Source organism: Falco rusticolus, chromosome 5 (genome assembly GCF_015220075.1).
Source record: "Falco rusticolus isolate bFalRus1 chromosome 5, bFalRus1.pri, whole genome shotgun sequence".
Taxonomy (NCBI): domain Eukaryota; kingdom Metazoa; phylum Chordata; class Aves; order Falconiformes; family Falconidae; genus Falco; species Falco rusticolus.
In genome coordinates this window covers 78,895,368-79,017,263 of record NC_051191.1, presented here as the reverse complement: position 1 = coordinate 79,017,263, position 121,896 = coordinate 78,895,368, and the positions used below count along the sequence as shown (strand labels likewise).

The 121,896-nt window shown below is 39.0% G+C and overlaps 2 long non-coding RNA genes across 2 annotated transcripts; both read right to left on the bottom strand.

Moving 5' to 3' along the window:
• Positions 1–2,805: 2,805 nt before the first annotated feature.
• LOC119149431 lies at positions 2,806–85,050 on the bottom strand. The gene is made up of 6 exons (XR_005104688.1): positions 84,925–85,050; positions 84,739–84,826; positions 64,330–64,512; positions 40,670–40,775; positions 25,924–26,035; positions 2,806–2,884 (listed from the first exon to the last, which is right to left on the bottom strand). It is a non-coding gene; the product is annotated as an uncharacterized LOC119149431 (long non-coding RNA).
• A 7,574-nt stretch (positions 85,051–92,624) lies between these two features.
• LOC119149235 lies at positions 92,625–109,973 on the bottom strand. Its single transcript, XR_005104622.1, has 3 exons — positions 109,614–109,973; positions 105,769–105,917; positions 92,625–94,008 (listed from the first exon to the last, which is right to left on the bottom strand). It is a non-coding gene; the product is annotated as an uncharacterized LOC119149235 (long non-coding RNA).
• Between the last annotated feature and the right edge of the window lie 11,923 nt (positions 109,974–121,896).

Genomic DNA, 121,896 nt, shown 5'->3' with positions numbered 1-121,896 from the left:
ACAAGTGCCCCCTCTAACGTGTCTGCACTGAGTTCAACTGTTTGCTGTGCAGGTTACTATTATACTGTAAGTATAGTAGAGAGATACTTAGATCAAGATCTGACTTCCCTTCCTAAATTTAGCAATGTTCTTTGACAGCAACAGGATACTTAACCAAACAATTCAGATCCTGGGTTTGAGAGACTATGTCAATACAGACATCTTAATGTATCTTCAAACTCCTAAAGGTGTCTTAAAATACACTGCATCTACCACAAAGGTCTCTAGCTTGCTTAAAATTTAACTAAAACTTTTGGACTTGGATGCATTCAGGTTAATGGACCCAACCTCAAACCAAATTCCTGGCATTCCACACCACCCTTGTAGCATCCCCTCAGAGGTAACACAGTGATTCTTGAACTTATTTTTCCAGAACAATTTCGAAGCACTTTAATTTGCTACTCATTAGGGTGAGACTAGCACAGGTAAAGACCTGAAATACCTGCAGAAGTTCTCTCTTCCATCCTGCAGCTGGGTCCAGCAGAAGCTGCAAATCAAAAGCCTTGCCAGCAAGAATTTCACACCAACCGATTCCACATTCTGCTGCCATTTTTTCTAAGAAATTGTTACATTTGGTAAGTTTGATTTGAAAGATCCATCAGGAAGACATATTAATAGTTTTCTGCAGGCATTAAGAGTAGAGGGAAAGCACATTATTAACACTAGAGTATCACTCTTAAGCTGGGCAGGAATCAGGCACAATAAAACATAACGTATGGGCAAGTACATATAGTCTTTAGTTATATATAATATTTATATATATATATATAGTCTTTAGTTATATATATATATATAGCCAAGACACAGCTATTATAGGGCTGCACTCTTGTAGACAAAACCCAAGACAGACATAAGAAGTTTATACTCTGATTTTTTCCTGTGGATATATCCACAGGAATGTCTTTGGTTGAGGATCACGTATTTTTTATATACATTTTCCATAAAAATCAACAGCCTTTCTCTAGCATTCAAGTCATTATCCGCACTCCCTACATTACCACATCAACATTTTATTTGAAGTATCAGTGATAGCATCCCATCAAAATTTAATAGCCACTTTCTATAATTGAAGCGTATTAACTCTTGGTTTCACCCATGGTAAGGTTTATCCTTCCTCTTTTAAAATTCTAATGATACTAAAAATAAAATACCTTTCTACAGCATGACTCAGAAATGCGTAATACTCCTTTCTTCAACTCATGGTAAAGGAAGCAGATACGAGCAAAGGCAGAAGAATTCTCTATTCCAGTCTACAGCTTTATACTAAATCTTGAGTGTCAAATGAACAGGGCTTTTAAGGAAAATGTCAACAACTGTAACAGTTACATAAGATACAGTTAGAAAAATATTTTGCAAGGAAAAAATGACAGTTTCTGTCATTTGAGAAGATGATTTATACTTCAGTTTTAGAATGCAAGCAGCCAAATGCAAGTGACCTGAGATTTATGAAAGGAAATCAAAGAGATTTCACAGCAAGATTACAAAAGGAAAATCATTAATGGTCCTATATCAGCAGTTCCTCTCTGCACTCCAGAGGCATCTGCATAGTCTTCCTCTCAACATGATGCAAAAAAAGAAAGAGAGGTCACAATAACAGATCTCCCTTTTGGCATTTTGTGCTAACTTGCTCGATTTACAAAGGCCATCTGGTGCTGTTTATGCTGGCCTTTTTGCATTGTGTCTCCTGTTGTTCTTCATGGATGAGCATGATTCGCAGTTCACATTAACTGTGTTTTAAGTTACTTTGCAAGAGTAACTTTATGCATAAAGAATGTGTAGCTGTTGATGTACACATTCCACACATGACAGAACACAGTGAAAAGGATACCAAACACAGGGATGTCCAAATAGGAAGAATGGCCGGTCAGGGGAGCTGGCTTTCATTGCTGGCTCTATTATGTACTTCCTGTATGACTTGAAATGATTATACGAGCCCTTTGGGGCTCAGTTTTATCACTTGTTAAATGGAGATCATAATGCCCTATCTCACAGTGATACTGTCAGCTTATTCATTAATGGGTTCAATTCAGTGCTGGGCAGATGGTCAATACAAATTTTATGCATCACTGAAGTAACATTTAACCTCAGAACCTAAGTGGCATATAGCCCTGTGCCAGTCTCTTAGCAGTCACTGTATAAATATTATAAATTGACATTGCTGAACGTATTTGAGAGACATGATTTGTTAGTAGTGCTGATTTCACATTCCTCAAATTAGAAATCTACAGGATGACAAATGTGTAAGAACATGTTCTTTAAACATAGTGCAGAACAGGTACTAGCACATCTCCTTGTAATGGTTATAAATGACAAAGAAAAGGGAAAATGGTACAACCCCTCCATTGAGCGTACAGTGATTTAAATGAATCCCTGAAATGATTATTTTTAAGTCTTAAGAATGACCATTCCTCTTAAGAATAACCTCCAGATAGTATCTGGAGGGATTTTGGTTTGGTGTGGGGAGAAGGGTTGTTTTTACTGGCCTCTGCAAAAAAACTAATTTGTCAATGTGACTGCCATTTACCTGTAGAAATACAGCTACAATTCAGCAGAGTAATGAGTTTAAAGATGTATCTTAAAGATATTTATAAAGAAATAAGTACTTACTTTGCTTACTCTGGCAATCAAACAAAAGAAAAAAGTCCTTTTCAAAACATCTTTTTCAAGGTTTCTCAGGACTATTTTTAAACTTCATTGCCAGAAGTAATCTACCACAAAGACCTAAGCAACAGCAAGAAATGTATCTCCAGTGTGATTGCTATGCATACCTTGTCATTTCTCCTCATAGATGACCAATCTTCACTTCTGTCATCTTCTAACTTGGTTCCCCAGTAAATCATTCTTTCTGTTTCAGAAAAGAAGAAAAAGGAAAAAAGAGTAAAATGTATGTTATCATTATGAGGGGAAAAAAAGTGACAGACACACAGACAATAAAGGTAGGCCTTCCAAAGTCTTTTCTGCAGGTGCGGAATGTGCTTCTGTAGAAGACCAGTGTCCCACTTCAAACTTACTTTGAAAGCCTTAATTCAGGGTAAGTGGGGCATGAATGGAACTTTTAGAGGGATGACTTTACCCTCAGGGAAGCACTATGACAAGGTTTCTGAGACTACTCAATTTAGCTGCCATAAACCTTGAACGCTTCAAGTAAAAAAGTCTCCTCTACTTCCACAACCAGGAAATTTTTAAGAAAAGTTACCAGATACAAGTATTTCAGCCTTTACTCCTGAATATCAATTTTGTTTTCAGTCCTTTAAAATTACTATAGCAATTGGTAGCAGAAAGTTTAACTGTGCTCAGACTAATCAATCAAGCATGGACATCAATACATCAAGTATACATTATTATTAAAATACAGCTTTCAGCAGTTTAGTCTCAGTAGCCAGTGATACTAACATGTTTTGATAATGCATTTGTGTCGGTAATACCTTTGCATATGCTTTGTAATCACAGTGAAATACAGAAACCACTGATTACATATAAAAATATATCCATTATGGTGAAATAACATTTTTTGTTTTCTTATATTGTGATAGTGATAGAACTATGGGGAACATGAAACAACACTCTAGATATATTATTCTGGGTCATCCCAAAGAAGTGATCCTATGACTGTTCTCTGCCTATTCATCAGACCACATGCTAAATCTATTCACTTCTTAACGTTTCTAGTTTTCTTCAGCTAATGCTGCTGCTGTTTTTTGAAGAGAGGTTACTCTTCTCCACAAGATCCTTAAAATTTGTATATAGGCAACAGCCCGTCAAATCTCCTTGAAATGTTGTCTTTCTCCAATGAAAGACGTCTCCCATTTTGGCATTTCTCCATCTGTGACCACCATAATAAGCAACTGCTTCAAGACTTTGAATACTTTCTCACAACCTCGCAGTAGAAAAATTATTGCCTTCATTAACAGAACAGGAAGATAAAGAGACAGAGAGAGGACACAGCTCACTTTAACTGTCTAAGTTAAGATGACAGAATTATATATAGTGTCAGCAGATACAGGGTCCTTCAGAGACAAACCTGTGGGACATATCTAACACAGGTACACTGAACCAACCCCTTAGGAGCCTCTCCCTTCTTCCCTCTGCATAGCAGCAGCTTAGGAATAACAATCACCTACACATGCACTTAAATTAACATCTACATGCAAGTGAATATTCTCTTCACTGCCAAGTCTAAGAGCAAAGTCTTGTAAAGATTTAAGCATCCTAAAGATGAGGTTTGGGTTACCCACTGTGAGAGTGAAATACAGTTAGGCACCAGAGTTCCCCACACAATCTACAAGAAGAGCAAGACTTCAGATTGGTATTCCCATGCTTGGATATCAGACAGGTCTTCATACCAATGCCTATTCACTACTCATTCCAATCTTCTCTTTCTGTGAAGATAGCAATCATGTTAATATTATGGTTTTATAAGCTTTGTTTTTTTCCTTCCCCTTTTTTGCTTTAGGAACCAAACTGTTTTTCTTTCCCCTCCCCGCCACGTGTTTCAGTATTGCTCTTTTACCCCACAGTATATCTTTATACTTTTCTATCATTTTTCCTTCAGCAAGATTTTTCTCTTATGTTCCTGTTTCCATAGTTCACCTAAGTACTATAATAGTCTGGCTTATTTTTCTCAAAGCCACCTTCTTAGCACTGCTTTATTTTGCTTTAGTGTCAGAGACCAGCTCCTCTTCTTCTGCTCCTTTAGTGACATAATACTTTGCTCTCTATTTAACTTGCTCTGAAATGTGCCAGTACATCTGTGTACCATTCTGAACAGCTGAAAGAATTTATTTTAAATTGTCACTCAGTTTATTAATAAAGAAGAAAAATGCGTGTGTATATTTTCCTTTAAAACAGAATATAGGTACTGTACAAAAATGTACGGGAAAATAATCTTTAGCCTCAGTCAGACATGGGGCCAATGGGAACCCACAGGCAGAAAAAAGTCCAGACACAAGATGGGATAGAAATGCTACAGATAAAGAAACTCTTCAGACTTGACCGCCTTAAAACTGTATAAAGAGTATGTGTTGATACAGTGCCATATTGAGATTTTATAGACATGGTTTTCAGACTATTCCATTATTACAGTAGGCTACAATCCTGCAGATGTTTAGACATTAAGAAATTTACTCAGTCATGTCAGTGTTTCATGACTGGGTCTTAAATTCCTTCTCCAGTGAGTTAATAAGAAAACCCTCACTCCTGGATTTATCACAGAAGAGCAGCAGTTGCCATATAGATTTGTGTTGAAACATGAGAATGTACAAGAAGAAACACCATATTAAACTTGTGTTTTCTGAAATGAACTATGCCTATGCTTCAAGGGCTTCAAGGACTTAAATATGGAATTCAAATTAAAGATGTGTTTAAGTGTTTAGCACCAAAAAAGGGTGCTAAAAGATAACCTCAAGGATTAATGGCTGACCGTGGACATCAATGTACCTGTTTTAGCTTAACCTGAATATGTATTTTTGAAGGCCAATGGGATAAGCTACTCTTTTACCATGGCAGGTTTTAATACAACAGGATTGTTATTTGAACTCTTGATTTTTAAATGTAATTCTTACACATAATGACAGTAGTGCAGTGCAAAATACCAAACATTGTATAACTGACACGTAATATCCACTAAAATGGAAACACCACAGTTCACTGCATAGCAATGCAAGTTGCTTACTTTATGGAAAGAAAGGACAAATTATTCTTCTAATTGATTAAAAAAACCCAAAACTTGACTGACTGGAACTCCATTATTGGGGTTTTTTTTGACCACTTGACAATATCATGCAAGTGTTCTGTTTTGAAGACTCACCACCAAGAGCAGTAGGTTTGAATCTACATTACCTCTTAGCTGACTTTCAGAAAGTGGAACTCCATTGCCCCACTTCTACATGAGTTACTTCCTCCATGCAGTGAAAGATTAGTGAGCTGTAATTTACAGTGGGCCTTAACTAGACTATTTTTCCAATTTTCACAATTTTTACAGGTTCTCTTCCCCTCCTCCTCCTCCCTGTACTGTTCAGACTGCTGACTAATCTTTCTTCAGGGTTTTAACATTTTTTTCCTCTGATATTCAAAGATCCCAGGTGTATGCCACCTGCTTCATGGGCTGAAAGTATTTGCTTTTATTAATTGGAAAATCTGAGATCTGAAACTAGCAGCCAAATTCCTACAAAGAATTAAAAGCACCTGCTCTGAGTGGATCTCTTTAGGGAAATGTTTCCTTTCAGAAACATACAATACTAACATAGCTCATAGAAATTAAATTTCAATAATCTAATATATCATACAAAACTTTCAGAGTCACTTCCTTGCTGACTGTCTTCCCACAGAAAGTCTTGCTCCAGCTAACTGCTATTAAGAATACTAAAAAAAATTCCTTAACTTGCCCAACTAATAACACTCATGTAGAAGAATCAAATGCTCATTTCTGTTTCACATGGACCAAAGCATTTGTTCACTGAAACATACTGTTAAAAAGCAACCTAACCACAACTGAAGTACAGGTCTATGCTGGCCATCACGGAGATATCACCTCTACCATCATGACCAGGCTAGAGTTATTCCTTTAAAATGGTTAATTAATACTTGCTATCTTGAAATAGGAATCCAATTTAATAAAAACTGGTTTGAATTCTAAATGGTCCTGGAACAATCCAGTGCCTCAGTGTTAGCTTGCTGGGCCTGATACTGCTTTTTACTTTATGGAACTTTATTGAACTTTCAAGAAAAGAAGTATCTCCTAAATAAATCTTGGAAAACTGTAACTCATTTCTGCTTAATCTCTTCCAAGATAATCTTGGTGGAAGTAAAAGAACATATGAGAAGCATAAAATAGCATTTGTGTTCAAATGCAGATACATGACTGACATTTCAGAGGTAAACCCTACTAAAACTCAATGGATAAGGCTTAAGTAGGAGCTCCATGAAGTGGCACCACTAATCCCATTTTAGGAAAGTGTTGCTTATGACTATTTTTTTAAATTATTTTGTATTTGCCAAAAGACATCCTAGGTGTGATAACCACAGCTATTTCCTATGCTCATAAGCTCCACAGCCTGACTGTGCAACTTCACTAAAACACTTCTATACAAAATGCAAATTTTTGTGACGTGATGCCACTTCAACCAACAACAGAAAATTGCTTCTCAGAGTCCTCAAAACACCTGCAAAGACTAAAAGAATGGGGTTTATGCTGAAGCAATATGGAAACAATCAAGGCAAATCAAAGCCATTATGTAAAGAAGCAGGTTACTAAAAATTATTAAGAGCAAGCTAGTTACTGATTGTATTTGAACAATCTTGTATTCACTGTCATTGCAGATGAATGCTCATACAATTAGCTCATTTGCAAACGGCTGGAATGTGTGGACTTAACCCCTGTCTTACCTGGTGTTTGACAAGATGCACTGTGCAGGCCTGTATGCTAAAATATGTTACTGTGAATCCAATCATACAAATTGCAGGGTTTAGCATAAGAATGCTCTGGCCTATGGCAACTATAGCCCAGGGTGATTTTCCACACAGTGTGACTAACATGAACACCCACAGCACTTCTGCCTATTTATTCCGTATATGTACCACTTGTACTTTTTTTCATAACTACAGTCTACTAATCACTGCTGGAAATAAGACAGTAGGTGGGACAGACCCCTGGCCTGGTCCAGAATGTTAATTCTATAAGTTCTTATGATTTTTAACTGAGGGGACTGTGTTTCTCAAGGTTTTGTTTCATACACGTGCATATTGATATTGCCACATACTTCTCAGGCTGTAATTCACAATCAGTAAATGCTGTGCCACAGTACGAGCAGGAAGAACATCACTGCAGATGGAGAAGTGCTGAAACTGAAGTATATCTAATTTTTAGTTCCCCAGCATTTCTCTGATTCACTGCAGCACATTTCACAGTAGAACTTCTGGCTACTGTTAGCCATCAATATCTAGTGCTTCATACTTTACTGACAATTCCCATGGAAAAAGCTTTGGAAACAAAAAAACCCCACAGACATTATCAACTGTGCATTGTGAAAACAATTACGAAAACTGTGAATGCAATAGCAGATGTGCCTCCTCACAGAAATTTCACTCCACTCATGATATAACAGGAGCCACACAACTACCAGAAGGTTGTGTCCCCTGGGACCGAACTGTGTGCAGCTAAGAGTGTGTTGCGGGCTTCTGGGTGAGAACCTCAGAACATCACCGCTTTACAGCATCTTTGGACCTGCCTGGGGGAACAATATACTTTCCTTGTGAGCTATGTGAAACAAACGTACTGCTATTTTAAGCAAAATATGGCAAGGACCTAGAAGAAGTACTGACACGGAGGATTCCCAATGAATTGGTCAGGCAAACCAAGGTAGGTAGCCTGAAAGTGCACTTTTGCTCCTGTGCTGAATCAGCAGTTGCACCTGATACTGCTTTTGATCCTTTTTATATCTTTAATGAACAAGATATGTAACTTTTGAGGTAAACCCATATTCTGGAATGTGCTGAACAAATATTTCACAAAAGGGGAAAAGTTTATCTTCAAGTAATTCTGCTGTCAAATGATTTATTAGAACTCAGAGCCAAAACAGGTAAAAGCCCTAAGGAAGTGCTGTATCTTTTGAATTATTCAATTCTAAGAGGACTTAAACTCTATATACAAACAGTAGAGCTGGTGTTTGGGAGGAAGGTGAGGAGCAGAGTTTTATAAAAAAGTATAAATGAAGATTTCCAGTCAAATAAAGATTTCCCATACATATGTCAATGCAGTTCTCTGCATCAATACCTGAAAAAGGAGCCAGCATTAAAGAAATGTATACTTAATGACTTTGCTAATGAGGTTACTTCTGTATCACAAAGTCTGGATTAGCCAGTGAATCTTACAAACTATCTAATTTGAAAAATAGCGTTTGGCAAAGTCCGCTGACATCTGCCACAACTTTATTTAGCCTTCTACATTCCCTGGAGGTACTGCATATGAGTTGTTCTGCAGTACCACACTATAGCAACTGCAGACAGAAGGGAATGTAGACAGACATGCAAAGTGTTTAAAATAGGAAACACAGGCTCTGTGCTGGGGGCTAGTATAACAGGTGTATATATATTGGGAGCTTATATTAATGAGGCTTCTGTTACACACGTACAAGGCTGCCGGTAGCCTTTTCAGAAGTAGATGGGTATTTTGGTTAAAGTCAGACAGAGTAACCTCGTAGTAACCTCTAGTCTGGCTCACAGCCACTAGAGAGGACTCTGAAGGACTGTCCCTTGGTGCTGCATTGATTAGATTTCTTCCCATAATACATCCAGTGTTTTTACTCAGTAAACTTTACTAACAATTGAATCAAGAATAAAGAGTGAGAAGGGAAATAAAAGCTGTTCTGCATGTGAAAATGGACCATAAAATTAACAAGGTTCTCAACATCAAGTAATTCTGTCTGCTCTATTGTGGCCAGAAGATCAGAGCCTGTAAAATACATAAGCAACCAAGGAGAAAAAAACAAACAAAAAAAATTTCCAGAATTTATATAACATCAAAGTCAAATATTTAAACACACAACACCTAAGAAATCTAAAAGCTTAACTTTCCCCACTAACATTTAAATATTTCCTTGCCTAGATATTGTACCTGCCTCATCTTTTGGATACTAGTTATGTTGGCAAACACACATTTTTCGCAATCTTTTACGATGCTGTGGAAATGTTAATATACAGGTTTCCTAATTTCCATGTCTTACTGTATCAAGAGTGCATAGAAAGCACATTTACAAAATCAAACAAAAAAGCCACACACTCTTAAATAAAATGCAGATGATAAACTGAGACATAACCAGTCTACAGTGGAGTAATTTTTCCTCTAAGAACATGAGCATCAATGTACTCTAATCTAGATCCTGTATAGTGAAAGTGCACTGTTGTCAGTTGGACTATATGGCTTTTCATATTTCAGTGAAGGCAGACTGAGCCTGTCCACTAAGAGACATTTTGAATGTATAATACTTTAATTACAACTGTAAACAAACTTTCACAGAAAATTTTCACGTGAATGAGAACTGAGAAATGCGAAGATTCACCACAAAAGTCTCTCAGACTTGCTGAATTCTTAATGACATTTAGGTCTTCAGTCTTTTGCAGCATGCTAATCTGCCTTATCCAAAGACAGCTGGTACTGTTGATACAAAAGGTTGGGCTGGTAGAAAATCAGGAATCTGCAGAGTTTGGTGATGGATTACCAATTGTTTGCTAGAATGATCCTTAGCTGCTAAAAAAAGAGGCCAAATCATAGTCATCGGAAAGACAACTGTATCACTGAACGTTCCAAATAAACAGCCCATTCATTTAAGAAAGGAACGCAACTTTCTATCAATAATGAATCATCTAAGCTCTAAATAACAATTATAAAACTCACCTACTTGGTAATTCATATAAGAAAAACTATGATCTTTCTAATATACACATAACCTATTATGAAGTGTTAAAGTAGAAAGGATGAATAAGGCTGTCATGACTTCAACTATCCACACTGCATGATAAATGATAAATTAAGTAAATTATTTTGCAGTATCTAGAATAAGATGGGAATATAATACATGGGATTTTTTTAATAAGGCATATGAGAATACACAAGTAATTAATTTGTATCTTCTCTAACAACACAAGTGCTCAGAATGGTCTGTTATCCAAAAATAATCAATATAGATAGGAAGACTAGATACCAGACTAGACCTTAAGTGTATCTACTCAAGCTACATGTTATCATACTGGGGCCTGATATAGTAGAAGCAAAAAAAGCTTCTTGCTACATGAAAACAGGTGTGTAATATCAAAGGGAAACAATGTTAATGACCTTTAAATACTGGCATTTGTTTGAAGTCTTCTCCCTGAGATCTTTTAAATGAATGACTTCAGTAAAGTAAGGTCAAGAAGCAATAATCAGACAAAAAATAGCCAAGTAAAAAGTCATCACCGCAAGAAGCCTAACACAGCTGATACTGAATGTTAGCAAGCCTTTTTGCTTCTAGAAACATGGCCACTGCAATTTTCACATTTTTGTGCAAAAACCTGATCTGATCATTTTTGACCCTTTGACACTAACTATGGGAGAGGAATGAAAGCTGGCCATTCACCTGGCACTAGCTTACATTCCCAGCCACTGCTGATCTGTGAAGTCCTTTTGAGTGTCCAAGCACTGTGCAAACTTACTTGCTTGCAAAAACTTGGGAGTCTACATTCAGAGGAGAAAGGTCTTATTTAAAAAAGAAAAGAATAGTTTTAAAATAAGCCTTAATATCTTCATGAAAGAAAATGAGATTTTTTTTATGGAGATGTGTTTTGGAGCTTAAACCAATTGTGTGGTAAATACATGATATATTTTGCACCACAAATATTCAAAGGCAACCTCAGTTTTTGAGTGTCATATCCTTCCTATAGCCAACATTTCCTTTTCAGAAAAGACTCAGGAATCAGACGCCTGATACACTCCACCATTATAGTCCGTCCTCTGGATTCAAACAAGCAACGCATGCAACTGTAGGGTGAATTCCAAAATATACACTATCAACATACCCTATGAAGAAGCCTATTAAGTCATTTACGCCATAGGCATTTAAGTATGATGAACTAAAAACATATGTACTTATAAATTTATCTGACGCATACATGTGCAAGAAGTAACAAAAGTATGAGTATCAACATCACTAAAAAGCAAGCTGCTTCTGCAAACCACAGAGAAAGGCCATTTCATACAGAAACAGACTGCAGAATTTTGCAGGGAATCTAGTTTTTTATCCTCTCTACTGCCCTAGCATTTAGGGAAACTCTAGGCCAGGGGTCCTCATACTACAGCCCGCAGGCTGGATACGAGCCCCCAGGGTCCTCAGTCCAGCCCCCGGTATTTACAGAACCCACCCCCACCCCCCACCCCCCGCCGGGGGTTGGGGGGGAAACCCAGCAGCCGCAGATGACTGCCTGCCACTTCATCCGCGCGCCGGCCCCCTGGTTAAAAAGTTTGAGGACCCCTGGGCTAGGCCTTACCCCATCTTTGAGCAGAACAGTCAACAGCCCTTTTTACAGTTACTGGAAAGTTGAAGACCTCAGCTGAGGGATCCCAGAAGAGAGCTTTTAATCTATTCAGTTGTAGGATGCATTATCAATACGTGTGCTCTGCTGGTGGAGTACTTCATGTCTGCTATTTTAGAACAGGAGTATTTTGGCCAGCATTGTCCTGTAAAGTTCATTATATGCTCCCATGTGCTCTGAGGATAAAAGAAAGGACAGTGCAAGTCCCACTTTCAATTTGTCAGCTCTGAATACAGTTTGTGACATTACACTAATAGGACAGAGGCAGATTACAGAAGGTAGGTGCAGGTAACTCACCACCAAGCACTTTCACTACCACACAGGGAAGTCTTCCTTTCCTCTTGGAGCATCTGTCTACAAGCCACAATCTTGTGGCTCACACACAGTAATCCCATGTACAAGAGTTCAAGTAAAAATAGATGGCAATAAAGTTCTGCCAAAAGAGGTGTCTGCTCTGGATCGTTCCACCAGCAAATGGTGTTTCCAAAAACTATGTGTGGAACACTGTGTGGCTGCTTTCCAGATGTCAGCAATGCAGACACATCTCAAGGAAGCAGCGGAACATGCTTGCTGCCTATTAAAATGAAACATGTAATGGGAAGGGACCTAGCGGACCAGTCAAACACAAAACATAAGCCCTTGTTATTGCTACTTTAAAAAAAAATCTTTGAGGTATTGCCTAAGGTACGGCTTATCAAAGCAGTAAACGTTTTAAAGAAATCTTGGGATATGTTTGTATTCTGCTTGCTGAGGCAGCTGTCCCTAGGAAGGATGTATTTCTAGGTAAAAATCACAAAAATATGCTATTACAGTTATGAATGCATAAGGCTAGGAAGTACTATCATCAGCTGCTTGGTAGTTCCAAGGTGGTTATTTTGAATTAATGGAAAAACAATTATTAATCCCCCAAGAAACCTAGATTTCAGACACTGAGTAAAAACTGCTCTTCTATAAGAGGAAAGCAAACCTTATTAACTCCTAGTTACACCTTTAGAGAATTGACTGGAAATCTCAATGTCTTATCTCGTAACCTACGATCTGAGTCCAGATCACCTGTGCCTTTGTCTCCAGTTTCACCTCAGCTAAGCTTCCTTTGCGTTCAAGTATCTTTTGCTACTTAAGTACCTATTTGTGGAGACTACTGTTCAACTGAAATTGCAAATCTCTTTCAGAACTTCCACCTTTATTTACTGATGGGCCAACAAGAATGTGTGAAATTAATTCATAATTCACATGAGATGACTTTGGACATTTTTAGTCTAATGTAATGGTCCTGCCAGTTTGACAACTGAAACATCACTCTTTCTTGCTGATTCTTTAATAAAAGCAAAGTCTTTGATCAATACTGGTTGAGGGTCAGTCTCAGAAAATGAGTGACTCAAGAAAAAGCTTACTCATGAGTAAATCCATGTGGAAGTGAAAATACAGGTAATATACTTATAGAGGTATGCTTTCACTGCAGTTGGTTATTCACTGGGATATGATGCTGATACTTTTATATTCACACTGTGTGACAAACCCTCCCAGTTAATATACTGTTAACATGACTTAGTCACATAGTTGTCATTTTTATCACTAAAAACAGTGATAGGTATATTTGCAGCACATTGGATGAACTTCAAAGTAATTTATAAGCACTAATAAGGAAGCATTAACACTTATTTTCGTAGGTGAAGAACACACGTACAAGACACTTATGTGCTTTTGTATGAATCACTGAGGCACAGGCAGAAACTGAACTCGAATTACCTACAACCTCTATTACTCCTATATGAACAACTACCTGAAAGAGCATGGTGGATGTAGGAAGCTGTCCTGAGAAGAACACAGAAAGAAGCAATTTTCAGTGTAATCCTCTTAAAAGAAAGTCTAGCATCTGTATACAATTCCCACCTCAAAAGCCAAACCCAAACCCCAACAAAACCCAAGAACAAAAAAGCACACGCTGTATTTCTAGTGAGAACTGTAGGCAGGTGGGGTAATTTCTCTGTCCCTCCTTGCTCAGTCCATGACAGCAATCCCTACCTGTCAATCAGTCTTGTTTGGAGGATTTACTCCCTGTTACGCGATTCCCCATTTTTCTTGCAGCTTTGAGATTTTACTGTACGTGTATGGGTGAGAAAGAAAGGAAGAATGACTCTACAGAAGGAGTTTCAGATGCTTTATTTTTACTGCCATACACACCGTTTTCTGAGGTGTTTGGCACTAAGGGTGCAATGTATTAAAATGATTGATTGATTGCATTTTAAAAATAGAAATACTGTTCTGATACTGGGATTAACTATTATCATTAAGATATGGCAGAATTTTAAACAGCTTTGAAGCTGTACCCTACTGTGAATGTAAAGCGCCCTTCCCCATCCCCCCCTTGCCCACAATACACACACACAACAGTTTTTCGTACAGGAACCAAGTAAATGCCACTAACTTCACTCCTCACACAGTAAGTACTCTATCCATAGGACTACAGTAACAACTCCATTGTGTCCTTTTAATTCCCGTCGTGCATTTTCAGTTTGCTTTCAGCAAACTTGTAGCCTCCCCCTCTTTTTTTTCTGAACAACATAATGTGCTGCTCTATGGGAGAAGCTTAATCACTGCTAGTTTGAAGGTTCTTCTTTTTAAATATCCTATATATTCTAGATCAAATCTTGGTTTATCAAAGGGGCTGCAAAATAATATTCGGAATAACTGGTGTAATTTGGTGGCCCAGTACAGTATAAGCAGGTTCTGATTCAGAGCTGGGTGAGTGACTGCAGCTACAGGGAGACCCTGCCAGCAGCACGTTCGTGCCAATAGAAAAGAACAGTTGATGGCATCTACCCAAGGTCAGCTCCTCAAATTCGGGAGCTGGTTTTCTTCCAGACACTGTAAAGTCGCTTGTTTAAATGCAGCCAGTCGGCAACAATTAAGCGTCTAAATAAAACATGCAGATTTTGTACTCCTTTTGAAATCTCCTCCATGCCACGCTGTTTATTTTCTATTTCTCACAGTCTTCATTATCCAACAATCAGGCTACAAAATGGCGGTCAGAGCGAGGCAGACATTTTGTAACTGTCTCATTAAAAGCCTAACAGAACAATGAAAATGCACTGAATGAAAAGAAGCAATCTGAGGAGCCAAAAGGAGCATGTAGCACTACGACGACCAAGCTTTTAAGCAAACGCTTTATCTTATTTTGTAGCAAAGTTAAAACAAAGCCGCACTGAGAAGCAACCTGACAGTATTTTAACCTTGTGCAGGCAAAATACAGTCTAGGGCAGCCCTTTTCAAAGACTTTCACTTCAGCAAGTACAGCTCGTCACCTATCTGAGCAAAGAGTCTTCTGTGCCCCTGTCTACTGTGTGCCATATGGACTCAAGACCACCCATTGACAGTGACTCAGTCACTATAATCTTAACCACATTCTTCCCTTGAAAGTCCAGACACTAATGTTTTCTATTACAGCTCCAGGAACTTTACAGTCTTCAGCACAGCTTTTAAAGCACTTGCAAGAAAATCACCAGACGAACATTTAAAGAATGGAGCCTACATCCATCTCTGCAGATAACTTTTCATTCAAATTTAACTCTCTAATGTGTAATAAGCTAGGGACAGCAAAAGCAGAACAAAGTAATACCATAGCTGATAAAAGCAAAAAGCCCCAAGAATGAATAAGCATGTTCCTTTTTTTCTAATTGTGTGCCCACCCAGGCTGCTCGTAGAAGTATTAGCAACTGACATATCCTAAGAAGCAAATATGCAAATCTTTAGGAAAAACTGCAAAACACATGCAGGTCATTAAAGATTTAGATACCTGCCAAATTTCAGGTTTTGGAGATTCAGACATTTTTATACTGTTCCCTGAGGAAACAACAACAACAAAACAAACAACAAAAACCCCACAAAAAAACCCCAAAACCAAAACAAAACCTACAATTACTTTTACACAAAAACCCTATGGTTTTGTCACACTCCTATAAATAAGAAATGGCTGAACAGATTTTGCTTACATTTTTAAATGATACTAAATGAGCAAAGCAGACAGGCTAATGTTATATTTTAAAAGAGAGGGATATAGGTTTGAAAAAAACCACCCTGTAATTTTATAATGAAAAAAGTAATCATTGTTGATTTTAACCCAGCTATCATTTTGAGGGACTTGCAATACAGAACTTAAACCAACAAAACAGGTAAGGAATATTACATAGGCATGCTGAAAACACAGGTATTTTACAACTGCACTGACATTAGAAGAGACTAAAGCAATGCATCTCTCTTCCCTCTTTTCTTAGGAAGGCTTGCACTCTGTGATGCTGCTACTTGATATTCAATGAACCATGTCATGAAAAAGGCAACTCAATGGGAAGAAATAGCTGGCCCCCAACAGCCAAAGTCAGGTAACTCTTCCCAGAGTACAGGTGGTACAGTGAACCAGCTACACGCAAAAACAGCTTGCAGAAGCTTATTTTGAAACTTTTGTCTCTTGGTAGTAAATGGAAGAAAGCTGGCGTGCGTGACTGCCTTGAAAGAAAACTACTTGGAGGCCCCAAAGAGAGCAGGGTAAAATGTTCTCAGAAAAGGGAAGAATTTACCCTGCTGTTTATATACAACTGACACATTTGCCAGTAACACTGTATCTCTCTGTGATTTTACATGTGAGAAATGTCTAAGCTACACACTGACCCTTCCCTTACAAGCCCCTAAGAGAGACTGCAAGCAAAAGAAAGGTGGTTTGTTTGGGCCACCTAGACCTGTAGTATATATAAAAGGACAGGAGGAGAATTATTACCACAGCTTGTACCCTCAGCAGAGACAGAGCTGCCCGGGGCAGGCACATGTGCAATGCTGTTAACATATGGTGGAGGTTCGAATCCAGACTGTACTACAGCAAGCCCTGAAAGAGCCACGTCTGAAGAGTCCAGCTGCTAACCAACTCCCTCCAGCACTCACATGAAGGCTGTCTCCTACAATACAATATAGCCTTGTGTTTTATGGGAGATGTTATTTCTCCGAGACACATTTTGCAGCGTCCCGTATCTTTGCGGTGGGGCTAGCAATCTGCCACACTGCTGTGACAACAGGTGGGGCAGCTCTTTCAAAACTTGAACAAACCTGCCAAAATCCAGATGACTGCCAAGCTTACTACACAGATGCTATGTTCAAAGGTTACAACACATCTCTAAAGCCACTGATTTAAAAGCATCGTTCATTACAGTTGCCCTTTGCTTTTGTTACAAACCCCCCAAATCATGGAAAGAATTCTGACTTTTGTTAGAAACATGAAGAGAGGCCAAAGTTGATGAAGAGGTTCCCTAAGGGTTGTGATCCTTGAGTTAAGCTAACTCCAATCTGAGCTGGGAGAAAAAAGCTCTGAGCTGACACAGGGTTTCACACTGAAAGTGTGGAAAACTGGTGGTTTGACAAGATTTCCTTGCAAAGCCAGGTGAAGTTCGGTGGTTTCTGTGATATTTCACAAAGAGTCACTGGGTGTCTTTGAACTTCAAACTTACAGCAGAATCCAGCAGCTGCAAACTTAAACATAGCAAAACAAAGATTAAGAAAAAAATGTCTGTGTGAGCTCCTGGGAGGAATATACTGAGTTTCACCTGATGACATTTGAAAAAGCAAAAGTCTACACACTCTGTTAACTTCAATTTCAATAAAAACACCACGGAGGTACAGTAGAGGCACAGTTGCATTACACTTTTGACTTACCTAAGTGAGGTACTGCTGGGTGGACTGCAGATTCCCTCTTAACCTGGCTGCCCACTGCTGTTCTTACAACTACTCACACTGATTTCTACCAGTTACATGGTGCCATCCCCACAGGCTGCATCACAGCCCCTTTTCTAAAATCACCAAAGATACCAAGGCTTACTTTCAATGATCAGGAGGGAATGAAAGAGAAGTTGGTTCTAGCCCTTAATTTGGAGAACTGGAATTAAGAAGACCAAACAACCACATGGGTTTAAGGTTTGAAGCAGTATTTTTCTTCAAATAGCACTTTTCATGTCATCTCCTCTGCAACTGCAAGCTTTAAAGGCTGATGAAACAAATGGCTTGGATTCAATTCCTTGAGGGGTATTATATTAGTTCACAACAGTGTGAATCCCTGTGCTATTTGGTGTCTGTTAGCTAGCTGATGCAGAATATTTTAAGCATCCTCAGTCTTCTGGTCACAATAAAGAGCAGCTTGTAAGCAAGAGAGGGAAACCAATGTGGAATAATACCATTTGCATGGGCAGCAGTGGTCTACAGGCATATAACTGATCAGCTTTGGTTTGCTGTATGTTAGAATAGGAATAATTGTATCATGTAGGGAATACATAGTATTTTATATATTGGAAGGGCTTTTCTTAATAGCACTGAAAACAGAATCTAGCAGCGCATACAGTTGTAATGGAAAAAGTAAAAATTAATGCAGGCATGCAGGTAACAAAAGAAGAGTAAAGGACTGCAAGCAGAAAAAAGAGAAAGATAAAATAGGAAAGGAAAAGCAAGATGATGACAGACAAGAGTAATGATTAAAAAACAACTGACAAAAATTTAGTTTAGAAATCATACTGGAAATCAGGTAACAGATAAAAAGACTAAGCATGTTAATTATGGCACATTTCTTTGATGTGCTTTTTTCTTAAGTGAAGTAAACTTTCTGAGCAGTAAAAAATATTACTGTTGTTTAATTTTGATTCTAATGTTAAATCACTAGAGAAAGAGGAAAAAAATCTTAAATTTTGCAAGCACAGTTTTGTTCTTTGTGGTTCCATGTCTTTGGTGAGCTATTCCTTAACCACTTGTAAATGCTGGAAATTACATATGCTGATCCTAGAATAATAACCCGTGCCCTCCCCAAGTCTCCTTTAACACAGGAAATTATCCTTTAACACAGTAAAGCTGTAAGAAAATTAACCATTTGTATTAAATGGTTAATCAGATCACCTCAGGGTCACTGCAGCATTCTCCCTAATGTTGTAGTTTCAGTCTATCTGGGTGAAGTATTGGAAAAGAAAAGCAGGAAAATATTTTGCAGAGAATCACAAAGTATCACATCTGGCTTTTTATCGTATAGTTCTGTGTCTGTTTTTACAAACCTATTTCCTAATGGAGGAGTGAATAGTTACACAGACAAGAGAGCGTCAAATTGATACAGCTGTGAGCATGCAAGTGCTGTGGTTTTGGATTGTGAACCTCAATAATACTTAAGTTGTAAAAATCATCTGGAATAAAATGAGCTAGAGCAACAACAAACCCCAGAGTGCTTTCTTGTTAGGTTAAAAAGTACTGGATTTACCATTATGACCTAATGTATCTCTTTATATACATTCCGCTTCTCTTCATCATTTATGTAAGACCAGTTGCCGTGACAACTAAAAGAATTGTTTTAATAAAGCAATGTCCCCCTATATTTTAAGTACCGCAGGTTCCTGAGACAAAGAAATCCACCCCACAACTCCAAAGACACAAATCAATACAACACAAAAAGAAGCCAACGAAAGGAAAGGAGAACCCTGCACACAGAATGAATTTTGCATGGAAGCGGTATTTCTGGTCCACAACTCCAAGTACACGTTTACTGCTTATTATAAGCTTTATTACTGATACCTCCTACATCTGTTACTTCCACCTGTGTCCCCACGGCAAACTGATCAAAACCTCTGCCTCTTAATTGGATTCCAGTAAAGTAAGCATAACACAACGAACAATGCAAGTATTGCAAGGATACAGTCTTAAATGCTAAGAGCGCTGTACCTACTGAGACCAAGGCATCAGTTAAAATCTGATGTGAGGTAGTGATGAAAGGCTGACGAATTGCCAAGGGAGAGCAGATCCTGTACATCCAAGCAAACAATCTTCAAACAAGACTACACAGATGGCTCAAAGGAGGTATGTCTTTGCAGGATCAGGTCCTTGTAGCGTAAGTAGCAATCCTAAGGTTTACTCTTAATTACAGAGATATGGAAGTGTATTGGTCAGTACAAATAAGCGGGGCCTGGTGGGAAATGCTGGGAAGAAGAATGTGAACATCTTGGTTCACTGGAGTGAAATGCTAGCTCTAGCTCTCTAAATTCCCCCTGCATGTTGGCATTCTTCAGATAGGCACTTCTGTGTGCTTTGTGCTGGCTTGGATTGATTTCTACCTATTCCACAAAGTTATCCAGACCACTAACAGTTAACAGAAAATGTACAAAAGAGAACAATCACACATTGTCAAGGGAGATGAAATTAAATATCCCAACAGACATTCCTGTTCATATGACATTCTGGCCAACAGGCTTCCTCAGATACTACAGTGATAACAATAAAATTAGTCTCATTATTAATGCTAATTCAGTGGGAATTTAATGGAATAAATAGTTCAAATTAGCAATTTCTTTTAGGAATTCTGGGCTGGCAACAGTAGCATCTGTCTCTCTGTAAAAGCAACAACAGACAGCTTAAACTTTAGGTTTGACACCTCTGCAACATTAAGCATTACATTACTAACCCAGACCTAGGTAATCACTCTCCTGCCAACCTTAATGAGTTTTCAGCCAGCTAAGTGAGCTTCAAACTAATGAGCACAGGTAGTATTAGCAGCATCATGGTGTTCGCAAGGGACTGGTATATCTGCCTTAGAAGCTTATCTCTTGTACTGACACATCCAGACAGTGCCTGGGACCCAGACTAGCCAGCCAGAAGCTGGTTTGGGTACATTCTGCTAAAATGCGGTTCTGGCAAGGGCTTCAACCTAGTTCTTACTTGTGTGACAGTGAATACACTGAAAAACAGCGCTTGGACTACCAGGATGATTTGATTAGTGGCACAGCATGACTGGATTTGCAGCTGATGCACTGTGTTAACTCAAGTTTGAAGTCTCTTGCCACTTCTCTATTGCATTACCAATTTAAACATCAGTAGCACTTGTTCTTCAAAACAGGCTCCCGAAGGATCAGCTGACTCAAGTGAAAAGCACCACTCCACAAAACTAGAGGATTTTGTGAGTGAATGAAGTTAACGTCCCAGTAACACTTGAATTGGGTCTGTAGTTAACACACTCAGAGTTATATACAGCTTTTATGCTCTTCCCCCCACCCACCCCCCCAAATTACTTATTTACTGAAATACTTTTAGAACTGTGTAGTTAATGCCATGTTTCTGATTTTACACAGGAGGCTCCTTTTTAAAGGTATTTTGAAGAATAAATACTTCACGAACTATTCCATGTAAATTTTTTACTTTTAAAAGCTTCCATCTACCACATTACATATTTCTGGGTGGGAATCACAGATTATCTAGTTTAGAATTGTTGTTTACATGAGTTTTACATTCAAAGTTTCCATCTTCTATTTTTTCGCAACTGTGAGAGAGTTAATCTCACATCTTAATGGTAGTTTGCCCTTAATAAGAAAGCATTAAAGCAAGCCAACAATAATAAGCTAAATGAAGGCCATTCTTTTGCCTTTTGTCAATATTTTCATAGTGACAAACAGATCAAACACAGATATTTTTAAGGCTTTTATTTTTTCCCTCTTTTTAAATCATAAACCCTTTGGTATATTTAATTTCAAAATGAGTTCCCTGTGGATTAGGCTAACACGACCAATTAATGAAACCTTCCCAAATTCTGCTGCATCTTAGGTGGAAAAGTACACAGAATGTTCTTCTGCTGTCTCTCCCTGCTCATTTTCTAGCTGTTCCTCTTTCTCCTACACCTAAACGCCAAACCATCCATGTTAATCAAAAAAGTTTCATAGCCCTATTCCGAGACTTCAAAACACTAACACATTTTTCTAAATGAATGAAGGATTTTAGACTATATTCAGAGGAAAATACTCAAGTACCCAAATATTTGCTACACCACACAGATATAGTTGGCATATTCATGTGGGAAGTCCCCCCTGCAACATGAACTCAGCCCTTGAAAAGCAGAGGGAATACCTGCATTTTGTGACAGTCTGTGCAGGTACTACTTGGTGTCTGGTTGTAGAAGAAGGGTTTAAAATTTTTGAAGACTCAATGGACTGTTATTCTCAAATCTGTACCAGTTTTACAACTTCCTAAGCAAGGTCACAAGACACTTCTGCCTGTTGAGAAGTTTTTGTAGGACCTAACTAACTTTTGCGTACAAGGGCATTGGCCAGACTCTGAAAATACTCCTCCTTCTGCAATATTTGCTTGTCAGAGGGGATTTAATTTGCAGACTTGAATGTCCTTTCTCCTGTCCTTCGGTCCCTATGGTTATATATGACCAAGGTCTCCTCAATGAAATGTAAGTACAGCTGTGAACAACTGCTTTAACATATGGACACAAGCCTTCCATTAATGTAGTAAGTTGGGGCTTGGTTCCCCACCCCCATTAAATCTGTTTGATGGTTCCTTTTCCTGGAAAAACTTTCATACAAACTGCAGACTCTGGTCCACCTGCAGATGGACATGAAAGCAGCAGTGGCAGTCACGGCAATGAGACAGCCTATGGATGGGGACATACCATGGCTTCAATGCAGAGGGGAGGTCCAGGCTGGACCGCCCTCCTCCTTCACGCAGCTGAATCAGAGAACAGAGCCTTAATACTAGAAGCAAAAGTGAGAGAAAAAGCTTTCTCTTCCATAAATCACTAACTCTTCCAGCTGGCCACAGGCAGCTGTCATGTCTACCAGCACAAAAAGAGCCCATCAGGAAAATGCCATGAAAACAGCCTGGGATCACCATTTCCTTAGGTGTTCAGTGCCCTGCCTGGCCCTTGTCCACAGTGAAAGTGTCCCCTCTAAAAATTTTGCAAGACTGTAAAAGCATTGACAAATTACTTACAAATGGCATCCTAAGTTTTAACAAATTTCCTTTGAGAAAGAGGCAGGCATGCAGCGTGAACACAAAATAATGAATGCTAACTCTCAGAGAAACAAAAGTCCCAGTTGCAGCTCCAAAAGATTATGAATTTCAGCTTTAGCACGGACGCAGTTTGGGTTACTGACCATGTATTTGAAACAACTGAAATGTTGGTTTTTTCTGTGTTTATTTTGCAGCTGGCTATTTTTAAGGTCACAGTCCCTGCTAAGGGAGGAAACCATGTCTCTAGGGTATTGGGAGTTAAACAGAGGAAAGAAAAAGGCACAGAGAAAGTAGCAGCCTTACAGAGAGAACTCAAATGTTTTGTTTCCTTCCTTGTTCAGTCTGTAGTCAAAAAAGAACTTTACAGTAAACATTAGCTCTTTTTTTTTAAAAAAAGCAACAAATATAATTCTGAATTTCACAGGAATTCTTTTTTAACTTTTTCCCTCCTGGAATCCCTTCTGATAAACCGCAATACAAAAGGACCTTACCACTTGTCAATCAGCTTTTACAGCTTGAGAGGTTAGGCTTACCACCCTCCTGTCTGCAGTGACTTATGGCACCTACATCAAACCAAGTATTTTGTGCAGGCAGCGTTCTGACTTGGAGATATGAATAAGGAGGTGCGGGGAAGGCAGCAAATGTTTCGAGAGGCTCGGAAAAGCAATCAGGACAGGAATCAGCTACTGCAGAGGGCACACACCGTGCTGAGGCCACGGACTTCTGTGCCAGGAACCAGAGGAAAGTAGCACTGAAGGAATCGTGTGGGAAAGGACAGAAGGAAGTGAGCAGAGAGGCTGCGAAGGCAGCCAAGGCAATTCCACCACAGGGAAGTGCAGAACCTACTGCTATCAGCCAGCAGTCTGCTCTGTCCCTTCTTGAGGAGGTCACACAAGATGTCACCACAGCAAAGCTATACTCTGTGTCTGACAAAATTAATTCACTCTGGAGTCTTAGGTGTAACATAATGCAAAGAAGGATCCAAGTCAGCAGCTATACAAAAAGAGGCTTCTTTCATAACTTAATTGCTCATTTGCAAAATACCAATGTTATTTATTTAAGCAACTATGACCTTTTTTGATGCACTGCTAATGTAAATGCCTATGTGGGTGTCAGAAGAACATCATGATAATAAAATACTAATAACTTAGATCAGGAGCTGCCCAATTTACTTTGCTGGGATAGCATTCCTATAGAAATAGAGCTGTACTGTACCTCACTGAGGCAGGGGTTACAGCTGTTTCCAATTCTGTCCCAGGCTCTGCATTTGCAGAAGAGAAATGCATTTGGATGCATTTTTCACATATCTTTTTCTCATGTACGTACCATAAGAAATACATCAAGATTTCTGGAATCCCTCCTTCAGCTAGCCTCTGCTCTTCTTGTCATATCCCAGATTATAGTAGATGTCAGGTATGTTCCTCCAACTCTACTGCCAAGAAGCATTATTTTTAGGTGCAGAAGATGCCTTCCATGGCTTTAATTAAACAGATAAAGCATGTACAGGCAGGGAACAGCATATGCGCACCAGCCCAGAGGACACGTAATGTCAACTAGAACTGGTTAGGGAACAGTGTGATTAGAACATCAAGAAGGCTAGGAAGTGAAGGAAGACACTCCCATGCCTTAAGAGTGGTACAACACTAGGCATCATCTGTTCCTTTACTTGCAAAGATGTCAGCAATAAGATAAAATTATTAAGGGAAAGTCTCTAGCCTCTACATATTACTTAGGCCCAACTGGGATAACGAACACCAAGGAAGTGCAGTAGTTACTGAAACAGCTGATTATAAGAAACTCTGGGGAAAAAAGGCAGGGGATGGGGGCAAGCAGATAAGAGAGTTCTAAAGAGTGGAAAAATAAGGAAGCATTTATCCAAATTATTCTATTCTTTTGCCTCAAAAAGGGCACACTGTCTCAGGCCCAGGCATTACAGTAAGCAACTATCATTTTTTTCAGCTAGGATTCTCAAATTTGGGACATTAATAAAAATAGGACAGGAGCCCATGACAATACAAAATAATTTTCTCTTCAGAAATTTTCTTGTAGCTGTATATGCAATTTACCTTTAGGTGATACCAATGTGTTCATACACATCCTGACCTGAATACGGGTACATACCTGTACCCTACTTTGCAGTGACAGAAAAGAACTACACAGCTTTTTCTTTTAATCACCTGCATAGATATTCTATAATATACATTAATGTAGGTATGTGAAAATACAGACCAGAACTGACTGCTGCTGGTGTGAGGGGAAATTGTGACCTCTCAATCCCATTTAAACACATTAGAAGGCTTTAATAAAGTCAAGCAATATTGTTAGCTATATTAGCACGACTAAACAGTCCTTGAGGTATAAAAGAACTGTGCATGCTAGAATGAGTACCAGTAAATTGAAGAACTAATAGTATTATAGCCATATGGTTACCACATTAAAAACCTAGCTTTTAAGAGTTCAAGAGGGAGATTAAAAGCCTGCAAAGCATATTTAGATAGTGAATACACAAGAATTAGGTATGTGTTTCGGGACTTGTTTTATTTAAATTCTGCTGTAATCAATACACATTTTAGAAGGCAGTGATAAACTCCTCAAGCAGATTATGTTATTCCATGGAGTTTGAGTATGAGAATATTCCTTCTGACATGCTGAGGGAACGTAGCCTTACCAAGAAAGATGTTCTAACAGAAACATGTGAATAATTAACATTCTGAAAGAATGTGGAAGCTGCACAAATAGGAAGAGCACTGTGTTACACTTGACCAAAAACAGAACGCAATGCTGAGGGACTGCAAAGTTTTCCAGAAGTTTAGACTGTGGCAGGATGTTCTAACTAAGCATACTTTGCAGGAAGGTATTTGTTTTGATTTGCTAGCCTTCTGAAAGAATAAACATTTTTCAAAATTTGAACAGCCTACTGTGTTTTTAGCAATATTTCTTGAAAGCATACTTTTAACTACAAAGGAGCAGGAAAAAAATATGTTCAAGTGAAAGATCATCTTCTCAACTTCTTAATGCACATTAATGACTTACCAAAATACTTCTTTTTTGAGTCACACTACTTCTAAGTCTCCCTTCTTGCTCTGACATCATATCTGGAACAGACAACGGTAAGCAGACTCTGGTTTGCATGTTATCAGTGAACCTGAAATAAAGAAAATAATTTTTTTCAGAATTACTTTCGTTCTCCATGCCTCAAGGAATACAAGCACTGTCAGACTTGAGTACTGACATCTGAAAATCCCACTGAGCTGTCAAAGACAATATCCCCAACTCATCAGAAGCCAGTACCAAATGATTCCGCACAAGATGGATCTAAGTGAAGGCAATTTTAAAATGAGGTCTCATCTACAAAAGCTTCTTACCCCTAACACTTATCATTCAACTGATGTCCAAGAGTAAGTCTGAAGCTCACTTAATTTCTTGTTAGGTCTGTTTTCAGTGGCATGCTGTTGAAAATATGAGCATTGCTTAAACAAACTGGAAAATTTTCTGAGCCTCAGATTTTCACTGCAACCATTTCAAAAACTCTCCCTTATGAAAGAAGGCCACATTTGTATTTATGAACAGCATGGCTCATGCACTTGCATACTGACTGGAATACTTTAATAAAAGCTAAAAGCTTTAGTTTTTTGTAGCTAAATCTCATGAGCATGCAATGCAACAACCCAAAGTATCAATCTAATTAAGCTCCACAGCCTTGATTTTATGCATTAATAATCTGATCACTATTTTTATAAAAATCAATAAAGAGTCTATAGGAGTTGACAATGGAATACTGGATCTCCATCACTGCATGGCAACGCCTGACTGTATAAAAAGAATACAGTATTTTGATGATCTCTGCAACAGTTATGTAACTTATACCTTCTGGTTTTCATCACTAACTGTTTTCTCAGTTGCCATAAGATCCAGCAAAAGTATGTGAAGCAAAGAAATCCTGTTGCATTGAATGTGAGAAACTAACTGGTAGAAAAAAAACCTCCTACCATTTACACTGTGCTTTGTTACCCAGGAACAATCCCAAATTGCCCCTCAGGACTGTTCTGGTTGTACCAAAGCTATTCAGTGCATTTAACATTACCTCACCAAGCTGCAAAACCAATCATGGAGATAATAATGTCTGCTATGTTTGTAATTACTTCAAGCATCCTGGAACCAAAAGCAAAAATACATCATGTTCCTCTGTTAGAAACTTGTTGAGAAGGTAGTTTTAGCCTCAAGAAACTAGGATCCCTCTTGTTATGTAGGAGTCAGTACAATTATGGACTTTTCTGTCATCCTCAGGTCTGTAAACCTGCTAAGAAAAAAACATCCAGAAACCTTGCTTTAAGGAAGACCTGGTGCCAAAATTCTAACCATCTTCTGTACAGATTAAGTTACATTCAGGACACAATACCTTCCCTTTTCAGTGGCTGACTCTCACTTCAGAGTCATTATGCAGAAATGGTTTCCTCATTCTTCCTGTGTGAGAACTATGCAAAAATCTGCTGCTGACACAAGCAGCAGCATATTCAACAGTGAAAAAGCTGGTAAATGTCATTGGCAAAATATCTTTTCACCAAGAAGGAAAGTGCACCCATGATGGAATATGATTTGTGTTTTACTGCTTTTAAAATTTCACAACTTACTAATTCCAAGTAGTGATGTGCCTGCCATTTTGGTAAGGAAGTACCAGCTTTTTAACGTATCATCAGCCAGTGGTAGCTGCCGATTCTTTCACCTTTCCCAAGGTATAGCTCAATAAAAAGAAGTTTTGATAGGGTTTGCTATCTTGGAGAAAAACATTTAAATAAACTACAGCAACAAAATATAACTTCTTTCATATTTCTGCTTTCCTAAAGACATGAAGTAATATCAACAAAATACTCTGCCATAATCATTCACCAAAACACCACAAAAAAAAAAGTTCTGATACAGCTTAAAATGTATTAAAAGCATTCACCATTAGCCTGGTTGTGTCCTTCAAGTCAAAGGGAGCAAACTGGGAAGCTGAGTTCTAAGGCATAATTCATGATACCGTTTTCATTACGCACCTGCTGCTGCAGGTACTGAATAGGCACAACATTCGTTATTCCTCAAAGCGCTGCACTGAAAATGCACATATGCATTAAAGAATCAAACAAAGTTGTGTGTGTGCCTAACTAGGCTTGCCCTCATGCAGAGAGAGATTAGTATATTCCTCGCCTGGACTCTGACAGTTGCCTATAAACAGTTACAGTTCGGCTAGAAAGAGCAAAACTCTCTGTAGGGTGCTTTACTGTGATTTTATTTTTAAGGGAGGAGCAGTAATTTGTCTTGCTAATGACATTTTCCAGAAACTGCTTCAGATACATTCTTTCCCTCCCCAAAATTATTTTTATGATCATCAGTACCAATTAGGCTCCCAAGAACAGACTGTCTTCTTACACATACAATGTCAAAGTGATCAAAATCTAATCTATTTTCTTCATATTTTTTTTCTACAATGAGTATATACATATTTGTGTAAATCTGTGTTCCAAACATCATTATTTTAAATAATAAATACTATTTTTTAAAGATAATGTAGAATAAAGTAAAAACTTCTTCAATTATAAATAATAAATTAAAGAGAAAACCAATACTCAGCTTCCACCATCAAACCTATAACTTCAAACTGCTCTGCTTCTATAAGGAAATGAAAGTTTTATGCACTAGTATTGAGAATCCAATATGAGCCTGATCCTTTGCACATAAACCACCTTGCCTTTGGTTCAAACTCTCAAAGCCAGCTACGTTCTAGTTATCTCCTTCACATGACATATGTGTCCCACAGCACATTAAGTACCACAACTTCTTGCCTCCCTGAGAAAAGGCGGTGCCAGCCGTATTTTGCATGCCTACCCACAGCAAGTGCTAATTTCACAGATTAAACAAGGTTTTCTCTAACTGTAACCACAATCTATGTATTGCAATGCCACTAGAGATTTCTTTCTGCTTTACTCAGTCCAGAGCTTTACTATATTGCTATCCATTATAACTGTTGTACATTTAACTATGCACATATATATCCATAAAAAAGATCATATGTTCTACATTTTTATCCTCTGAAACATGAATTAAGGAACTGTCTTTGGTGACAGTCTGCTCTTTTTGTCTGTGCATTACCAGCAAAAAAACAACAGTGCTCAATGGATTTCAATCAAGAATTAACAAGAGCAATGAAAAATAGTTTATGCAGTTCCCTTTCTTCATATGCACAACTAAATCAGGCATGTCTTCTCAGTATTTGTGCAGATAGACACTGTTTTCATACAGTTATAAATATCACTGAGATTACAATCACAGAAAGAAGTTAGTGGGGAACAAACACATAAAAAGCTTTTCTGTTTTTGTTTATTTATACACTGTATTTCACAGCACTTTTTCCTATCGTAAGTCAACCAGTTAGATGTTGCTGTAAGAAACCCTGTCCTACAACAGCAGGAAAAGAATCGAAGCTTTGGAACTATTTCCTCAAAGAAACTAAAAGCAAACCAAAACAGAGCACAATATTCAAACGACATTATGTTAGAAACGATGTACCAGATTTTACCAGCTGGAGGAAAAATGGCAAGCTAAGCATATCCCTTCAGCTCTCCCATTTTGTTAATTCTTCACTAGTGCATGTGCCTACAAAAGACTTCAGCTGAATTCCAGTTTAATCTCTCCCTAGACTATCCTGGAGACATTCTATTTAAATATGTTCTCATTTTCTTCATGTCATGTTATGTGTTTCTTCCCTGGAAGTGCAGTGTGTTTTCCTGAGAGGGTAATACAGGTAACATTCAATATATAATTGTAAAAGAATAGTAGCATTTATCAACTCTGAATTCCACCGGCACTATTAATTCTCACAGAATATACCCACATAACTGAGACTACAAGCTCTGGGACTTCAAAATGCTGCAAACCATTTTTAGCTCCAGCAGCAGGGAAGGAGGAAAGTCAAGAGTCACAAAGACCAAGTCTCTGTCCTGGTTCTGACAGTTGCCCTTTAGAACTTTCTCTCATTCTCCCCAAAATAACAGTGTTTGTGTAATCACAAGGAAGCAAGAAAAAAGAACTCCATAAAACATACCTGAGTTTCCCTTTCAATAGCATCTAACTTTGCAGTTGCAGTTTTGCACCAAGCATTCATTAATTCAATAGCAAAACAGTGGATGAACCACAAAGTTTGAGGAAATCTTTAATTTCAATTTTTTCTAATTGCTGATAAAAACATCTTCAGAACAGACATTTACTTGACACTAACAGACCCATATCTCCAATGATGCAGATGAAATATGTGAACTAAATGATGCACTGACTAGCATGTACCACTAATGCAGGTATAACCTTCAAAAACAGAAATTCTATCTAAAACCCAGGAAAAGTCAGTTTACAAAAAGATCACCATCTCTGCTTTTTATAAGCTAGTGGTATACGCTACTTTCACCTGAAATATTGCTGTATTTTCCAGAATCCTGCATTGAATTAAGTGGCTGCTTTACCACATGCACTTGAACCAGTATCATTTTAGCAAGTGTCACTGCAGTAGCACAATGCAAATAAAACTTGTATTCTCATCTCTACTTCTAAATTGTACTCCTGCCCTGAAGAAGCATAATGTGTGTGACAAATGCAATGCACTTTGTATTTTCACCAGTAACACAATTTGGGAAAGACCTGAAAAGGTCTGGCATATGACTAAAATTATGCGTGTGAGCAGTTCTCCACATCTCGGAGAAGCCTATGCTGACCAGTTACCAAAAAAACACCAAAGCCTAGTTAAGCGAACAACAAATGTCCTTGCAATAACTGTATTTGTTGCCCAAATCCAGTTTCCACTTCTACCGCCAAGAAAAGCTAGCTGTGGTGGCCTACGTGCTGGTCTGTATGTATGAGCCTAGAAAACCACATTCCTCCTCGCCTCTGTTTCTCTCAAAGGCTGCAGATGCTCAGCACTCCACTTCAAAAGCTGGGTGGCTTGAGATCAGCAGCTCACAACCTGCGCTGGGTGGCCCAAGGAGGGCACAGAAATGAACTCTATGGCAGGGGGCTCAGAGAGCAAGTCCATACATGCTGGACAGAAGCCCAATCTTTCTAAAGCCCTAAGCAGATCTAAATATCCACTCTTCTTTTGGAATTTGTTTCGCAATCACAAACGTATAAAATCTGAAAACTGCTCCTTTACACAAAAGCCAACCCACTGGCAAGTGCGATAGGACACTCAGGATTGTTGACTTCATATTCCCAGGTTAAGCAACTTACTTCTGCCTTGATGCCCAACAAAAAGACTTAAGGAAGCCTTCCTACAGTTGGATGCATATTTTCTTCCAATATTAACATGTTACTCCAGAACAGTGCAACATGTATGAACATCTGAAAACGGTATGGCTATGTGAAAACAGTATGCCTGCATTTTGAACATTGATTTTTTTTTTCCCAAGGCAGAAAGAAGTTTAAGCAATGAAGGTACTAGAACTTGGAAGCTTGCTTATCTAACTAAAGAAAAATCAGCAAACTGAAAAATAACTGAAAAATATTTCCAGTAATCGAAATGAAGTAACTGACACTAAGTAGGGAAGGGAAATCTGTGTTTTGTTTTAATATGCAATTTTAATATAACACCTACTTAGGATATCATTTGAGATTTCACATAAATATTTTAACATTTTAAATTGCATCTTTACTGAACTGTACATAATCACATCTATTATTGTATTTTTCACTGAAACAGAAACCTATTAAACATACATTTAATTTCAGTACCTTAAAGCAGTAACAGAGCTGTCTGTACCTTTGCCTGTACTCTATGTCCATCTTCACTGTGCCCAGGACTATTTTCAACTGCAAATGATTCCTTAAGCTATAAACGCACAGTAAGATACATAACTGGCTGCGTGATTGAAAAGGCTTCCGGAAGGAGGATGCAAAATCTGAACTGTCACCTCCAACTTTGTTTCTCAGTGACACAGAGGCAGAGTTCCACAAATAGCTGGGAAGTTATATTAAGAGGTTGTGTGATGTCCTGCCAGGGTCTTTACTAGCCTTCTAGAGTACAAAGGTCATAAATTATGTATTTATAGAGAAGAAGGATACTGTACAAACCATATGAGGTTTTAGGAAGCTTGTACTTCCAACCTAAATGATCCTGTGATTCTGTGAAATAATGCGATGTACATCACATTTTGAGAAATGGCATTAAAGTACACCTATAATTGAAAGGTGTCCTCTTTAACTAATACATGGTCTTGATTCAAGAAGAAAATGAAGACGCATGCTTAAATCTTGCTCAGCTGAGACACAGCTTACCTTGTTTTACTGTTTAAAAGAAATGTTCAGGAGACTTCTGCCTCTTTTAGACAGACTGAGTAGCACCGAGATGAGGATTCCCCTTATTGTGTGCTTGTAGAGCATTTAGCACAGTTGTATCTTTTTTCTCTACACATAAAATGCCACTCTATTCTGCATTTGCGTAGCACACTGCATGAGATGTTGTTAGGTATAACCACTACGAGTCCATCCTCCCCAGCCACAACATACATCACTTTATCATAAAAGGGTTGGTTAAGACTTGATTCTCACCCCAGTTCTGCCATCTAGTAACTGCAACCGCTTGGCCAAAGTAAGCCTGCCTTGCCTCTGCTCTGCTGGGACCAGGTAGTAGAGCACTGTTTGCCAGACAGCTGTTCTGTGGCTTAATTATCTCCACAAAGGAAAACAGAATTACTGCAAATTGTTGTTCAAGGACTTGAAATGCATGCCATGTCTGTCAATAATATCAGCAAATCAATCAGTATTTTGAGTACATACAAACACATGCTGTTCTCTAAAAAAATAAAAGCCTTTTTCCACTTTTTAGTTAAAGAAGGAACCTAAAGTAGCCTTCAGTCTTGTAGCAAACACTGCCTTCCCTCCTACTCTTCACTTATTAACAGGCTGGAAAACCTAAGCATATTGTGCCTTTCTCTCTAGCCACTGTTTTTATTCTAACATTACTGATTTTCAAACTTGACAGACCCTTTAATAAGACATAATAGGGAAGCTGAGTGTTAGTCCCAAGAGTCAGAAAAACACTCCATTTTAACCTGTCTGAAATGCAGCAAACAGCTTCAAAAGAAAATGAACAGACAGAATTCTAAGTTAAGATACTTCTATTGTATCAGTACAAACCTTGAGTATACATGAGACATATTACCCCCTCTGGAAGGTGTATAAAGTCACTGATTGTAAAAGTTTACACTTGAGATTTTTTGCTTAGGCTGCATTTATTTTGATTATAAATAGTATTCTGCCAATTTGATTTAGAAATAAACTTATTTCCTACCTTACCTGAAAAATACAGCTATTAGCAGTCTTCCTAACATAACAAAGCCAGTCACTGCTGACCCACACCGATCCCATAATGGTGGGTTTCACAGTGTCCTTTTGTGATGTCTTGATGGGCAGTACCCATCAATATCCAACGCATTACATTTCTGATTGTACTGGGCCTCACAGTTTCTTCTGATTTCTGCTCAACTGGAACACACTGTGGGAAAAATAATTCCTGTTTTTTACCCCTTCTGGCATCTCAGATCTGACATTTCTTTTGAAGGGTTCCATCTTTCACTGCCAGCAATGTACTGTCCATGGCATTTTCTTACCTACACCTTCTCTCCTGTTGTCTTTATTCCTCTCCAGTGTAATGACGGCTTTTTATTCCTTCTGTTTTTTTCCCCTTTACTGTCTGTCTCTTAAAAAAACCTACCAAACCCCAGAAACTTGTTTTGTTTAAAACACTGGATTAAACATGAGCAGCCAGATTTATTTCCTGCACCAAAATGGATTTTCAAAACAGCTTCTCTATTTTCCAGCTCTAAAAGCCCACCACTGATGTCACATTCTCAAGTCAGTTCAGCATCAGCTAGTTCCTGCTTCAATTCTTACGATCAGATATTTGCAATAGCCCAGGGTCAATAGAGCTGAGACTTCTGTTTTGCTACCTAAACAGGACTTCACAATTTTTGACATTCTGGCTTTAATCTTTCAGTGTCCCAGGATGTCACATGAAAAGAAAGAAAGAAAGAAACAACAAAAAAAAAAAGGTACTTGTCTTCTCCCAAACTTTATCTTTGCATAAAAGGGATTTAGGATGTATATGATCAAATATTGTACTATACACAGCTTTTCTTTAGTTTTAACCTGGAACTCCACTGTAAGATTAATTTAAGAATACCACTGTTACATAATATAATGTCATATATTATATTTACCATAGTATTTTGCCAAAAAGATCTTACATTTAAGACAGCTCAGTTTCAGTGGATTAAAACGTGCAAAGTCTGTTTGCGTTAAGAAACCTTCTCAAAGTGGCATCTAGTAAGGAAAAACTCCCACAGGCAGCAAGATGGTACAGTGATTCAGTTAAAGTCATTCTCTCAATATCATGATTTTGTATGTTCGGCTGGTCATTTGCTTTTGCAGGGGTAACCTTAGCAGTCTGCAAAACTTGGTGAGTTAATAGTAATTTTAATATTTTGCTCTTTCTATTGCTTTCCATTTGAAGCTCTTAATGTGTTTTACAAAGACAGCAGAAGGCTCTTCTTTTTGTTTAACATAAGATGCTACAAAGGGGTGACCGTGTCTGAGGACAAAGAGCAGCTCAGGCAGTTGCAACTTGCTCATTTCTAACTCTGCACTACGCCCATCCTGAAGGATCAATAAATCTGCTCACTCTTTTCATTCCATAACCTGAGAGTTCGGTGATGGGCAGAGGCTACATGGGACCTGTAATACATCCTTTGTGTTCTATTGTTATGCCCAGAAAAGTTCAAGAATTCTAATCTTAAGCACACCTTGTGACTTCTGGCAAATGTCCTAACTCATCAACCACAGGTGTGTTTATAAAACACTGGTTCTACCACGAAAGAAAAGGTACCATCAAACTCTCCGAAGGCGGAAAGTTTGACAATTTAACTCTTAAAGTCTTTCTGATCTCCTTTGTCTATTTAAGTGGTGTTTAAGCATTTATTAGCCCATTCTAAGGAGATCTTGTGTCTCACCGTATAACTGATGAATTCTGTACTTCCTACATTCTTTAAACAGCAGGGCTCCTCGTGCACCTTTGCTCTCCCCTTCCCACTCCTCTCTACCATTCGCCTCAGTAAGATTCCAGTTAGGAGAAGTGCTCTACATAAAATGAAGGACATCCAACACGTCACATGATAGTGAAGTCAAAAGCATATGGTGTTTATCAAGCAATTATTTTTTTTTTAAATAAATATACATGTTCCAGCAGCATTAAATTTTGGAACTAGAGAGGTACCTCAAGAATAACACCCCAATTTGGTATCGCATATACTTAGTCTGAAGCACAGAAGTGGAGTTAAACATATGCTTAAATGCTTCCTTTAATTGGAGCCTATGATGAGGTTTTCTGCTGTTACCAAATACCACACGGCTGCGAAGACAGTATTTCTCCTGAAGCGCAGACCTTTTAGGTTAGTAGTTTTTTCATTTACAATGATACCCTGTCCTGGATTACCTGAGTGGGTTCTACTCACCACACTAACTTGTAAAAATGAATCATATTTCAAAAGTATAATCTCAATAATCCTTTACCAGCTTTGCTGTCAGATTCCATAAAGCATCCTTCCATCTCGAACTAGCAGGAGGCAGTTTCAAAACAAACAAAAAGGAAGTCACTCTTCATAACACGTGTGTTAAGCTATGGGACTCTGCTACTGAGTAACGCGGTTTGCAGGACTCGGAGGGAGATCACACAAGTATACAGAACAGAAATCTGCTCCAGTTACTAAACAGAAAGAAACTATGCCTGGCTGCATATATCTCTGGGATGGCCGAACACCAAGAGATTCCTTAGTTGGAATATGATATACAATTTCCTTGTTCTTACACACTTCCTTAGGCATTTGGTTTTGGCCAGTGCTGAGGACAGGTGACAGTCCGAGCGGCTGGACAATCCACCCGCTGCTGGACGAGTCCCGGCACTAAGCTCACGTGCTCATTCTTATGCTCATATGTTCCAGCCCTTCCTAAACAGAACTCCTTTTCCTTTTGCACACTGTTATTGAGTGAATGATCAGCAATACTTAAACAATATGTAAAATATTACAGACTGAGGCTTCACCAAATCCTGTTTCAGCCTACTGGCTCGAATTATGCAAAAATGTTTCAGTATTTTTTAATGTTCTTGTTTTAAGGAAAAAAACCTACCCATTTTTTTCAGTTCCCCCCAAAATTAATAGCTCCAGATACAGTTTTAGAATAATAGAACTTTCATGAATTTTTAATGTAGTTCACTTTCATAGTCAAAATTAAATTTCAAACAAAAAGTTAATGACACGCAACAAAATCAAACCTGCTTTACTGATTACCTCAAGTTCTACCCATCAGTTACCAAATTTAATGACTTAATTCAATCTCACCAGCAGCACAGATGTCCCCTACTATTCTTAGCTAAGACAAGGAGCAAAAATGATTTAATCTGTGAGAAACACTCTTTTGCCTCTTCCCAATTCATATCTATTCCTATCAGAATCAGATGTAAGAAGAAATTCCACCAGAAAAGTTTTTCTCATGAGACTGCCAACTGATTCTGCAGATTCAGCTAAATAACAGACTTCTGTGCACTTCTCTGAACAGATCCTCCTAATCACTCTTTACAGGATATGAAAACAAAATTAGAAAAGGGGCGGGGGGCACAACCAAAGTAACACAGAAACTTCACAGATCTCTATGTGCCACTTAATACTTTGTGAGCAGCCAAGTATTTATTTTAATCTTTTAGGTGGAAATTTTAAGATGCTGAATCTTGAAATGGATTATAATTGTGCCAACTGAAATTTCATTCAAACAGACTTGGCAATCAATTCCACCACTCTACAATCCATAAGAAATGCTTTGGCTGCAGTGTACCACAAAGGACATAGTTACTTGGAAACATGCTTTCAGTTTCAGGAATGAAAGGCAAATTTCAACATTTTAAGAAAACTACCGCATTGTTTAGATTGAAGGTGAGAATTTTGCCTCCAGTCTTTATTTTAAGCAATGCAACAGTTTCTTTACTGAAAATTGCCTTGCATTACCAAAATTGAAAGCATGTTTACGTGATTTTAGCTAGGTGTGATTACCATCGAGATACATGGTCTTCACATACAGCTGGAGGCTCAGGGTCATCCGAACTGTTGGTTCTTGTTTTTTGAAGTGTAGTGAGACAAAAGGTGCTCTGAGGTTTGGGATCTAACCCATCTTTGTATCATTTTGAATACTAATTTTCCTTTGGCTTAAATCAATCCTCCCACTATCTGCAAGAGGCTACTGGGATCTGTCCTGTGAACCCCCTCCTTTTCCCCTGGCATACTTCTTCATGATGATCTCATTCTCCACTTACATATCTTCACATTCCATCTGTAGGCCAATAACTCATAAATCTGCCCCTTCTTTCATGGCTTGTCTCATTTAATCTCATCCTGTCTCATGTCTCTTCTTGGGTGTTTTGTTGTCAGTTATGAGTCATTATAACTCAGGCTTAATTCACATCTGAAACCCTCTTCCCTCCCCACATTACTGTTCAATACATGCTACTTAGGTCCAATACATGCCCTGCCTCCAGAAAAAAAAAAGAAAGAAAAAAGTCAGTTCATGTTTTTGAACGTTATCAAGGGAACCAAACTTGCAGACCACAAGTTCAGGAACTTCCAACACACACAAAGGCTGCCAACTAAATAATCATTTTGTCTTAATTTTTAATTTTCTTCCTTCTCAAGTGTCTTCATTGCATTTAGATGTTACAGCTGACATTGAACTAACCACTGCTACCTAGCCTTCATTTTGCAGTAGGAGCTGTTCACGTCTTGGTTGCCCAATAGCTGCAAAGCTGTAATTTTGAAACAAAGGCATCCAAACATCACCATCGGCCTAACAGCACCCAGACATCACTGTTACCACTCAATGCAGAATCAATATTCAAAAAAAGTAACTGAAACTCCTGCACTTTCTAAAACCATTGCCTTGGTTACAAAATGCAGCAAACAGGAATAAAAGAAGTAGTTAACACCATTAATTGGAATAATCCTGTATCACATTCTCTATTAGTATCTTGATACTAATTCCTCCTGTACTCAATACAGAGTGTTTTGGAATGAGCAGAGTAGGATTTTGAAGAGTTTTGCAAAGCTTTCCAGTTAGGAAAAGTTCCTTTTAAAATGCCATCATCCTCTAGAAATACTGACTGTGATAATATACTGATCTCAAGTTTTTCAAGTCCTAAAATTATGCAAAATTTGTGGAATAGAAGTACTCCTGTGAAAACCAAAACAAATTAAAATCTGCATCTCTCGAATACAGCAACACTTGTAAGTAGCTTTGTTATACTGTAATTGTCATTTGTTTAGGAAAATAGTGTACTGGGGTTGTGGTATGAACATGAAAGTTTTGCAATGAGTATTAAGTGTAACCTTTTCCCCAAAGAAGGAATCTTCCTTTCTAAAGTAGCTTGTTACTCATAGTTATTCAAACCATAGTTTGAAATGTCTAAGAAGAAAATCTGACTTTCAGATTTTATTTATTTTGAAGTATTGGAACCATCACAACCTGAAATTCGAAGTTAAGCCTATTGTACCCATGAGTTTTTAGAACATTAAGCAAGGCCAGTAATTCACATCTAAACTACTGGATGTTTGATTTGACCATCACCTTTGGGTACAGAATTACTGCTTAATTTCAGGTTCTAGTATGTTCTCAGGCACCACTGTTCCTATTGTCAATAAAATTTCTGTAAGGCTCATTTCTCCTGTCTCAATAATGTTAACTCTTCTGAACAAACTGCATAACTATGTAGTTAAACACTTTTTAATCTCAAACGTACTTATTTTCAAAAGGTTTAATAGTAAAAATTATTTAGATAAAATTAATTTTCTTATAGGAAAATATCACTCTTCAAAGTTGAAGCGAAACTTTCCTAAACCTACGTTAGGGGATTCTGACAGCAGTTTCCTGTTCTTACAGAGAAAAATGTAGCTTCAAAGAGAGACTGAGGACGTTTCTGAAGGCCAATGACATGACTCAAGGTTCAAAAACACCTGGAAGAAAACCAAGAGTTTTCACCGCTGACTTTACATTTTGCGATGCTGCTGCTAGCAACTACATGCATTGGAGAACTGATGTTAAAAAAAAACAGCCAGTGAAGATGAAATACTGAAATTAAAAGTGCTAATAATGCTACAAGATCATCCACCAGTCCCATGTGTTATATCTGTATTATATGTAGTAAAACCTGGTGCTCTGGGATTTGATACCAATTTTGCAGATAAGTTATCTGAGGTTCACTTAGATCAAGCAAATTGCACTAAGTTAAAGAAGCAGTTTGGTAGCAAAATCCAAAAATAGTACATCAATACTGTCTAAGATCACACTGACAAAACCACAGGAATGCACACATAATGAAATATGAACTTGAAGAAATACCTGGAAGCTGATATACCATGTAGTTCATGAATTAAAATAATATTCAGAGTGACTTTGCTGTTTCCTTCTATTTGCTTTTCAGACAGTCACATGTGGTATAACACTTAACAAGAGTGATTTTTCACATATTAGTGACATAGCCATTAAATATATACTCTTAGGAGATACCTCTGATTTTTTGGTTTTGTTTAAAATACTTAATTATGAAGAAGAGTTTGCAATGTCAATTACAACAATTTAATCATTGTAAAAAGATAACATAAGATTGTAATGACTATGCAAGTCAGATGTTTTCTCTGAACCCACTTTGTATAGACGCATTCTGCAAACACAACTCTTACCTTTACACCTGTTAGCAATCCCAGTTGCTTCACTGAATTAATCATCTATAAAGGGACCTAGGTGTGTATAGTCAGTATCTCTACACTATTATCATAATACAAAAATGTATGCAATTACTTGTTGTTATCAAGTTATCAGCTTGCACATCTATACCATGCCTGTCATCACCTGCTCACATGGAGCTTTGAAAAGCAATCACACAATTGTCCTCCTTGCTTCAGAGACATATAACACAGACTAAACAGACCTGTACTACCTTTCCCTATTTATACTCTCAAAACAAAAATCTGTTTTCCTCTAATCTAGACATTTACAACCTTTCTCTAGACTGCCCTTGCTATCCAGCTAGAAAGTCCCATTTCTGCAGTGGGAAGAACTGCAAACACCTTATTTCCTTTCAACTGTATACAGAACATAACACTACTTAAATCTCAATAAAATCCTTGAGGCCTAGCAAGAGATACACAGCACCTTCTGTCACCTCTGCAAACCAAAATGAATTTCACCTTCACTGTAGGCCTACCTAACCCAGGGCTTACACAGTTCCCAGGATTTAATTCCTGAGGTGACTGGGAGTTTTATAATGCCGTACCCCATGTCCATTTTGCTCCAGAGAATGTCAGAAAAGAATCCACTTTCTCCACCGTTCTTCACATGGCCATCAGTGCTCTGAGTAGTAACAGGTGGTAAAATCTGACTTAGCTAAGGGATGTGACAGAACATCCAGAAGCATCAATGTGTGTTGAACATGAAGCTACAACTCTAACAGACCAAATTTTCAGCCCTAGCTTCACCTTTAAGTTGCATGATGGCATTCTGACTAAACAGCCTTAACCCTTCTTTTGACTTTTTCATTTGGTTTATGTAATTTTCTCACCACTTCATGTGAGTTAACAAGAACATTTTTCCTTAAAGGGCATGAACTGCAGAGTACTCCACGCCATGCACCAATTACTGATATATGTAACGGAAGCACAAATACCTGAACACCTTGCAGGTTAGTCTTGAACGTCTTCTCTTTGTGTGTTTTGAGTTCATTTTGCCACATTCCTGCTTCATCTTTTTAGGGGCAGCCTGAGACAGATATGCTGTAACAGCAGAAGAAAAAGCTATCTGAGTACGAATTTTGTCAGAAAATGCAGAATAAACACAGCAAAAGCCAAAACATCATAAAAGAAACATTTAAGTACTGTTACCCCCTACAGTCTGTTTTACTGATAAATGTGACATACCATGCAGAGCACATAAACAAGGAACAGTACAACAAACCATGTCATTTCATAGAAAAGGATGGAAAATATTTGCACTGCTCCTTTAAGCCATGGTTTTGAACTTTTTTGAACTGAGCCGCCCTCAAGACTATTGTCAGAGCTCAATGCTTTGCTGGATTTAGTGGCCGCTTAGCCAACCCCTCTCATTCTCCCCTTCTTCTGTTGAACCAGAAAAGTGTATTAGCTCAAGTACATCATTTCCATTATGACACACAGACACCTCACTGGCTTGGGACTACTCACCCAGAGTATACACATTATAGAAAAACTATGCTCAAAAGCTAATGAAAACTTTCCCTCTGTTGGTTACTCAGGAATTGTGAGAATGAGAAACAAACCATTTGTTGTACACTGGGGCCAAGTTATCTGCCACATAAACTGGCATAAGCTTGCACTGAGTAAAGCGATGCTGTGCCAGTTCATACAAGCAGAGAATTTGGTTGCTGCATGTGTAAACAACTCTGTGAAATACCTTTAAATTCATCAGAATAAACACCAGAGACCACTTTTCTCTCCAGACCAGTAAGAAAATGTTTGTTCTATTTTTGTGAAAGAGTCAGTTCACTGACATTAACATGAAGATAAATCAACATACACACACAAATATTACAACTTCACATAGAGCTGGATGAGAATGAAAATGTTATAGAATGTCCAGAGTATACCTCAGTTCTTCTTCTGTATTTAGCCTTTCTCTGGCTGAAGCAACTTAGATATGGCCTCCTCAAAACAGAATTCTGAACATCAAATAAAATGCGCTCTTCTTCTCACTGTTTCTTCCAAATCCCACTAGTCTGTGGTACGGAGCACATGGTAGACACACCTGGTGCAGGAATGGAAGACTCTAAGTCACTGGAGGTCATCTGGCTAGTCCAGTTATCACTTGTGTATCGTAACTACTTCTAGTCTGGTTGCATCAATTTACCTCCATCAGCAGTAAGTGCTGACATGCTGTCTCAATTTAAGGTTCGCGTTTATTTTAAAAAATAACGATCAGTGTGATCTAAGCTTTAACACTCCTTATCTTGTATCTACTGCAAGTGATTGCATAGTTAAAAAAATACATATTCTGAATTACAATTAGTAGTTGTGTACAATATGTAGTTTCTTCTACCTTCAGAAAAACATGTGAATGAAAGTTAGTGGTCATCGATGAAAAGCAGCCCTACCACCCAGACACCATCATGGGCTTGTAACAGGCCCAAGTCCAAGTCTTCACTTCCTCCTGCTTCTTCAGGTCTCTGCCTCTCCTTATCATTAGATACTGACTGCAGCACATGGTAGGCTGATGTGTTATGTGGTCAAAGGTCACCCAGCATCATACAGGTCCAATTCAAATCCAGTTCAGGTAGCAGAAGATTGACATGTTAGTTCCCAGTTTCAAATGTTTGCTAAGTTTTGCCTTTCTAGTAACATCAGAATCTACACATACATTTCAAATGGATTCTTAAATGCATCTACTGTGCATGTAAAGTACTTTCCATAAAGGTATTCTTTCATTAAGTGTCACTGAGCTTGGATCTCTCATGAATACTGATGCAAGCCTGAAATTTTCAAAACCTGGGGCAATGTGATTTTAGAAGACACAATTCTTCCCTAACAGCAATTACTGAAGATTTTGGGTCCCTTTGAAGATTCCTGAAGCTGACCACCCAAAACCACTAATTATTTTCCAATCTTAAGGCAAAGTATACTGTGAAAAGTGATGGAGCAGCCACTATTTGGATGAGATCAGGTGATGTACACATCAGTAACACCCCATGGAGTTCAAAACCATATCCCTTCCTGGTAGCCAAATTCTGCCATTAGCAGCAAGTACATAATCTCACTAAAGTAAACTGTAAGGCTAGAGTGGAAAAGGATAGATAAAGAAAACTCTGTGCACTGAGTAACTGCAGGGAGTCTAAAGCTGAAGATCTAATAATTAGTCTTATCTCTATCAAGGTGCAACAGAATAAGCTGAGGAGTGCAAGAATGCCTGACAAGGCCCTAGGGCTCTTCACAGCTGCAGAGAAGCCTCGTTGTTCTGGAGAATTTTAAGGATGATCTCATGTGGAGAGAACATGAGAAATTTATTTTTCCTGCCATGCTGCTCATGGGGGTATCTGGAAGGTACATTTATCTACACACTCTTCCCTTCATACAAGCCACTGCGATGCCGAAGGTTCACTGTTGGGTTGCCCTTTACAAGGCTGCTCAGGCACGGTGAGCTGGAGGTGCACAAAGAACAGCCTCTGGGGCAGCCAAACTTGTGCAGTCCTGTGGTGGGGAAGCCCCAGGGGAAACTCACTTTAAAGACAGAAATGTCTTCCTTGAAGTTCTTAAATTTTGATCTCTGCTTTGCAACAACACTTATTCGGGACACTTTAGTTCACTAATGCAAATATTTAGATGTAGAGATTTACTGGTGATTATTACACATTCAAAGAGTAGCTGACGCTTCACCTTCCAAATGGAAGGAAACACCCAGGAAAAGAAGGTGGTCCCTCCTTCCCTGTGCTCTAATACCAACTCAAACAAAATACTAGCAGGTAGGAATGCTGTCACACACTTCATGTCTTTCTCTGAATGATGTGCAGGTGCCTGAGTAACAGGTTTACTTCTCCAAAACCAGAGCAGTTTCTCTCTGAAATGTCCAAATGAAATGGCACCAAATCTACAGGGACCATATATCTCTATATGTAAAATTTAAGTTTTATTGTCCTTCTATTTTAAGACACAGTGGTAACTAGAATAGACATTATATGATTACTTCTTTCAAATGTTCACAGTTGCTCCCCTTTTCCATCAATGTTTTGCTGAACAAGCAGGGCAAATGATTTAACAGTGAGTCCCGACTGCAATGTCCTTTGCAGCCATTAGGCTAGTTTTCTACAGACAGCAAGTCCTTGTTTTACAGGCCATCCCTTTGACTGTCTGGAGGAATAGGGATGTTTCAGTAATCCTTGTTACAGCTATTTTCTGTGTCCAACCACTTCCATACTCTCTGAAGAAAATAATTAAAGAATTAGTTATACCAAAACGAGAAGGGAATGTATGAATTTTACATTTGCATGGTACTACGGACGCACAGCTTGCTTCTACTCTGACAGCAACTGCATCATGGGTCTTTTGCAAATTCCCATTGAAAGCAAATGGAATTTTGCCACTGGCTTGAAGGAGAGCTGGAACAGCTTTCATGTTATTTTAAAGTACAGGAAACAATATCCTTTTCCTTGGGCAGCATAAAATACTGCACTCGGGATATAAAAATTTGTTTGACTATGAAAAAGGACCCAAAGCTTCTATTTTTAATGCCCCAGCCCCTTCAGTGCCTACAGCCCTCCAGTCAGCTGCACTGCTTCAACAGAACAGTGGTGGAAGAGAAACTGGAAAAAACACTGTAGCCGAAATACAAGCAAATGCCCTAATCTACAACATGGATCTGAGCAAGCCTGATTCCACTTGCCAGTGAAGTCCAAGGCAAGTTTCATCTTCAAAGAAAGCAGCAGAAGATCTTTACTCAGTAGAATAAAGCATGAGCAGTTTGCAACTTCATATAGTTAAAACATGTTGACCACAGCTGGATCAAGTGAGTAGTTATGCCACATGATTCTTCTAAAGTTTCCTAATGCTCTCACAAGATCCAGAGCCCTTTTTTTGTGTTTTCTGAGACAAAAAAGAAACAGAGTCAGAGGGAAAGTAAACTGTGTGTTTGGGTTACCCTACAACTTTCTTTCTCAAGCAGATAAGAAATTTTATCATTCATACTTCATGATTAACTTTTATTACCTGGGATATTGTTGAGGCTTTCAAATCTAACTGAATTCACCCCAACATCAACTGACAAAGCAACATCAGAACTTTATTTACATAGCCTGCAAAAAAGTATTATTGGCAGGCTGAGGTACACAGATGAAAGCAAATACCTTTATTTGTTTCACGGTTTGTACAAACACACCCTTTGCAGCCTCTACGGCACACCTAGCAATTCTGAAAATCCACCAGCTGCACGGTACCACTGATACTTACACTGGACTGGGTGATGAAATCCACAAGGAATACCAACTTAAATAGAAATTCTGACCCATGAAGTGACTATCATACTCCACAGATCTATTCTTTGCCAAATGCAACTGGTCCAAGTCTGCCATCACATGTCCCATCTGCCTTTCCAGTGATCCTGTACCGGCAACCTCATGCAGATAAATCACCCAAGGAGCTTGTTCCAGGAAGGGCCTCTGACACTGCATGCTGAGAGGGCAGATGGGATTTGCAGCAAGCCACAGCTTGATCATCCTGAGAAAATGCCACTCCTTAGCCAGCCTCTTGCCTGTAATACAACACATATAAGGGACCTAACCACAGTCGCTTGTCTCCAGTCCATAAACAGAACAACAGTACTGCTCTACTCACAGGGTATTTTCAATGGTTGATATGTGTGAAGCTTTAAAGGCAGCGAAAAACTCAAATGCTACATGAATAATACCCAAGAGCCACAGGCACAGTCTTTATTAGTGCTGAATGTAATTACGATGATGAAAAAGCCGAACTTAACATTTAGAATCTGACTGAAGGGATTTGGACCTGACTGGAGAGTTTAAGTTAGATGATGTACCTTACAATAACCCAACGTAGTTCAATAAAACTGTCTATATCAAATCTGTATTGCTCTTTTTATTTCTGCAGTGGAACTGCACTACCAAAAACGTTGACTTGAGACAGCCACAATGAAAACATGCTAGTAAAAATTATTCAGAAACAATTTTAGCCACGTAAAATGCCTATGCTGCTCTGGTATGTTCCATTAAGAAATAGTTCACAAGATTCTGCCTTGAAGGTTACACTTATTACTCACATGTACAGAAAACAGGAGTCAGGACAAACTGTCTGTATTTTAAATACAGGGGACTGAGGCACGGAAGAAGAATAAAGTTCAACCTCTCCTATGAAATAGTGCAAAAGACTATACAAAGTAAATAAATAATTTGTGAACTATTATGCATAGGATTATATATTTTTTTCAGTTAAACATTTCTTTCCTAATCCTTTTAGGACTAAAATATCATTAGTCTAATTCAAGACTATGTGCCTTATTTCCTCCTTCCCCCTCAGAACAAGGCCATACCAACCAGTGTGTGTTAATCTTGCAAATCAGTTTCTCTGAACGGCTTGCTTTTCTCAGCAGCTGTTTGCTGGCTTCATCACGGAGCTGAAGTCGGCTGCTCTGGTACTTGCCACGAAAATGCAGAATGTCAATCATTTACACTACTCATGAGAATTAGCACAACACAAGTCTAATTAGAAACTAAACACTGTTATCTGCAACGATTTGGAGATGGTGTGAGTTGATGCATGTTTTAGGAACCCTTCTTGCTGCACAGTAGTTCATGATAACACCCACCTCACAGCTCATTAGCAAATCAAAATATTATACTGTATAAATACTACTTTGCTCTTTTACATTTTACAGAAGCCCTAGGTCTCAGAAGCCTCCATTACAGAGTATATGTGATTTAGTTATATTGGAACATTGTAGGAAATGGAAAGTAGCCCTGAGTGTCCAAAAACAGCAAAATGGAAGCCAATATACTGTATATTTTGGTCCTCTCTCTATAGAAATAGTCCCAACCAGCTTCAAGACATTTTAAACTGAAATATATATTGGCAGAACACAAAGAAACTATATACTGTATGACGCTGTACATGAATTCTCAGTACTTCTGCACTGGATTTATTTCTTTCTCTCGCTCTTTTCTGCAGAAAACAATGTAGCCCACTATAAATCTAGACGGCTTCAACCAGAAATCCAAATGCAAGGAGGGGGAAACCTGGCAAAGAACTAAAATCAAAGATGTAAATGTTTAACAGCAAAAGAAGGACATGAAAGGATATGCAGCTGTTTTGCTGCATGGTTTCTCAAAATGGGAATCAGAGAGCACAAATGTAGACCACGTTCTCACTTCTAGTTGAGATAAACATTTACAAGCTATTCATTTTAAACAGGAAGACATACCATTAGGACACGACCTTTAATTTCACTGAGTCTGTGAAGGCAATCCACCACAGCTCTACTGCAATGCAGTTAAACATCCAGGATGAGATGCATACTATTCCACTGCTTTGTTATTACAGGTGTACTTGATTTTAGATTCAATGAGGAAGGTGCAATTTTATGGGCGTGTGGAAAAAATCTTTAAAATGCTTGCGGGTGGATGTCTAATGATGCCAGACTGGTGTTGCAAAACAGAATATGAAGATAAAGCATTGAACAAATTGTCTATGTACCAATGAACGAGCATTTAGGTAAATAAAACATGCACAGATTTGGTGTCATTGTGTATCCTCCTTTTGTTCTTTTAAAAGGGTGCAATTCTGATGTGTTACCATTAGCTTTCTAGCTGGAAGCTGATAGAACTTGAAAGACACCAACAAAAGATAGGGGAAGATTAATTTACAGGGAAAATCTGCAGATTTTGAAAAGCCACAGTCTACTTGTAGCTTGAAAGACATTTCTTGTTTGTGTAATGTTCCCCATGTTTCCCATACAGAAACATGCACAACTTTTTACTGAAGGAAGCTATTAAATATATAAGACATCACTTTGTATTAACAGGCAAGTATATATTTATAGCAGGTCAAAGGCTGAAAGGGGACAAGTTTGGACTTTAATATCCCAACCTGCGACACTTTATAGGTGGATCTCCTGCGCAGAATTGAAACCTCTGGAAGGGGTATCAGCAAGGTCTTAAGTTTGGTTCTCCAGCACTGACATATCCGGAATTACTAGTAATTTTTAAACCTTGGCTCATAATCTAAAAAAAAAAAAAAAAAAAAAAATGTTTTGTAATATCTGTACAATCCACGATAGAACCTGGTAATGCTGTAGGGAAAAAAATATTGCACGCTTATATTAAGGGCAAAATTCTTCCCTATTATATAACTTGCTTTTTATCATTAAAGGCCTTAAATAGACCCTCTGCTTTAGCTTACTATTACTTTTCATTACATCTTCCAGAGAAGACTGAGAATCCCTTCAAGAGGTTTAATTCAGGCTTACAAAACAGTTAGTTCCAGGACAGGCTGCAACAGAGTACCAAAACTCTGGAACATGCAATTCCAAAAGCTGGAGAAATGTTTTTTGTAAAGAAGCACTAAACACAACCATGACTCCAAAATACAAATTAACTGTACAGACCTAGAAAAAGTCTTTTGCATTATTTAATAACCTGGAAAAATGCCAATGCTATGTTTTATTTTTAAAAATTATAAATACTCTTTATTGAAAGGCGAGTATACTATTTCCTATGAAACATACACAGTGCTTTGTGAGGTTTTATAATTTTCAGAGAGGTCACTTGCATAAGCATGACTTTTACTAGGAAGTTTTTTTCCATTTTAGAATACTTTTATCGCCATTTAGTTTTCCTCAATAATAACATATGCAAAACAAGCATTTCCTGTGACTTTAGAACTGTTTTGGACATTGAGACTGGGATTGCAATCCACATCCATAACACACTGGACCAAAATCTCAGATCCTAAAACATACATGAAAACTTGATGAAAATCAAAACTAGTGCTACTACCTCATGAGAGAAAATGCAAACAGTCTTCTTGCAGATGACTGCTCAATGCACTGCAGGCAGCAAAGAATATTTAGGAATGGTATTTTGTATTTCCATCACCTTCCACCTGAAACACCTGCATGCTCAACACACATTAACAAAGAGACCTTTCACGAGGTAGCAGAGTCTTATGTGATGGTGAAAGGAAGGTACAGGGAGGTAAGTGACCTAGCGAGGCCATGCAGGAAGGCTGCGGCACAGCTGAGAGCAGAGCCCGCACCGCCCCAGCCCCAGCCCTCTGCTTTAAGCACGAGGTCAGTTTCCCTGGATGGAGAAGCATGTAGGAGGTGTGACAGACAAGTCTTCTACTCCACCTTTTAGAAGGACAAGTGTTTGAAATCTTATGAAGAACACATTCAGCTGTTACCAGGTTTGGTTGCCAATCTAAAACTTGACAAGCCAGTTGAGAATTAAGAGCATGTTTTAGAGTACCAGGACAGCACCTCATTGAAACCTGGGGTACCGATTTCTGATTTGAAATAAAACTCCGTTTTACACAGTTCTAAGTAGGCACAGGAATTACCTGAAAGCTTCTGCTAATTTTCAATTGACTTCCAACTGAGAACATGCAATAATTGAAACTACCTAGCTTGCCATATCCTAACTAGGAACATTTGAAGAGAGTGTGTTTCTTTGACCCTGATCTACTAAGGGACAAAAATGAGGACAAGAATCCAAATTTAAAGCAACACTCAAGTGCTGCAAACCTGTCTGTAAGCATTATGACAGCAAATATATCAGCATTAATTTACGATCAAAAATTCTGGACAAAGTAAGGTGAAAAGAAGGAGAAAAAAGACTTTGCGAAACACATAAAAGTCACCAAGTTTGCCTTACTCTAATTAAAATGCGGGCCTGGCTGGCATTTCCAGGCTCTGTAATGGCACTGGCATGTCAGATCTTGCTGCAAAATTCTGATTATTTTTTTTGTTTCATGAAATTTACCATCCTTGGTTAAAAGTGGGTTTTTTTCATAAGAGATTCACCTATTTATATGCAGATGAAAACAATCTAACTTGAGGTGGATTAGTCTTATGAATAGGGCCCAGAAACATTTAAAAAAGGGGGGGAGTCCTGTTTTTTGCAGAGAAACTAATACAGTCCATTTGCAGTTTAACAAAACACTAGCCTCTTGTTGCAAGGTGTACAAACCTATACGTTCTTCCTTTAGTTCTATGACTGCTTTCAGGTTATAAATATTATGAGCTAGTTTTTTTCTGAAAAGTAATTGCTATAGAACCAGGCCAGCTGGTCAGCTGAAAAGCAGCACAGGGCAAGGCTGAATAATGAGAATTTCAGTTAAGCCTCGAAACACATTAATCAAGGCAACATTTAAAAACTATGTACATACATAATGTATGTATGTTTGAGATAGTTCTGTATTACTGGTAATAACTGTGGTTATTGCACAGAGAAAGGTAACTTGTCCAAACCAATCCATAAATAATTAAGGCCAGGATTTCAAAATCGGATCTGTGTGGGTGGATTTTTGCACCCCCGCGGATTCAATGGCAGGATCAAAGATAAGGAAAGCCAGAAATACACTCAGAATCTGAATATTGCTGAAGTACAGCACCTGGCATTTCCAGTGCGGGGAAGGGTCTGTTTTCACTGCCATCCTCCCACCCGAATGCCTGACGAACAAACACTTTCAAAGCAGCAAACAAATGTATTCTTGTTCCACCCTCCCCACAGTAACCAATTCCTACAGCATCCATTTCTTTGAGTTATGAGTTAGAGCTAAGGAAACAACAAGAGCTGGCATGTTGAGTTTTACTTTTCCTTACTATTCTAATTAAAATAAGTTTAGCCTAAACCTTTCTTCCCAAGCTACCAATCAGTATTTTTACTGGGGTTTTTTTTCAGATTTTCTAAAAAATACAGTGTTTATTTTTTGTTTCAGCTGTACTGAAAGTCATCAGAGAAAAACTACACCTATTACTAGCGGTGACAGCACAGACCAGAGGCAGATCTGCTGGCTCTTGCTGAGAAAGTTGTTGACAGCTGTCACTCAAGAAGTCATTTGATGCTGACAACTGGACAACTGCCCACAGACTGAACTTCTACTTCTGGACAAAATTACTCAGAATGCCAACAAGTTCAAGCATATGAACAGAGTAGCTCTATTTGCCCAAACTGATGAAAGGACAGACACGGAGAGGTCACAGTACTCTGTGGTACCCTCCCGAGAACTTGCAATGGTCATGTATTAAGTGATTGCAGCATATCTAATTGCTTTTAACACTGGTCCTCAGGAGACACTGCAGGCAGTGTCCTCTCCTCTAGAAATCTTAAAGAGTTGCCGACTTGCTTTTTCTTTTCTAGAAATCTGGCAAAAAAACCAAACTGCTATCCTCTGACAAGTTTGGGCCACATGTTGCTTTTCCTCTTGCTCAGCATGTCTGGAAGGTAACGAGGGAGGTTTATGTCCATCAGGCACTTATGTGGATGACACTCAGCCCCTTTCAACTCAAACATGTCTGTCAAATACCTCAGTAATAACTGGAAGAGAAACAGGCCATGAATGAAGGTTCTACAGCTGCAACTCAACATCACTAAAAATAAGGTAGATTAGCTGTAGAAACTTAAAAAGTAATCGTGACTATGACTGCAGCTGTCCCTGGGGGGTTTTTTGAGCATTGTATGTTGCCAGGATGTCAAGCACATGTGTACATGCCATACTGTTTTGGGGTTTTTTTATTATTTTTGGTAAATTTGTGTTTCTCTTGATACAAGAGAATTTGTAATAACGGTAATATTTGGGAATCTTGACTTAAATCATCACTGGAATACAGTTCCCATTTATATGGGATAAAAGGGAAAATACTATGGCCAACATTATGGACAAAATCAGCCTAGATGATGTCCCCCCAGTTGCCTTGATTTGTGGGAGAAATTCAAAGCTCATCAACAATTCAGCTGATTTCCATGGAAACACCATTTCAACTCGTGAATCAAAATCGCGTGAGGGCCAAAAATGCCAAACACAGATTATAAAAATATTTTTCCACATTGGGATTCTCAAAATAAAAGACAAGTAGTTAAGCAGAATAGGAATAATAAATTCACAAGGGACTTGTTTCCCATCATCGACACTATCTTTGTTTCATATAGTGCATCTACCTTGCATCTACACACTTACATTCTTTGAGTATTTCATCAAATGCCCTAAATATCAACACATTGTCATGGTTGTAATTAATAACTTAAATAATTAATAAAACATTAATAACTTAAAAGCAGAAAGTGCCTAAATGTGATGAAGATACATCAGCATTTAGTTTAGCGCCTCACCACAGGCCACCTCAAGATCTGGACTTAAACTTTGCTTCGATTTTGTTTAGCATACCAGCTAAATAAATTTTTACTGCATTTCCCAGTGGAAACATTATCAATAGTGTTCTCTGCTTCATAATTATCACTTCTCTTGAACACCCACAAAAAATATATCATCATTCCTCTGGAACACATTTAGAGTGTATGTAAACAGGGCTCACTGTTATACTTTTCTCTCAGTAGTAACTGAGGCTCTTGTAATAAATACTTGCAGTAACGCTTAACATTGGCAGTGACAAAGCTATGTAATTGTATTATTTTGTAATTTTCAGTATTTCACTGAAGGAGGTTTTATAGTCCTCTTTCAGTTTACATCGTTTCTCACAATCTACAGAATAAAACCAAATCTGGAAATATCCAGTTCAGCTCCAAGGATTCAGAACAGCATGTGGCATTCTGCATTATACCAAAACTGCTTAATTTGTTACCATCTTACTGTCTAGAAAGAACTTTTTCAGATCATGTAACTTAAGAGAAATTTTAAAACCTCTATAAAAATTGTGTAGTCTTACAGACATGACATTGCTCAGATTTTAAATATATGAAAATAAGATGAAAAGTTTATCAGCTTTGTTTTTCAGATCTTAAAATACTGAACAGATCCCCTTTCAAATTGAAAAGTAATAAAAAAAATAAAATTAATTCAATACTGGGAGTCCTTCCATTCTATTCAATGAAAATTTTGTCTGGCACATAGCTGGTGGTTTGTTCACTTGTTTTTTTCTTGCAAATATCTTTATTATTTGGTTAGATCTTTAAGATGGGTGAATATTTTTCCATTATTTTTTCAGGGGGTTGCCCAATTTTCTTTTTGAACAAACCACATGTACTGCAGATATATAAAAAAACCTAGCAGAAAAATTCATAACTGTATTTGTTCTCCTATGGTTCAGTTGTTCTTTCTACATATTCCTGGGTTTAAGAATCCTTCAAAGCAGTACCCAAAATAAAACAGCAATGTTACATACAACTTTTTAACTCAAGGAATCAGGGTTTCCTAAAGACAGTGTCTAATGAAAGTCGGGGGTTTGGTTTTTAACACCAACTTTACTGATGCAATTATATTTAATTACTGTTAACAGTCAAGATTTTTAGCTGCTAGATGAAGAATACTGTATTAGCTTAATAACCACATCTTTCTCAGACATTTTAAAACCTGTTTTTCTGTTCTATTGGAGCAGAAAGCTAAGGCATTGGAAACTACCAGGGATTCTTTTGTAGACAGAAGTAGTTTAACTATGTCTGCTCATATAAGACGACAACTCTAATTCTCACGAGTCAAGAAGGAGAACAAACAAAAACTACATTACCCTTCTACATTAGCCAGAAGCACATATTCTCAGAAATGAAACAGGACAGAAAACATTAGCTGCTGTACCAAAAATATACAGGCGTAAAATAAAATCATAGAATTGTAATTCAGGAAATTTGAGACCCTAATCTCTTCAAAGTTTTATGAGAAAGAAAGCCTGTGCATTTAGAGCTAAACTGGATGAATCCATCACTTCACTCAATACCCCAAAGAAACTGTAGCACACAGTATATTAAGTTAATAAAAAACAAACAAATGTACAGCTAATAAGTCTGAAAATTCAAACCTTAAGTTCCTCATTATAAAAGCCACAAGTGATTTTCTAAGCAGAACTAACCAAACCACTATGCTCTGTCCCTTGGGACAATCAGTTTTCCTTCTCATCTTCTTTGCTGCTTTTGTACCAATGTATAAAAGTTTAGTTGTCTGGGGCCCAACCATTTTCAGGCAGCTTTGAGCAGTCACCAGTCTAGTGATGAGATGATCATATGTGATGAAAGAATAAGGTTAACTCACAATTTCTGAGCTAGCATTAGTGTTTCATGTACCACATGATGAATAACAACATGAGAGGCCCCTATTCTTCTAAAATATAATTGGCTTTTCTTTACAGAACGGTGTACAGAAACAGAAAAAATGGGGGTAACATTCAGGTCATGCTCAGATAGATTAACTTCCTGGTGCCTCTTTCAAACATTATCTTCCTACTTCTCTCTCTGAACTGCAGACGGGTCACCACAACTTTTCTTTTGACAGCTGTTGTGCTTTTCATGCAAACATTTGGTGACTAACTAGCGGCTGCTAACTCAAAGACACCAAAAGGCTGGCCTTCTCCACCAGCCCACTTGGGCCAGCGTTGTTTCGTATTCCTTCATACATGCTGAGCTCCAGAACAGCCTCTTGTTTCCTGTTCTGCTGAAACAGAACTTGCTTTCGCCTTGCTGCAACACCATCATACTGCCTGTTGGTTTCCTTCTGCCTGCTTTTCTCTGGCGAAGGACAGGAGAGCCCACGAAGCATCAGCCAGACGCACAGTCCCACTGCTCACTGCAGAATTACACCCTTGTGATTCTGTTCCTACCAGCCTCTAATGTTACTTTGCTTTTGTGCATTGCTCACAGTCTTCATGTCACCAGCACTCCTAGCTGGCTGCCTCCACATACCTTGGTTGCACTTGTCCTGCCCTCTGCTTCCCAGCGGTGCCTTGCTGTCCCTTGCCACAGCCATGCTGCTGGCTGGCTCCATGTTCCCACTGCCAGCGGAGTGGCTGCTGGATCCATCAGTGTAGCACAAATACAGTTACTGCAATCACTAGCTGAAAACATAAGTAGCGACCACTTTCTGCAGTGGGCACGTGCTACAAGATGTTGAATTTGCTTTAAGTCTTGCTGCAAGTTTCCCCCCATACCTTGGAAATTTCTCCACAACTTTAAGCTTTTTCACAAAAGAGGCTGCATGCAGCACTGAGACCTCAGTAATGATGATTTCCACACCCCTTCCAGCATGTGTTCGGAAGAGCATACCAGCACACTGCCACAGCAGCGTCCTTCACGACCCTGTCTCTACCCCATTTCCTGAACTCACTTTAAGCATAGCCTGCATATTGCAAGAGCGGCCATCATTTTGCTCCTTTTCCCTGGACAGTTCAGCTGCTCTTGTTCTTTGATTCATTCCTTTAGGGTTAGATGTCTTTTTCTCCACAATTCCTCCTATAAACTGGAATCACATGTCCCACAAATGATCCTGTCTCTAATTAGGAGACCTTTTATGTTTCTAAAGTACATGTGCATGCCAGAATCCTCAGCAACACGATGCAAGCATCTATCCTCTTCTCTGCTTCTTGCTTTTGGGATTTAGAGAAAAGTACCCCTCTGCTACCTCGTGTATATTTTCCTCAAATGTTTTCCTCAGCTGTTCCAGGGTATTCATTTGTGTATTCATTCCTGGCAATTTTTTTTCACTCTTTCATTTTGTGCTGTGAAAATGCAAAAAAGCTGTACCTTCATTTTGTCATTTTTATTCCCTTTGTCAGTTCATGTACAGATACAATTCTTCCACATACACATGGAATCTTGTTGGCTCGGAAGTTCTGCATTCCTAGCGGTCTGATTCCTTGCAGGGGATTAATTTGCCCATTTCTAGGTGTTGTTAATCAGATTTTTTTCTCTCTGCAGGTCTCTCTCTGTCTGCCTGATGCTAACCATGCACAATATGCTAGGTAAATAACATGAGGGCTCCATATTTTTGCAGCTAACTTTAATACAGATATTCAGAGAGCTTTCCTACATATAATACTTGGATATTTCAGTCAGGTACAACAAGAACAAAATACCTAGTTTTTCAAACTGGCAAACTATGCTCCTCTTTCCAAGTTCCCGTTGGGTTGCCACAGCCATTGCAACAGGAGGTTGTTCTGATGAGCTTGGCAGACACCTCCAAATCTTCTGAAGTATTCTCCTTCACCTGCCTCCTGCCTAAGTATTAAATTTCTTCTCCTAGACTTCTCACAGTCATGTTTAAGAAAACTACAACCTTTTCTAGTGGGAGAGCTTCCTAAGAAGAAGTGATGGTGTCAGTCTCAAGTGCAGATAAAGACTCTTGCTCGAAAATTTCTGGAAGCATTGCTTGAACTTAACAAATCACCTAGTAGAATGACTTTTCTCTTCTGCAGCACAGCTCCTCCACTCTGTAGCAGACACAACCTGTCTCCCCATTAATTCATGCCTCTAAGAGCTTCTTGGCTCCAGAAGCTGAAGGGAAATCATGTTTTAATCAAGTACATAAGCTCTGAAAAACAGGCAGAGGCTCTGCTCTAGAAAGATGCTAAAATCTGTAGAAACAAAGCTCCCCTTCAGTCCCTCCTGCTGGGCTGAGTTGCTTTGCAGGGGCAGAGTGCCTTGTTGCCTCAGGTTGAGAAGCTCCACTGAGTCACCACCAAGGGTGCACCCACCTGAGGCACGGCATCAAAGTGTTCTCCGACCATGCACCCTCGATTTGTAGGTGGAGGTGGCCATGAACATTCACATGACAGCCAGCACTTCAAAATGGGTCACACACAACCGCCCCCAGAGGGGGTAAAACAGACACAGCATCCTCAGGTCAAGTACACGAGCCAAACAATGCTATGCTTCAAAGTGGTAAAAACACTGTTTAACGTACTTAGCAAGTGAAAATACTGAAAAGATGTGAAAATTGAAATAGCTTGTGAGGTTACTGTATGCTTAATTTGATTCAGTCATAGAGAAATATTGTCAAGCCACACCACCAAAGAGCACCTCACATCCAGCTGGTCTTCTCTCAGAACAAAGGTGCTGGAATTCCATCTTCTGGTGCCCCGCTTGGAAGCATAAGTGACAGCAAACTTTAAGGGCTAAGGTTTGGGCTTGGTGCAAACCTTTCTTTTCACAAATGTGAGTTGATTTTAAGGTTCAATGTAATTGTCACTAAAAATAAAGTTATAGAAGAGTTCCAATCTTGCACTATAATGAACTGCAGGGTCAATTGTTTGAAGAAGTAAAATTGCATTGATGAGGCCAGATCCAAAACAATAAATAAATAAATAAATAAATCAGGTATCTCCTCTTGAGGGTAAACATTTTAGGAGGGTCAAGCTTTTTCAAGCAGCCCTTACTGCAGTTTTAAGGCAGAGAGATCTCAGAGTCAGATTTAATCTTATTATCAAAACAACAACCAAAAAAAGAAGTGGGCACATGGAAACGCCATTGTCAGAAAACGGTCAAAGAAAACCAAATGTAGCAGTTGCTGTTACTAAGTGGAATATGCAACCAATCTTGCTTTGTTTTAGAAATCAGCTGCAACACAGACAACAGAACGGCATTAGTAACAGCTACAACTGTCTACCATCCCCAGGCAGTAAACGTCCTGGAAAACTACAGAGGGACCACCATTTTTAATTCCTTGCCAACATACACTTGTCGTGATTGTTGGGATGCCAACCATTTCATGACAGAATTCAAACGGCAGAATTTTTAATCCAGGGAATACTCAGAACAACTCATGTCAGTCCCGGCACCTCATTCCAGAGTCTGAGAATAATATATCACACAGCTGTTACAATTACATCTAATATACACTTAAATTCTTTCATGCTTATTAATTGTTTATTGCTGCCAGTTTACTAAACCTGAATTTTGTGGACGCACAATTTAATTGTCCAATAATACTCAAGAGAACTGAGATTAAAGAAAACATCAGAAAGGCCAGATAATTGCTTGAACCCAGGTTGTACAAAACCAGTTTTATAGATGTACCTTCTGATTACGCCAACCATCTTAGCAGCCCTAGACTTGCTTGTGATTTGTGGAGCTCTTCTACAGGGAGCTGAGTGGTCAAATGGCATTGATTAATTTCAGGTCTAGCTGCTAAACTGTATCTAAAAAATGAGAAAAGGGCAGACTACACTTTCTTTACAATATTATCCTATAATCAGTATTTGTAGTCAGAGCAGTAGTGCTGCATGAACCTATGAATTTAGACCAGTCTGTGCGCCCGTGACCAGCAGTTCCACATTTACATTAAAAATAACATGCCCTTAAATTTACTTTTCAACAACAGCATGCACACTGGAGTTTTCTTATAGCAGAAGCAGTTCTCTTCCTTAAAAGAAGAATTCATTTTTAAAAAGCCCAACAAAACAGAAGAATCATATCCTGAATATCACATGCTTAGATTTAATCAAATACCAGATATACCTGTGAAAGGGCTCCAGTATCTTCAACATACCACCACCTCTTATTCTGTTACCAATCTCAAGGATTGCTACAGTCCCCTGATAGGCACATAAGGCTGGAACTACCTAAAGTCTATAAACACATGAGACGAGAGATAATGACCTCAAAACTGGTAGGGTTCTGCTCAGCATCTAAACCTGGTTTCTTAAAAGCATACCCAAAATGTCCCTCCTCTCAGGCTACCTGAAGATCTTCTTCACTCAAGGTCCAATGTTAAAGGCAACATTAAAGACTGTCCTCTAAGCAGTTTTTACGAGTCAGATTGTCTGAAGCAAGTGTCACTTACTGACTGGTAAATCGGAGCAAAGGTAAAGTTCCTGATCAAATGTCTCCGTGGCTGTGTTACAGGCTGTCTGGATCCTACAGCCACACACTGACCAACCTGTGGGCTGCTCTGAGTGCTAAGGGACTCGGAGAGCACTACTTCAGAACTCCAGGAAGCAGCAAAATTCAATGAGGAGTTTTAAATCAGCTTTAATAGTTCAACTGATCTGTGCTCTGCAGCAGTAATGCCAACGCTGGGATCTGGTTTCATAACCGTCACTTGTTCACAGAAAAGAAAACTTGCCGTATCACCCAGCCATCTCACTGAGCATGCCTGTAAATTGCTGGAGCATGGGTAGAGAAAACATTGGGAGTCACAAGAATCATTAGACAAGGAGACTAAACCGTTAATGAAAGTTGTCCAGTCCATTCCACTGGACATACCTGAAGCCTGTTTAGCACTAATGCAGTACTATGTCTCAGGTACACCAAGGCAGAAGTCACTTGGAGATGCAAGACGGCACACCCCACAGCACGTCAAATACCTAACCGAGGAATTCTCTCCACAGAGCTAAGTCCAGAATGATGGTATTTAAAATTGTGGGTACTTCTTAGGGGAGAAGGCAGCAGGTACCTTTAAGATCCATTTATTGTGAGGTGCCTTTAATTTGCTTAAAAGAGGCATGCTTCTTAAATATATTTCCCTGAAAGTATCAAAACCACACAGAATATACAATAAAAAGACAGAATTGTATGAACAGATTCATCTGTCTCTGATGAACTGCGATGTCATACTAACATTTCAAATGAGAATACTGACACCTTTGTCACATCCCCTTTCTACCCTGATTTTGACCACTCTCTTTCAAAGAAATAAATACACAAACACATATACATGAAAAACGATGATGTTCAGAAATTACAGTACTTCCTAAAAAGAGACAATTTAAAGAAAAAAAAAATTGCAACAGCAGTCAATCTGCCATCCTGCTATTTCAAGACCTGCTCCAACAGGAATAAGCTGAAATACCAATGTGTCTAATTTAGAAATAACATACATGTCCATGGTGAAAGAGCTTTAGGTCCCAAAACACAAGAATGACTCTATGCTTTGGACTTACACAGCTCAGTCACTAGTTGGTTGAGGATGCTTTGCCATCAATTGCATACACAGGTACAAAACATTATTAGCAATCACCCAACTCATCTGATCTCCAGTGTGGCATCTGTCAGAAACAGCTACACATTGCTAATGCTCTTCTGAACTGTAGTGATTGGGCTGCTGGTGTAAATAAAAATACAAAGCTTCAACACCAACACTCTTCAAAATTCAGCACTAAATAATGTATCTGGAGTATGAGATAACTTTATTTTATTTCCTCCAATGTCAACATTTTTAGTAAAACCTCACTTGTAAGATTTAATTTTTGTTTTCTGCTTGCATATATTTAACAGTTTTAAATAACTAGGCCATTCTTATTTCTGACAGTGAAATGAAGAAACTTCTTTTTATTAGGAAGAATAATTCCTAATGCATTTTGAAAGCAAGAACACAGAAGACACTTATGCTTATGGAAGAGGTGTCCTGAGTTCTGCCGTTAAAAGCAGCAAACCTCTTCCCAGTCAATTTAACAGCCACTGGTTCCAGTCTCAAGTGCTATGGCTATGCAGGTCACATCCTGTGACTTCAACCTGCTAGACAGTGGGTGCCCAGAAGCAGGCACCCACCATATCTGATGGAGAGGACACAGGCACTTACAGAAACAACACTTTCATCCAGAACAGGTTTTTGAAGTAGGTGGGAAAAAATCACCCAATCTCATTTCATCACTTCCACAGAAATTACACTCCTAATGCTTTAAACATAGGAACTATCAACTCTTCTGATGACTACCTGTCTCAGATTTTGTTTAAGCTGGGTATGTAGCTTCCGACAATGAGAATTCATGTATGCTAATCACTGTTTGTTTAAAAATTCAGTTTCATTGATTACTAATATAAGCAAGTTATTGGAAGTACTCAAGTAATATTATGAGACTATGAAAATATTTGGTAACCTGTTTGGTAATTTGTAAAAATATAATATCTATGGAAAATAAAGAATATGACATATCAAAATAATAGAAAGATTAAGACTTACCCAAAATACTCTAAAAGTAACACAACTGCCTACCTTTCTCCTGGTTACCCAGGGAATTCAATTACCTTCTCATGCTATTCCTTGCAAGCTCCTTTTGTTCCTTAAATCTTCAAAATAAAATTTCTTTTTACAATGTTAGCTAGAGCTAAGCCACTCTTTCTTATAGGGCCTTTTGCACAGGTATTATGTACACAGAAAAAAGAGCTACACACTTAAGACCACCACCATATTTATTTAAGCCTGCAGACATTTTTTTAGAACCTACCAGAAAAATGTCTGAATTATAATGGACATATACTCATCTTGCAATCACTTTTCAGCTGGAGGTTCAATCAGCCAACTGAGTATATGAACAACGAATTGTATTTAGAGAACCGAATAGAAAAAGGTTTCAGTTAAACAAGCATAAAGTCCCCAAAATTTAGAAAATACCTAAGTGTTAAAGCTGCTCTTTTTGCAGAAAAAGCTGTTTTGACTGAAGTTGCCCTATCACAGTAAGTCTGAAAAAAATATGCTCAGCACTGGAAGTTCATCCCAAATATTTTTAAGTTTGGCGGTATTCTAAGGAACTGATAGCAATGCAAGTATGAGGCAAGCAGCCTCTCCTACAATTAACTTTCCCGGCTTTATTACTATCATCTTAGTTGGAAGAGAAAGTCAATACCTTTCCAATGAATTAACTAACTTGAGGATATGTTTTAATCTTTATGTTACCTACTGTATTTCTATTTCAGTACATTCCTTCTCTGGGGAATAAAAAAAAAGAAAAGGAAAAACAAAAAAAAAAAAGGATTATCAGTCATTTCCCGTGGACTGGGAAGAAATCTAGACTTGAAAGGTTTGCAAGAGCAATTTAATATTGGAGCAACTGTACTGTCCATTTTCTGTATTCATTTCTCACCAGTCAAGTTAAGATCTCTTGTGTACAAGACAATCTGCTTTTCACAGGTGGGTTTAAAGCTTTTGGTAGGAGAAGTCCAAATTACTCTGTTTCTTGTGGAATTACAAAGAAAACTGCAGCTGAGGAAAAAAAAAAAAAAACAACCACACAACCAAACCTCTTTTCTTCACCTGAATACACGTAAATTAACTTTCAAGAAATGTAACGAGCACTGGGTCAGCCTTTCCCCCCTGCTGGTCTGAGGATTTGAGAACACCACACTCCCTGGGCCAGAAACTGAGAAATTAGAAATAAGCAAACCAAATTTGAATCTGTTTGCATCTGTTTTCAGAATGCCTCATTTCTCACTTTGCAACAGGTAAGACAAGATCAGATTTACTGATTTATCTTTCTATTTGTACCTGGAACAATGCAGCATCAGCTGACAGGGTCAGCTACACATATCCAGGGCACGGGAAGCATGGGAGAACAGCTTCATCTCCCTCTGAGAGTACTCAAAACAAGCTTATTTGAAGGAAGGTTTATTGAGCATTTTAAGGCATGTTAAAAAAAACACCCTTCTATGAATACCTAAGTGAGAATCAACAGAATGAGAAAATGCTAAGAGTATTGAGTATTAGTTAGCACAAGACACGAAGGTTAGTTTTTTGCAAAATAAACTACATTATTTCTGTGAAAATTATGAAACAATGTAATAGTAAAAAGAGAGGCTAGTATTTATTGTATACATTGAAGACGTTCTAACTACAAATTTATTTTAATTATTTGTGACAATATCATTGGGAATTACCTGCTTTTATTGTTAGCTGGGTTTCTTACTCAATAAATGAACTTCAGTCTGCAGAGACTTTAACCTTAACAAGACTTCATACATTAAGAGTTCTTGCAATAGATCACTTCCTTAAAAATACATGAGGATCGAGTGTTAGAAGATTTTAATTTAGTCTCTGATCTCGCAATTTATTCTGAGGTCTAGTTCTAAAGAGACTTATGTATATCAGAGGCAGCAATAGTAACTCGCTGTTTTCTTAATAAGAACCACTAGCTTTTAACCAGACTGATATTTTTTTTTTCTCTTTCTCTCTCTCCATTTTTTACAAGAAGATTCTTATGGTTAGCTATTTATGTTTTAAATTACGTGTAAAATATATGGACATCCAAATCTCAGCTTTTTAACACCACTGGCACATAATTAAAGACATAAACCAAGACAAAAATCAGCAAATTGGTAACATTTCATCAGTGGAAGTCATTACTCTACATAATTATTTTAAGGCCTTGAAACTCACAACCCCCCAGAACCTTCCAGCAGGTATGCACAGCCCCAGACAAATGTCCCTAGTTGTTGCAGATACAAATGGGCTTCATAGCCAACAATACACACTAATTTGGACCAAGCTGAGAGAGGAATCAAATCATAGATTCAGAGGGCCCTTAAGAGAAACTGTGGTGCTGGCAACTCTCCTACATACCAGTGACCCTCCAGGACTGATACTTCAGCTGACCTCAACTGTCTCAGAACTGACACAGAAGATGCACAATCCCTTAAATTAAAAGGTCCATCACATACTGGGCTTTGTTCTCAGACACAGTAAATCCAAAACACTTTATATATTTATACACATGTATGCATGAATGCACATATATTCACCCACACACATCTCCTATGCAAAACAAAATACTATTATCCTATGCCAGGATTCCTGTTCAGCTTTATCATGTTCTTCATTTAATCCATAGTTGGACCACGCAGGCTACAGATTAGTGCAATGGATTCATCAGAAAAAGGGCAATTTACACTAGTCATTTCTAGAAATAGGATATTGATACAATGGTTATATAGTCTCTGTACATTTTCATTCATATCTCTGGTGGTCTGGGATGCACACAGAATGTGGTACCAGTGTATAGCTATCATTTTTATCTACGGCATTTGGAATAATAACAAAAAAAAAAGTATGCATGCTTTTCCTTTATTGCAGATACACAGATGATAGGAGGATAGGGGATAACCAGACTTTAAAAATAAAAAAAATTTAAAGATCTGCATCCTCTTGATTCTCCCACACTTATTACCGACTGCTATGTCTTCTACCACAAATATTCTCTTTGATGTTAACAAGAAAGATGAGCTGCAAAGCTGCAAGAATGTTTACGCCCGTTACTGTCTTAATTATAAACTTGTCTGATTATAAACAAATGAAAAATAAATTGTTTGTATGTCCTGGCCAAATTCCTAAGGCTAGAAAGTAAGCATTCCATTATTTCTCATAAGAAGCATTTTATATTGCCATGAATGTAAACACCTGCAATATTAAGAACTGTACCCAAAACACATTTAGACAACAAGGCCTTTAGCATGAATTTTAGTCACACATATGACCTGAAACAGAAGCAGGCGAAAAGATCCATTTATACAAGAAAGTACTGATATCCCTTGGAAAATGCTCTTTATGTGAAATACTATGACTACAGCTACAGAGAAGGTATACTGATGACACCACAACTACCCATACTAAATCGATATAGCAAAAAGGAAATAAAACTGGAAGACTTTAATTCACCAAATATAAGACAATAGATACCACTCCTGAACACGAAACAGAAACACTTCAGAACAAGGCAATGACATTAACTATACCCAGTGCAAATACTTCAGCTCTCAGGAGCTAAGCAAGCCAAAATATATTGTACTACTCAGCAATTCATAATTTCCATATTTAGACTGAAACTTATTTTTTGTAATTAAACATATCTGTACTTTGATATATATTACCAAAAGAATAAAGAAAACATAACATATGCTTTCATTTTTAAACAGTAGCCCATTTCTTCAAATATATATACATATAATCCTGGCTTATTTAAGCTTATTGTTGTTTCTTTTTCCATTATTTGAACAAATACTGCACTGAAATTTTCTTACATGGAATTGCTCCTATAGATGTTTCAGCGTAAAGGTCAATGCGCAAACAGTATCTTCTCAGCCCTAGAACTATACTTTCACACTTTGTATCAGCTTCTACTTTACAACTAAGTTGTCCTTTTTTTTAATCTTACCCCAGGTTTCCGAAGAATGTTCTGGGAATCCTCCAGACAATGTGATAGAAAACTTCTATTTGGCTACTTTCATCCTGCATTTTGAATGATGGTTCAGATGAGGAAGAGCTTTTTCAGTGCTAAACTGTACTTCTGCTGCAAATTTTACACTCCGTACCAGGAGACTACATCCAGGCTGATACACTGAAAAAAAAAGAAAAAAAAGAAAAAAAATCTTTCACCATGCAGAAACATGTTAAATATGTATCAACTGAAGGCAGTAAATGTCTGTTAGGGTGTTCTTCTTTCTGCTTTTGTAACTCTTGGGCAGGATCATCAATATTAGGTGTAAAAGAAAGGCTGCCTGAACATTTCATTTAGCACTCAAAACATACAAAGAAGTATGTACAGAAGTGAGTTTAAATCAATTTTACAGAAACATCCATTTTCAAAAATTGGGTCCTGTACCACAGTGTAGGCAGGGAAGAACAAGACATTTTTAGTGCATAAATTTTAACTTCGCAAAGGCGGCAATTCCCAAACAATTCCCCATACAACAATTTTATTCCTTTTGTGTCCTTTTTATCAACACGCTGCTAGATACTTCTCTATCTTAATCCATTAGCTTCGTGATCGCACTGCACAGAACGACAGTCTTTGTCAGGACTGCACTGTACCATGAAGAAAAAGCAACAGATCAAGCAGTGAGCACATGTACTTCCAACTGCTCTCTATACAGTGAGACAGACTGTAAAAGAAAAGAAGGTATCTGCATTGTAAAGCAGGACAGCAGTATTGTTTTGAACTGTACGCTGCATGCATTTCAGTGATGTGAAAAGGACAGACACCTGCTTTTTGACTTACAAGTCACGTAGTCTGTAAAATAACAGAGTAAACTTGATCTGATGAATTGTCCAGTATAGGAGTAACATTAACGGTTTCTCAAATGTCTTGCAGATTATTTATTACAAAGGTTTTCTAGTATGAAGAGTAACCATGTTACAAGACAGTGGCACTACCTCACAGCCTGCAGATTCACACTGGAGATTTCTCAAGGACACTGTGCAGCCTTCAGGAAAGCAGAGACGGAATAAACGTCGCAAGCTTAAATCTAAGATAAAACTAATTAATGGCTGAAGAATTATCACGCTTTTTAACTGGAGAAGGGCTTCCTCCACAAAGCTCGTCTCTCGGCAAAAATCCATTCTGCAGTTGGCAAGAGAGGGGCCAAGCCTGGTGTGCTGTGAGAGACTCATCCCCATCTGCAGTATGTATGTGGAAACTAGTCATCTTGGATGATTCAAATCTTGCAGAGACAGGAATTCCTGTTGCCCTGCTCACACAGATGCTTGTGGACAGCTCGAAGGCTCCTTGAGCGGTATTCTAGCATTCTGACAATTTAATTTTTAGTGGTTAATACAGTGCAGGAGTTACCTTTAAAAACACTTGTCCCAGACAGGTTAAATATGTAATTAGAACCCCATGTATATTTAATAAAATTAAATGTGTTGTTTATATTGAAACTATTTGTAATAAAATTAAATATGTGAAATACTACGTGTAACTGTACCCATGTAAAATACACAAACATACAACTTTCTATAGCAACATATATGTTGTTGTACTCAGCAAGCAATTTATATAGTCGCAGCGTGATTAATTTCAATCCATACTTTTAAATGCATGTCTTAAGAGCATTAGTGTATACTTTAATTACTGTGCCAAGCAGATGAGCACACAATAGCAGCTATCATTTCTGAACTTTACAGACATGGTTCACTATTTGAAAAAGCCCTTCTCAGAGGAACATTTGCTTTACAAAAGCAATAGACTCTTGATCTGATCAGTGTTGCTTAATTTTAAAATCAAATCACAAATTTCATGACATTTAGCATTGTTCTTCAAGCTTTGGCTCCTGCAGTTATGCAATTACAAAGCACTTATCAATCTTTAAGACTAAGTATATCTCTAACGCTCATGTTTTTTGCTTACAGCATGTATCCCAGCAGCTCAAAAACCACCCAGCTCAGTAAAACTCTACAGCATTCTAACATCTTACAGCATTTAAACTACGTCATATACTGAATCCAGGCTGATATTTTTCTGAATTAATACCTGAAATTAGTAATGCAACGCTACTAACCTGGAACCTGTTGTAAAGGCCAAGGCTAGGCCAGCCAACAGCATCAGCTCGGGGCAATGCCTCTAGCTGAGCGTCAGCAAGAACACCCGCATGCCTCAGGCGGCTTGGAGGGAGCAGCCACGAAGCCTGTCCTGGCTACCACCATCTCGTGGATCTGCGTGTGACCGCCCCAGCCAGCCAGGCCTTCTGTGTCACCCCTCAGCTGGCTGAGTGCCACCAAGGCAGGTGAAGGTGGAGGCCCTGCGGGGCAGCGCAGGGGCTGGGGCATGAGCCCTGTGAGAGGGGGCTGAGGGGACTGCGCCCACCCAGCCTGGAGAAGGGGAGGCTCTGGCCGACAGCCTTTTGTACCTCAGGGGAGGTTACTGAGAAGTCAGAGCCAGGTTGTTCACAGTGGGGTGTGGTGGGAGAACAAGACACAACAGACAGAAGTTGAAATATGAGAAGTTCAGTCTGGAAATAAGGAAAAATTTTCTGCCGTGAGGTCAGTCAAGCAGGCTGCACAGAGAGGCTGCACAGCCTCCATGGCGGGAGGCCACCATGACCCAGCTGGATGAAACTTTCATCAACCCGGCCTGATGTCACAGCTGACCCTGCCTGGAGCAGGAGGTTGGACTAGATGCCTCCTGAGGTCCTCTCCAACTGGAGATATGAGCCTATGATCATTCTGTGTTGTTGATGTGGCATGCTTTCTGGAGCTAGGCTTTTCTCACGAAGCTTGGTTTGCTCTGTTCACTCCTTGGAGCCCTCACCATGACACTCTTCAGACCTCACAAGGGTCTTATCTAACACTAGTGTAGTTTTTTTCTTGAAGAGCCATCAGTTTCAGGCACTGGAAAGCCGAAGTATATTAGCAGATACTCTGAAAGCCATGAGTTGATTTTGAACTGTAATTGTTACTATCTAATGAGTAACCCTCCTATGGTAACATCATGCAAAACAGAGAAGGAACAAAAAAATACCTTGTAAATTTTTTTCCTCATCATGAACAAAATTAAACTCAGGACATTTTCCCCTCACCTTTTCAAAAAATACAACTCCATATCTGACCTTGACATATCCTTTCTCATGGGGGCAAATCAGCTGCTAAAACTGCTGGTGTAAATGTATTTCCATTATTTTTCTCCTGCGTATCTTCTACATTTTGAGATCCGAAAGCACACCATGGGTATCAAGAACAGCCCTATACAGGCAGGCAGCTTCCACACCTAACACAAAATCAAAGCACATGCACAGCAAGACCCATGAAACTGATCTCCACACATGTACCTGTTTTTGTAACTACTATAACACAGAGCATAACAACATAGATTCAACAATATATGAAGGAACTGAGAAGTAAGTGTTGAGCTACCTAGAACTTCAACAATCTGACATTTTTTTCACATGTTCATCATCTGGCTGTTACATGAGGTCCTGGGTATATTTTGGTACACCGATTGTATTATTCAAGTCTGAAAACAGTGCAGAGTGAACTCACTGAAAAAAAATTTACTAGGAGTAGTAAGAAATACAGTTATAACAGGCCAGCCCAAAGCACTTCTAAAACACTGTTAGTACAACGCTGCTACACTTTTATTTGAAGACCACCTTCCTAAAGCAACTGATTTCCATCAGTTCTTGGAGTGCTTTTGCTCAATTTCTTTTCCTTGTCCAGCTGTGCCCTAACTTCACTTTACTAATGTATATAATTTTCTTCAAGAAAAAAATCAAGTCAGGTTCCTGCTTCTGGCACCAAGATATTACTGAGCTCCATGAGCTATTAAGGGGTTCCAAACTATGGCAAACAAGTCCCCCAAGGCTCACTTTGGAAAAAATATAAAAACACAGGTCTAAGCTTGCCAGAGCGTCTGCCTCTTACATTCATAGAAACTTGCTGCAGAAGGAAAAAAAAATATCTTTATTATGTATGAGGTACAGACCATCTGCGGTGGGCTCCAAGAGCCAACTTGGGGGGGGGGGGGGGGGGGGGGGGGGGGGAGGGGGGGGCACTGTTCCCAGCTGCACCACAGTCAGCAAAGAGCTTAAGACTTGGAGAAGCTGTTTGTATGTATGAAAGAGATGATGGATTAGGATGAAGAAGGATATACAAGACATGTCATTTAAAGGATGGAAAAAAACTTACTACGTACGTACTGTGTGTAGGGGTATACAGAGAAGAGCAACAAGAACAAAGAAAACCTGGTGAAGACAGAAAGATTGGCCCACACAAAAAAGTTTTCTAGGAGTGCTCTCTCCCTGTCACTGTAGTGGAAGGAAGAAGCATACAGAAGGTAAGAAGGGATGGTAACATTATTACTCTGGTTGTAATATGGACCACTGACTCCTCATGACATGGGAAATAAGAATGGCAACTGCAGTAAACTGGTAGCAAGGAAGAATTTGGGGAAGCTTTCTTTCTCACTCTTTTCTTTTAAAGAATTGAACACTTCTTTCAATATTAGTCTTATAAATTTTCTTAATTCTCGACACCTCTTTTCACTACTACCATTACACATATCCATATTAGTTATTTACTATTATGCATGCCATAAAGCTCAATAGTGTTTCATTTCTGAAAAAGCAAAAAACAACTTTGTTTTTTAACTTTAACCACTGAAACTTGAACTACATTTAACCTCCCACCAGAAAAAAAAAATCCCACGAGAACATTTTCTAACTTCTAGCAGCTCGCTATGCATTTATGTGTTTGCAGTTCAATAAACAGAAGAGAGTTACATTAGCTATAAATGAACTGTGACTAGGTAAATATGAGTAAACCTTTCGAAGTGACTGTCGCTGATTCCGTCAGGAAGCAAATCTACATCTCAAACCAAAATCATCAGAAGTCTTTGTCCTGTTCTGCTAAAATTTGCTGGCTTTTTAAACACTACAGTTAAACTCCTGATTTCATTGATACCCCTGGCTAAAACTCCGCTCACCTCTCCGGGGCCAGGATTTCACCTGGAATTTGAATCTATATATGGGTTGATCCTGTACGTACTTACCCATGATGGAAGGGACAGTGACATTTGAGCTCTGGTGAATGTTGCCCTCAGACACTGAAGTCACTTTTCTCAGTGGTCTGCTCCACCTAGCTGCTGGAGATTACGACTCTCCATGCTGAATCAGCAAATGTAGACCTAAGGTACGCTGCAGCAGCTTAGCAGAAACTGATGCATTTTGGAGGGTTTGAGCTGAACCTGTGGGTTTGCAATGAAGCAGCTAAAGTGTGGGTACACGTTCCCTTCCGCAGATTCTACTGAGGAATCGGTAATCCCCAGTGAAAGGGTGGAGCAGGGAGTTTGGGGCAGTAGCAACTCAAACCACTTCAAGGAGGTTTGCCAGAGCTTGTCTGTCAGCACTGGGGCTTCACTCCTGTAAAGCATCCTATCGACTTCAAAGGGACAGCATACACTGGTGCAATTAGTGACATCCTCGCTTGCAGAGGAGACTGAAGCCTCATTAAAATACGTATTTTTTAAATGTGCATGATGACATCACTTTCACTTTGCTAAAGTACTACAAATAGTAGGAGAAATAGTGCAAGATTATTGTGCTTAAATTTGCTTATTTCTTTAAAATAAGGTAAATTTTGCCTACATATGCCAATATCCATAGAAAACTTACTAACTGTATACCCCTGCAAATCTATGCTAATCTGTTTACACTAGCATAAATTAAGAAGAGCCCTAGCTATAAAAATGCCTTTTTATCCAAGTATCTAGGAATATGCTTATGCCTAAACAGGGAATTTTAAGTTGTTTCCCAGACTGTTCCTGTATCCAACTGCAACCTGTTTATTTTGACCTCAGTTCTTAGAAACTGTTGATGCCACGGTAGAAATATGCTGTGTGTTCCAACAGGCAACAAACAGTCCTAATGACAGAATACTCCATCTGTGCTGCCAGAGCATACAGCCTCAGTCTATAGCTCGTATATGCTCTAGCTGAGCACAAACCCTCACAACACGGAGACAGCAAGAATGTAACCTGCACTGCAGCTCACACTGCAAGGTACGTTCTGACATGACAAAACTACCCGAAACAGGCCTTCACAGAGAGTCTAAAGTCAGCCAGTTTACACCAGTACCATGCAAACACACCAGCAGCACTTTCATTCTACCCGCCCTGATCTGGTTTTATTCAGTACAGGCTTTCAGGTTTTTTTAAATGTTTCAAAACTACAAAGTAAAGAAAGCTGACTTAAAAACTGTCCAGTGCTATCAAAAGGTAAGAGTTAAAGTGTGCGGAACATATGGCACTATTTACAGCAGGCTAACACACTGAATTCAAGGGAATTTTCCATCAGCTTCATACTCTGGAAAAGGTATATTACAGAAAAATGCATGTGGGGATCCTTTAATTTTTCTTGCATCTTCTCTTCTTATATGATGCAGCTGTGGAGCAACACCCACTGGTATTGGTAGCATGAAACGGCGATCCTTTTCTTTTACCAAGGTCTGGTACCAATTATCATGGATTTAGAGGCACTATATAAAAGACAGTGCTGATTTGTTTCTAAATTTGTATCTTGATTAAACTGTCAGACTACAGCACAAAAGCAAAGCTCACCTGACTTTAAAATGTTACTACAATAAATTATCCAAGAAGTGCAGTACAATTTGAAAATGCTTATAAATGGATCAACACTACACTTTATGTTTAAATTTTAAATTTTGGTGATGCCAAATCAAATGGGAGTAGACGCAGCATTTTATATTCAAATTGTAAACTCAGTCTGTCCAAAATAAAAACTGTATGTGAGGAGAGACTGTGAAGAAGCAGGATTTTAAAAATCTACAAATTAGACAAGAAAATAACAACTGCATTATTATTTTCAAGATTATTTTAAACTGTATTGTGGTACACAGAAAAACAAACATGAAAGACCAAAACTCATTCTCAGGAACACAGATGTAAACCTCCATGGGTCAGAATAGCACTTTTCAGCATTTACCCCTGTAAACAGAGCAGAATTTGGTCTCGCTCCAATTAAAGCGAAGTCATTTCCCTCAGGATAGCTTCAATGACACTGAATATATTTTAACTATCTAGAATTTCAACATCTAGGATTAGTGCTGTAAACATACATCTCAACTGCACTCTTAAGGAAAGAAAGAGTCAACATAAACATGGTGAAGCAAAAGCAAGATCAGCCATGCAGAACTTCCAAAAAGTAGTTTAGGAATTAAACTACTGTTATTAAAGTTACTGTTATTAAACTAGGGTTATTAAAACTTTAACAATATACTGAACCATTTTGTATAATGCAAATATTATGAAAAAAAGATTAATTTTCAATCATGATTACAAGCCATCACTTTTCCTAAAGCCTCTGCTTTTTTTACCAGTGTTCTTGCATGTCCTAACACAATTTTTCTACTTTTACATGGTATCCATCTAAGAAAAAAACTATTCTAAATTAATTAATTAGCATGCACCCTTCCAGAGAGGGAATATATGATAAAATTATTACATAGTGAAGTTCAGGCATATTTTTATACCCTCAAAAGAGGGTAATTGATCCTCCCCTCTCCCCAGTTTCAAATGTGGAACTTGGCTGCTATGGCTTCTTTCCCACACAAATCAAGCCTTAGCTCTTTTGAATTGAAACAATATGGGATGATTATTGTGGGAAATTTTTTACTGTTACTGTAATTTAAAACTTTCTGTACCCAATTTTGCATTTTCTATAAATCAAAAACCCATTTCACTTAGGGCTACAATTAAACAGAGGAAATCAAAGACTAACTTCTAAGGAACTCTTGCTATTAATCATAGGATGAACTAGTAGTACAACTACTTTTACTGCAGTTTCTTTCTGCCTGAGAACTACATTTTAATCTAAAGCTTGAGCTCTTGAAGAGACTGTGTCACTGATGAGACAAATTAAATAAAGGTATACTAAATGGTATAGCATTTAAGATGGAAGAAAAAACCCAAAGCACACCGACTTCTGTAGTAACTCCAAAAAAATCACTAGCAACAATACAATCAATCATAGTTATTTATTTATAGCAGCTTCTCTCACCTTTTAAGACAACAGAAGCCTGCTAAAAACTACAGTGCTGGCAACATCTGCACCATCGCAATGCTGCTATAAAGACAACTACTCAGGGTCTGATGCTGCAATTACAGAAGCTATTGCACCTTTTCTTTCACCAGAAGCAGCCATGGAATCATGTCTTTTACTTTATGTAAAATGTAATGCACTGAAATACAGGTTTTTCTCCTTTTTAAAGAATAATTTACAAAAGCAATTGATTTCAACATCAAAATTTAAAATTTAAAATATGACATACAAAATTAATATAGTAGTGAAAAATGAAAGCTTGCAGAATATGCAAACTTAAGGCTTCTGCTTTTTCAAACCAGAAGTCAAAATGATGCATTTTTAGTTCCTAAAAAGAAAAATGCACCTTAATTACTAGAAAAAATAAAATATAAACTCTTAAAATCAAAAGAAAGACATGTTTCACCCAGCTGTCTTTATTTTTCCCCTCTGTCTCTGTTTCTCAAAAAAAATATTTTTTTTTATGTCATTACTGTTTTCCAGTGCCCAGATACTTTTAGGGAGAGGTTTAATGCCTCATGGCGTTACTCTTAGCAAAACTGTCACAGAGGTACAAGTGACCACATTATTTGCAGCAGAAGATCCACAGTAAGAAAAAGAATAAAATAAAATATATACTCAAAAATTGGCTTCCATTTAAAACAAGGTCTGTAACATGTATATTCCATACTAAAGATGAACCTTTTGCTGATTGCAAGGTAGCATTAAAATGTATCTTTTTAAAATTCCTCCCCCCTCCCCCCCCTTTTTTTTTTTAATCAGACACAAAGGAAAAAAAAGCTGTTTAGAGTTTTGTTACTGGAAGGGCTTCTTACAAAAATCTTTGCAACAATGACTTACTATTCAAATACTGTCTTTCAATAAAACCAACAGAAAAAAAGTTTTCAGGCTGGAGAAGAGTTAGATTTAAAGAAATGACTTACTGAGACTACAGACTGAAACATTGTTTTACTATTGATTTTATTGCTAACCAAGATTTCCAGCGGACTTGCAGATCTCATCATCTCTGACAAACTCCCAGGGCAATCAACACCCATTTTCAAAAAGCGCATTCAAAACATGTCAGTTTGTCTGTGACACAACGAGTTCCCAGGTCTTTGCTTCAGTTTGCTGTAACTTGCTCATCATTTTGAGCATACCATCTGCCGAGCTGAAGGAAAGGGGGACTTCTCATTTTGTCTTCTCTGATCTGAGCATCAGCCAAAACCAGGTACTGACTACAGAGGAGAGGCACAAGCCAAAACAATTCCTACTACCATAGCCTTGCCTACCAGTAATTTTGGAGACTGGATGGGCACTGACCTGAAGAATAAAGAAGGAGTGGTGAAAACCCAAAAATAAAACAGAAGTTTTGAAAACTTGTGCAAACTGCATGAAAAAACTGCAGCATATACTCCATTTAGGTAGTTACAAACCCTGCTCAACTTAACTGTCCAAACTAGAACCTTTGTCCCTTCTCTTTTAATCCTCAGGTTGATCACACTAGTTTCTCCCATTTAATCTCAAATGATACTGTAAACTGAAGAGGGAAACTGCCTACCCTGGCCAGCTTACACTCCTTGGTGCTCAGGATGCCTACATACAGCTTGGACTGGAAGTGTTCTCATACTGCGGGTAACTAGAATATAAGATGACTGGTTACCAGAAGCACTCACAAACCAGCTGGAGACACCTAAACACAAGCACTAGAACATACATGGAGCCCAGCAGCACTCACCCGAAGATTTTCAGCACCATTAATAACCAGGCTATAAAGCTCCTAAATTGGGCAGAGGATTACTAGGAAACATTTCAGAAATCTCTGGCTGTAGGACTCCTGTTATTTTCACTTCTGGTTCAAAGCACTGTTTTTCACACAGCCCTTACCAGCTGCAGGTAAGAGGAGAGGGGAAGCAGGAGGAGGGTGGAGAGGACATGGAAGCTACACAGTCTGGAACTACCAGTGGGTGGCTGCAAAAGTAAGCCCTATGCATAAGAATCTGCATGATTTGATTCTCACAGGTACGCTTATTAAAAATTTGGGAGGGGGGGACATGACACACCCACCCAAACAGTTTTTACAGTACCCATTAAAACACAGCCTTCTGCAGTAACTGAAGCAGTCAGTACAGCTTTTAGCTGGCTTGAAGCTGTCCACATGGTGGAACCAGTGTGGCTCTCTGCACTCGGTCAAATCCTCGTCTGCTTCCCAACTCTGTGCATCACGTGTGTGTCTGGGGCACTCTCCAGTGTAGCTGTGCCCTTGATGAGAACGAAAATTATAGACAGGGCGACGGAGAAAGCCTGCTCACTTGAGCTGACTGTAATTTGCTACACAATGCCAATGCTGCACGAGCCAGGCACACTTGCGTGTCTTGTAGAAACTAAACTCTTAATACAGAGGATCGGTTGCTGTAAAAAGAAATAAACTGCAAACTCACCTACATTCAGGCAATCAGGAGGATAAAAAGAATGGAATAATCAGACAAAAAAGAGTCAGCAAACAGAAGATCTAAAACATATCAGTGTCTTTATTTTAAAAAGTTCCCTCCCCGTTTTCTATCCTGCAAGGAGCACATAAAATTTTATGATCTGTAAGTTTTAGTTACCATGGTCATTGTTTAGTATTCTATAAAGGCTTGAGGGGTTCGGTTTTGGTGGGGTTTTTTTTGTTTTTTAGTCAATGATCTAATTAACTTCCCCACACAATCTTAAGATACTATCAACATACTGGATTTTAATTATTTGTACAGCAGAATCCTAAACTGGAAGGGCAACAGACCAGGCAATTTCACAGCATCTTTCTGTTGAGCTGTTCTGATCAGACTTAGACTTCGATTTGGGTTATATCCATGCAGGTGCTGTGTGTGGTGCAATCTCTGCTATTACTTATGAATGCATAAAACAGAGCGACTAATTTACAAGATGGTGGTGATGAAACATACCTCATGGCAGGTAAGCAAGAGAGCACATAACCTTCCACTTCGGTAAAGAATGCTACCGAATCTTGCAAGGCAGAGGAGTTGCCTCCTAAAGCTATGAGTGAAAGTCTCCATTCAAAGGAAGTCAAAGACTTGGAATAGCAGCTGCAACACAGATCCAGACTATGAGATGCGGTCTTGCACAAAGCAGTATTTAACCCCTCAAATTCTGTAGGCATTGCATTTCAAAACAGTCCACAACTTTTCCCTTCTCAGCTCAGTGTTCTCCACATGTATGTTATACGTGGTTTATTCAGACAATAACTGTTTCTCACAGAAGAAATCCCACGAGCAACGTCAGGGTTACCTCCAACTCACAAGGGGAGGTGCTGAGGCAGAGATGGAAGAGGAAACTGGAAGAGGCTCTTACTGTTACACCCAAGGCTGAGTGTAAAAGAATCTCCCAACTTCTTAACTCATTTTTCCAGACAAGAGCACCACCACTCCCACATATCAATACTTCATCAAGGTCTAATTTCTAGACAACAGCATGTCTAAGATGCATATTTTACGGATTAAAGGATATTATGTTAAAGGATAGAAAAGTGACTAGATAAAACTCTCAGGACTGCAGACTATTTTGATCAGAAAGAGTTAACCCCAGTGATTTCAATGGCACAATAAAAATTATTCTTTGTACCCAGTATTTCTCCCAGTGGCTTCTACAGTAGTAGTACCTCCTGGTACATAAAGGACAGAAAAAAGCTGTATCGTTTGAGTGGGACTTAAACTCTATGTAGGCCTTGAATTAGTCATCTGCAAAGAGATGAAATTCACTCTGTGAAGAATGGCTTTATTTTTTTAATTGCCATTAGAAGTAATGCCCACTAGACAGTAATGTGAAACATAGCTATTGATCACCTGGATAAACCTTTTCATTGGAAGTGTTTTTCAAAAATGCTCACACAGAGCTGTAACACAGTCTGAAAGTGCACTAGCAAAGTAATTTTTCAGCTTGATTTCTTGATGTTAAGTGAATTGCAAGACTTTTCTATTTGTTCTCCCACTATTTGCGACCTTAAAACTAATTTACACAGTTAAGACATAGGCCAGGTTTTTCACAGATTCATCTTCATGAAAGCTTGTTAGCTCTTCCTGCTGAACATTCAGTAAATCTGTATTTTAGGTTACATTGTAACTCAGGCGGAACATACTGATGACAAGGAAAGTTTCAAAATTCGGGGATTTGATACTGGCTCACTCACCCTCCTTTTCCACCTGAAGTTCAATCCACCACCAAGCAAGTGTATACTTTCATGTATTCAGCTCGGCAGGCATCAAAAGTTGAAAGGCTTGCCGCAATTATTTTAACAATAATGGAATTATAGTGCTTCTGCGTCCAACCCAGAACCTTATATGGGTGCAAAACAGCCATATCCAACTGACAGTGTAAAGAAATCTATTTTGGGAAGAGAATTACACTCATACTTTAAGTTCCTTCGAACTCACTAAAACTGATGGCAAGATGAGGACTGCAGTGTTACAGGCTGAAGAAATATTCACCAGCAAGTACATACAGATGTGTATATACAGTACCTTCCATAAGCGTGAAAGTATCCTCAGAAAGTTATAACCATATTGTTGTCACTTCTGACTGCCACACTGGCCTGCTCTTTACAACAGGTACAACCACCTTGCAGCTTGCTTCCCTCTCACTGATCAATCCCCTATTTCTAGAAAGTGTAGACCACCTTGTTCCCAGCTGGCTGTATCTGCCGCCAAGCACTTCCCTAGCTGTTTGCCTTAAGTTTAAGTTTTGACTCCTGAAAACATTTTGGAGCAAAAAATACAAGCGCCTGATGGTTACCCATTTTTATCCTGTTCACCACCACCACCCCCTGAGAGCATTTTGTGTTACAGAGAAGAAAGTAATTGCCACTCTAAACAAAGTACTAAATAGCATCTTAAATGTGTGCACGTGAATATTACATGTTTAACCTCATTTTTATTTACACCAAATAGGAATGCATCCATACAAAAAATACGCTTACCTCATATGTGAAACATACATATATGTATCTACTAGAGTGGGTTATACTTTAAATGAAATAATTTTATAGAGACATTCAGAAGGCACCAAGGAGACAGTAGAAATAATTGGTTTAGTATAATTTAAAATGTAAATGTCATGTAATATGTAATTTAAATGTAAATCTGCACCTTAAACCTTCAATCCATCAATGTAAATCTCCATTTAAGAAACAAAATTTCCATGTGATCATGTTAATTCCTCCTTCTATAATAATTATAGAATGAGAAATGTATAACCTTCAATTAAAACCTGGTAACTATCTTCATAACAGACTGAGTTGGAAAACTATTTTAAAAAAATGGTTACTAATAAAAATAGATTTTAAAATGTAAATGATTTATTCACGTAATAACTAAGCAACCAAAAAATCTCTATACTTCACACTGCACTAAAAACAAAACCAAACCCCATGATGAACCCCTGCAGCAAAATTTATACATGCATACCCTTTGGGCCTGTAACAGAGTTTCCATCCATTTTGGGATCAATTCCCTCCCACACACCCTGCAATTCATAAATGCATGCTGGAGTATGAAGAATACCAGTGCTGTGTCCCTTAAAACAAGAAAGTAAGACTGTCAACACTCCTTGGTTTAAAGTAGACAAAGTAAGGAGGTAAAAAGCTAACTTCGTAAGTCCATAAGGTCTGCTACACACAGAGTGCAGCGTTCTTTCAATACACTTTAAGAGTTCAGGCTTCCTATATAAGGTTTTTCATTTAGCGGTACTTTGGCTTGAGAGTATAATCCCAAACTCTCTGATACCTGTGGGAGACCTTCCACTGTCTCAGGACTGGATATACTATTTTGTTTCCTATAGACAAGTAAGACAATACATCTCATCTGCCAAAGGTAGCAAAAAATATAATGAGAACTCTCCTTTTAAAAAAAAGAATCTGCAACCAGAGAGAAAAATAAAAATAAAAAAAAAGAGAGAGAAAAAAGAATGATATATCAAAGACCAAAATCTTTTGAAAATAATACTTGCTGTATATACAAATGTAGAAGTAAATATACCACAGCTTTGTGTATGGGTAGCAAAACAAATAAAGTGATCAAAATCTCTTGAATGCAATCAAATAGCTTCCATACCCTTTTGCACAGCGAGTTCCAATAAAAAGGAAGACTAATTCTGAAAAGATCACCGATGCATTTAAAAGTCGATGTCAAAGCTTTCTGTTCACCAGCACAGTACTTCCTAAACTGAAACAAGTAACAACACTGTAAACATGTCTAACTTCTTCCTAGTTATCACATTTTGCAGATGAAAATGTAAATTAATTCTTCTACAGCTTTATCTTCTGGCCAGAACAAAGTCTTTTCTATCACCTGTCTACTGCAGTTCTGTAAGACCAGTTACTGTGAACAACGTATTAGAAAGAATAATATAACTTCTGTTGAAAAATCAGTATTAAGTGTATCACCTTTACAGAAACCCCAAACTGACCTCTCTCTCTGATGAATTAACTTCAGTGTGAAGTATCTTGGCCTACTATGGTTGTAAAACACAAAAACGCTATCACGTATTTAAGCTACTCAGTGCCACTGCCTGCCCCCTCTAGCATTAAAATAAATAGACTTGATGGTGCTGCTTCTTGTTTTCTAGCTCCTGAGATCAACTATTTCCAGTGTATTTTCTATTTTTGAAATTACCTAAAACAAGAAAAAAAAAAAAAAAAAACACCAGAGGACAATAAAGGAAACAAGACCACTTTCAAACAATGCTATTTTTTCTAATTTGGTATTCTAAAAATATTTGTGTCTGTAGTTATAAAACCACGTGTTCTCTTCCATTATTAAAACTGAAGCTGCCTTCGCCTTCTGGAAATGTCTGCTTTCATTGACAAAAGAATTTCAGGAGCTGAATGAATGCCACAGTAAACATATCTGTATTCAGGTATCTGAATACAAGGGCAATATGCTAAGTGTACCTTCAGATTTTAAGTGTTACAAAATATCAGTCAGCAATTCAAACACAATCCATCAAAGGCTACAGAAAATTACTACTTAATTAATATTTAATGAAGGTATATTGGTTTTTATAGTAATAAAATAATTTTTCCTCAGCTCTTCTTCCTTCCTCTTTGCAAAATTTTCATCCAAATAAGTTTACTTTTCTGTTTGTGTTTTAACAAGTTTAAAAAGAGCAAATCAGTTTGAAACTCCAGAGAGACTGGACAGGAGCTAAATGTTTTCTTTGGCAGATAACAGGATACAACAGTTGAGGTTAATTTAAACTTATGTGCGTAAAAATAAATAAGCAGTACACTGCCATCTTAAATCTATAGACTCTTTCCAAAAATACTGCCCTAATTTAAATAAAGAATGCATAAGGTAATGCACCAACTACATAGCAAATATGGAACCAGCGTTCACTCTTTATTTTAGTTCATAAAACTCTCATATGGAGCATCAGTGAGATGAAGCTCTTTGGAGGTGCCCCCCCCCCCTTTTTTTTTTAATAAAACATGACCAATGCTTAGACATGTCTTTCAAAGTACCATTCCTGGACAATTTTTATAAGAGTTTTGAAAAGTTTTGTGGAAGACCCTGAAAGCCACTATAACAGTCAGATCGTTATTGCAAATTATTATGTATATAGGCTTAATCCAAATCCCATTTGAAGTCGATGGAAAAACCCCCGTCGCCTTCAGAGGCCTTTGGATCAGATCCTTTGTTTCCAGAGGTACGGCATAGCAAATTTCAAATGTATGCAAGAAGGAAGAGCGTACAACTACTAAGCAAGTGGTAACACTAATCTTCTGTGAAAAAAAGACTGTTTTTACAAAGGGCAACTCAGAATGATGAGATCATACATTTGACGGTGTATTTTTTTTTTTTTTTTTGGAAAGACAGGCTGCAAAAGGCCTGATTCTGGGCACTTTATTCCTGCATATCCACTTACAAATCAAGGCATCTTGAACAGAATTATGTTCTATTCTGGAGACAGTAAGTCCATTTTTAATGAAATCCTACTAGTACTGGGGTCACTAGGACATTTGAAATATTCTATGTGAGCACAGAAATACCTGTGGACAAATTTCTGCATTGTTCCTAAGAAAATCACGAACAGGTTTGCTCATTAGTGAGAAGTTATAGGCCAGATTTATTAGTGATTCCACAAATGTACATACATACTACGTTACTGAATATCCGGGTAGAGGGGGATTGTTCCAAAGCCCATCAAACTCAACAGAATTCATCCTACTGTGGATCAGGCATGGAGTTAAATGCATAAACAAGTACAGATTGCACAGCGAGTACAGTTTACAGTAGTATAAACTTATGACTTGCAAAAGTGCCTGTGCACTTGAAAACATCTACCCCACCATTTTATATCTACTGGAATCACTCTGCTTATGAATGTCGATTGAGCTGGCTACAGATTTCAACTTTTTGTCTTCTGGCTGCAACTTTAAGTCTAGCTAGCTGCATGCACACTGAATAAATGAATGCCTATCTTTGTGAAAATCAAATGCATTGTACAAGCATGCATGCTGTATGAACACGTATGTAGCTACGAAGAAACATGTTCTACAGTATGTCTTATTTGAGAAACAAAGTCATGCAAACATATCTCTAAAATATTTTTTTTCCTTCTCAGACAGGCACAGGTGCCATAAATCAAAATTAAAACTGTATGGCAGTATTGCTTTGTTATATATATTAGACCTCCACGACACTTGCCATTGCGGGGGGAGGAGGAGGCAGGGCTGACTACCTGCACCTGTTTCAAGCTAAGAGCAACTGATACAGTTAGTAGGAAAAATGCCTAATTAGAATGTATTTCCATTTTCTTGAGGGAAGGTGTCACAATCACAAGCCTGCCCATGCCCTGAGCGCCCATGTGCACAGGAGACTTTGAACGCTGCTGTAGGAGGTACAAGGCCCTGCCGAGGTTTATCACACCACAGGAATACTGTGGCACATGGACGAGGGCCGATTACAGTGAAATCATTCTGCCTGCAAGGGAGCTGCTGAAACCCTGAGCGGCTGTGAATTACACCACAGACACCCCAAATTTTTATTCTTTTTTTTTCTTCCCTCAAAAGAAAACTGGATGACACAAGGCATTCCTTCCAGTCCTCCTTGTATTCATCCTTAGTGGATACAAAATGTTTATGAACACTTGGCACGTACTAGGAGAAGGCAGTGCTGTACCAATACAACCATACAAAATATAATCCAGCCTTACAGTCTTACGTTATCTTCTATATTCAACAAAGAGAGAACTCCGGACTGCACCCACATCGAAAACTCCTGCTTCATTCCCTTTCTCCTCTCCACCTCCTCCCTTTTCCCTCTTCTTTACCCACAATAAAATCTCCCTTAACCTGATCCAAATCCAGCAATGTTCATCCAGGCAAAATTCCAGTTAATTTAAAAAAGTTTAGCCTGAATAAGGACGTCGCACATCCCATTTACTATCCCTGAAAGTAACCATCACATCGTAACCCACCTATCCATGTAAAATGCTGCGCTCTACGCTCCCCTTGTTTCAGTGCAAGCTGCTCCCTGCCTTGCACGTAGCAGTGCTCTCTGATGAGCACTCTGTATTACTCACAGGCCTAGAACGTATGTACCTTTCCCTCACGTTCCCCACTTTCGCTGTGTTAGTACCATTCAGTAAAAGCCATATTTTTAGTCAAGATCGGTGGGAGTTTAAGAATAATAGACTGTTCATTTATCAGCAACACCTTAAATATCCTTTTGGAGGATAAAAATCCATTTGGAGGATGAGGGTGAGGGAGAAAGGCTGAGTTTGGAGCAAAACCAGTGCATCTTATGATTATTTTCACTGTGTTTCACTCGGTTATTATCTGAAAATATGCAAAACTTCATGCTAGCTAGCTATAAAAAAAATCTTTTAATTCAGCAAAGTATTGTCTATGCTTTTAATTTCTCATTCCATGCACCAAACATTTTGTATGAGAATCTTGGTAGACCGACACAAAATACTTTCAAAATGTAAATGCTGTAGCTCATGTGCATAATTCCTGAAGGCATTCATCTGAGGAGCTGAGTATTTCTATCAGCAGCTGTATTTCGAGTTACAGGCTAAAAAAAATTTTAAGTTTAAAACCTGACATTCACCAATCTAATGAACAGATTTTAATTCTCTTCAGTTAACGTACGCATGATCTTTATGCACTATGTTCACTTCAGCATGCTTATAGGAAATCCTCACTGTGAAATAAACCAGTAATAAGGCAATTCTGCTTCTTTTACTTTCACAGCAATCGTCTCTAGCAAGCCACTACAAAATAATGAACTAATACACCAGAAGCAATCTTATATTCCTTTAAGTGCTAGACCACCGCAACAAAACAACCCCAACAAGTATTGCAACCTAAGGAAAAAAAAAGAAAAAAAAAATCCTCAGATATACAGCGTCACTAGGAGCAACATCACCGAGTGCTCTGAAATTTCTCAGTGAAGACTGTTTAGCAGTTTGTGCTTTTATAACAACTACAAGTTAAACCCCCAACTAACATTTTACTTGCATTGTACTGTGCAGCTACTACAGGCCTCTAAAAAGTACTTCAAAGAAATTAATTTTAGCTATCACCAAGCCATACGTTCCTAAAATCCTTTCTTAATCTACACAGTTCAAGCTCAAAGTAAGCAGAGAATGTTACAGTGATCGGCCAATAAATACTGCTTTACTACTTAAAGTTATGAGTTGTGTTTCAGTTTATGTTGCCATAAAACAGTTCAAATGCAATGCCAATACAGAGATGGTTGTGATACAATGCTGTCAATGGCCTGCATTTAGAACTATTTTTGTACAAGGGACTAGGTATTTTCTAATTATTTTGAGGGGGGGGGGGGTGTGTAGAGAAAAAAGCCCCAAAGTTATTTAGATTTGTTATTTACTTTAATTCCTGGACATAAATTAAATTAAAGGGAAAAGATTAAAATATTCTACATAAACATTCCATTTTTTTCAGTGTCGAGGAAAGCATTTGTTCTACAAATATATATGAAAGAACTACTTTTCTCATAAAGTGTCTTTAAAATATATTTATTTCCAAATACTTTAATTTGCACATGCACTTGTATATATAGAGAATACAAAGTAAGTATTATAATAGGTCTGGCAATTTCATAGTAGTAATAAATCTTAAGTGTATAACCATCTGCCAAATTGTGCCTAACTCAGTGCATCTACATCCACATGCTACTTTGAACTATAAACGGCATTACTCTAACATTTAAGTATTATACTTAAAATAAATTCCTTCATTAACACCCAAAGAGCAAGAGAAAGAGAGTGGGAGTGTGCACGAGCATGTGCCCGTACGCGCACGTAAGATAAAGAAGAAAATACACTTATGGCACTTACGGACCTTTAAAGGCCATGAAAAATAGTATTTTAAAAATATAAGATAAAAATGGTAATTGTAAACTAATCCTGAACAATTCCAGGTATTCTAAAATTTAAAGACAAACCCTGAAAATATTTATGTCCAAATTCACATTGCTAAGACAATCAGGAAACGTAATTGTAATGAGATACAATTACTGAAGATCATCACACAGTTACCTTAAAAAATTCTAGTTGAGAAATGCAAACACGTACCCTCCTGTGTAACACACACAAATGGCATAAAACCCTACATACTTGTAGGCATCTGTGTTAGAACTGCTCTGCACAGGGATGTTTAATAATGTTTCAAATGTAATGAAATATTCAATAAATATAAAACTTGCACCACCCAACTTAGTTTCTTTTCTTGAGCTTCTTCCTATTTTTTTTTTTAACTGGAAGGGGGAATGCCATTCAAGAAAGAAGCTATATTGTAATCAATGAAGGCAAGACTGGCACAAGTCCTAGAACATTTGCATTCAGAAATAAAAGCTGTGATCGACCTTTGTCTGCTAAGAAAATGAAGCTTGCTGCTTTTAAACAGACTAGCAAAGGGAGGGGCAGACTTCATAGAGAGGGAGAAGAGAACCTAAAAACCAGCAACAATAGCAAATATTAGTATATCACATCCCTAATAGCTAGCAAGCAATCATCCTGAATGAGCCTAAACCTCGCCGGGCTGATAACTGGTACTACTGGTTAATAATAAATTAATAGGCAGACGCCAGCCAATTTGCCAATACCCACGTAGTTTCTGAAACTTAATTTTCCTACTTGGTAATTACTCGCCGCTCACGCCATCGTAGCGGTACACAAACGCGAAATGCTGGTGCACGTCAAGGGGGAGCGGGGAAGGCGGTGGGGGAGCAGCTTACCCTGCGCAGGGTGGGAAGCCAGCCTCGGGGAGCCGCCGATGTGGTGGTGCTGGTGGTGGTGGTGTTCACCTTGCAGCTCTGCAGTCTCCTGGAAAAGCAGGCAGAAGGCACTGAGCTAGCTCTGTGGCATTTCTCGCCCTTGCAAGTGCACGCAGGCCTGGGAGAGGAGGGGAAGGCGGTCCTTACCTAGCAACCGGCGCCGGCTCCTCCGCCGCCCGCTCCCCTGCCACAACTGCCCCCGGCTGCCAGCGCCCGGCAGCAACAATGGGCGGCTGCGAGGGGTGGCATGAAAGGGAGGGAAGGGAAGGGAAAAGCGAGAGGAGGGAGGGAGGGAAGGAGGGAGGGAAGGGGGGGGGGGGGGGGGAGAGACGGAGGGAGAGAGGAGAGGAGGGGAGGGGAAAAAGAGAAGCGTGTTAAGCTTGTCTGGTAGTTAACAAGTCTTGAATGAAGAATGTTAGCAAACAGACAAACAGCATGTCTGATGCATGCTAATAGTCCTGGCTTCACCATTGACACTATGAATAATTCAGTAGAAAGGAGGGAAAAAGCGGGGGGGGGGGGAGGCGGGGGGGGAGGAGGGGGGGGAGGCACCCTCCACCCTCCCTTCACGCTTTCAAACGTCTGCAGAGAAGACGAGAATAAAAAGTATGCCGCAACTTTCTGCTTTCCACCCATCGCTAAGAAAATACTCGGCAAAAAGGGCAGTTAGGCACCATCGCGTTCGCCAGTGCTGCCTCTCGGAGATGTTCGATTCCTATTTTTGTTGGCTATTAATTCCACCATCCCACCCACCCCCCCACACCCCCCCTTTACCGCCTATTTTACTTCTTTTGTCTAGGAGCTGGCACCTGTCCCAGAGACGGCATTTTACTGCACATCCCCTTTTCCCTCCTCAGCAGAGAAAAGCAGGGGGAGAGGTTTGCAAGGACGAAACAGCCTGTGCACCCCCTACCCCAATCTAGCCCCCTGCCCTCCCCACCCCACCCCCCAATATTTCCATTTCAGCCATGGTCAAATTACAGGGGGTTTGGAGGGATATCATCCGCCCTATTTCACATGGCGCAGATACCTAAAGCCCTTAAAAATACGTTTCTATTAAAGAGAAAGCCAGCAAGAGCGAGGAGCTTGCTCCATAAGCAGCACTGTGCACTGAGACTCGGGGGAGAGAAATGACAAATAAAAGCCTTCATTCTCACAGCATACAAACTAGCAAAGGCCGATTCATCGCTTAGTCAAGGAAATCTATTTCTTTAACGGAGGGGAAAAAAAAGCCAGGGAGGAAAAAGAAAAAAAAGGATCAGCGGAGGGGAAAACACTTGGAGCCTTAACCTCAACATTGCGATATACAGTACAGCCGAGCACAGCGCAGGAGAGACGGAAAACGAGCCCCGCTCTTAGACGGTGGAAGAGGAGGGTTAAATAAAGCAGAGGAAAAAAGAAGATCCTATTTGCAGCATTTTTAAAAGTTCTGCTCTGGCAAAGGCCGTCTGAAGGGGAGGCCCTTGCAGCAGGAATGCGAGCAGCAGCAGCCGCCTTTTTTTCCTGAGTCCAGCCTCCCCCTTGTGAGCGACTGGAGCAATCTGGCTAAGAGGAGGAGGAGGAGGAGGACGTGAGCTAGCGAAACGCAGAGGGCTAGAGCTGATGATGAAAGAGAGGCACGGCCCTGCGTGAGCAGGCTCGTTTCCACCGTACGCAGCGGCGCGGAGAGGCACGGCCCGCACCCGCACCGCGCCCGGCGCCCTGCCAGGCGGCGACACCCGCCCCGGGGCTGCGGGCGGCCCGGGGGTGGGGACGGGGCGGCCCTGCCGAGAGGGGACATGGGGAGAAAAAGAGCAGCGGGGAGGAAAGGCGCTGCGCTGGAATGCGAACGCACCCACGCTATGGCAATGTGCTGTGCAGTGCAGGGCGGCTGGTGAAGGCTTGGGGGGAGGGGGGGGTGGCGGGGGACACGACGACGTCCTACGGGAATATCTTCCGGGATTAAAAGGGAGAAGAGGGCTCCTCTTCGTATTTACACATAGCTAAGCGCCCCTCTGAAGCAAAGCAGTCCACAAGCACCACCAAACTGCAGCGCGCACACACACACACACACCCCCCAACCCCGCCGAGCTGAAAATGGGCATTTGAAAAAGTAAATACTGCATGCGACACGAAAACTTGGTGATTTTGTTTTCTCATGCCCTTACTTCTAAACCAGCTGCACAGCCAAGCTCAGGCTGCTTGGCCCTTATAACTATCTTGGCACCGAGTCAAAAGCTGATAAGCATTTGGGCGAGACAGCTCAACTGCTGTGCTGGAAGAAAAACAGCTGCCATGATTGCTGTTTGATTGAGAGCGCTTACACACACTCGCAAAAAAACATATCGGACTGCAAAGACGGGCCACAAATGCCTGAGGATGCAGCTTCAGAGGATCAACACACATTTCCTTTAAAAAAAAAAGAAGTTTCATATAGTTTCTCCTCCGTTCCCCCTCCCCTTTTTTTAAAGAAAACGTACTGCGTGGACTTGCTTTTCTTCTTCCCATCCCCCCTCCATAACCTCAAGCAAACTCAAGGAATTGTGCCAAAAGTCCCGTTGCTAGTTACCAAGTGCATTTTTTTAAACGTCCCTTTGATACTTCTTTCCCTCGTGCTTGCCATGGAATATGCAAGTCAGATAATCTTTCCATTACTTCTCAGAAGTAATTAAAAGAGAAAAAGAACTTCTAGCTCAACGTTCCTTCCTCTTTTTCTCTCTTAAGGGGCAAAAGGAGGGAGACGAGGGGGAGAAGGATGTTTTTTCTCTTTGCCGAGTCCAACATTTGGCTTTTTCCATTTGTGGCAGATCACTGTAACGCTATTGTAAAACAACTTCCTGCCCCTTTTGGCTCACGTTCCAGAAGCTGCTAGGCTAAGTTCATAGCACAAACTTTTTTCCCCCTTGCCGAAGAAGAGAGACAAAAAAAAAATTTCCTGCAAATCATTTTCCCCCTTTCCTGGCTAATCGACTCACAAGGTGAATTTATTGCAGCTCTTTAAGAATGTTACACAGGAGACGTCGGTATCCCAGCTGGATAATTCATAAGATGAAAAGGTGGGGTCATTATAAATATATGTCCGTCTGTGTCTCTGTGTGTGTGCATTTCAATTTTGTAATTTTGAATTCTAAGTCTTAATACCATCAGGTGGATAACGAGCTAAGCTGCTTCATCTGTCGTACTAATTTGTATATCTATCATAGCACAGATCATTGGCTTAGTGTATACAGCCTCCTACTTCCCAATTGCTTTTGTACTCTAAGGTGACTTGCATCTCTCTCGTCTTCCTCCCCTCCTCTAAATGCTCAGCCTAATGAAAATACCCACCGCAAGCTTCTGAACCCTCCCTGCTAGCAACGGGAGATGTTGCAGTCACTCTGCTATAAGCCAAAAGGAAAAAATAAGGCCTCCACAACTTGCTCTCTCACTATCTCTCTCTCCCTCTCCCTCTGTTTCTCTCATAGCAACAGCATTTCTTGGTACGCCTGCTTTGGCATACATCAGCATTTCTACCCGTCCAAGTGTCCTTTTGCGTCACATCTCGCCATTTCACTCAACCAATGAAATCTCCTTGTTGCAATAAAAATATATATACTTTTTCTGTTATTGGTATATTCAAAAAAAATTTTTATGTGCTTTCCTGACAAAAAATGTTGTGAAGTGTTTGATTTGCCCTACGGGGGGGGGGGGGGGGGGGGCGGGGGGGGGGGGGGGGGAGGAGGGAAGTAGACTGTACAGGATTCAACCTTGAAGAATCTTCTTTGTGGAAAATATGTTACCATAAGAAAAAAGGGATTACATGGTTACTTAAGGAAAGTCATAGTTGTCCCCCTCATTTAATATTTATTTTGCTTATGCTATCACTGCTTTCCTGACGTACTTTTTAAAACAACTAAGCAGTTTCAACTAATTGGAAAAGTCAACACCATGTGTTTCTAAGACTTTGTAAAATATTCTTTGGGAAGAAAGGTATTAATTGATCTTTTATTCCCCTAAATATTGATCATGAGATGACCGAAAAAAATGCAATGGGAAAAGAAAACTGGTAGATGTGTTTCTATCCCTTGCAACTCTCACATCCCATCCAAATACTGCTCTCCAACCTTCTGCTTAAAAATGCACTGTCCTGCAAAATGGAGCAGAGGTCTTTAGAGTAATAGATTTTTTTCCAAGATACATTTCCTTGTTACAGAAACTCACATTAGTTTAAGAACCGCAGTATTTAAATGATCAGCTGTGCTAATGGTAGTGACAAAGACTTAATACTATTTACAATATATTATAGCCTGCAATATGGCCATTCCAAGAGCTGTACGTACTCTGCCTAACTGGTATGACTGGCAAAAGCAAGCACTACCAAGAACAGTACTTATTATATTTGATGGAACATACTTTCTACCTGTACATCATCAAGTATGTGAAAACCCATCTCATTGTTTTCAGGCCTGACTTTGATCACATTTGCTCTGTTAAAATGCACAATATTAGCCAAGTCCAGAAAGTACAGAGTGGCACATGTGGGTTTCTCGGAACTGGCTGGCTGTGCCACATCTTGAACAACTACTGCAGTGGCATATTTAAGGAACCTCTGTTACACATTTTTATCCAGCCTCAAATCTCAAGAAAATGCTCAACCACTGGCATTCTGAGGAGAATAAACATTTCTTTTGTAAGCCAAATATATGTTTTACGGTTTACCCTTACCAACTTTTTTTTTTTTTTTTAGTGGTGTGAAACCACAGAATGTTTTTAATATTTATTTTTAGGGAATTACAGTAAAAGCATACCAGAGATTATCAGGACATACCCGACAAGATATTTAAACAGTAACTTTCCCACAAATTTTTATTTCGGTAAAATGACACATAGTAATTATGACCTCTTCTAATAACTTTGGTATCTGCTGCATACAGACCGTGCACACAGAGGATATGTATGCAATAATTCTGGGTGGTTAAAAAGTAAAAGTAAAAAAATATTTCTGTATAACAGACTTAGCAGCAACCCTAATGTCCAGCTAAAAGTCTTACGATTTTTGTTTTAAAATAAAGGCATGACATTCATTATAGTATTTATTTTAAACAGAACATGCACAGATGAGAATGTTAACCCTATGCAAAAAAAAGAAAACAAAGAAAAAAAGAGAGATTACATGCAATAGTGCATTCAACAACTTTTAGTGCCAATGTAATATAAAACATGGACCTGTTTTTTAGGAAACATGCTCAGGTATATAAATAATTTAGTTGCAAGTGTTTTACTTGCATTTAATCGGTTTTCTAAATGATTTTTCCGCTTTTTTCTCAGACACTATTTTTAGGTCCTTATTTATTTTTGTACTTTCTATATAAAAATACAGATCTCCTTGTTCTTTACTCTCCATACCTATCCCTTTCTTTCCCACTTTTGGTATAAAGGTGGAAACAGCTGAGTTTAATCTCTGCATTTGCCTGTCTCAGATAATTCTGATGCATTTGGAGGGTTAAAAGTGCATCACCTTTACGCAATTATGGCTTGGATTCATTCATTGAAAGTTATCCTTCTTCAAGGAGATATATAAATGCATTGTATCTGTCACCACAGTTGTAAAATAAGATTGAAACTAATCTACCTTTAGGTTACTGCAGTACTAAAAAATAAAGATTCAGAAAAGAGGAAAACAATTAGGTGAAGTTCAGCTTGTAAGCTCTGCTTAATAGAAAAGGAATTCCAAAAAGGAAAGTGGAAGAATTATTTTAAGATTCATCATGTCTGAAGTTCAAATTATGTAAATAGTCATAAGCCGTATTTTTACACTGCAGTTTATACTATTACAGAATTTTATAACCTCTCTCTTTGCCCTTATCACAAGTTTTGTCTATTAGAAGCTCATTATAGATACTCCAGCTATACACCAACTCCTTTGCCTATATTTCCACTCAGAGTGGTATCTCTTGTTCTTTCGTCTCCGCTTTCTGTGACACAGGCATTAACACTAAGGTCAGCTCTAAACCGATTGTGATTTTTTTTCCTTCTAAATAATATAGCTTATTTTCAATATGGGTTGGTTTCTAATCTAACAGCCTCTAGCAATATTTAGTAAGAAATGATCAGGTACATGATTTTTTTTTTTTTAATAAACCAATCAAACATACTTCTTTTTTAGGATTAAGCTATCCTGAAAAGTATAGATTCACATAGTATCATCAAATTAATTTCAGTACAGTTTATAAAAAACATCACCAAGAATAGCTTTACTTAACATTTAGAGAGCTTTTCTTTTTAAAGATGCTCTCCAGGGATTAAAAATAGTAATAATTTTAAAACATGTACATAAAAGCAAAGCAGTCTTGTCCATTGTTCCCTAAAGGGACCGAAGGTGCTCCATGGGATTACAGCTGGTGTACGCTTCCTAGAAAGGACAGTAATTACACATTGTACAGCTTACTTGGGAAAGTTCTGTTCTACTGTTGAATAACTTGCATTAATTCCAGTGGATCAGTGGCATATTAAATTATGGGGGAAAACATTTAAATACCAAATAAAGACAATTTTGAAGTGAGTCAAACTGTAAAGGCAAGCTGAACAAGGATAGATTTCCACAGTCTTCCCTTCAAAATGTAATGAAACATTCTGCAAAAGCACTTCCTTCAGTACTTTAAAAGTAATGTTTTATAGCAAACTTGGCATTAAACTGGTATCAACATAAATGAACCTCTGGCAGTAGGACAAAGGTTTTGTTTTTTAGTTATTTTTCTTTTTAAAGAAAAGAGGCATTAAAGGGTGCATCGCATTAACAGATTTATTTTTTTTAAGGGTACCGACACAATTTTGGTTACCTTGCAACTATTTTTCCCCCCTTTTTTATTGTACAGAGCCACATACTTGAAACTGATGGTATTCATAGTTTGCTTATACGCCATACTTACTGATGAAAATTTGTAGCAGCAGCAGCAGCAAATCAAAGCCCAAACCAAGACTTTTATTTACTGGCTTCTACTTATTTATCGCCAATATGCTGCAATGTTCCTGGAGGCTAACTAATACTTATATGCACAGGAGGTGCAAGCTGGGAGCTAAGCAATGGCATAGTCCCGTCTAGTTTTATGGCCGGGTCTGAAGCAAGCTCCTCAGCTGTAGAATACCACGGGTTTATTTTACTGAAAACGTAACTAAACTTTACAGTACAGCCCGTTTCCCCCGGCACTGCTAAGTCATGCCCTGGCCGACTGTAATGTATTCCTCACGCTGAGCGCAGACAATGCAGCTCCACACTCTGCATCACTGTCTCTTGCTCTTCCCTGCCAGCCCACGCCACGCCGCCACGCCGCCCCCCCACCCCGGCACAGGTGCCGCCGGCCCGGCCCCCCCCAGCTGCCGGTAAGCTGCGGCCCCCCGGCCCCCCCAGCCCCGGGGGGGGGAGGGGTGCACGGCCCCAGCGTCCCCCCCCCGCCCCGGCTGGGGGGGGCTGCACGGCCCCAGCGCCGCTGCGGAGCGGGCACGGGGGGCGCGGACCCTCCCCGGCGGCCCCGGCACCGCTGCCCAGGGGCGGGGGGCGGCACTGGCCGGGGAGAGGCTGCACTGCACGGGCAGCGTGCAAGCTGCACCAGCGAGGGGTTTGTTTTACCATCGATACCCCCGGACCTCCAGCAGGGACGGGCACTGCTGCTCTCCCGCTGCGGCTGCTCTGCCTAGCAGGGCTGCTCTCGGGCCAGCACCAGGAGCACAGTTAAAACTACCCAGTGGAGCTTACAACGCGGCCCCTCCAGTTATTTAAATGGACACGTCTGCTTAAAACTGGATGCCTCGCACAAATTGCTACTGGGGGGGGGGGTGGTGGAGGGGAAGGGAAATAAGTGAGATAATTGTAAAAAAAAAAAAAAAAAAGGTAAATAACACACTGTAAGAAAAGAAAATGTTAATTCTTAGAGAATGATAAACTGCAAAAAGTAAGCAAGCGTACACGATGCAACCTGTAATGAAAACTTTAAAAATTTCTTTAGCTCTAAAAGGGGATTCAAATACCTTTATATTGTAAATTATTTAAAGGCTTTTAAAGTAGTCAAGGGTTGTCCAGTGACTGAGTTCTCCGATATTAGGAGTATCTGTTTTTTAATTACAACAGGGTGCTACAGTCCTGCACCAAGTTAATTGTAAGGGGAACAAAAATTACATACAACAGAATTCCTTGGTGGTTTGACAAAAATGTTAGTAAAGATACAAAACTTGCAGAAATTGTAAGAAAATAAAAAGGGGTATCCATTATGGTAACATATGCATAACATAGTTGCAATTGTTTAGTACACAGAGAGACACTTAATCCAACATAGCTGTAGATACAGAATTCACTGGGACAGGATCTGTTTGTGAGCTGAGTATTAGTATCATACCTATTTTACACAGCCAACTTCAGTTTTATAGCTCAAGTTGATCTTTCTCTTTAGCCCATTAAAGGTAAAATATATGGTACATAAGGTGCATCTTAGCTTGAGCTATCTAGCTTGGCTATCTAAAATATCGCTGGAATCACACTGTAACAGCACTAGTCGATTTCAAACCCTCCTCCTGAAAAAAAAAAAATCCTCACATGGATGATATTGACGCATTATTCCCTCGACCTTATATTTTAGAACAACAATGAACCTACTGAAAGTATTCCTGTATTTATCTGGACAGATAATACAGGCTTCTACATTATTTGTATCAGTTGCAGGTGTAATTTATAGCTGAAAAAAACAGAACACCATCCTTAATTCAATACTTCATAGAATTTGTGTTCCATGAACTGTCTTCCTGGGAGTCATTTGAGCTTTTTCTTCCCTTAAAGTTGTCACACTTGCACTATTACATTTCTTACAGTTTGAAGGGATGCCTACATTTATATATTCAGCTTTAACGGTATTCTGCTGCTTTTCAGTTTTAGTAAACAAAATGGTCACACACACACAGATCATTCCGTATTTCCTTTGTCCAGAAAGATGTATTCCTACAGAGAGATATATTTAACCATTCCATGATCTATACACTTACATTTGACAAAAGTGACAGAGACAGAATACACAGAAAGGATGTTAGCAAATTAGAAGGGACAATGGCCCTGCTCCCAAACAGAGACTGTGACCAAGGCACAGCGTTAGGTAGCAGGCACCAGAAGTTCAAATTCGCTCCACTACCAGCAGCTGCAGTGGTGGACTGACGGCTCTGGGACTCCAGAGCAGATGCAGCAGCAGCAAGGCCTCAACTCAGAGCATCACGCTCTGAAAGGAACCATTTCTGTTCATATAGAAAGAAGAGACCTTTATGTTATATTACCTTTATATTACATGGCAAGTCAAATGTTTTTTAAAGACGGGGTGATTTTGGTGTGGCCTGCAAACCAGAAGTTTATTGCGAAAAGTCCTTTTTTTTAATTTCCAATTTTGCTTTTAAAAAGATGAATCAGCACCCATGCAGATTAAATGTATGCCATCATCTAATAAAGGTTATTTTAATGAAGTTTATTACAATCTGACAAAATCAATACACACACTCTTATAACGAAAACATTCAATGGAGTTTTTACTATGCTATTTACACTAATAAAGTACAATATGAATGCTAACACTGGCATCATAAAAAAAAAAAAAAAAAAAGCAGTGAGAAGGATTGTGAAAAGCTGCTTGCAGACTTATTCAGTGAACTATCTTTTCCAGTTGTTTAAAAACACTTCCTTTTCAGAATACTGACAATTCCCAGGGGACATCAGTGACTAATCCATGGAAATTTCAAGTTTCAAATTTAACTATTTTTTCCTAGGGCATAAATGTGTTTATTTTACTGGAGATTTTATATGGATGATAAAAGCATTGAAATGTTAAAAGGCCAACTCTTAAATTTACATTCCCAGAAAATGTTATCAACAGAATTGTAATGCAATGAATTTTTCTTTGTCCACCAAAAAATTTCAAGAAGGCTGCAGAGTTTTCTCTAGTGCAAACAAGTAACTTACTAAGAAAATTGTGCAGGGTAAATGAGACAGACTTTTTGCCTGCTGGAAACAGGACAGTGAGACTTGGTTGGAAATAGGGAACTCTCCCTGACTCAATTAGAAATACATCTGCTTTTCAAAAACTTTTGAAGCCAAATACCAAAAATCAAAGCTGTCATCTAAAGCCCTTCTGACACTTACGTGTAATAAAATCCAACATTTCCCCTTCCCCTAACAACCGTTTTAGCAAAATCACATACTTCATCTCTTCTGCCTGTGTGTGCTGTGTGCCCACACATGTATCTCTCGTGTATAGGTCTATCATAATGCACACAGTACATGTATGCATTTACAGTCTCATGTTACAACAGCACAGTATGTATGAATACTATTAGAATAAGATTATAAATTCATATTCAGTTTACATAATACTTACTGCTCAATAGAAATCACAGTATTTTACTAATGCAGCCTAAAGATTACTAACAAAAGGGTTACATTCGAATTATAACAGGAAAAATCATGTAACACATGGTTCAGGACTAATCTTTTTTCCTAGTTGTACAAATAAACACATTTAAAAAATGGTAACGTATCTAAAAAAAAAAAATAGTGGAAGAACTATACAAAAGAAGTTGATCATAACAGCACTACATCAGCAGTAATTTTATCCCTTCAACATTATCGTAACAACTCATCACTACATTCAGCGAACACATATAACTGACTGCTCTGTGGCTACCTAAATGTAAAACCTTGTTCCTGCACTAGGCCTGGAACAATTAGGGAGACTGACACAAAGATCAGGGATTTTGTCTAGTAAAGCATTGCACACACAGACCAAAATGTTGTTCCAGCAGTCTGCTGGCAGTGCTCTGAGCTTTCAGCACAGAGGGGAAAGTAAAATAGATCCTCTAAGATTTGTTGTGGGGCCTCGCAAAATACAATTTTGCTTTAATACTGTACTTACCCATTTGCTATATGAGCATGTGGGTATCCCATACATACAGGGGACGATTATTACAGGAATATCAGATTTGCTGTACTATTGTTCAGCTTTTACTGGCCAGCTAACAGCCAAAACCTTAATCAGTCTAAGAAATTTACTGGAAATCTATTGGAAAAGGCCATTTTGTGCTGGAACTACTATGTTGTTCCAGCTTTCATCTTTGCCTTTCCTTAGCAGAGAACACCATTTTGAGGCTGTCACACATTTTTCTTTCCAAAGTGGATAATGCCAGTGGAAAACAGAAGGGTGGTATCCTCTTACCACAAAATACAGCAATACAGCTTCACAAAAATAATTAAAAAAAAAATATTTTTACAGGTGCAACTGAAGTCTGTCCTGTGTTTTCTACCCACCCTAATATTAATTTCAAAATCACAAATATATAAATGTATGATATGAAGCTATCTGTATCCATTTAGCTTTTTGAAACTTTCATATCTTTTTTTAATGCAAATATTCAATGGAAATAGGCAGAAGAAGAGATTTCACCAGAAGACAAATCAGACAAATAAGCATTTCCTTCAAATGAATTTCGCTGCATTTCACTGGGCCTAAATACATATCTGGCAGTATGGTGTTTAGAAAAACATTTATCTTCAAAAAGTAAAGAATAGACTTAGTGATTTCCATAGTATATCTGAAGCCTGACCAAACCCATGTTCTACAAGACTATTTTAATTTTTTTTTTGTTTTTTCTCCTTAGATAAACTGATATAATGCAAATCATTGTCCAAAGGATCAAATAAATCAACCAGGTAATAGAGATAGCTTAATATTAAAACATACAGGTACACAGACAGGTGTACAACAGTTGCTTAACAGGGGAGGCTGTTAAATATAAATGGTTCCTTAGTTTTCACTGCAGAGGTCACATTTGGAAACTATTTTGATAAAGCAAATTTAGGAAAACAATGCGGACATTCATATTTCAAATGTCAGTAACATCTTTGTCTAGGAAATAAGAAAAGTCTTAACTACCATTAAACTTTACCAGGTACACTAGCTAGAGAAATCACTGCCAGAAAGAATAACGCAGAGGAATCAAGTTCACACAGTAAAATAGACTGTTCTCTGTCATCTATTAATCCAAACTTTGCCAGGGATAAAGCTCTTTTTTAAACAGTAAAACAAAACAAGAAAAAACCAAAAATCCTGAGAGGTCTGAGTCAGGAGCATTCAAAGTGAAAAATTTCCAAAAGGCTCCACAGAATATGAAGCTTTCAGAGGAGGCACTGCTACTACAACAACACTAGATTATCACATTGCACGCTGAAATATGAACACACACAGAAAAACTAGTTTTCCTTTCAAGCAGGCACTTACTATAGTTATTGTAAGGTTCCAATATCCTTTTGAGGAAAAAAAGATATTTTAAAATTTGAGTATTGACTGAATATTTTAACATATTTTTTTTTTATCCTAAGCAGCTATCCACATTTTAAGATTATCCTACAGCTCATTACCTCCAAATAAAGCACAACCGTATGAATGCTTTAAGGCAAAACCACCACCCCCAAAACACAACTGACATTGCCTTGACTCTTTCTTTAGTCTTTAAAATCCTCCAGATAAGACCAATTCTAGTACTCAGTAACACATGATGAAAAGTGACTTAGTATTTTCATTAGTAAACATATTACTTATAACTAAGTAACACAAGTAAGAAACATATGTATGCTAACCTGACAATATTATGTTTATTAGATAATAGGTATAGTAAATATACCTTTTCCCTTGGGCTTCTATTAAAATCTAAAGATAGTGGACTTTGGAAATTTCAAGTAACGAATACAGGACACAGAAAGGTTGGTTTCATTATTGCTGTAGTCAGCATCACTTGCTGCTAACGTACTAACTCTCTGCTGCTCGCGTTTGGCTCAGCTTTGAATTCAACTTTTCATTAAAAGGGCATGATATTTCAGTTGCTTGGCCACTTTTGTTTAAAGAACTTACTTTGCTGTATTACAGAATGCACTTTTAAATCTAAGAGTAGATTATTAGAACTGTTTGTTTAAATAGTACAACTTCAAGAAAAATAAGGGAAAGATAATATTTTACTGGAAATTACTGAAATGCAAAGAAAAAATAAATGAGGAAAGAGAAAGAGAGAAACAGAAAATTTTGCTGTCTTACACAAAAGACAGTATTCTATATCCGGTAAATCCAAATTACTGCAGATAATTTGAAAGAATTAAAAAAAGGCTTGAAGTTTGCAACAGTTAAAAAAAAAAAGTGTCATGCTCTCTTCTCCAGAGAAGAGTCTGGTATGGAAAGCAAATCTGTGTAGCGAATGCAGCAGCACTACCCCAGGCTCTCCGCCCAGCCCTGCCCTGTGCCTTGGAAAAGCCTGGGGAGAAGGATGCTCTGGGCAAGGCGAAGGCACTGGGGATCTCCTGGCCACGCACTCCTCCCAGCCCCTGGGCAGGATTGAGCCACCTCCAGCATGGTTAAGCCTCCTGCTCCACAAGTGTGGACTGTAAACGAGAGGCGCCCAGAACTGTACGGAAGACACAGACTGAGATGCATCTGTTGGATGGCTTACTGCTTATTACTGGAGCGGTCTAAAAGTAGTCAAGAGAAACACAACTGCAAACAGCACAGCAGCTAGCATTTAGCAGTAACTACAGGTGAACCTACCCTGTACTCCATTACACCAGTAGAGTCTTCCAGGGATTTACAGTGGTATAAAACGGGGCGGGGGGGGGAACACGACACTACCCAAACCAAACCAAATCAAACCCACCAAAACTAGTAAGCCCAGAAATACCCAAGTCTGAGAGCTAAAATTTAGTGTCATACATTTTTCTTGATCCTATTTATATCGACAGCCACAGAAGCCTTGAAGCTTACTATCATAGCATTATTTTTGTGCTGGTAACATTATAAGCTCCCCTCAATACACACACATCCCTTGTGCCCAGTCTTAACCCAGCTGTGTTTTACACACCTTTGTGGGGGCTTTTTTTTTTTTTTTTTTTTCTGATAAAGAATGTGGAAAAGCAGCATTTTGACTGAAGATATATGTTTATAGTTTGATTATTTTATGATCTATCATTGTATTTCACAGATTTTACTGTTAAGCAAAGAACAGCATATAGCTGAAAAATAATAAACATCTTTCAATGAAGGGTGATGGCTTTCTATACGCAAGTCTTCCAGATAATTTATCTCAGCTTCCATGTTTATCCATGTTCCCTGGTCACGGCAACTAAAAAAGAGACGCATCACATTCTGCCCCCAATCACTTTTGAAGCCAAAAAAAACCCCCAAAGCAGCATTTCTGCATAACATTAGTGATAAATATGAAGTACTACTTCACTTTGGCTTAGTACCCCATGCTCGGCTTCACAGGGCTCTGAGTGCGTGCATGCGTGTGTGTTTACATGGTACCACACAAAGAAAGTGTTATGAAAAAGGTGATGAATACAATCTGCTGGGACACAGCAGCACGTTTCCTTGCAGGCTGAAAAACAATGCTTATTTTGAGACCTCAGAGGCCCAAGCTTAATGGTGCAATTGCTATGTGGTTTCTCTCTTTTAAGAGAAAAATCCTCCAATTTTCACTGCTCTATGCTTCTTCATTTACAACAGTCCAGCGCAAGGCAGGGAAAACAAAGTTGAAAGGCTCAAAACCGAGAAACTGAACTACTGGCAGCACGGGGGAAGACCCAAGCAATATATTTAGTTCAATGAGGGATTAAGTGCCACAGTCATTGGTAATTAAAGAGCTAATACCTCCCCTTTGAAATAGTTTGACTTTTACTCTCACTGCAACTGCTGCGCACTCGGAGGTTGGGGTGAGGCAAACCTGATACTCTGCCATTCTCTGCCAGCACGTGCCTAAATTAGTTCTCCATTTTGTGGTGGCCCTCTGAGAGCAATTCCCATTGAGAAGTGAACAAAGGCCGCGACCCCAGGGTCAGAGTGTAATGCAGGAAGCATGACCTCCCCTTTGTTCAGAACAGCACTGTTTACTCTGCCTAAGTAAAGATCACCAATACATTAACTAAAGAGGATTAAAAAGGTCATATCCCTAGGGATGGAGCTCACGCAAGTGGCAACTCTCTTCAGTCACTAAATCATTTGACTTCCCCCCTACCCCCTGCTTCAAAACAGAGACACCTTAAGCTGCCAGGGCTCAATGGCACGTTATTTCCAGAGCAGAAGTCTGCACAAACTTCATGTGGTCTTCCTTCCAAAACCGGGTTAATTTCTGCACAGCTAGACAGCTGTTTCGAAGTTGTTTTTAAAGTTATCGAAAGACTTTAAGTGAAAACTATTACCTCAATACGTGTTGTTTTTATTTTATATCTCCTTTTGAAAAGCTCAGAGTTGATCTATTAAATTGTTAGGGTCTTCAAATGGTTATTAAAAATTGTAATCTTTTGTAGCTGTTATAAATGTGAATCTTAAAATATCCTGTAGTTTCTGGATAGGCATAAAAGTTACCTGTTGCTGTACATAACCACTAACTCCAGGATGGCTCACTTGCAAAGAAGAAACCAAAGAAAATAAAGCAAAAATATGCTGCCTATGAGAATTCACGCACGCTGATAGCTAGGCTTCATCGGGCTAAATAAGCACTTCTTTTGACTGCTAAGCTTTCTGTTATCAACTTCTTTATAGTATCTTGGAACATCATTATTAATATGACATATATTAACAGAAATCTCTCTTGAAATAGCTAAATTAATGCTGTACCGGTAACATACGGGAGGCAATGTGGCCAATTAGACAGCATGCTGAATTGTCTCCTTTCCATTCTCACCTCTAACCCACTGGCCTGCTGGATCACCCAACTTCTGCTTTGTGCCTTGGTTTCCTCATCTGTGGCAATATCGCTCACTGGGATGCAGATGTTACCATCAGTTACTCAGCCAGGATGGGAGAAAAAGCATGTGGAAGGGAGTGGTCTAGACAAAGATATTTTCCCTTCTCTACCCTCAGGCACAAGCACTTCTGATGAAGCTGAATGTTGCTAGAGGTTCCACAAGAAAATAATAGGAATAAGGCCAGGCAGGGGTCCAGGCTGATCAAAGTCTTTGGCACCAGGAGCTCAGCATCACAGACAGCCCCACAGGGGCTAAATGCAGTTGAAATCAGCACTACATCACCCATTATGCCAGCAACTCTGAAAGGAGGACCAGGAGTGCCAGACTCCAAAAACCAAGCTCCTAGAGGCAGCACAGTACAAGAGATAACTGCATGGATTGTATGGGGGGAAGGGGTGAGCTTCAGGTCTCAGACACTTTGTGCAAAACGGGTATTTTTGAATCCGCAACAATATATGCAGCTTTCTAGTCTCTAGCAACACAAATTAATGCATAAAGTGTGGCAAGCTGGGGTCTGATTATACCCAGCATGCATTCACACTGGTATGCTCTGCAACCTTGCTGTCTTCTCTGCCAGCCATGCATCCTCAAGCATCAGGCAGGATGAAGAAGATGATTCTTTGCAGTCCTCTTCAGGACATTCAAAAAGTCACTTTCCCTGTTTAAAGCCTTCCTCATAGCAGAAACCCATGCATTTCAAATTTTTTTAGAAGGATCTGAACAGATAAATGAAATCAAGAATCCAATATAAGCATTATGTTTGCCTTACTATGTTTGTGAAAAGAATCACTTCCTTTTTCATCCATCCCTGCTGTTCCTTGCTCTGATGGTTTCTGATCTTTTCTCAACCCAGTAGGAAAAGAAGGAAACCTACTCTCATCAGGAAAACCAAGAGGAAAAGCCTTCTTAGCATACACAACCCATTGGGGAGCACAGGCTTTAGCCCAGATGGCTCACAACAGATTCCAACATGGCCAAGTGTAAAGAAGAAACCTCCAAACTGTGTTTGCACCATGATGGGCGGTATTCCCACTGCAGGTGGGTGAAAGACTGGCACTCAGTGTAAAACTCTTCTACGTTTTCTCACCCGTCTACTTCTGTGCCTGGAACAATCAAACCAAATAATACCATTTCCAGTGACTGCTGTTCCCTGAAATCTAACATACAAGTGTTGGGCTTTTTATTATATACTAGGAGTCAACAGTGGAGTTAGAAAGTCTTCACAAACAACAAGTTTAGAAAAGCCCCTGTCCAGAGCAAAACAAGCACCTAGTGAAAAACAAAAATGTACAGCAGGTATTTAAAATAAGCTACCTGGAAATACAGTACCATATTGTCACACTGTATGTTTATCAGACCTGCCCACTGACTTCAATGGGAACACTTTTTATGCAATGAAAGATTATCTAGGCATAGCATATCCATCACCAAAAAAAAAAAAAAAAAGGGAAAAAAAAGGGTAACAAAACCTCTAGGCACAGAAGAAATAGGTGGGCAAGGGCAATCCAAGTACTGAGAAAAGCCTTCTAATATGTTGAGGCAAAAAGGTACCATCTTTCAAAAAAACAAAAGCACTGAACTGAAACAACTAGAACAAAGAATATATTTAGAAAGTAGTATTTAAAAATGGAGACTAGGAGCATAAGGACTGAACCAAAGACATAAGGACAATTTATTGACATACATTAGAAGCAGGAGGACTGCACAACAGTTGTCTGGCAAGTCTGAAATAGTACTGGAAAACAAAGGGAGTGAATAAAGAGGAGGAAAAACACTGCAGAAAAGATAATGGCGGATTATGACCTTGTGATATTTAGTCATGCAAAAGAGTAAACTCACCCCTTCTCACCCTGTATGACCATATTAGCATTTCTTATTAGCTGTATTCCTATCTAGGGTATTAAAAAACAAAACAAAAACTGTATACCCACTACTTCTTCCAGTGGAAACTCAAGATTAGGCCTCTCAGACTCTCATTTTCCAGTTTTCTTTCACCTTCACACCAGCCAACAGCACTCTCCCTCCAAGACAGAAAGTAAACCCCACACTCTAGAGAGTTATGGAGTAAGATGCCCCTTCTCTAGAGAGTTATGGAGTAAGATGCCCCTTCTCTTGAACAGGAAAATAGAGGAAACATGACTTTGTGGCACAAAATTCTTGCAGTCCATTCTGGTGGGGGGAGATGGAGCAATATGGACCCTACCTCACATTCCTGGATACACCTCTTTATCTCTATTCCCTGAAATCAGACAGACCCAAAGGTACCTTTTAGCTTAAAAAGAAGTTATCAGGCTTAATACAGCAGGGGGAAAATCTATGGCATTCAAGTGAACAAATTGTCTCCTCTGGTCCCTCCAGACAGCAAATCCCACTAATCAATTATTTTGCAAGTAAAGGGTAAAAGAGCACAAAGACAGCAAAACAAAGTGCTGAAATAACGGGATGAATTAAAGAGGCAAGCCATTCTGAAGACTAGATATACATGCAGAAGTTCCAAAGCAGCTCAAGGTTGGAGGCAGGGTTTCCAACAAAAATAGGCACTCTCCTATCAGGAATGAAAGGGTAGCACTCCTTAAAAATAGCCACAAATTATGATCCAGATTACATGCCTATGAATTCTAGCATTTAGTAAACCATCTGGAAGGCTACTTTAAAAGATTGTAACTTTAATGCCTAAGCAGAGATTATATAATGGAGAAAAACCCCAACACTGCTAACATAATGAAAAAAACATCTTTTTTAAACTTGGAGTGCATTCGCAGAAGAAATTGTTATTTATTTGGCCTTTCTATAGGGCTTTGATAATGGGACTCATAAAGACCATAAAGAAAACAGAGTAATCATGGCTGAAAGTTAAAATTATTAAAAATCAGCCAAGCAGCCAAAAGTGAAATGTAGGTATAAAAAGACATTGTAAGAAGAAAAAGGCTAATAGCTGCTGCATGCAGAGGCCATGCTGGTATCAGCTTAAGTTCAGTTAGCAGTCTCAAAATGTCAGCTGTAACACAGAGCAGAAAAACTGACAAATAAGGAGAGCATACTTGGGTTACTGAAGGGTTTAACAAAGTTGAGTGAATGCGAAACCATTTTTTTGTAATTGCTAAGGAAAACATATTGCAACATTCTCGGCGAAAGGAAAAGACCCGGGTGTCATCATAACAAGCTGATGAAAGCTTTCACATATATGTAGCAGCATCAAATAAGCCACATTTTACAATGCATGCAAAAAAGCACAGAATACTGCACTGAAAACATTACCCTGCTAATATATACCTGCCAGGGAAACACCTTCATGGAGAATGCTATTTACAGTTCTTTTTACCTTATCTCACTAAAGCTACAGAAGTAACAGGAGTACAAGGGCAGGTGACTTAAATGATCTCACTTGCAAAAGGACTGCCATATACAAAGACATAAAGCAATTAAACTATTTACGTTAGCAAGCACATAAGCTATGGGGAACACAACAGAAATACAACTCTGAAAGTCAGGAATTGTAGTCTGACTTTCTTGCCTACTTCCAGTCTTGAATGGGAAATTATTCAGTTAAATTAAATAAGCAGTAAATTCAAATAAATTCAAACTATGGGAATGCATTATTTTAGAAAGTGCAGGCCGAGCATGTGAATATCAGTGCCACAGTCCATCATTAAGGGACATCAGTACGATTCTGAAAGAACAGGGTTCTATTCACAGCCTACAAAATATAGTGTTAAATGAGATTGTTTGCTGGGAAGACCATAAAGACCTTTGTGCAATGCCATGATAAAGCCATTGGCCAAGGGATCTAGCTGGCCCACTTTCTGACAAGGACAGGGTATTCCAAACGGATCAAATGTTGTTCGTCTTCGCCCTCCATTCTCTTACCAATCAACCCTTTGTAAGAACTGTCAGGGTAGACTTAGCATTAATTAGACCGTGGATCTGATCCAATGCAGTAATTTCTACTTTTGTTTCCTATGGCAAAAAGAAACGGCAAAAAAATTGACAAGTTCACTTTAGTTAAAGCAAAATCATTCATCCTCTAAGCTAGCTACTGTGCCTGATACAATGCTATCAATGCATCACCCAGACTTCACAAATATACTTAAAAACATGCATGTTTACTTTGCCACCTGCTCTTCCCCCTCCCTTTTGCACACAATTAGCAAGAACCTAAATTACAAGACATTGTTTTACTATACAAATGCGTTTCCTTGTTTATTATCTTTTTCCCCATCCACACATCATTATTTGCAAAAACCATTTAATAATTATAAGAGATTCCAAGATGTGTGTCAGATCCTGGGATATTGCCACTCGCATGGTGGTTTGCTACACTTAGCCTTCAGTCTTGTGGCTAACAGTTCACCCAGACTGTGATAATACCTCACCACAACCCACATACTGCTGCTCTTCAAAGGAAAACAAGGATGCATAATTAAGAGATGATGAGCTCAAATGTAAGACAGGAGATGAGGGAGCAGATTCCGTAACCACACCTGTGAGTGGTTATACTACTTAAGAAGTTTCTTCCACTCCATCTTCACTCACAGTATCAAAAGTCACACATTTTAAAAATACATTTGCAGGAGCAACATTTACAGCAACCAAGGGAAAAAAGTGATAAAACTATGCCATTGCAGAAAAAACATCCATTATGCATAATTAAGATTGCATATAAGCATTATTTGCAAATAGCCCTTGTGAAAAGGGTAGACTATGTCTTAAAATATATATAGTTTTACTGGGAATACTATCAAAATCTTATCACACAAGTACTGTTACCTGAAAATATTCCCAAAGTCTCATTCCAAGCTTTTGTGATCCTGTAATTATTATCATAATATAAAGAACTATGGACAAAAACATCTCTGTGTGTGTGTGTGCCAGTTCAGGGGCTAATGGTGCAGCATACTGCATGGAAGTAAAAATTGAGAAGTGGGTACGGTAAAGACACATTCTAGAGTCTTCAGGACCAGTCCCTTCTTGGATATTCAGAATAAACAAGACATCAAACCACTTTCCTTATTACTCTATAATTGGAATTAGTTTTTGCTGGTTTTGTCATAATCAGTGCCAAGAGTTGAGAAATCTGGGGCAAAACAAGACGCAAACATATCTACCGAACTCAAGTGAGGACAACTGACCGTCCTTCACAAATATGCATTAAGAAACAATAAGATTATAAGCCTACTTGATTTCCGATTTACAAAATAAAAATTAAAAAAAGAAATATGTTTTACCTAAAAGAAGTCTTCGTTTTGCCATGATGAAGGACCGCATCTCCAAAAGCTAGTGCCTGTTTGCAGGGCCAGATCCTCTTAAGCGGCAGCCACACCCTCCTCTTCCTCATTTTTTTCCAGTGACCATGAAACACTTTCTAAGCCAGGCCCTGAAAAAAAAAAAATACATTTTTAATGGACACCAGATACCACATTGCTGAACTAAATAGGCAGATGAGAAACAAAACAAATATATTTGCACACACGTATTTGTATTTTCGGTTTCCTTTCAAACAAATTTGGTAGGCCTGATTTGGCTCTCTATTCAAATCACAGGAAACATAATTAAAAAGTGTTTTATGCTGACAGCAGAATCGAGCCCTCTATCTCTTTTTAGAATTTAATATAACATGTCTTCCATTGGTACTAGCAAAATTCACAAATCAGAGGCTTTTCAAAGTATCTTCCGACAAGCCTGTGTATTTTGTAACAGTAACAGATGCCAACACAAGGCAAGCTTCGAAAGATGTTCCAGAGGTTGTCTATTCAGTCCATGGGATTCTATGGATTTGAAAGTCAGGCAGATCTGTTTAACTCTGACTTTATTTAATTAAAAAACAAACCAAAAAAGTAAAACTTTCCCAGTTTGTGTATCACTCAATCTCACCCAGATCATCAAATGATTTGGATCACGGTATCTTCAGCACCGTTACTAATGATACTGCATAGCAAATATCACCCAACACATCTTTACTTCTTATTTTATTTCATACAACTTTATCAATAATTCAGCACTACATAGAACTACATGGAAACTGTTGCTATAAACTGTTTTGCATATTGTATCATCTGCTGGCTTTAATGCATTATTTAAATGACACTGTAATTATACTATATTTCACATGCTATTTAACCACAGAATACTGAATATGAATACAAAGTGATAAAAACGACTTTTTCCAGTATCTCAAAAAACACCCACTTCTTGTCAAATAACCAGCTCCAGCATTCAACAACAAACCAAAAATACAGTATTTTGGGTTCTGCAACTTAAGCTCAATTTTTTGCAGACTACATAAAGATGATATTGTTCAGCTATCATTAGGATTGTGAAATACGTATTAAAATAAGCTGCTTGTTTATTTAGATTTAGAACTAGATATGTTACCCGAACCCACAGCTTCACTATTATGTTTGCTGAAAGAGCAAACTGATACAAAAATAAAAATGTAAAGGTTATATTGAGATGTGTGTTAGGGGATTCAACATATATTACAGGTAGTATATTAAATAATGCCAAATCCAAAATAATTTTGTAATCCCAGGACCTACTACATATTATTCATCATGTACGATTCCATACCCACAGAAAAACTCTTAAAAACAAGTGATACACTTTCACTATTAGAAGAGGTGCTGAGTTTCATATAGTCCTACATCCTAATAGGTTTCCAATACACAATTTTGAAATTTCAAAGCCTGCACAACGCTGTATTTTGCACATAGCCTGCATAATACTGTATTATATAGTAAAATACAATTAACTTGCAGAATAATCCCAATACTATAGTATCTGTAGACACGTTAATTCACACAGAAATCTTTTTTCTTTAAACTGCAAAATACGCACACCTCTCATGATACTGGAGTGCTCCGAAACACAACACTGACTTTTAAATCCAAATGCACAGTAGGGAAAAATGTTAGCACATTACTATTTTACACATCTATAAAGATTCACCCCGAAAAGCCCTCCCATCCACATATTCTGTATCAGAAAAAAACACTTACTCCAAACTGTTTGCATTTGTATTTATGAAGGTGCTCTGCAAGAAAGGGAGCAAACAGAAATTCAAGGGTTAAGAGAAAAAAAACGAAACAAAAACAAGCCACTACACCAAAATCCCCAGCAATACTGAAGACCCTGCAAGAAAAGCAAAATGCTCAGAGATAACAGCCTAACAAAAAGCTAACAGAGAATTTAATGTCTCAGTATTGCCTGGATACAAGTTTGGGATTTAGGCAGCCTTGGACTACAAGGACTATTCCCTTCAAAATCTAGCCCAGAGTCCTGCACTGTTTTCTACCAACACCACATCCAAATTGTGACTAAACACCTCATTATGCTTCTCTGGCACTATCTGAAGCAAGCATACCGTACAATTCTGCGTGGCACCTAAAACTGGAGGAAAAAAAGAAGCTATTTTTTCTACTGAACGGCAATGAACTGACAAGCAGCAAGTTCTGTGCAAAGGCTTCTGTGATCAGTAAATGCTTCTCCACCCCACCCCCTTTCCTTTCTGTGGTAGGCAACAGGTGACAAAATACAGCCCCCAGTCTTCAGCTTTAATAAGAAAATTTACTTAGCCTACGAGACATCTATAATACAGTCTCTTTTTAAATTATTTTTATTAAAATTGAATGAAGAGGTTTAACTGGGCCTCTATGCTGGGTTCAGAAAGTAAATGCCTTTGTCAACATTCATTTGTAGACATTTCATTTAAAGAAAATGCAGCTCTCCCAGTTACAAATAATAATCAGTGGCTTTAGGTAACAATCTAGTACTTGCAGATCTTGAAAGAGAAAACCCAAACTTCATTTTCAAAGGAACTGCATGCCCCAACTACTTCACTACAATCTCTTTTTCCAATAACCTGTTAATTGATCTTAAATATGTAGATGAATTATGAGGCAATAACCTCCAATTTTCTTAGCTCTTACTCCAGACAAACATTATATTCTGATTTATGAGTATGTGAAATATTTAATTTGCTGTTCATGGCAATTAAAGTGTTAATCTAATTTATGAGAAGTAAAAATACCACATTAAAGATTCCTTCTATTTTCTCCTTTAAGCTTCACCACTTCAAAAGCATTTCTTCCATATGTTATTATTTACAAATATTCTTCCTTTGTGCACTGGACATATACCTATAGTTGAGGAGGCCGTATCAGCAATGTGATCCCTTTGCTAGTCTCCCTGCTACTCATTAAATAATTTTACTCCCATACGTACATACACAGCTGGTCAAGTGCAAGAAATGACTGCTGCATTCAGCTACATCTCGCACACTTCCACAGCAAGCCTTGGGAAAAAAAAAAAATCCACAAGGCTACAAAAATTATCAGCTTCTATCACTGTCCATTTCTGAAGTCTTATATTGCTCACACTACCATTTCTGAACCCGTGGTATCCTGTGCTGTAGCAGTACACCTGTGTCCCTTCTAGCAAAGAACCTCATCCCAATAGGCTAAAAATGCTTCAGTTCTGTTAATACCCATTTCTCAATTTGCAATTAAAAAGAATCTTTCTTTAAAGACACTATTTCCCCAAAATATTTAAATGCTTAAAAAAATAGTTTTCTATTTGGAAAGCTTTGCAGTGTCTTCCCTTTACAAAAAGGGAAGCTTTGCAGCACCAGCAAAGAGTACCCGGTACAGCAGATGGTTAAAACTCTACATCATTTTTAATGGCCTTAAGAGAAAGCACTGCCTTTTTTCGGGGGAGGGCGGGGATGGAGGAGAGGAGAGAAAAAAAGCTGAGAACAGCAATTTGCAGCCTTTTTTTTTTTTTTTCCTTGACAGCAGCTAGCCACGCCTCAGTCTGGCCCTTCCTCCAACCTCTGCTAACCTAAAAACCAGCGCCAACCTGGCAGCAGGCCATATATTCAGAAGTAAACATTATTCTCCTGCCATTTTTCAGTGTGTTTATCACATCCTGACCTTCCCCACCACCACCACCCCCGCTGTAGCTGAGATCCCTGGCTTTGCCCCGGTTTGTTTCACTTTGCAACTGCATCAAGACATCAAAGTCACACTCTTATCTAAGATGGCAAACTTGCAAAAACGCATTAGAGGGATTTTACCTTCACCCAGTGAAGCAGCAGGCTATTTTGGAGCGGGAAAACCAAAGTCAGGCGTATCTTTACGTATCGCAGTCCCGCAGAACTGGATGGTATGTCCTTCTCCATCACTACAGGCATGGGCTCTTCCTGATACAATGCACACGCTTCGTTCGCTGCCTGTAGCTGCCGTTGGAAACCTGGTTTTCGCTTCCACAGCTTTTCCATTTTCTTACTTAATGGCTACAGGAGCGTTTAAAAAAATAAATTACTCTAAGCAACCGTGAGAAGGCACGTACAGCACTGCACCTGACTCTTTGTTATCCCTCACCATTCATTCCCATTCCCTGTCCCTTCCGCTCCTCGCTTCCTCCTCCCACCTTGGACCGCTCCTCATTTATAAAGGCTCTAAAAAAAAAAAAAAAAAAAAAAAAAAAAAGGAAAAAAAAACCCCCAGACTAATTAAACTACTTGCCCGTTACTGATTTGTTGTTTTGTTTTTTTTTTAAACCCTAGTGGTACATTACATTGAATGGATAGCTGACATAGCGGCAGGAAAAGGAGGTTAAAAAAAAAAGGGGGGGGGGGGGTGAGGGGTAAAAATAAATAAATAAATAGGGATGCTGCCGCTTGAATCCTCGGAGCCATCCCCTCCGGCTGGGTGCTGGGAAGGGGAGGGGATGGGAGCCGAGGGGAGCCGCGCCGCGCCGCCCCGCTCCGTCCCGCCGGGGAGCGGGCAGCCAGCATCGGCCATGTTGTCCCCGCCGCCGCCTGCCCAGCCTTATCGGGTGAAGGAGCTGGCAGCGTGCCAAGCCGCCTGTCGCAAGGCGGGTGTCAGGCGAGGGCAAAGTTTATTGTTCGGCGCTGTTATTGGTACCTCGTAGGGTGGGGGGTAATTTTTTTTTCTTTTTTTTTTTCTCATGTTAAAAGGACCCCCCCCCCCCCGCCCCATCATCAGCCCGGGGCACCGCCCGGCAGGCAGCAGGTACCGGCAGCCTCAGGGACTTCGCCCCGCACTCCCCTCCCCCCCCCCCCCTTTTTTTTTTTTTCCTCTCTAGGCACTGTAAAGTACAAAATAACGTGGAGTGGTTTAGTCAAAACAGTCATGTGCAAGTAGCCTGGCAAACAAAAGCTTTTATTTATTTATTTAGCTTGCGCATAGATAAGGAGGAGCCTTTGTGCAGACGAATTTCACACACATCAGAAAGGCGATGCCATGCTGCTTCCCGCGGGCTGACACGGCCTGTCTCCGAACGCCACCGGACAGCCTGCAGGCTCATTAATAATTGCGAATGGCTCGCCATTTCCATATTTAAATTGTGAAGCAGCGTATGATTAATTAAGGGGGGGGGGGAAGGCGAAAGAGGCCAGGCCTGCGCGGCTGCCCGGGCGGACCCGCTGCCCCGCTTTAACTCCTCGTTTCCCACGCGCCCCGGGCCACCGGGGGCTCGAGGGACACCCCCCCACCCCCACCCCCCACCCCGGTTGCTGCCTGGGAACTCGGAGGGAATATTAATTCTGCTATTTTTGTGTAGTTAGGCAACCACGTGAGTTCTTTTGCAAGGCTCTGAATAGCCACGAACTAATGAAGAGAATTTGCTGCAATCCACTCATCATTAGCTTTTCATTTGGGGTGGAAAGGGAAAAAAAAATGCTTATAAATTTTAGCGTGATTGTAAATGAATGTATTTTCATGCGGCGAGGTTAAAAGAATATTTACGAAGTTATTTATATAAAGAAATATTGCAATTAAAACCCAGTAAAATGTGTAATTTGAACTCCTCCGAGTGCTCGACTATGAAAATATTTCGCAGTGAAACGCTGTGATTAACGCGCGCGCAGCCCCCCGACGTAGTAATAAATACGCTGTATACAGTAATCAAAATATTTAACAATTTATCAGAGAGCCTAAACTTCACATTATTTTGTTTCTCCCAAGCAGATCTAACTATAGCAGATGCCGGATTATTACGTTTTATTTATTTATGTATTTATTTTGCCTCCTAGGGAACGGCTGTATTTCCGACCAGTAGTTCCTCAGCATCCCTGCGAGCCTTGCGGGAATCCAAGCGGTGCGAGCCCCCGTACGGCGGGCAGCCCCCCCCGGCCTACGGGCGGGCACGGCAGCTCCGGAGGGGCCGGGACTACCCCAGTCCGTGTTCCCCCCCGGGCCCTGCGCCCCCCGCACCTGCCCCGCCGGGGGCGACCGGCGCGGCGCCACGTGACCGGGGTGATGCTGCGGGCGGCGGCACCGGCACCTCCCGCGGCCCCGCTGCCGCCGCCCCGACCCGCTGCCCGGCCCACCCCAAGCTCGCCGGTTTAACCCTTTTATTTTTGCAAACCTCCCCTTCCCTCAAATCCAGTTATTCCCAGTTTGATCGGGTATCTATCCCCGTCCGTTCTTCCATTTCCTTGGCTAATACTTCGTGCTATGCAGCATTAGCAAAGGCTGGCAATTTTTTCTGCAGACGAGCACTTGATTTGTCTGGGAGATGTGCAAAATAGACCGACCGTCCACTAAACTAAAGCCACCTTCTTTTGTTAAACCAAAGACATAGTCATTTGACATGTTAAAAAATATTTTTTTGCAGAGCATCAATTCCAGCTATTACTTGTCAGGTGGCTTCAGCAAACCTGTGTTTCTCCAGGTCTGAATCAGGCTAGGCATGCTTCAGCGTCTTAGTATGGTCAGTTTGCAAGCTGGTACCAAGTTCGTCCTGGGAAGCTATAATCCCATTAGTATTATTCAGCATATTAATTAATGTTCTGAGCAAGGTCAGAAAGGAGAGGCTGCAAAACGAAACAAATTCATTTGCAAGGCCCCGGGTTTAGGACCCTAACACCATCCACTACACGCTTGGTATTGGAAAGAAATTTCCCCCATCTACACATTAATATACGCATGTCTAGCAGAGTCCCTCGGTTTCCTCTAAACCACTTGGTAATTGCTCCAATGACAGAGATTAGGGAGAAAGCTGAAACACCAGTGGTCTGATCAGGGATGACAAATGTTTGCGTTTTCTTTCCTGCTATCAACATTCTATAAAAGTCTTCACTGGGTGTAATCTGTTTATCCTTCTAATACCTGAAGCCACACTGGGCAACTTACCAAAATAATTCTGTAACTACCACCATCAAGAAAATGTTCATCCTCTTCACCCATCAGGATAAAGTACAGTCTGCTGTGCAATATGAAGAGCAACACGCTATACCCAAATGTTTTGCACTTGAGTTGGCATCCAAAAGTAAACAAACAAAACGCATACTGAGCAAATCCTAGCCCATAAAGACTTACAAAGGCAGGCCTGAACTATTTAGATATGTATTTGGGTTTAGAGGCTACAGAATTCTTTGGAGGATATAATCTTTTAGCAATAAAAATGTTAATAAATACCTAGTTCAAAATGAACAAAAAGCTTGCTGCTCTCTCTTACGAAGTTTGCTTAGTCACAAGAGCAAGTATCAAGTATTTTGTTACAAGTGAAAGCTGCAGATACCAAAACGTTTTCTGTTACCAGTGTCCTTGTACATTTACTGCTTTTCTCTTGTTTGAAGTAGCATGACATTGTCAGAGCTAATACTAACCAAATACTCAAATACAAAACACATGGAACATATCAGTAAGACTTTAATTTCTTATTTCTAAAATAATTTTTAGAACATGTAAACATATGTTTTTAAAATAATTAAAGGTATACTGAGGGTGTGAAAACCGGAAAAGTTGGTAACAATTTTAGCATGTTTTTTCTCGTTTCTTATATACATGTTCAATTACAGACTTTGCAGTATTACAAAGCTTATGGGAATTGGCTAGTGAATCCACACTCGCCATGCTGGCTTAAAATGATCTCTCTATGCTTTCGTAGCTCAGAGGAGTATGAGGAAGCTGCACAGCTGTATCTTACTAAACTGTAATGGAAAAAATACTCCCTTAAAAATCTTCACTACATTACTAAATGATCCAAAAATATTATAGGTGGGGCTAGCACAACTGCCAATTTCTATGATTGCCAGATACTTCCTATTATAAGACTGCATTTTCAGTCGCTTAAAAACTTTGCCAAACTTAAACTGTTTGGCTGAAAATTTCCCTCACCAGGTGTGTGCCTCAGGGATAACTTATTTGAAAATCTGCAGCCAAATGGCTTAGACCTTTCCAAGAATGAGCCTATCAAAGCATCAATTGTTTGGTCCACGCTGCCAAATTACAGACACCTTTTCCTTGAGAAGCTCCTGCATCCCCATGTTTGGAGCGGAGATTAGAATGTGAGGTAGCCTGTTAAGAAGTGGGTTTTGCTGCTTCATTCTAACCAGGCTGTATATGTTTGAAAACTTTAGTTCGTTTACACTTGCTAGGGACTTGCTGAATAGGAAGAATTCCCAAAGATCTTGCTTTCGCTAAATGTACTGCTTCCTCTCACAGCTGTCCAGGTTGATGAGATGGCACATAAAATGGCCACATACTCCAGAACTATGTAATTTGGCCCTGTAATGGCTGAACTAGGTAGGCTCAATCAGAAACACCCATCTGGGTGCCACAACACAAATGTCCTTGGCTCTAATATTCCTCCTGCTTGCATCCAGACAGCCTAGTGGAAGTTGTTTGATTTCACTAAAGAAAAACTACAGATATCAAACCAGAACAGAAGAAAAAGAAGGAAGGAGAACAGCAGCAAACTGACAAAGCCCAGCAGAACAAGGGAGGCAGGCTGGGTGCAGAAAGTGGGAGTAGACTCTCAGTTTGAGCAGGGAAGCTACAACTATTTGCAGAAAAAACTGGACTTCTTGGCTGAGGAAGCAAATGGGAACAGGAAGACAAGAGAGAGTGCTGAGAAGCCAGAACATTGTCAAGAGAAAAGAGGGAAACACCAGCAATTCTGTATTGTTTCTCTATGGAGGTGCTTTAAATAGAAAATTATATTCTTAACTTCCATCAGTTGGCTCAAGTAGCAGAGCACTGTGGGATGGCTCAGAATATTCCACTCCTGATGACTCATTTGGATGTTAGTAGACTGCTACAAGATAAAATCTCTGCTTATGCAATTTGGTTTAAAATCCCCCCTAACTTGCAAAAAATGACATGCACAAGCATGTGCGTTCACACACGCATACACATGCATACATGTGTTAAAATTGTATTAAAACAAGGGTTAATCTTGTTCAAACAGGATTAAAGAGTATAGAATCAAACAGAAAAAAACAGGAATAAAATCTACTGTACAGCAGCATTTCTTGTATACAGACCTTGTATGATACAAGTCTCACAGGCCTGTATTCCATCTTTACTGCTGGGTCCCAGCTTCATTAAATGGATGGAACAAAATGATACCAGTATTAGTAGCTACTCTATTTTGTATTCTCCTTGCTGAACAAGGTGCAGCCCCACGTCTTATTTAGTGGATGCTCCTCAAACTGGAGCCTGAATTACAAAGTTTTTCTGTGGCACTTCTTACCACTGCAGTCCTTGAATGCTTCTCAGAGATGCACTCACTTATCTTCACTGTAATACTGTGAGCTGGAGGAGAGAGACTACCCACATTTTAAAAAGTAATAATCTGGCACAAGTATCCCATCCATTCTGGGTGCCCAAACAGAGATGAAGAACTTGGCTTTTCAAGTTACTTGGCTTTATGAAGTACTGCATGTATTGGCACTGGATGTTGAAAGCACCTTCCCCCTAGGTTTCCCTGGCAGTGCCAAGTGCTTGCCATAGTTCACAACCAAATGAGAGTATGAGGAATCAAAATTAACAGACTTACAATCTGAGTATTAAAAAACCAAAATACCTGACCTAATGCATTTCTGCCAAATACACACACGTCCTCCTTTGCAAAGCAAAGTTTTAAAGCAAGTACTGCCATGCGTTGGGAGGTTATGTAACAATTCCCATCGCTCCAGTTTAGTAAAACTTGTTTTCTTAGCATTATAGTGTCAGAACACAACATAAAATAAAATCGGTTTTTAAAACTATTTTTGACCCTTTAATATCTTTGTTTGAAGTAAATATTAAGATCTGGGGGAGGTGTGACTTCTGGGTTTTGAACTGTGGAGTTGGCAATACCAGTAGTGCCTTAGGGCGAGGTGCCACGGGTTGCTGAGCCTTCCCTTTTCTGTGTTCAAGCGGACTACAGCACACATGGGTTATGATTCCCAGCCGCTGCAACTGATGAGTGCTCAGTGGTCCACGTGGACTGAGTCAGGTGTTCTGCACCGAGGACAAGTGCTCACATGACCCAGTGACTATCAAAAACACTTGCCAGGCCAAAGTGCCATCAACTTCCCTTGTAATTTCGCACAAAAGGAAGACTGAAAGACAGCTGAGAATGCACATTTCTTTTACGCTACCAGAGGTGGGAGGATACACAGTCAGGGCAGCACAAGGATGGCCACAGTGCTCTTACTGTCCATCAGTATCAGAGTTCGTTGTTATTTTGGATAACTATTATTCTGGTAGCACTTTGTTCAGTTTGTTCTGCATCTTCTGAATTTTCATCCTTGTTTCTTGAATATTTTAAGTGTTTTGAAAGACTGCCTAGAGCTGAAAATCATGACTCAAAGAAACCTGTATTAACATGAATGCCAACGTTAACTTTTACAGGTATCTCTGAGACACTCCAATTGCACTACTGCTTTAACTAGCAATGGAAGCAAAACTCTAGGTGGAATAAATCCAAAAAAACACAGGAAACATAAGTTGTGAAGTTAAATGTGACAGTATTTGAAAAGAAAATTGTTTTTCAAGGTGAATGATTTTGTAAGAACTCACTGCAAAGAGATCTAACCATAAATAACCTTTTTCATAGCAACAGAAGACCTTGAGCACCAAAAGGCAGGCTGGGTCTTTGGAAGAATAAACTTCTACATCATCACATGATGATGCAAACAGCACAGACCTTGAATTAAAGTGTGGTCAGATGCCCATTCCCAACAGGGGATGCAGTATGCTTTAGTGAAGCAGCAGTCACTTGAAGATATACTAGACACAAATTACTCTCAAACTATGACAGTAATGGGCAAAATGTTGATAACATGGTTTCTAATACAAGGACCAGCATCTTCCCAGTGGAATAGTGATCACCATTTGGGGTGAAATGTTCTTAGTACAGTGCTATAATCTGAAACCAATCTTGCTCAGGGCAAGCTTGACCAAGGCTGAAAAAATGACTGCAGGAGAGAAGCAGTTCAGATAGTCCAAACAGAATTTGTAAAGGACTTAAGTATAATTTTGAAGGCACTCCTCTGATCTGGAGAAATGAAAATTTCAAGTTCTTCCCTACAAAATATTTTTTCATTCTTGCCTCATCTCAAGACTCTTATACAACTTCTCAAGAAACACACTCATAAAAAGCCATGCTAAAATCACATTCTGGAATCCTAGCTGTCCTACATGAAAGAAAAGTCCCAAACCAGCTCAAATTGTTGGCTAGTGTGTGAACGTTTTCAGTGCAAAAAACCCAAACAACCTGAATGTGAAAGCAGCTCTTTCATTTTCTTACAGAATGTTAGGTTACTTCTGATTAAACTTTTCATTTTTAAAAGTCTTTTTCTTTGGAAAAGGTACAACTCACCTCCCTGAACTCTCATAATTCGGGAAAAATAAATCTAGTAAGTGATCTGATGAAGAAAAAGTAGAAAAATTAGGAGTTAAAGTTGCTGTTTATAATGCACACTGCTAATTTTGAAAGGTGAAAAGGTAAGTGGGGAAAAAAAAGTGCATAAGAGATGAGAAAGTACTGGAGCTTCCCTCTTAATGTGGTTCCCAAACACTCAACTGTGGTTTATACTCTGAATAAAAGTCATACTACTCTTATCTAAACCATCTAAGAGCAGCATTCACATATTCTGGAACAAGACATAACATTTCTGGGAAGTAAGGCTGATACCTGAGTAGAAGAATAGTGAAAGTGGAAAAAAAACCCCCAACAGTCCTCTGTTCAATTAATTTAAAAAGTCAAAATAATAATATTTAAAAAAAACCCAAAACCCAGAAATTTAAACTGATCTAGTTAAGTGTTAACCTATTTCCTACCGCCTATTTCTTTCTCTCACAACATTCGTTGTTATCACAACATGGATTTTTATTAATTCACCTCTAGCATAGGACCGCTTGGCAAGCAATGTTTATGCCTTTTGTCATATGTCATTATTTTCTTCCACATAATTATGCATGCTAATGCTAAAAGATACCTTCCACATCTTTTTAGTCTAGATACATTTTTAAGTTATTTTAAAATAAAATAACAAAAAATGGGGTGAAGTAGTGTTAATTAAAGAATGTTAATTCAATTGCATTGTTAAGGTTATTCTGACATTTGAAAAAGTGGCCAAGCACATCCTGCCTGTTTGGTTTTTACACAGATGCATCTGCCAGGAAGCCATGCACGAGCTTGTATGGAACTCCTACTATTGTGTCTGTTGTAAAATAAATCTGTACTGGTCTGCTCCCAATCTAAATATACTTGTGATTAAAGCTCTCACATGCAGATATAAATCTAGCGAATCAAAATCTGTTTCCAGGAGCTGTAACTTATTGAATTTATATACAAAACCTAACAGGTGATGAAAAAAAAATACATCAAAGATTACTTTAACTCTACCGTAATACACTTCTACTATTAGATCTTATTTTATTGAATGATTCATGCCTTATTGGCTTTTCTAGATTTGCTTTTATATTTCCGCCTCGCTATTTTAAGATGTATTATCTTTAATCCAGAAACTGCCATCCTACCTAAACCTACTTAGAATTTTCTATGATGAAATCTCATTGAATGAAGATTAGTGAGAATTATGGATCTTCCATGGTGCAGTCTGAGGGAACATACCAACCACAGCACAGCATAACCCAACAAGATCTTACCCACCTTTAAATTTTATGATATCAAGATTTAAAGCTACAAAATACAAGGGATTTTTTTTCTTCGCTGAGCAAAAAAGATGACACGCTGATTTGTGTTCAGCTTGTACTTCGCAGCAGAAAGCCTCACGGCTTTTATATATTCCTGTATTATTTGTACTACGGGCAGAACCTATGAAATGGTGTGTTGTTTCTGTAGAAAGGTGCTAACAGGTATTCAAATCTCAGAGTGAAAAGGAGCTTAAAGCAGGACAAAACTCATCCGGGACTTGACTGCTTTGTAGGAAATTCTCCTATTTAGAGCCTCCACAGATGTTTTGCCTGAATCTGTCTGCACATGCAATTAGCAGAAAATGAAGAGAAGTGCAACTATTTGGGAAAGACCGGGGCAATTATTTAAATAATTAAGTTGAAGCTTTTATATCCAGTATTTTCTGTTCACTCAAGATACAACACCACTCCCCTTTTAAGAACTCTAAGAAGTTGTTTCCCCTACCATTTAAAGGGAACTGGAGTATACTGTGCCGTGTGAAGTTACCAGAATTACTGAACATTTATATTGCAGTGTGTGCCAGGACTATGACTGTGGGCCTGACTATGCTGAGTGCTGAGCAAAGACTTTGATTATCAAGCCTTTAGGGCAGTGGCCTTTTTTACAGAATAAGTAAAAAAAGCAATCTTACATATTTGTAAAATACAATCTTAATTTTTAGTTGAAGAAGTAGCACTTCAAGGGTATTCCGCCATGTTTCAGAATAGTTAACAGCAGCTACAAACCATTAAATATTACTTTAAAAAAAACACTTAAACTTCAGCGTGTTTTTGACTAAATTAAACATCTTCCTTCTCTAAAGTATCTAAAATACATATTTTCCATATTATATCTATTTATAAAATATATAATATATATTTATACATATTATATAAAAAATTTCACTCTGAAATGTTCCCCCCAAATTCTGAGTTAGTGCATGATCATTTTTTAATGGAATATCTCAATATGCCTTTTCTGCAAGAAAAATGTTTAAAAGATAAAAATCTTTAGAAGTATGTTTTCTCTACATTGGTAACAGCAGAAAATGAAAAAAAACCAACCAACAAAATACTTCAGTTTGGTGCTTGTATTTTGTATTCTCACACTCACTGTATTGAGTTCAGCATTTTTTAAATAGGAAACCATAAGATGAAAAAAAACCCAGCAACCCAGGTATGTGTAAGGTTTGTTTACAAAAAATAATCCAGTTATTGCTCAGTTATTCTTGTTAATGTGTAGATGGGGAGCAAGTTCATGTTACTTTGAAACAATAGCTTTTGTTCTTGAGATACATTTTAGAGGCAGAAAAATACTAGTGGCTGCAGCACTACAAGTTCTTGATATATTGAACAGTTGAGGAAATAGTCTCAGAAACTATGTAAACTGCTTCCAGCCTGAACTTTGCAGGCTGCTTTTTTGCCAGTATTTCAAAACACATTTAGCTGAATAAGCATATTTTCAGCATTACAACAGGGTGTAATCACTTTTTCATCTGATCTGCTCTTCATGTATGCTTTATTACAAAAAGGTGGAAAGTTATATATGGGGAAAAAACAGTCATAAAGAAACTTAACACTCTAAAACATTTTCCATTCCCCTCCAGCACCCTCCCCAGTAAAATGCATGAAAAAACCTCACGTAGATGCTGAGTGTATAGCTCACAAGGGAATTTCATATAGCTTCCTCTTCCACTGTAAGCCTCACCGGGATTCTCTGTCTCACCGGTACGTATGTTGTTTAAGATATTTTATTTCACCTGAAGCAAGCGAAAGAGCCTGAGTAGCACTTGCGAAATTGCTCCGTTCCCTCTGCTACACTACTCCAGTACCAAGGCGCGGGGGTGTGAAAGCTCAGGCTTCCTAGCAGAGCGGAGAGAGGTGCTGGCACCGGGCTCTCCGGGAGGAGGCCTCCTGCCAGAAGAGCCCAACCCTCTGCCAGAAGTGGCTGACCTTAGAGGCACCACACGGACACCTGTCTGCTGAGGCTCAGAAGAACGTTGAAAGTTGGGATACAAAGCAAATGTATGTCAGTATAGAACTGTCACAGGGCTACAGGTCTAGTGCTCCTCTCCATCAATGGCTTTACTCCTTAGGACTTGAAAGGACTCAGGATTTCACACAATGAAACGGTTGTTCAGCTGCAAAGTGAAAGGCTACCAAAATGACAAAGCAGAACCCATATGAAGCAAACTACAGAAAGCGGCTTCCCCACTGTTCCCAGACTTCAGAGGAGATAGATCCCTTGCTGGGCTGGTGTAAACACCTGTAACTCAACTACAATAAGATTGTTCCACATCGGCATGGGACCTGGGCAGTGCATGGACAAGGCTGGAGGCAAATACCACTGTGAGGGGAGGTTTGATGTTTGATGTAGTTTTGTTACCTTGCTGGAGAAAAGAGAATGTCTGGGCTTGAGATGTCATTCAGTTTAGTCATCTGGTATGGAAGAGCAGAGCATGCAGTTCAGGAATGCAAGCTCATACTTGTTTCTAAGTCATCTGTGGCTAATACCTAGATTCAAGCTCCGTAATGAATATTTGAGCTCTTACACAGATTTTATGCAAAAGAAAGGGAACTGTTTAAGGAAAAAATGGCTGTGTCTATCAACTGTGGGTTAAACATTTTTAGATTGTGTCTCTATTTATCAACAAAAACCTGGCAAAGATAGTGGCCAAGGTCTGAAAAACAGGACTGCAGAGTGCAGTACATTATACAGCTTTTCAACTTCCAGTCACTTTAAAAAAAAAAAAAAAAGAAAGGGGGGGTGTGTGTGTCTTAGTTGGCATTAATTATCTGTTACCTGCTCTCCAGAATTTACTGTTCATACTAATCAGCACTACAGGACTACCTCAGATCCCTTCTTAATTTTAGGGTGCTATTGTGCTAGGGTATGCTTTGGAAAACTTACATTTCCATGACATTTAATGAGGAGAAATATAATGCAGGGAAAGGCTGGGAGCAATAATAATGGTTTGGGGATGTGTCACAGTTCCTGATCAGTCTCAGGATGCACTAACAGCCACATGTGGGACTAGAACCCCGTCCCTGTGAAGTACGGGATGGGAGAGAATAGAAGAGGGGAAAACTGGACTGTCATTGCGCATCTGGTCAAAGAAACTAATCCATTCATTCTCAAAGTAGGACTCATGTAAAAGTTGTTCACATAGATACTAAAATGCACAGCTGTAACTTGCTGTGGCTTTACCACCTCTGTAGGAGCTGATGAGAAGGTGGGAGACCTGTATGTCCTAAGTCAGGGATTTAAATGCGTAAGTGTAGGGCAAATTGGAAAACTTGCCCATATATTATCAGTAATGATGTTTGTGAGATCAAGAGCACCGTCATCCAGTGCTACCTACCTGCATACTTGTTCAGTAATACACTCAACTTTGCAGACAGCTAGTTATCTTTCCTCGT